Source organism: Channa argus, chromosome 9, assembly GCF_033026475.1.
Source record: "Channa argus isolate prfri chromosome 9, Channa argus male v1.0, whole genome shotgun sequence".
Classification (NCBI taxonomy): domain Eukaryota; kingdom Metazoa; phylum Chordata; class Actinopteri; order Anabantiformes; family Channidae; genus Channa; species Channa argus.
In genome coordinates, this window is record NC_090205.1 from 4,889,827 (window position 1) to 5,010,530 (window position 120,704).

At 43.2% G+C, this 120,704-nt stretch overlaps 2 protein-coding genes and 1 long non-coding RNA gene across 11 annotated transcripts; 2 read left to right on the plus strand and 1 right to left on the minus strand.

Moving 5' to 3' along the window:
- The first annotated feature begins 6,916 nt into the window (after nucleotides 1–6,916).
- Nucleotides 6,917–96,472, plus strand: LOC137132436 (diacylglycerol kinase beta-like). Of its 6 annotated transcripts, XM_067514864.1 has the most exons (28): nucleotides 6,917–8,712; nucleotides 18,533–18,668; nucleotides 18,829–19,077; nucleotides 24,024–24,100; nucleotides 29,637–29,657; nucleotides 30,271–30,421; nucleotides 33,021–33,083; nucleotides 33,443–33,709; nucleotides 34,885–35,097; nucleotides 35,478–35,527; nucleotides 35,863–35,937; nucleotides 36,331–36,450; nucleotides 36,899–37,016; nucleotides 37,507–37,595; nucleotides 38,360–38,476; nucleotides 39,382–39,480; nucleotides 40,859–40,969; nucleotides 41,079–41,152; nucleotides 42,332–42,406; nucleotides 45,397–45,482; nucleotides 45,656–45,745; nucleotides 49,282–49,442; nucleotides 60,012–60,076; nucleotides 70,192–70,282; nucleotides 73,634–73,835; nucleotides 87,816–87,936; nucleotides 89,703–89,763; nucleotides 90,878–96,472. In XM_067514864.1, the coding sequence occupies exons 3-28, from the start codon at nucleotides 19,011–19,013 to the stop codon at nucleotides 90,974–90,976; spliced, it is 2,763 nt and encodes a 920-aa protein (XP_067370965.1). In that variant the 5' UTR covers nucleotides 6,917–8,712; nucleotides 18,533–18,668; nucleotides 18,829–19,010; the 3' UTR covers nucleotides 90,977–96,472. The 6 variants fall into 6 exon arrangements, with proteins under 6 accessions (XP_067370965.1, XP_067370963.1, XP_067370966.1 ...); XM_067514862.1 differs by having other exon boundaries at nucleotides 18,533–19,077; XM_067514866.1 differs by having other exon boundaries at nucleotides 7,584–8,712; nucleotides 18,533–19,077; nucleotides 34,945–35,097.
- Nucleotides 96,473–102,919: 6,447 nt separating this feature from the next.
- Nucleotides 102,920–113,307, plus strand: etv5a (ETS variant transcription factor 5a). Of its 4 annotated transcripts, none has more exons than XM_067514868.1 (13): nucleotides 102,920–103,079; nucleotides 104,718–104,840; nucleotides 105,005–105,101; nucleotides 105,203–105,250; nucleotides 105,665–105,715; nucleotides 107,443–107,566; nucleotides 107,666–107,962; nucleotides 108,083–108,405; nucleotides 109,931–109,993; nucleotides 110,406–110,474; nucleotides 110,748–110,917; nucleotides 111,032–111,139; nucleotides 111,493–113,307. In XM_067514868.1, exons 2-13 carry the CDS (start codon nucleotides 104,793–104,795, stop codon nucleotides 111,721–111,723), a joined length of 1,629 nt encoding a protein of 542 aa, XP_067370969.1. In that variant the 5' UTR covers nucleotides 102,920–103,079; nucleotides 104,718–104,792; the 3' UTR covers nucleotides 111,724–113,307. The 4 variants fall into 4 exon arrangements, with proteins under 4 accessions (XP_067370969.1, XP_067370972.1, XP_067370970.1 ...); XM_067514871.1 differs by having other exon boundaries at nucleotides 111,032–111,133; XM_067514869.1 differs by having other exon boundaries at nucleotides 105,008–105,101.
- LOC137132438 (uncharacterized) lies at nucleotides 113,283–115,786 on the minus strand. The gene is made up of 2 exons (XR_010915119.1): nucleotides 115,600–115,786; nucleotides 113,283–114,343 (listed from the first exon to the last, which is right to left on the minus strand). It is a non-coding gene; the product is annotated as an uncharacterized lncRNA (long non-coding RNA).
- Nucleotides 115,787–120,704: the final 4,918 nt, after the last annotated feature.

Sequence of the window (120,704 nt, forward strand, 5' to 3'; positions counted from 1 at the left end):
TGATTGGGTCTTATGCTCATTTTCAGTTTAGAGCCTAAAATAATAAGTGGACATATTTAGTTTTTCTAGACACAAGTGTTCTCAACGATTCTCAACCATTACAGAGCTTCGGTACTTGATTGTACAGTTTGTTGGACTGATGCTTGACAATAAAAAACAATAAAAAAAAAAAAATCTTTCTGAGCTGCTCATTTAACACCGATGACAGAAAGGCGTACGTCTCGAGATAATTGGACTGCAAATATCCCACGCTACCTTAGGTGATCAATAAATCGATTCTCATGGATTCGAGCATCAATCCTGTGCATGGGATTAACAGTTGAAGATGTTTTTTTCATCGCCCTGCACTGACAGAGCCTGTTAAATAATGACTGAAAACTGTGGCTCTGCTAATGCTCACTTCATCTCACGATGCTCTCTGAGGCTCCGCTGTGTTTCTGGGTGATGCGGGCAAACACTTTACTTATGAATATAGGATAATTACAACACTGGCTTTTCATCAATTCCATTCCTTCCTCTGTACGTCAGACAGCAGATATTGTAGTGGGAGCTCAGTGTTAGCTCCTTCTAATGCCTTGTCTCCCCAGAGGAAGCGCAGGTAGCTCAATATTTCAAATATGAATCCCATTATTGGCTGGCTCTGATGCATCCAAGTCGGCCGCCCACGTTACAGCGGTTCAACCAGCAGTGAGTGAAAAGAGCCGACACAAACACAGAGAAACTGACACGGTTTCTGCTTAATTTATATACCTTAAAAGATGCCTTTAATTATTAAGAACTTGCTTGTTATGGTTGTAGTTTAAATAGAACATGAACGCAAATGCCGTTAAACCTCCCATTGACTTCCCTTTATCAAAATATCTCTACTTTTTAGCTGCAAAATGCCTCCAGATGACATCACTCGGAGGAACCTTCAGTTCGGATTATGTCATCTTGTTGCTCACACTGTGGAGTTTGTGATCATGGTCAACCTGCTTTTCCAGAGCTCCACCAAATGATATTGTCTGAACTCGTAATCATGAAAAATGTCATCTGGAGGCGTTTTTTCTCCTAGAATCAAAGGAATATTTTATTATAAGGAAGTCAGAGTGAAGTTTAAAAGAATTAATGTATATTTACACCCCAAACTGAAGCCATAGAGGGCAAGTTGAAATTGGATGAAGTCGCATTTTAAGTTGAAATTATTAATTACTTTAGGGGGTTTGCTAAGTTATAATGGCCTAAGTGTCCACGCTGCCACAATTGTAAATTTAATGGGAGCTTTGGTTCCTTCTGTGCCAAGTAATCAGCCGCATTAACGTACAGTGATTTGTCTTGAACTGTGTTAAATTCAGGAGCAAAAGTCTTAACTTTCAGAATGACAGATGCAAGAAATGCTCTGTTACTGCTGGAGGAGTCCAACAGAGATGGATTTAGTCAATGCTTCTCATCTACTAATACAGAGGGGGGTGGGTTTGCAGGAAATAATGTATTTGTCACCACAGTTCATCAAAAAATGGTAAACAAGAAAACAGCCACTTTCTGCCATTTTCGGCCGAGGATCATCTTCCCTCTTCAATGGAACCATGCAATCGGTTTTCCGTTGGAGGTGCAGCATTCCATGCGTGTCCGGTCGGTTCGAGAATCAGCCGGTTCTGCTTCATTTGGGGGAAAGTTTCATTCATAAAATAAAAAAAACAAACAAACAAAAAAAAAAAAACCACAAGAGGCTAAAGAGAAGCTTCATATAGGGGAGTTTCAAGTCTGCAATCACACATCATCAAACAAGTGTAAAAACCCAACCCCACCTCTGTGCTTGCACAACTGGAATCCAGTGTTTTTGACAGTTAGGATGAAAAAACTGTGTGACACCCGTGTCCACTGTTGAGAGACGCGATCAGCCATTTTGCTGCATGGCAATAAAAGCGGTGCAGTTTCAACATGTTTCCAAGACATCATTCTAAAGCAAAGTGCCTCTTGATTGATACTAGTTTCTTTGCATTCTGGAGAGAGTTTAAAGTAAATTGATATTTGGCATAAATTATCTTGTATCCACTGAACACGTCAGTTAAAAACAAATGTCTCACTTTTTGTTCAGTGTTTGACTCTTAAATTCTCAGTTTGTCTCTTCTGCAAAACGCCTGCTCAGCAAGCTGGATATACGAGTCTATTAAATAATCCTTAGAGTGTTTGGCTTTTCATAAATGACTGCCAGCTGACAGAGGAGTGAATGCTTAATGTCAAGGGCGAAGGAGAATTTAAAAAAACCCCAGCTCACTCAGTATTTGAGCCAACAGCCACTTAGCAGCCGTGAGCTCCATTGTGAAATGTCCTCGAATGCTACCGGTGGCTCTAGCTTCACCGACTGACTGATTTCTGTGAACTCGTTCGAGGTGTTGATGCAGTTTAAGGGAGCTCGGAGGAAGTGAGTGACTTTTGTTTTCTGTGTGCGATCAAGGATGAGCACAATCAGTCATGAGTGAACAACAGATGAAGCAGCTGAATGGAAACGCTTCTAAGTGTTGTTGTTTTGTTGTCGTCCCTCTTCCCCCCCGGCTTTTTGCAGCTGCTCCGCACTCTTCAAGCCACTGCAACCGTCTGGTCCATTTATTACTGCCTCCCACTTCCTGTTTTTGCACTTGTCATATTGATTACTGTGTGTGTGTGTGTGTATGTGTGTGTGTGTGTGAGAGAGAGACTCTGCCTGCGTAGGTGTTTTGTAGTCAGCGATGTACACAAGGCGGTTACGTATGCGTGGACTGTTTGTTTCCATGTATACAACTGCTCCCGACTCAAACTGTGAAAGTGCAGATGATGAAACTCGTCGGTTGTGACGTATGAAAAACACAAAGCAACTTTTGGAGGAAGTGAAAGAGCTGCCTGTGGTGCAGACCCACATGGAGCCCTCAGCAGTCAGAGAGGATCTCCAGAGGTGAAACACAGAGGCAGAGTTTGCAGCATCTCCGGCTGCTTTTTGTAGATGCTCTAGCGTCTTCGTTCTCCCTCATAGCAGATGTGACATGAAAGTGACTTTAGTTCAACGCTAAATCTACTCGCGGTGTTCACCGTGTTCACTTTTGATGTGGCAAACTGCTGTTTCTCCCTTTGATTAAACCAGCCTGATGTCCTCTCATCTCGTTACTCAGACGGTTAAAAGCTCCCTGTGTCCAAACCCACGTAACGCACCCACACATTTCGGGTTTTATAAATGGAAAAAAAAAAATGTGAATCAGAATAACTTTTGTCTTGTTCAGAGTAGAATCTCATTGCTGGCCCAACTTTACCTAGTGGTCAGAGAATATAATCAATTTAGAGCCGATTGAAAAGGTTTTAAGTGAAGGAAACTTAATATACTACACCAGCAATACACATGAAGGGGCCTAGAAAACATGTTGGTCAGAACAAGCTCGTGCAGTTCTGATCCAGTGCCTCACCAACCTAGTGCAGTCAAAAAGCCAAGACCATTGACCTTTATGTCGCCACCCGCCCTGGAAGCGAAGGATGGGGCGATTAAAGTTTTCCGAAATGTGATGCTGCCAGTGAAAGTATGTTGTAGTGAAGTACTTTTTACACCGTGGTGGGACTGATCTCAGCACCAGGTAATTACGGCTAATTGGTGGAGAATCATTTTAAGGATTTACCATGTTAGGATATTCTAGAATAATATACTATTCTAGTACAGCATAGTTGGGGTGGCAGTGGGTCAGTTGGTAGCTTGGCCGCCCACTGACCATAGGGTCGGATGTTCACACCCCTCTCTCCCCGACCCCGGAGGGTTGTGCCACAAAAGGCATCCAAGTGTAGAAAACGTGGACCAAATGATCTGCTGTGGCAACCCGGAACTTACGGGATAAACCGAAAGGAAAGAAAAGTTATAATGGGCATTTATCAGGGCGTAGTTATCCAACCATGAGGAAAGTGAATGTGAATAAAATAGAACCCAGTATAAGTAGTTTGACGCTCTAAAATTAAGGAAGTCAAATCAGGTTTGCATGGTTTTAATTAGTGAATCCAATTACAAATGAAGTAAATGGAACTTAAGATGAAATTATTAGTTATTTCAAATACTTAGTCCTAGTAGTCTATACTGTCAAGAGTACATCCATCAGTGCAGAGTACATCTATCAGGTACTCTGTACTGTTAAAGGACACCTTCACTGATTGAATTTGCTTGTGTAGTACATGTATAATGCTGTTAAACCCTCTGAAATCCCTATATTAAAAACATCCTCCAGATGACATCGCTCGGAGGAGCCTTCTGTTATGATTATGTCATCTCGTTGCTTGTACTATGGAGGTTGTAATCGTGGTCCATCTGCTTTTCCAGAGCTCCTCTAGATGACATAGTCTGAACTTCTAATTATAAAAACCTCGTCCGGGTGACGTCCTTTAGAGTTAAATATAAGTATAATTCAACTGAATTTAATTTGACATAGAAATTCAGAGGACAGTTTAATGTCCCCCGACAGTAAGGCCATAAACGAAAGTTCAACATTGGTGAAGTCGACCTTTAAGTTATGTAAACTCATTACACTTTGTTTTTAAGACAATCAATTTGCCTGGTTTTAAAAGTAAGGTAGCCAATCAGAATTTACAGTGTTCAGATTTTTCTTATTTCCCAAACTGCTATTTCCCCGTAAGATTTATACGACTGAGTCAGTACATGAGTGGAAAATGGACTTATGCAATAGTAATCAATGGTAATAAACTTATACTGCTCTGCCTACTAGAAATTACTAGCGTTCATTTCATTTGCACCATGTGTTAACATTTGTTACGGTTATGTTCAGGCACGCAGCATGATTATGTTCTCAATTAAAGGAAAATGTTTTCAGAGATGAATCCATTTCTCGTTGAGGGTCAGATGGGGAGAACAATGCTGCTAGTTAGTTTGACTTATCATAAAGACTGGAAACAGCCAGTCTGTCTGCCATAAAATCTGCCTAGAAAAACCCCAAGTTGACTTCTCTTTTTAAACTTCACTTCTAAAACCTTGTTAAACTTTTTTTGCAAACTTGACATAAATCCTGTAATTGGCGTCTTTTGAAACTGCCATGCTTCTTGGTGCAGGGCATCAAAAAAAAAGAGAGAAGAAAAAACCAGAAAGAATTTATCATTGTAATCATACCTACACCCGACTGACAGAGTGAAGACCAAAATCAAACCTCAGACCAAACAGAAAACAGGGTCCACAAAAAATGCATCAGGAGTCCAAAAACCTCGAGTCAGGTGAACTTCAAGACGGTGTGTTGCATGAAGGACAGACACAAACAAGGACAATGATCCGAGAGGGAACCAAGGGGACTGGGTTTTAAAAGGCAGGGGAGCAGGTGTAAAAACAATTGTTGACTGTTGATGAGAGGTGACCTGGGACAGGAAGTGGAGAAAAGGAGGTACAAAATAAAAGTCCAGGGCGGGAAGTGAGCATGAGGGTCAGCTCATGACAGACCCTTTCTGTCTTTTTCTAATGTCACCAACAGTTACTCCTGCTTCAGTCATATTTACTATTTACTGCTAGATGTCGCCTCCTTATCAGGCTTACGGACAATGAACCCACTTAACCTACTTCGAAGCACAGTAGGTCACCTACTGAACCATAATTATGGGCTTACAACAGCCTGTTGAATGGTGTGATTCATTGCTTAGTGTCTAATCCATAACTCTCCATATGTATCAACTAGATGCTGCAAACAGACACATTTAGAGGCTAAGTTATGAGACCAAAAGCAGAGCGAAAACAGGGAATATTGGACTTACAAGCTGTTTTAATCATTTAATTAAAATTATCTTTGGAATTCAAATGCTGGATGTGTAAACAGAGTGAGTTACTCTGGGAGAGTGGGTCGTCATAAAAAACTCCTCTTAAGGAGTCTTGTAGTGGAGTTTCTCGGACTTATTATGTAATGTGTAACTTACGTTCACAAAAGTTGACCACAAAAGGACCAACGTGCTTCTATTTTTATCCCGTTTCTCTGCTTCGCAAATGAAGCTGAGTGCAGTTTGTCTGTGTGCCACTGCTGATGGCTGATGTTTCAATTAGAGGAATGTGACTTTATCCCACACACGCGACCTTCTGCCTTAATAGTTACATCATCAGTGCTGACATGCAGCAGGGGCCTCCTTTCCTCCTCTGACCGCCTCAAACCCACCAGCCAGCGCTCAGAAGTTATCGGTGAATGTCAGCCTTTCTTTGGGAAGTGCTAGAAACGTGGTGTGAAACACAATCACATTCCTCTGGGCTGCTGGAGAGAACCAAGGCAGCAGCACGGAGCAAAAAACTTCCTTTTACATATCAGTTTATGGCCCCATGCTGTAGTTGTTTTTCCTCCTTTCATCAGTAGGATCGTCTTCATCTCAGGGTGGCGGCCTTGCAGCCCACCCTCCAAAACCACTCTCGGACATGGTTGCAAGTGAACAAGGAACAGAAGAGACATTTTATTTGCTAAAATTGACAAAAGCTTGGTGCTGCTTCCTGCCGACAGGAAGAAGGAAACATGAGAACGAGTGGAGAGAGAGAGAGAGAGAGAGATGCTCACCCCTCTGGTTTCTCAGGGGACCAGAATCTTTTTTAGCTCACGTCAACAGCAGCAGGAAGCGATGCAGGATTCTGTGAAATGAGGCAACACACACCAAGCGTGTGTGTGTGTGTGTATGTGTGTGTGTGTGTGTGAAAGCGAAAGGAGAGGAAAAAGTGGTACATGCAGCATGTGTGACTGTATGTGTATGTGTGTTACTGACTTTACAACTTCAGACCGACACATTGCACCTTTAGAGTTGTGTGACAAACTGTGCAGGATGTGTGTGTGTGTGTGGGTGTATAGGGAAGAGAAACACACAGAGAGAGAGAGAGACAATGCAAGGTTAGTGTGAGAGGAGGTAGTTCTTGGTTTTTATTTACTTTAAACAGACTCAATAAACTTTGTAGAACACGCGTTTGTGATTGTATTATAATAATTTAAAGCCTGCTAACATAAGTAGGAGAATCTCACTAACTGAGAAGAAATTTGACCAAAATCAATAAGTTATACACCTTATAAAGTTATATTTCTCTATTGGGTAGCGGGTGCACGGGACCTAGGAAGGATTCCTGTGTGTCCACACGTGAGACACCCTCCACTCACACAGTGCTAGGATCCGCCTCAGCGTTGGACCACGAGGAGCGTTCACTCGGTGTCTGTCTGTGATACCCAGATTCTCAGTGCTTGTCTCCTCACTAAGAAGTAGACTGTAAAAACGAACTGCCACACTCTGCACAGACCATCGTGAATTATCCAATGAAAACAAACAAGAAAAGTTTAAATCCTCTGATTGGTCACTAGGCCGAGCCTCAAAACCTTTAGGGCTGCGACACATCAAGCCGACTGTCTCATGCTTAACGACTGTACGGCCCGATCGTGAATGTGACCCAGTGACTCACACATACTTCCTTTGGCACAAGAACAAGCCGTTCTCGCGGGAGCGTGGAATGTTCCAGTCGTTCCCGACCAGCAGTTTTCAGACCCCTCAAGTGACAAAGAAGCGAATAATGAAAAATCCAACGAGTTTTTCTGGTGTTATTGGAGACTTTTGGACACTCTGACCCGAAGGCACGTATCGATCTCACTGTCCTCAATGATCAGCACGTGCTGCCGTAGGCCCCTACCAAGTCCAGGCCTTGTGCTGGTCTTCAGGGGTCTCCCCAGCTTTAGTGTGACACGGCTCCCGGTCACGGCCAATGTCTGATATTTTGATGACCCATCCCATCACTGTCCACTTCATTAGGTCCACCTGTCCTTAGCAGCAGCTATGCCATGAATTCTACTTTCACAATGTTATAATTTCTCCGTTTCTAGGTTGAAACTGTCAGAAAGGTGATGTACTTATGTATCTATGTGTACTGAGGTCATAGGTGGTGGAGTCATAGTGGAAGGAGTTTTATTATAGATGCTTCTAATTGTTTGGTCCTTTGAAGTAAGTAACCTGTGAGTGTAGAGTATGGGGGGTTTCCAACATGCCTGATGAGAACCACAGCTTCAAATTAGCTGCTTTCAGTTGTACATCACCTGTTTTGTGTGTGACAAACAACCATTGTCAATAACTCAGTTGGTCACAAGTCACAAGCTGTGTCTGTCTCCTGCAACTACAAATGTACATGAAGTTCATTTTCACTTTCACTTGTTCCTGATGATATTTATTCACCGTAGCACAAAGAAGAAAAAAAAAAACTATATTTTACCCAACAGAAGGTGAAACACAGGAAGGAAAGAGCAGCTGTTGATCCGCGACACAGTAACAAGGAAGCGAGTAAGGGAGGAAACTGAACACAGGGGGAAGCAGAAACACACAGAGTGAACAAGCATTAACCATGTGCACATAAGAATCAGAGAGACCGAAGAGAGAGAGAGAGAGAGAGAGAGGGAGGGAGAGAGAGAGAGAGGGAGGGAGGGAGAAAAAAGGCTTAATTAATTCAGCGTAGATGGGAGGGATGTTGCTGCTGTCCCTGCTGAGGCTCCAGTGCCTCTGCCGTCTTGCTGCGTGCTGCACAGTGTCTGTGTGAGCGGACGCGACGACTGGGCTGCTGCTGGCCGCTGCTTACCGGCGACCCAGACACCAGCCAAGCCCAGCACAAGCTGCACATCCCGGAGCCCACCGACTGACTGAGCGGCCCGAGTGTCTGTCTGAATAGGCGGGTGTCCACTCGGCCACCGAACAGGGATGTTACGCGGACTCTCGTGGGAGCAGCGAGGGACAGAGGTAGGGAAGATTTTCATCTGTGATTAATTTTCTGCTTCTTGCTTCCATGTCGCTGATCGTGCTGGTTGTCCTTTTTTTTAACACTGCTGCCTGATCTGTCTTTGCTGTTTCACTCTTCTCTAAAAAAAAAAATAAAAATCATATACTCACCTCATTTGTGTGTTGACACACACTGCTTGCTGCTTGCACAATTCTCCTTCCTATTCTGGACGTTTGCCTCCGAGCCCAGTTTTGCTTTTGCGTGTCTGTGTCTACAACTCCAGCTTCCCATCACAACCCACTGTGATGCTGAATTCTGCTTCCTTTTTAAAAATGTGTTTGTTCTACGCTTCAGTTGCACCGTAAATCGCACTGCAACTTCGCCTTCTAGTCCAGGAGCTTTGCACGACACTGGATGTGTGTTTAGGCGGAGAAGCAAAATGTCTGGGACTCACTGTACCTCAGGAACGAGGTGGACACTTGGCGTTAAATCGATACCGTGGTTAGATCGGCTGCTGTCTGGTGACACTGTTTAACATCACCTTTCAGGGTCGTGTCCGTCTTTCACTGAAAAAAAATGAGCATAACGTCCTGGAAATACACTCCCAACATGTTTCACTGTCAGGTGACCTTTGGCAGACAGCTGCCAGGCAAGGGCATAATAACAGATTAACATAAGCAAATGACCTACACCTATACCTTGCATGATTCAAATTATTCTTATTTTACGCATGCTCCATCCCAAGTTGCTAAAAGGACGAGATGTTTGACCACCTTTAACCATAATCCTAATATTTAAGTCTCTAATTAAACGATACTGGTTTTTGAGTATGTGTTACACCGTCCTTATGTCACTGCCTTTTAATCACGAGCTGCCTCCTTGAGAGCGGTGCTCCAGCATGAGACGCCTGACTTCTCGTGATTAGTCGCCAGTCAGCACGCCTAATTACATCTCATCTAGCAATCACCAAATGCGGTGGTTATTCGGTCCTTGACAACATCCACTTGGTCGATGATACGCAGTGAGAGAGCAGTGAGGGCAAAACTGAGGGGAACCACAGGGGGGAGGATCGACAACGGGGAGAAAACAAGGGGCAAGAATAAGCACAGGAGGACGGCGTGAACAGGGGGGGAAGAGAGGATCAGCCAGCAGCTCGTACTCTATTTGTCCTTAAGAGAGTTCTGTCCGTGTTAAATTCATGTTAACGACCTCTGTGAGAAGATGGGGATGAAGGCCTTCCCCTGATGATCCACCTGCCACCAGACACTAATTCGCAACATGGATTAATAGGTGTACAGTCACACACTGTTACTGTGGGATGCAATTAGGACGAGAGCTCAGACACAGGCCCACTCCAGTATTTTCCATTAATTTTCCGCAGTGACCCGAAAGGAAGAAGATTGTAAGACAACGGGTCAGTTTTAAAACACGGTGAATTGACGTAGCAACATATTTTAAATGAAGCACAAGCTGTTGAGTCACTGTGGCTGAAAGTCCCGAACATTCTCAGCCCATTTAATTACTTATCAGTTATTATTATGCCCATAGTTATAGTTCAGTAGGCCCCCTACCACCCATCAGTAACACACTAGGTTTCTTATCATCGATTTGTGTGGTGATTTGGTGACATCTACCTGCCGCAGTGAACATGACGGGCGTAACGGTGGGACAAGGGACAAGTGAGTAGGCAGGTGGTCGGAGAGTATGGGTGGGTGACAAAACACTTTGGGTGGGCAACCAGTTTGTTTTAACCTTAACAGCCACATATGCCGTTTGTCTCTACCCTCTCACAGAACCAACGGGACGTTGGTTGATGTTGGTTTCGTCAAGATTAGGCACCTTCTTGGACTAACCTGCAATAACTGATCCTTTTGGTCATTTGGAGCCATGCAATTAACGTTATCGTTCATTTGATTTGTGTCCACCTGATCAAGTCCAGCGTTCCTTCTCTTTTAGCTCGGTTTTTGGTCTCCACCAACTTCAGTGTACAGCGAGTTGGAGCTTTTTCACTGAAAATAGCTGCTGTTGAAAGCCGCAAGCCGGACAGCAAAACAATGAGCTGCTGATTCACTGAAGTGATAATTTTTTGCAGCTTGATCATTATCAGTGACCTTGTTCAGTGTTGTCACATTGCTTTTGCAATGACACAGAAAAAAAATAATAACGAAAGAAACAACATGGTGACACACCATGATTTGAATCAGCAACGTGATGCCGACGTGACATTTGAATGAAGGGGATTCAGTAGAGTTTGGACCTATAGGCTGCACCAGGCTGCGGTGGTTTTCTTTGTCTCGTAATAACAGCCGGCAGTGATGTAATATGATATGGCTTCAGTGGAATGTAAAGTCTGTGTCAGAGTATTTGTCACGCACCATGAAAGATAGGCTGATTAACCCGATTAAACCGTCCCCGTAATCGTGGCGTCTAGTTTGACATCTCCTATGTCTTTAAGCAGACCTGTTTTTCATACAACAGGGTGTTGTCGCTCCCAGTGGGCGACGAAAGCTGCACGAGGTTGCAGACCAGACGAGCTGAATTCTGTAGCAGCTGCTCAGTGTAAGTGTAAGGGTCACAGTACACTTCGGGCAATCGGGGTCAAGTGACACGGTGTTCAGGAGTGTTTAAAGTGTGGACATTCAAATGCAGGACGGAAAAGCTGGCCCCTCCAAGCTCTTTCTTTGCTTTACAGCCTCACAGTCTCCTTGAAGGCGTTTCAGTGATGGATTGAGCATAGATCTGCTTAAAACACGCGGTAGCTGCAGCGTTTGTTTATTTACTGTATGATTTGCTCAAATATACATAGTGTCAGTTCACCATCAGATGCAAAATATACAGTTTATGTAATGTGCAATGCAGGAAAATGACTCTTACACCTAGTTTATTGTCACTTCACTTGAATCTCGCTGTGTCTGTATAGAAGGCCGGAGGTGATGGAGCAAAATGAAATGTACACTTGCGTCACATACGTAGAAACTCGAAACCTCCAGTGGACAGTGGAAAATATTTACATATTCATAGTGTAGATTATTAAGATTTTCTCCGACTGATTGAACCTCACAGCAGGATGTTTATGCGTTTGGGGATCTTAAGGTGGCAGTCTCCACTTGAGTTTGCTTAGCTTCTAAAGTGAGCCTCAGCACGAGAAAAATTCTAAATCTGTAGTTTCAGGCTCCGGGAAGGACTTGTTTACCTTTGCATTCTGGTGACACATGTTCCGGTTTCATATTCATCACCACAGGTCAGAGACAGAGACTGTAAATCTTTCCAGCACGTTCCACTTAAATACAGTGCAATCAGTTGTTGTGTATAGCTTGGCCTTTCCATCCCCCCCCCCCACCCTCTGCATTTTACACAAAATCCCCCAGTTGCCATGACACCCAGACCTTCCATAAATACTCCTGGTATTTGTGAGGCTACATTCCCAGTAGGTTAGACAACAGAAAGCCAGAGCCCTATGTGAGCCTAGCCTGCAGCAGAGCTAATCGCAGATCAATCCACTGCGCCCTCAGATAGTTTGAGTGTCCGCCACAGTCCGCTGAGCAGCGGCAGTGGATCACAGCACATCGCACGTTCCGTTCCATTTTCTTACCGCGGTAACCTCGACGAAGCACACCTGCTGAGGCCAAATACATGTGTGGCAGAACTTCGGCGGATGACTAACGACGCTCATCTTACAGGCCTGTGCTGCAAGCTGAAAACTGAGATGATTCATTCTGTTGAGATGGAAAGAACCATTGCAGGGAAAACCCGTTTTTAAAAGAGGAAATGGTGAGCTGTGATAACGAGGCAGAGAAGTGAAGATAGGCTGGGAATGCAAGCAAGGAATAGTGTGTGTGTGTGTCAGCAGTGGTCCTTTTATGGGTAAAGATGAAGCTCAGTCTAAAGCCCCTAAGGTTAACTGTGCCCTCATTCGGTTCATTCTCTGAAAATATTTAACACCAGTACTACAGCTTGAACACTTTCTCCACTGCCCTCAAACGGCCTTGACTGAAATCCTCCTTCAGAAGGAAACTTTACCCTGAGAAAAACCAAAAAGAAAGTAATACAGTTCTGCAAAATAGTTTTCCACTCTTTGAGGGTAGGATGGTTGGAAAATTAATGATCCCTTTGAGCAAAAACTTTGGATTTGAACAGGGCCATAACATCGGGATAACACAATAGCCTCTCATGCAACTGCGCCCCCATGTGGGGGGGGGGGGGGGGGGGTCGGCATTCGTTGAAACTGGACCTTTTTTTTTTTGCAACCAGGCGTCAAAATGTTTAATGTCCTCTCTTACAGTGGTTCCAAAATGGCGTCTGGTGTAAGCAATCCTGGAAAGATTTGTGGTTTGCCTGAAAAAAATCCCTGCTTTTTTTAACGTCCGATGGCGTTTGTCACAAGAATTGAGCCTCATGTTTGGTCGCAACCACAGCGACAGCAGTTGCTTCACTCTGCTCTGTGACTCTGGTCTATTAAAATTGACGGTGAAGGAAAGTATTAACTCTTATTGCAGTACTTACTGCAGTACTCGGTGGTTGACTTATTTACCCATTTATGTACAGTTAGAATATGTGTCTGCATGTGTGTGCGCAACAAGAGGCCCCTGCAGAAACATATGAACTATGTAATAACGTGTAATAAATGTGGAACAAGCTGTCAAGATTGTCCTTTTCATTATTAAAAACGTGTGTGTAACCAGCAGTGATGGTTCCATGGTTAAAGAGTTGGAACCTCAACCCACACGTGATATGTTGCTCCATGCTGCAAACAGCCCAGTTCATGAAAGAACATCCAGCATGAAATACTGTCCTGATACCCGCAGAGAGCCATGTCCCCAGAAATGCATCCGTCCCATTCATTGTCCACTTCATGTCGACCGGAGTTAAATGCCAACGGCATCAGGAGGGACACACAAACTGGGCCATAGTTGATTGACAGCGTGTTGAAACTTGTCATTTTGCCATTAATGTCACTGGTCTTATTGTTCAAGTCCTGCCAGCGTGTTTCTTTGGCAGCTACAAAGAGCCTAATGGGCTGCTGGGGCTAATTTGTCTGAACAAAGTAGAGAAAAAAACCTTTTCACCGGATTCAGGTGATTCAAGTGTTTCAGTGACTCATACTGAAGAATTGGCAGCCTGCAGCTGTTTACTTTACCTGAGAATCAGATCCGGACATTTCTCTGAGTTGTTGTTTCACACGCGCAACACACAGCAGGAGAACGTCTGCGTCCAAACGGAGAAACTCCACTCAGAGATGAACAGGCTCGCTCACATTATCTGGACTTTGTGCTGGGGGGGGGGGGGTTGCAGGATAAATTCGGGGTATTGTCTAGGACGTCTGCCTCAGACATTTGAGTTGTCACTACGGCTCCTCTGGGTGAAGTCCAGATAAGTCCAGGGTTCCAGCGCATGTGTGAACGCAGCTTTAGAAAGCTGCCAACGTGTAAACAGTGATGAGCATGATGAAAAGTGTGGACTTTGGACAAAAAGGCAGGCAACGAGGAACCATGCTGCCCAAAAGTGAGACTTCCGCACATCTGATTGCACTGCACGTTAAAGGAAAAGTTCATGAAAGTGCATGAATTGTCACATCGTGTCTCCTGACACAGCGTCCCGGTCTTTGCGTAGAACCCAGGGGGGTTAGAGTCGGGTGCTGACGAGTGCTTGGAGATTTATCTGAGTTGTTATGATCACTGAGGCCTGTCGATGCCCAGGAGACAATTAGAGTACAAGGATTACTCCAAATGTTCCTCCCCGACTCAAACTTCATCTCGTCAACCCTTTCACCTCTGTCTGCCCATTGACGCTCGGCAGCATGTATCAAAAGGCTGAATCGAGGTGGTGCGTTCGGCTGCAGATGCAAATGAGGTGAAATGCTTCCCTGTTGTGACCATTTAACATTGGTTTCATGCCTGAATAAAGACTAAAGCGAAGTGACTGAAGCGCAACACGCAACTGGGGCCAGCGGATTTGACTTTCTGTGAAGAAAAGCTGCAACATAACACAGGTGGGAACTGGGGCTTGAATTCGAGCTTCCTGGGGTTGTTAAGTAATGTCCCGACCCAGTTATAGCGGGGATGTCTATATTTAGCAAGTGCTCGGGTGAAGATTATCTCGGTGCTGTAAATGACCGATGTTTGACACAGAAAAGCTGCTGTCGGTATCGTTTTAATCATATGGTCGCACAGTCTCGCAGCTTCCTGCAGGGAAATCGCTTCCCCAGAGAATGTGTGTGTGTGTGTGTGAGTGTGAGTGTGTGAGTGCCTTGCTATTGTTTGCCACTCTTCCTGTAAAGAGGGTCTGGTTTGCCCACGGCATACTGCTCAACAGGGGGATGTCAGTGACGGGCATCCTGTGCTGTATTTAGCGTCCAGCTTCGCACCTGAGCACAACTTTAAGCTCGACTCTTGCGACGCGGCTACCTGGACCCCCCTCTGGATTGGCACTGCGCGTTTGTCATCATGGCAGACGCCTCTCCATCTTCTCCCTCTGCGAACATAATTATGTCTCTGTTTACCTCCCCTCCTCTTCAGTCTTATCACTGTACCCATCGTCAGTATCCTAATTTGGCAGTGCTGCTCTCTCCACGTGCGTTATGTCTTGGAACAGCTCCTGGTGGTGAATGTGCAGCCACAACAAAAGAGTTGCGTGTGGAACTGAATGGCAATGAAATGATCTATATTCAGCTTGTTGCTGTCTCGGAGCTTATCGCAGGATTTTATTTCTTCGTTGTTCTTTCGGCTTATCCCGTGAGTTCAGGGTCGCCACCGTGGACCACTGGTCCCCATGTTACAGTGACGAACATCCGGAAATGTTAGAGGTTGAAAATGTAATGCAAATTTTAGCCAAGTTTCAAGAGAAGGGAGATAATATGTTTTTTATTCAGGTGCCATTAAGCGAGAAGAGGTTATGATGAAGCATGGATCAAACCAAAAAGGATGTAAGACAATGTAGAAAGCATGATGGGAATTTATCTTTGTTTCATACATTTATTGGGAGGATGATTACAGCCACGTTTTCCTCTTTTCAATCGGATCTTTGATCAGGATTTATTTAGACTGTTTTCACTGCTGTTTGCTTTCCCATCTCAACCAAATATTTTTCACACTTTTAATAATGTTTCACTTTTTGTTTTCTTATTTCCAGCCCTCCTGTTATGGACGTTTAGGCACGAATTTAAACAGACCAATGTGTATTAAAAAGGTGAATGAAAACCCACATAGGTACAAGAGATTTAACATTCAACTCTCCCTCAGAAAGCTAAAAACTGTATTTTCCAATATACTCGCGTATTAATCCAAAGGGCCTTTACAGCTTTTATATAATCACCTATAATAAAAGACCTGAGACTGAAAGGACAGTTTGTTGCATGAGGCTCCTTGAAATCTGCTGGTTTTAACAAGTGACTCACAGGAAGAAAGAAAAAAACGGATTATTTACACCTTCCCAGCACATTATGTTCATTACAGCAGCCCATCTGTTTCGTTCTGCATGCTTAAAAAAAGCTGTGGCAACTTTGGTGACTACACGAATTCTTTTTTTTTTATTACATAAAAAAAGAGAGGAGAACTGACATAACAGTAAATGTTGAAAGATAAATGTATGTTTGTGTGTGTTTATGTGTTGTAGAAGTACTGTAAAGAAATATTGTGCAGAAGCTGCAGATATGAGAGTGGGTTTGACCAGAAACTTGTCCCTTCAGGGGTCGATGCCCTTTGCCGCAGTCCTCCCATGTTATCCGGGCTCGGGATTGACACCGGGGTTGCTCGTGGTGGGGTGGGATTCAAACCCGCTGCCTTCTGCGTCCCCACCCAATGCTCTACCACTGATCCACCAGGTCCTAAAAGCCACAGCAAAAACCCTATTTTTTTTCAGCCATATACCAACAACTTGTGAACAGCACTGTTATGTCCTATCTGTTGACATATCGAGTCTACGAGCAAACCGACGCTTATTTACACATCCAGCAGTTACAGAACAATGTTATCAGTCATTCGGAGTCATGTTTGGCCACGTTGTGTTCTCCGGGGGGAAATATGTGGCTCCTCAGCTGCTCACTGTGTTCATTCAGCAGCTATGTGTGTTTAGCTATATAGAGCTTTTGTTGTCCAAAAAAACAAACAAAAAATATATATATATGAAAATAAAGACAACAGATGCCTGTTGCTACGCATGAGAGGTTTATCGCAAGTTCATCACCAGGAACCGCATTGTCACATAGTCGTGTGACACATTGTTTATCCTTCAAGGCATAGACGTCATTCTGCGTTCATGTAAATGTGCCACATATCGCATATTTACATCCTTTCAGAATAACCGCGATGATGTCTCCCTCTCTTTCCCTCTCCGTCTGTCTGTCACGGCGCTGCACTCCAGTGACGTCACAGTTGCCGGGCAACCTCCTGAGCAAAACAGAATCCCTCTCAGCTCAGAGGGGAGGCCCCGTGCGTACGCTGAAGCGGCACGTGCTGCTCTGTCTAACAGTGTGTGTGTGTGTGTGTGTGTGTGTACATATAGATTCGAATAAACGTGTGCAGCCCTTTAGCGCGTGCCAACGGCTGTTTACAGTGTAGTACAGGAAGTGAAGACACTGTCTGCAAAGCCTGGTTGATTGCGTGGAAGCAGATAATAAGGACATTAAATGCTGCTGTCGACAAATCTAAAGAAAAAAAAAACCCACCAATGAATCGATACATATACTGTCGCTGCAGACTAAGCCGGACAGAGCCTTCTTGTCATCCTCATAATCCGCAAAACTATATTTATTTTTCCAGCTCTATTGGGGAATATTGGAGGCTTTGAAGGCTTCGCATCAGCATTATGTTGAGAAACGTCCAAACTCGTTTGATGCACAGATGATCTAATTGAACAGTTAACTGCACGTTGTTGTCCACAAACAAATGTCTCTGTGAATATTGTCTTTGACGATAGACGTCACCGAGCTCTGAAGGAACCAGATGCTCACTAGGCCTGTTTTTCTAAGGCACAAACCTCTTTATTGCTTCGATTATAAACGGAACTGTCGGGACGGAATTGAACGTTGGCGTGTTACACTAAAATATATACAATTGCAATGTTTTAAATGTGATTAATCAAAACACAGAAAACATTGTTAATTAGCTGCTAACTTAGCGTAGCCGTGCAGATCGTTTTGCTTTATTTCCTTTATTCTGCCGGACGTTAGTTGTGTGGATATTGCGGCAGCACAAAACAATATTTAAACAGCTGGAGAAACGTGTTATTCTGGATCACAGCTGATGACGGCTTCTAATCAGCAATATTTCAATGCTTTTTTCCACATCCACCATGGAAATGCGAGAGCAGCAACAAAAAGTGGTGCAGACAGAAAGATCAGTGCTGTATTTTAAGTTTCCCTTAACTTTCTCCTTAACTTCTGAACGTCCTGAACGTTTGTCCCTCTTCTCGAAAAACCAGTGATGCTAAAAAAGAGGAAATTCCACTTTTAACTCAGGGTGTGTGTGTGTGTGTGTGTGTTGTTTGTGAGGAGATGCCAGCAGCTGCCCATTGTTCACGACTGACAAAACAGAGCTTCTGCTATTGAAATGCTGTATTTGTAAATCATAAAAAAGAATCGCATTATAAGAAAAGTTCTTAAGTGTTTGGATCCTCTCGCCCTCCGTCCGTTTTCCTCCTGCTCCTTGGGGGTCAGATGCTCATACTTTGCCCATCTCCCCTGCTGCATCTTCCACCTCCCACTTCTATCACAACCATCTGCCCTCGTCTATTTTTAAATGATTGTGTCATTTTTTTCCATTTATGACTGCACATATAAAACTATTACTAACCCCTCTTATTCCCATGTTGCTCTTTTTTCTCTCTGTGATTGTCTCACTCCAGGTCAGGGAAGGTGTTGTTTGCTGCAGACCTGCAAATCATGAGGAGTAGTTGAGTTATTGTGAAGGACGTTCACCGGACTTGGAGTTATCTTCACTGCCACAGGCTGAACCAGCCCGATCAGCCTCTGGACTAAAATGTATTTATTTTTTGTTTTTTTACAAATTAAATATTTGGAGCACCTCAGCAATATTCAGGACGTACGAGCATTAAACCCCTCACCGGCTAAATCCTGCTGATTTCACCTGTTTTCTGCCTCCATCGCTACTCATGTGACCTCAATTATTGCAACTCGCAAGGTGCCGGTGATGAAGAGGCAGAGATGACTTCTCAGAACCTCTTAGCCTCTTATTACACAACTTGACCTGAGGATAATCGTCCCCCCCCCCCCCCCCCTCCCCCCCCTTAGTGCCTCAGTTGCACTCGTGGACCGACACAGTCCCAGGAAACAGATCCCCATCCACCTCTGGGTCCAGGCAGCATGGGGGACGGCAGCTGGGTATGTCTGAGCCCAGCGGAGTTCACCCAGCTGCAGCAGTACAGCGAGTGTGAGTACCCACCGGTCCAGATTTCCTTTTGTGTGTTTTATGGGGTGGATGGTGACTTTGTGTGTCGGCAGCACGAAAGCTTTTCGCTCGCACGACCAAATATTTTGGCATTCATGCTTTAATATGCTTTATGCAATGCGATTCAAACGAGTGCACTTGTATAGATCAACCCTCTGCCGTTAAATGGCTTTTCATCTGCTCTTTGTGTGACACATACATGCACGGGATCTTTTTCTCAGCACTGTTCTGACTCATCACGTTAAAAATGGAACAAAGCTGCAAACAGGAAATAAGATGGAGGTGAAGTCATACAAAGATAAAAACAAACAAAAAACATTTCAACAAATGTACGCAAAATGTTTTCATAACAAAAAGATAAAATTCACCAAAAATATGTTCATTTAACCTCTGGGTTAATTGATGAATTCATAAATTTAACACTTCAGCCGTTGCTGGCTTTATTTTAGCTCTCATTTCCTTGTCTTTCTAATTCTCTTAATACCGGTGCTGGGCAGTAACATATTACTTAGTAATATGGTAAGTTTCTTACTTTTTTTAGTGAGGCAAGGTGTGAAGGATTACAATTCACAAGCACTAACGACACCACGGTTACTAATTCAAGTAAGGGGGCTTTACTTTATGTAACCGAATGTACATGGTGCAATGGCATGAACACGTGTCAGAGACAGGAAAACTCCTAATTATACCAAGGTAACAAGGACAGATTGATGCAACGAATGGACTCTTGACAAAGTTGTGGCTACTGTAACAGACAGTGCTGCCTGCTCATTACGTGCACATCTTACAAGGGGAGAACTGTTGCTGTGGGATGCTGCTGACCCCTGAGGTCCCTTATCTTGAAAGACAAGCCAAGACTGACTTTAGAGGCCTGGTCCCGTTGAAGTGGATTCATTTTAAAAAGGGTTGTTTGAATTTCATGTAGCTGTTGTAGAACTAAATACATTGCATGTGCAATGAGTAAAGTCATTTATTACTCTTCAGACTGAGTAATATCCCTTTTCTAAGGAGTAATAAGTACAAAGTAATTGATAACTCGTGCAAATCAAAGCCTATAACTCACATTTATGCATTATTCTAATCACCTACTCTGTTAAAGGGTCACTTCATACAAGGTTTCTGCCTCATCCGTTCTGTCTAAAGTATTTTAAAAAAACTGCACACAGCAGCAACTCCGGGGAGGAGGAGGAGGGGCAGCAGGTATTAAGTGACAGCCAGACTCGGATACTTTGCCTGGACAGATATTGTGAGGAACTGGTTGAAAACTGTTAGATCATTTAATATGACGATCTGGACAATCCGGTGGCCTAAAAACAACTTAGTACCCCACACATGACGGTGTCATGATCAATGCACACACGGAATATTCCCCCGAAGCCATGTCATCACGTTTTAGGACGGGCCAAAAGATCCAAACTGAGCCGACCAAACAAAGCTCTATTTAATTATACAGACCTAAACTAAAATAATAATTAGTGTTTAGTGCATCTTTGAAGGCAGCAGTGCTGGAGCTGATCCCAGCTGTGAGTGAGACACGTGCGCCTTCACAGTCCAAAGCAAAGCCCTGCAGAAACAGGGACAACATGCCAACCCCACACCGAGATAAAAGCCCACTGCCCGCAGTTAGAGCCCGTAACCCTTCCAGCTGTGATTTGGGACGCTCACCACCCCTTCCACGCATTAAACGATCCACTCGACTCACATTATCACTTCAGCTCGTCGTTTCGTCGTGTAAAAAAACATATTCTACTGCAATTTACAGTTACTGTACCAACAATCCGTGTAAAAGTACATTAGTGATTCCACTCTCTGGAAGTTTTGTTTATTTTCTGAATGCCACTCCTTAGCCTGCCGGATTAGCCTCGTGGCTACCTCACCCCTCCCTCCCAGCAAGCACATTTGTTATTCAAAAGAGCTGGATGATGACTCTCTCACTCAAAGTCATTATGCTGAGGAGTTACACGATCATACGGAACTCATTCTTTAAAAGATCCGCATGAAGTGAAATCTCAACGCGCCATCACGTCACTGGTTGACTGGAAGGTACAGGGCTGTACATTCATTTTGTAACTCACAAAAGTTTATTTTTACCGTAAAAACAAATCCACATTCACGGCAGCAGCTGTCCGAAATTCAGACCTTCATAACTCCAAGTTGAAAGTTTAAAAACCCAAATGTTATTTGTCAGAGTGAAGAAGCAGTCAGGTCAAACGTTCATTCTCAATGTTCATTTCAATTCGATCTACTTCCACATCCTCAACCGGAACTGGACACCGACCTTAAAAAGTCCATCTTGAAGGGCCTGTGTTGGGTCGTGTTGCACCTCCTTTAAAATCTGTCAGGATCTCGCTCACCGTTTTTGGGTTGTATTGCATTTCTTTTATGCTAGTTGTGCATGTGGTCATGTTGAGACCAGAGGGCGATGACTTTGGATCTTCGGCCCACATGTTCCCTGAGAGCTTCAGATTTTTTGCGAATGTATTTACTTTTAAACGCGGCCTCTCACAGAGTGCGTTATTGTAGCAGTCAGAGAGCTAAATTTGCAATAAATAACAGAGAAATGACACATTTATTTCATGCATATCTGTTGAAAACAACGAAAGGTCTAGCTTGGTTTGTATGAGTGGAACTTTTGCTTTTGCTTGTAAAGCAGTAAGAGACACAGATAACTTGAGTCTTTCTAGGATCCAGCAGTGAAGTGAAATATGTGCTGTTTATTGTAGTTTGTTATGGTATTTGTCTCATCACTAGTTCAAGTCATTTGTAGTCTTGTCACAGTTTGTCTTAAATTAATTAAAGGTTTGCTACTGGAATTAAATGACCTTTCCTGTTTTTTTCTGTTGTTTTTTTTTTGGCAGCATGTCACACAGTTTACATTTAGCTCATCACAGAATCACCACACTGAGTTACACGTGCACAGAAGCAACTCCAAAAATAATGTGGGTTAACCCTCACACTGCGTGTGTTCCTGCTGCGCTGTGGCAGCGTTTTTGCTTTGGAGACAGGCTATAATGGAAACAGGACAAAGGTGCACAGTGGAGAAGCCCCTGTAGGCTCGGAGGGTCTAATTTTTACTGATGGTGAGGAGCCGACAGACAGGGAGGCTTGTGTATCGCCGGCTAATCAATCAAGGTCCTAATCAAGGACACCGGCGATGTTTGTCTCTAGAGACAGGAACAATGCGAGGGAGCAGCGCTATTGGGCTGAAGGGTTAGTATTATTAATAAGCCATATAATTAAATGGAACTGAAACAATTAGGAGAGTTATCGCTCACAACCATTTTTGCGATTCATTAGTCGTGTGAGTAATTTTTAACCAGTTCAATGTCAGAATATAAAGTTTTCTTTGTGATAGTTTTATTCACCACTAAAAAAAAATGAACGGTGGATGCAGCCAGCGTTTGCTGATTATCCATCCATCCATCCACACATCCATTCATTACTTTAGCTATTAAAGGGTCGCGGGGGTGCTGGGCGTGATCCCAGGGCAAGAGGCCGGGTTGGGCACGCAAGTGGTTCGATCGATTGGATCATAATCCTTCTCGCGGTGGTTGTTTAAGTGTGCAACCTGTAAACTAAATCCCCGTAGAATCGCTCAGATCCGTCGATGGACGTATCGATGGATCGAGACTGGCACCGATTTCGATAAACAATGAACCATTTTATTGCGTCCCCGACCGATCGTTCGCACGTCCCCCCCCTCCTCCAGCTTCCTACCACAGACATGCATGTTAGGTTAATGGATGACTCTAAATTGCCAGTACGTGTGAATGTGAATGTAAATGGGGGTCTGTCTGTGTATGGCCCTGAGATAGACTGGAGACCAGTCCAGGGTGGACCCCGCCTCGGATAGGCTTTAGCACCCCTGCGACCACACACAGGATAAGCTGTTACAGATAACGGATAGATGCACTATTTTAAGCAACAGTGTTATCAAAAACACAAACTTGGCATCGGTATTTCCTAATTTGCAAACACTAAATTGAATGTCTTTGGATTTTGGGGTGATCGTTGGACAAAACAAGCAGGTTCCCCTTGGTGTTTGAGGGGTTTGTTGTTTGAAAATGTATGGACCAACTGAGTAAAACCACTGTCAGCGTTAAACATTTTAAACAGGTTGAGATGTGTCGTCCTGGGTTTCAGGAACGTGGTGAATGTTTTCACTGTTAGTTCACAGTAAATGATTAAACCCGATTAAATGAATCAGGTTCCAGACAGACAGATTGTTAACACGTTAATTCATTTAGAAAATTAGTCAACTTATCATTTAGACAAAGAACTTATGAATAGAGACTCAACAATTTTTACACCGTTTCACGACATTTTACAGACGAACGATCAATGAAAGGAATCTCTAGTGGTAATGCTGCTGGCTTCAGGGTGTTTAAATCAAACGTACAGATCAGTTACCACATTGTGCATCCGGACACAATGGATGTTCTCCAATCACACGCTTCTCACATTACCCGAGATCGTTTTGTTGGTCTCCTGTACAGTCAGATGCAGGACCGAAATAGAAAAGCATTACGCCCTGTAAAAGTGATAAAGTGTCATGGAGCTAATGCGATTGGTGAAACCGGGTTTTGAGAGCATACCTGCGTAGCCACAGTGCGTTTGGTAATGGTGGTCGTGTGTACAGAGGTGCACACATCTCCTCCTTTTTGACAGCTAATGGTGGTGGGCGGGATGGGATTACAGCATCTAAAGGTGAGGAGGACACAGTGTCCCCTCCTTATAAATCGCAGCATGAGTCACTTTCCCTGTTAAAACGATAAGTAGGTGCAGCTTGCTTTTTTCAGTTTTATCAGAAAAACTCGGACTAAGATATGATTATAAAAACTGCCCTCGGGCCGAGTCCGGCATATTAAAGCACATGCATTTCTGTAAATGTAATAACAGAGTACTGTGTTTCTCTTTTTCCACCTCAGACTCCACAAAGAAGCTGAAGGATGTGCTTGAGGAGTTTCACGGCGATGGAGTCCTTTCCAAATACAATCCGGAGCAGGTGTGTGTGTGTGTGTGTGTGCACTATAATTCCCTATGCCACCATCCTTCAGCCACGTTTATCCCCTCGTCACATTCTGGTTGATATTTTCTCGCTCTGTGCCTCATTGTCACTGTGAGATTCTCTTTCAGCGTGAACACAAATGCACCGAGTGACGTTATCAGACGCCTGCTAAGTTCCTCTGATTCATTCGGTGTATTATCAATCACCAAAGTGCTTAGTCACCTCCACCCTTTTTTTTTTAGACAAAGGCTGGAGACACAACCTCGGCCTCAACTTCGGCGCCTGACGTCAGCAGATCAGCTCCCAGCTGATCCATAGGCTGTAGTGGCTGCAGCATTTGGTGCAGACTTTTTTCTTTATTCTAGTTTATTGGCTTTTTTATCACTTTTGGCTCTTAATTCCTCTTCACATTCTGTAGCACGCGCTGAGATCTCGTAAACCAAAAGAACCACCTGCCAACACCACACTGATGTTCACAGCAGCTGCATTGAGTCTGTGCACAATTTGATTCTGAAATGTTTGAGACAGAAATGTATCTACTCGGGTAAATTAGCACAGAGTAAACGCAGAATTTGATCTATCATTGTCACATGTTGAGCTGAAACACACAGATCCTGGTGCAGCTTGTGGTCACTTTGTCGAAACAGTATCTTCAACCGTGGAATCTGTGAAGCTCTGCTCTTCTTTTTGGTAAATGTTATATTTTGGGAAAAGGGGAAAGGTGTTCGCTATGATATGTTGCACAAAGCCCCCGCAGGCAGGAATAATATGTGATGATTATAATAGCACATCATTTGATGAGATTATGAGCTTGAACCATGTGGTTTGCAGGTGGAAGTTGGTCTTGTGCTGTGTGAATCTGCATAACAAGGAACGTCAGGGATTCGTGCCAACACAACTGTGCGCAAGATCCCGGAAAAGCTGTTAGACGTGTAAAATTCTGCAAATGTGTTTGTGGATTTTCAGCTTTTCAGCTGCACCTTACGCACAAAAAGTGGGAAAATGGCTCCCTGGGCACAGACAGGTACAAACCCATTCCACTGTGTCTCTTTGGGATTTAGTTTCTTCTATTTGAGGACATTTTGTGCACATTGTTGTCGGTCATGTCCATTTTTGGTCGTGTTTTTCTGCAGTGCATTTTCCATTTTGGCTATTTTTTAGTAGTCTAGTCATATTTTCTGTCTTATTGGGGTCGTGAATTTGTTTGTGGTCTGTTTGCGACGTTATTGATGATCCCCGGGTTGATCCCCCATTGGTAATGTAGCCGTGTAACACTGTCAGCCATGAGCTCGGCAATGAGATCCAGAAGCTTCTGATCCACTTTCCCACATATCCATTAAATCCATTAGGGTATAACCCGCCGTCAGTCGGGCTGCAGGCCAGCGTCTCTGTTTTGGCACAATTTTATGAAATCATGTAGTGCAAATGAGTTCCGCCTTCTAGTTATACAACGTTTTTCCATCCAGAGTTCAGACAAAAGTGCTGCATCAATGTCATTTTTTTCTCAAAGCTTGGCATCTCCATTTTCCCCGGTGGAGTGAGAATGAATCAACATTTACGCAACATAAATACACAGTGATTTCATACGTCGACCTCCTTTTTCTACTTTCCACCCTGATGGGAAGCAGCACATAGTGCTCACTTGTCTGTGACACCTTTTGACCTCCTTGCACTCATTACGCATTTCCCCTCGCTCCTCTCCTCATTATCGCCTCTGCCCTGCTGCAAGCGGCCCCGCAGCATTTGTGATGACATGACGAACGGCACGGCTGGACATGTGGCGCCGCAGGAACCAGACTTAATGCTAAGGTGGGGCTCTCTGAGACCCCGCGGTCACCTGGCGCCGCGGCTCTTCGTCTGCCATTTGTTAATGAGCGTGTGTGTATATGTGTGTGTGTGTACATGTAGCGGTAATGACTCATCACTCCGTTGTGCCACCTGTAGTGGAATCCACTAAACTAGCCGGAGTGTTGGGTCTTGTCCATAGAACAGATTCGCAGACAAACAGCAGCACCATCACTTCCAGAGATTGATGACTGACTGAGAGACAGAGGCTGTACATGAACCCACACAGGATTTGGCTTTACAGCAGTTCGAGCTCCGCATCCATCAGGCGCCACTTATTTATCACCATGTCATTTAGCTGCGCTCTGTTTTCACAGCACAATCGATGTTCTCTCACAAAAAATGCCTCATTTTATTGGTCACGTAAAGCAGATTGAAAGCATGTGTAAATCTGTTTCTGTCTGTGACATGAGGGTTGTTGAAACAACCAGAAAGCGTTTAACTGCTTCTGGTATTGTAATAATAATCACATCATTTCAGTGCTAGTAAGTAAGTAAGTCAGTACATTTACTCCAATTCTGTACTTAAGTACAATTTCGAGGTACTTTGTATTGATTTTACTCCCCCACCATTCAGAAGGAAATAATATGCTTTATAACTCACTAAATCTATTTTACCGCTGCTTATTTCCGAGCTCTTAATATAAACTACAATCCACTAAAAACTAAAGATGTAGTTTTCTGGATGAAACAGCTGTCAGTACATAAAGCGCTTAAAAACGAGCTTGACTCTACAGTAACACAGAACTTTGTCCTTATTTTTATTGTTTTCTTATACATTTTCGTTGCCATATTTTCTTCCTTGTGAACGTTTGGCAACACAAATTCAGAGCCACCAAAACACACACACGCAGTAAAGTGCCTTAAGTACATGTAGCTTGAGTAAAAGACATCAAGTGGTACAATCGGCCAGAACTTACACTTTTGTTTGAGTATTGCATTTATACCACGTTTCTACCATTTAAACAAATTAAAGAAAACTATAATAAGCAAACAAAAGCGAGACATATTTTTTGCTACACGTTTCTTATTGCGATCGAAGTACCTGAATATTATACAGTAAAATTAACAGCACAAAAACCAATCGGTAACTGGGATTATAAAAACCTTGTTTTTTAATTGCCTTGACTGACTGGTGCATCTTAAGCTTCTATCAGCTAGTTCTAATGTGCACATTAACACATTAAAGACTCCAGCTTTTCTCACACAGGTGAGGGGACTGCAGCTGTCAGTCTGTTAGGTCCGTCATCCTGTGACCTAAGCAGGACAGGATCATCCCTCCATGTAATACCAAAGAAAGTCAATCCAATGGTTCTGTCGGCCCTGCTAAAATGAAAAAGAGGAGTAAACGAGCCATGTAAATTTGTCATAGCCGCCCTGGGGAGATATTTCCAGATTGGCAAAAAAAAAAACAGTTTAGACTCTGGGGAATATGAGAATTTGCACGAATGCATCAGGGTTTAATCACTGTATATTTGAAGCAATCCATCAAAATATGAACGGAGCTTTTAATACGTTATGATTTGAACATACAGTATCTAAGGACATAAGACATATAATATGTGTGTGTGTCCACAGCCATAGGTACATATTTGTGGAATCTGCCGTGCGCACAGAATTAAAGCCATGTGTTTTCTTTGGCCAGAAATGGAGAGGAGAGTGATTAATGCATGGCTGCCTGTGGGAGCTCTCAGGGTTATCTCAACAAGGAGGATCCTCGTCACGGTGCGTTCTTGTGAGGTGTGCACCCGGTACAGCATCTCCAAAACCCCAGAGCGGGAGCATTTTAGAAAGCATACTTCCATTAAGTCTAGAGATCAGCTTACTTTGTCCTATTGTGCTGTGCAGCGAATGTTCTCTGGGGGGAAAAGGGTGTTGCTAGATCAGCCTCGGTGTGTTTTCTCAATTTACTTGCACCACATCGGGTGGTGTGTGAGATATTCAGTATGAACTGCACAGTGCAACAGGAACTAATCTGCCAATACTTACTGCCGTGAGATGAGGGAGGGAGGCCATGAGTCATGTGCAAGTCATTAGCTAGTTAAACTCTGTCATGGTGGTTAGTTGTCAGTAATTACATCATTTACTTGCAGGGACAGAGGACGATGCCAAATGAAAACCACAACAGATGCTAATGAGAAAACGAGACAAGACACGATCTCAGGAGATGTTTTCTTAGTTGGCTTGTGTTTTGGCTTGTGTTAAGTTGCAGTGTGTTGAGCTCTGAGAGCCATCGTTAGTTGGAACCAACAGTCAACTGGTTACATTTTAGTGTTCAAAAGGTCAAAGGTCACCGTGACCTCTTGCGTGTCCCATTCTTGTCGGTGGACTATATCAGGACTCTCTGCAGGGAATTTCAACGGAACTGGCAAAACTCAGTTGTATGGAAGTGTATCAGTGCCAGAATCTTAGAGCTCGACACCCCATTGGAGAGCGAGTCGGCGTTAGAGCGCGACCAGACACAGATCTGCAACACAACAGAGATAGATGATCATGAACATTCTCCACTCTTACATTTCTGTCCTCGCTTACGCTCAAATCTGACTCTGCTCTTACAAATTTAGGCCTGCTCACAGTTTAATGCTGACTCACAAACTGAGAAGTTCTACAAATCCCGGCCTTGTTTGATATTCATATGTCTTGACTGTAAACTTTGAAAATGAGACACGTACCTCCTCAAGACTCGTCTTGACTTGACTAGATGTTCTAAATGGTTTCTTCTTCACCGTGGACGGAATTCTGCCGTCATCCACTTTAGCTGTCTTCTAGGCTTCTTGCTGTTGCTGAGCTGCAAATTAATTCCTTCTATTTGAGAACATTCCAAATGCTTGTATTGACCACTTCAGATGTTTTTTGGCTGCCTCTCTTTTCCCTCGGCCTAACGATGTCCTCCTGTTGACAGTTCCAGTCAAAGCAAATATTACACTCACCTCCAGGCCGTTTGTCTGTGTGACTCATTTAGAAGTGTTAAGGAAACAGGCCACACCTCCCCGCTACTTATCAGCCTTTTTTTTACTTTAGAGCCGCCAAAAATGGGTGTGTGTGTATAAAAGTGGCTGCTATTCCTCACGTTTGCCAAATCATAAATGTTCTGCACTTATATAGCGCTTTTCTACCTATTGGCACTCAAAGGGCTTTACACTGCTTCTTATTCAGCCATTCACACTCACAATCACACACACACACACTCAGACAACGATGGGGACAACACTCGACGGTAGCAACTAAGGGGTTCAGTGTGTTGCTCAAGGACATGTGACCGGAGGAGCCGGGGATCGAACCAACAACTGCTCCATCTTCCCGCGCCACAGTCGCCCGCAAGCCCCTTGAATTGAAGCTGAATGTCTTGACTTCACTTACGTGTGACTGTTTCATTTCAAATTCAATGTGGTGGTGTACAGAGAGCAAATGCCGAAAAACCGTTTCGTTGTTCCAATATTCATGAAGCTAAGTCTAATTGGAGTCAAAGGTGTATTGGTAAAATAAGGCTGGGTGGTCCTAGGTGTGTGCGGCACGGTGAGAGTTCCTTCAGAAATTAGGAGCCGTCAGCCTCATTCGCACCACAACTAAGATGCTGACCTCACGCAAAGCAGCTAACCCCTTCTCTTCTTCTACCCACTCCTCCCTCACTCTTTCCTCCTTCCTCCCTTCTTCCTTTCGCCCTCTCATTCTTCCAACCTGTTAAACAGAAGCAAGACGTTCTCAACCAAGTAAGCCTCAGCCCGGTGGGCTCTGCATGCTGTGTGGTGTCTGTGTCAGCAGACTGCATGCACATTCTGTCCACTAACATAACATAACCCTGCCGTATCTGCTACAGATGGTCTGACAACCTGCCAGAGGGGAAAAGGGCCAAAGTTCATGGGGTCCTAGAGTGGAGTTCACACAGCACGAGGGAGGGAGGGGTGGTGTGAGAGCCAGCACTACTTTCTTGTGCTCAGCAGCACATCTCAGGGATGTTAACATAACATGTGTTGCTTTTCGTATGACTTTGCATCACGGTTTTATCTGGATGCAGCTTCTGGCAGCTCCACTCTGCTCTTGCTAACCTAAGAGAGAGATACAGCCCTGCTCCCACAGACTTAATACGAAACCTGTTGAGACCATGAATGGCTTTAAAGCACATTTTCATGACTTCTATGAAAACCGAGGCTGCACAGCTTCATTTCTGCAGGTCAACATGAATCAGGATGTCATCACATTTTCTCTTTTCTCATTTTTCTAACAAACTATTTGTCCATTTGTGGCCGGTGAAAACGTAATTTTCCTGATTTCCTAAGTGCCTCTAATTATATTGACCTACTGTGCTCTTTCTTTTTGATGCAGCCCATTGACTATGAAGGCTTCCAGCTCTTCATGGCCACTTACCTGGAGAACGACATCCCTGAAGAGCTGTGTCAGCACCTCTTCACCTCCTTCAAGAGCAAGACAGGAGGCTGCTCTCCCGACCCATCTCGAGCCGGAACGAGCTTACTGGGTAACGCTGTGTGTGTTTGTGTCACAAGTCATGACATTTCACTTGATTTTTGCTGCTCAACGCCACAATAATCTGGTGACTTTCCACCATGCGCAAGCGGCTGGGCTGGTAGGGGCCCCAGCGCGTTCTCCCTCCCGAGGCGTCAAAAGGCACTGCGTTACACGCTGATGCGTAATATTTAAGCCATTAAAAAATTATGTAGTGTATAAAGTGAAAAAGATTCATAGGGACGTGGACGGGGGCGGTTTAAGAGCTTTTCCCAAACGAGACCAGGGTTCGACTCTAGTGGGAGATGTTGTGCACTTTAACGATGGCCGTAACAACACAACGCGATCCACGTGCTTACTATTGTAAGAAGGTGTGTGTGTTTGGTGCATAACCCTAAGCCATGTTGTCTCTTAATGTAACCTTACCATGAAGTTGTTTTTATGCCGTCCCCGCGGCGTCAAATGGTGGCGCTCCTTGAGCGTTCCATGCTGACGCCACAGCGTCGCAATTTGACGCCTTAGGAAGTGCAACACTGACGCTGCGGACTGAAAAAGGGTTTGGTGCCAAACACCATGGTGTTAGAGCTGATTCACTCTGAGTTCTTCCGCATTGTTTTGATACACTAACTTCTCTGCAGAACGCTTGTAAAGTTCCCATTTTTGGTCTAGTTTAAATTACCATGTCATGTGGCTCAGTGGTTCTCAGTCCTGGTCCTCGGGGATCCCCGCTCTGCTTCTTTTCTACCCAGTGCTGAGCACCTGGATCAAGTTTGCCAGCCAGAAGCTGGATGATTCAGTTTGTCTTCCCCCAGTTCACCCTCATCTAAGATGGTATTGTCTGGCTTCTTATTGATTAAAAACACCTGATGCAGGTAATGAGCAGTGGGTAGTTGGGAAAACAAGCAAAGTGAGGACACGAGATTGAGACCCACTGATCTATAGTAGATGGATTACTTCTTCTTCTGCAGTGTGTAAGTGGTGCCCGTGTGGAGAATTAACACCAGCAGCTGTTTGTCTTCACGAGCATCTCCTGTATATGATACTCTCTGCTCAATTAGTATTTGCTTGCTCTTTGTTGGAAAAAAAACACTGAAGAAATATTACACTGGCAGACTTCACGCTGACCGGAGCACAAGCACATGGAAGGACGGACGTCTTCGGGTGGCTGAGCTCTGAGCAGTATGTAAACTGTTCCTGCCTCCATCCTTCATGGTGAGTGCTGCGTGGGCCCTGCAGAGCAGCTGAGGTGACAGATGGACTGTTGAATTAGGGATCTATTTCTGTGCCACAGTGTTTGTAGAAGTAAGAGGCAACAAGTGTGGAGCAGCTAAATGTGAGGGACAGTCACTTCGGGTCACCGAGCACTGTCTTCGCCATCCTTCGAGACGGTCTCTACTGTAAATGACCGGACGAATGCAGAAGTAACAGTACAAGTTGTAAAGTGTTTGCAGATGAGTTGGTTTCTGAAGGCAACAGCCATTAATAGTCATCAGCGCAGACTCCAAAGCCTCTGATGTGTTTGCTTTTAGCTACACATTAGAGCATCTGCGCCCGCGATCGCTCTGTTTGTATCCAGTATTTCCAATGGTATTTAGCTCACTTACTGAAGTAAAAAGTATTTAAAATGATAAATAGGTTATATATGGTATAAGGTTTCTGATTTCAACAACCTCTGTCTGCTATTTTATATTTCGATTATATTTCTGAATCTTATCAGCTTTACAACAGGGTTCAAAACAGTCCTATGACTATAAAAGGAATTTGTTATTAATGTGAATATGAAAGGAAACTAGTAGTTAAAGTTATCAGATCAGAAACACTGTACAAGTGTAAATGTACGTAGTTACTTTCCACCAGTGTAAACATGTCCACAAAGTGCAGTTAAGCCCCCATGGGGAACTGTGGGGGTCAGTTTTTAGGGCTGCAACTTTTTCAGTTAGTTATTTTAACTGTGACTGGAACAATTTGTATTGTAAAATGTTAAAAGCGGCACCACAGCATATAAACCCAAATGCACAGGATACTCTGACCTGATGTGCTGCTTAATTAATGTTCTTTTTGATCCCCGACTCACATTAACAGAAAAAAAGTGGGCTGGATACTAAATACAGACTTTACATTGACTTTATTTACATCATAGTTTATAAAGAAGTAATGGAGACCTTTCAGCCTGACTTGACTTGGGATTCTGCTGCTGCTTTTGTGCCAGTTCCTGGGTTCACATTGTGCTGATGGAGCCTGCACTGCCACCTCGTGGTGAAGTTGGATAACACGACAGGAACCAGTGTGAAGCGGACTGGTTATTGTGATTAAGATTAAATCCATTAGCATCTTACAGTGACGAGTTTTATGGTTTTTCTATCATGTCTGACGCTTTAATTGCTCCTTGTCTTCCATTTCTGCCTCTGTGTCTCTTGACGAGACATCCAAAAGCGGGCTTTTATTTGAATAAAATAATTTGCTGCTCACAAATTTCCTGCTAATCTTGAATGGATATTGATTCTATCTGCTGTTAGGCAAAAAGTGCTCTTTCTTCACTGATTCCTGCTGCGTCTGCTGCTCTTTTTTTTTTTTTCTTCTTCTTAAATCTCGAAACAATGACTGACCCACAGAAGCCCGGTCCATTGATGCAGGCATCTCTATTCAGACCGAAGTGGCCTGTGCCCCCATTACAGGTACCAGAGCGGCCCGACTAGCTCACATGGTCCGGGTGATGTCCTGCTATAGCTAAAACCTCCTGCTCCTGTGGTGCTTGGTGTGCATTTGTTGTGTTGATGTGAGTTCATGGTATTGTACGTTGCTTGTGGAACAGTGATAACACTTAGTTGATGCTTTGTGGATGCTGCGCGTTTAAGGTCAGTTTATCTGCTTCCTTTCCCCCCTGTGCTTCCGGAGTTTTTTTGTATGTGGACTGTTGTATGTGAAGCTCCTCTCTCACCCTCCATTGTCTTCATAATTTCTCTGACCTGAACTAATTTGTCCCTCTTGTCTCTCTTTTCTTATGTGCTCCTCTGCTCGGCACCTGTACGCACAGGGATGAATGGGAAAAGCATCCTGTCCGCCATGGGCCGGCCCACACCAGAGCACTCCGGCGTGGTGAGCGCGGCAGGCTCTGGAGCCACCGCCTCCCCTTGTTCGTCTCGCTCCTCCTCGCTGCGTTCGGGGACCGGGGGCCACACCCCTCGGGGGCCCCACCGATCGCCTTGCACCCATGTCAGGAAGCCAGAGGGCAGCAGCAACAATGCCCTAACCCCAAACTCCGGTTTCGCTAGGTCGTCAATGTCCCCAAAACTTTCACCAGGTGAGCTGCCCGTGGTTGATTGTATTGATTTTTATAACATCGGTTTCTGTGTGCGTGGAATTTTACGTTTGTCGACCCCCAAAAAAGTAATTTTCTGCCACATTCACACTTCAGCAGGTAGAGATGATTTAGTTTTTGTCTCTCAGTATTTTTATTTGATTTAGCAAAGTTCTGTTGTTCCTTTAGTCTAAATGATCTAAAACTCAAAGTGTTTTTTTTTTTTCAACTTGCTTCCTGTGATTTTAGTTTGACGAGTACATGGATGCGTACGGTATTAAATAGGCTCTGCCTTCCCCTTTACCCTCTTTCTGCTTCTGGCCAGAAACCTCGTCCAGATCAAGTCATCAGTTCAGCTCAGATGGTGTCATCTGGTTGCTCTGACCACAGAGCTTTCTGTCTTGGTCAATTTGCTGCTCCGTAACTCCTCCAGGTGACATTATTGGAATTGAAACCAACTCCAGATGATCCTCTGAAAAGGTTTAGCTAGAAGCAGAAAGATGTTGATAAAATATAGTCAGAGGGACATTTACTTACCCATTTTCATCTGGGCTCGGGATCAGCACCAAGGTGGCTCCTGGTTGCTGGGCCGGGCAACTCCCGGTGGGGTGGGATGCGACCTTGAGGCCCTCTGCATCCCAACCCGATGCTCTACACATTGAGCCACCGGGCCCCCCCACGAAGCCCCATTTAAAGACCTTTACCCTAAATGTTGAATGTAAACATTTCCAAGTAGTAAGTCAGGCTTTTTACAAAACATGTAAGTAATAATAGTGTCAGATGTTTTTTGGTAGTTCTATCCTAAATTATGAATAAATATTAGATCTGGGTTGGGTCTTGCTGTCACAACTTGCCAAGTAAACCTTCGTTATTGGTGCTTTTGTCACTGATTAAGAAAAGAAATGTGATAAAAATGTATAGATCCTGCTTTCTACTAGAAAATGGTCTTGATGTTCATTCCATTTTAAGATGCAACCTGAAACCAAACAGCTACAGATAAGTGCTTTCTTTTCATCAAGCTGTGGTTTTTCCCTTTCAGCCAGGCGCCTGTGGCATCACCAGGATCTGTCTGTACTGTAGTCTCCACATGCTTTGTCTGTCCCCCCTGTGTCAAACTGACACCCAAATTGTGTGATTAACTTTTGCGTCTTCTCTCCTCGTCCCATTCATTTCACCAGACGAACCGCAGCGAGGTAGAAAAGTGAGTCGCTTTAAACCCTTGTGCTGTACATCAACAGAGAGGAGCCGCTCTGAGAAGCATCTGTCCCTGCGGAGGAGCCCGTCCCCTCAGAAAGCCTCCCCTGTGCTGTCCCCCCAGGTGGTCTTTCTCAAGGACATCGTCTGCTACCTTTCCCTGCTGGAGAGGGGGATGCCAGAGGACAAGCTGGAGTGTGAGTGACAGGGATGTGGATGGGATGTGTGGGTGAAGGGTCGGGTCCTCTAAGAGCGAAATGGGCAGGGGGCAGCTGGTGTTTGTGGTCTCCACCTGCGGCTGCCTCCCCAGGGCTCTATAAAAACACACGGCAGGTCCGTGACGTCTTTAAGCTCTGCTGTGCCCAGTTGACTCCTTTAGCGTCTAAGTCTGTATTGGCACCAACTGACAAGGCTAATCTCTGCTAACTGGCCCCTATGCAGCAGTACAGAAGTAGCACGCTCCACTTCTTTAACCCTGCGGTCATCTGGAGAGAGCCCAGGAACAAATGTTACAGCTACTAATTATCTGACAGCATGTGAAACATCATGGGATCTCTGCTCTCTCGTTTCCCTCTAGTCATGTTCCGGCTTTACGACACAGACGGGAACGGACTTCTGGACAGCTCGGTGAGTTTGTGTCTCCTCGTCTTCTCTCTCTCTCTCTGTCTTTGCCCTTTCCACACGGCAGCTCCAAGAATAGTAACTTGAACACTTAGTGGCAGCAGTTGTGTTTACATGAGATCATTTGTAATGCTTCGGTTAAATATCAGCCATGTGCAGAAGTGAGAACATAACCAGACGGGCAGCTCATCGGGAACCTGGCACACATGGAGACTTTATTGCACGTTAACGTTGACCGAGAAGTTTCACTTTTCACACCTGAAATGTCGGGGTTGTGGTTATTTTATCACAAGGTGAAGTCAGAGGAAGCTCTGAACACGGTGCATCCTGTCTTTTTGTAGGAGTTAGATCGTATCATCAATCAGATGGTGCATGTTGCAGAATACCTGGAGTGGGATTCGACAGAACTGCGGCCGGTGAGCGAGCGCACTGTACACCGCAACAAACGAACCCACATTGTGTAGCATCTTGTACAAAAACGTACGACCTAAACCAAAAAAGCGAAACATAAAACTACTTTTCTCAGCGAAGGGAAAAATTACTTTTATTGTTATGGTTCATTTTTAAATCCTGACCCTGAGTCAAACTTTAATATAAACTGCACATGCATCTTTGTGTGTTTATAAAAGTGGATGTATTTGATAACTAAAGCTGCACATCCATGTGTCTCACACACACTTGTTTTCATTATAAAACAATTGGAGACTCGGAGCTTTAACACAATGCTCGTTATTTTGTTCCACACTGAACGTGCTAGAATGTGTAAGTGCCCAAACAATCTGCTCTAGCCGGTATTTCCGTCACTTTAGATCCTGAAAGAGATGATGGAAGAGATCGACTACGACCGGGACGGGACGGTCACACTGGAGGAGTGGATCAGAGGAGGCCTCACAACCATCCCTCTCCTGGTCCTACTGGGCATGGATACGGTACATATTTCTGTGTGTGTGTGCATGAAAACGTTATTTCTGTTGGTGGCACTCTCTTCTTTTACAGTGTGTCCGTGTTGTATCTCTCATTAGAACTTGTTTATTCTCAACACTGGAACGTCAGTCGGCTGACTCATGTCCTCTGCAGTGGTTATATCAATTTTAAAAAGCCATCTATGCAGCTTTTCAGCTTAAGTGTTGAGAACACAGTGGAAACCAATATTTCCTGCAGGCGTCCTCCTCCATCACCAGTCTCCTAAACCCGAACAGCACCTGTCTCCACCGAAAAACCTGGGATGACGCCTCAAACAGAACTCAACTAGGTTCAGTGACTCTAGCTCGAAACAAAACCTACAGAGACAAGTCAGGGAAATTTAGCAGAGTTGAAAGTGTTCTTGCACGAGCTGCACCTTTGTCGCTGAGAATACTTCTTTGTGTCTCCTCCTAGAACGTGCAGGAAGACGGGCAGCACGTTTGGCGCCTCAAGCACTTCAACAAACCAGCGTACTGTAACTACTGCCACACCATGCTGCTCGGCGTTCGCAAGCAGGGCCTCTGCTGCTCCTGTGAGTCCGAGCCTTTCTCCGTCGGTCTACGTCACCTCGCGTCCCTCCCTGCGACGTCCTCTCCTCTGTCTTTGTGTCGTCCCCTCATTTTGTCTGTTAGCTGTTGTCTCCCTTTTGCTGCCTTTGTCTGACTCAGATTAATGTTGTTTGTTGTGCCCGAGTGCCTCTGGGTCAATGCTGTGTTTCAATTAAGAGTCCTCACAGTCATCATTAAAAAAGCATTAACGCTGCCATTACGTGTAATTTCAGTATTGATTGAACTCAGTATCTGTTAAATGCAGATGCTCGTTGTCTGAAGCCATCTCTGATGTGGTAAACTTTTATTCAATTCCCGGCAAATTAGGTTTTTAGCTGCAGTTATTTAAGACGAGAGGGGTCGAATGAGTTTAACAAGTTCAAGATAATGTTTAATATATAAAAAAAAAAAGGAATATATTGCACATTTTTTGACACTGAAGAACTCCAGTAAATGTCCAATCTTTTCCTACAGTATGCAAGTACACAGTGCACGAGCGCTGTGTGTCCAAAGACATCGCCGCCTGCATCAGCACCTACGCCAAGTCCCGTAAACACACCAACGTAAGTGCACGTGACAGAGCTCATTTTGCACGCTACGACACTCTGGTGGGCTGGGACCAGCAACCAGTCTGCTGAGCAGATTCCCGTGTAACGGAGCAGCGAGGATCATGGGAGGCTCTGTGAGGTCATGCGAGCTTTGTTATCTTGGTAACATCCGCGGTGATGTGAGCAGAGGGTGGAGAGCGGTTTCTCCGGTTCCCTGTCTACCTTTCATCTATTGTCTGTATATTAATTTAGATTTAGCTAATTATAGATAACTCGTCACCTGGCCACACACAGAGACCCCCCACCCTCCTGGATTTTTTGGAGTCCGTTTGTGTCGATTATATATTTGTTTTTAGTAGTTTCGTGCCTGTTTTCAGCCATTTTGCTATTCAACACTTTTTAATACTTTATGACTTGTTCATCACTCTAGTCATTTTGTATCTTTTTGTGATTATCGTGCAACTTGTTGGCATTTTGTGTTGGTGTGGTCTTTTTTTTTTATAAAAAAAATATTCAATTTAAAAACAAATTGAAAGAAAATATTTTAATTAGCATCATTCATGTATTATTTCTCTACCTATACAGTGTTTGGGTTCGACTCGAATTATCTTAGTTGCCCTTGTTTTAGTAGCTTTTTATTTTAGTTTAAAACAATGTTGCACTTTTAATTTTCTTATGATTAAGTTTTGACATCTCAGTTCTTGACCTGCTGTATTCATTTTGAACATCAAGAAAATATTGTAACTCCAAGTCCCAGTTTTTGGCCTCTTGCATCGCAGGCTATGCAGCATGTGTGGATGGAAGGCAACTCTCCCACCAAGTGCGACCGCTGCCACCGAAGCATCAAGTGTTACCAGGGCCTGACGGGCCTGCACTGTGTCTGGTGTCAGATCACTGTGAGTCTCGCACCAACACCATTAACTCTTAATCGGAAGTGAGCGAATTCCTCATTCATTTTACACCGATGCTAGTTTTTCCCTTCTCTTAGTTTTAGTATTTTGTGTCTAAGTAGTTAACTCAATCGGATAGAGTCAGTATTTTTAGATATTTTTTTCTTTGCTACTTCAAACTTTAACGTCACCTTACGTCCTGGGCAAATATTGTAATTTTACTCCACGTTAGTTACTAGTTACTGTTGGTACTTTTCTGAGCGGATACTTTTGTTCTTAAGTAATATTTTGAATACAGAAGTGAGTGTTTCTGCACTGTGATATTGCTACCTAATTAAATAATCTGCGTCTTTCTGACTTGTGCAGAAACAGGCAGAAATTGTGACACTGGAACCAACCTTACACTCATTTGCCGGTTTATTAGGAACATTTAGCTGAACCAGTAGTCTTAATGCAGCCGTCCTCATTTTATGACGATAGTTTTAGAAGCTACTTTTTGCTGCCGTGCCGTTGTATTGCACCGCATCCCACTGACGTTTCAATCAGTAAAATCTGAGCATTGGACTTATGTCTCAGACTGCATCACTTTCAGCTAACTCCCCTTCACATCATTGACTTGCATTGCTTTTCCAATCCACTAGATGTCACCCCTGATTTGCATTTGGCTCAACAGTGGCCCTGCTGGTAAAACATTCGCATCCACAAAGTGCTCGCTCTCACATAAACTATCCTGCAGAGACGTACAAAGCCATCACTTTTTGACTGACTGATACTTGATGAGGCGGTGAAAACATTCAGCATGTCCTCAAACCACCTCAGATTTGTAGCGTTTGGTAACATTTGATGCACCCGGTCTCACAGATGGATCACGCCCACAGTTCTTATGTTTCTGCGTCTCCTCCCCTCTGCAGCTCCATAATAAGTGTGCATCTAATGTGAAGCCAGAGTGTGATGGAGGAGCCTTGAGGGACCACACTCTCCTGCCATCGTACATCTGCCCTGTTGTCCTGGTGAGAAAGGCTTTTCTCCTGCTGTTCATGTACAGGATTCACAGTACATAACGCTTTTGCAGGCTTCCAAGTGAGAAGCAAATGATGGGGGGGGGCAAAAAAGATTACAACCCTGTGCTTGCAAACACAAATCCCCAGACATAAGACAATGGAATGAACAGTTTCACCAACATCAACATTTCATCACTAAATTTCAAGTAAAAATAATATTTTCATGCATGTGTACTTACAAAATTACATAGAGTTTTGTTTGTAGTTTTGCCTTTTTTCCAACTAAACTCATTGTGAGTAAAAATGACTCTTTTGGTTAAGTGTATTAGTTTTTGGGAAATCGGGAAAGGTTTTAGTCCTCTGTCCCTCCCCATGGGGACCGTGTGGCGATAACTAACAGACCATTTCAAACTTAGAATTAGTTACTAATGATTCTCCATTACTGCATTAACAGAACCAGGACTCGTCTTTTATCCTGCCACCATCGCTGTGATGTAACACCGCCTCCCTTTTCTCCACCTTGCTGTCTTTAAGAGCATTGCGTGTAGTGTCCCTTTTTTTTTAAATGTCCATGTTGTTGCTGTGTGACACGCACAACACCTCCATTAACTAACCCTCAGTAATAAATACAGTGTGTTATTTACATAATAAACATATTTCTGATGACACCAAAGTGACTTTCATGATTTTCTGAAAGATCAATGGGGTGACAGAGCTGCTGCATTTAGACTGTAATGTAAAGAAGGTATAACATAGCCTACAGTGTTCAGACATTAATTTAATTTAATTTTGACGCTTTTATTAATAATAATAATAATTATGTAGGTTTCGTGAATTTCAAGTTAATTTAAATTTAAATGGCTACATTAATATTAACTTTTTAAACTGAACTCCCAAAGTTCCCAGCATGCATTGGCGAAGCGTAAAAACTCTTTTTGATTGGTTTGAGGAACCCGTTCACGGTCTGGTTTTTCTTGTGGTTTTATTACGGTTACTATGATGAAGGTCAGTGTTGAATAGAGTCAACTTGACATCTTGAGTTCAGTTCACTTAACTGAGATACTTTTACATTTTTAAACTCATAAAGTAATGTTGACCTGACTTTTTCAGCCAAAGTCGAGCTACAGCATGTTTTTAGGAACTTAAGTTTCCAAGCAGAACCAACTCTTAAACTGTTCATATTATAACAGTAGACATTTGATACAAGACTCGTGCAGCTGCAAAACATTTCAAGGTTTTGATTTGTAAGGGGAAAAGTGTCTGCAGGTTAACTTAATTATTTTAGAAATCGGGATGTATGTGTCTTTTTGCATCTGTGCTCTATGCAACCACTGCAGAGAAAGTGAGACCCTCGACCCTCAATCCTTAAGCTTCCTGTCTTTAACAGGATCGTCATTCTGTGGTGAAGCGCGGTGAGGGCGAGTCACCGCCCTGCACCAGCCCTGACGACGCCAACCAGACCTTCAAATTCTCCCCTGGAGATGGACAAGCACTGCAGGTGCGTCGACCAGCAGCTTTTCTCTCCTGGTGGTCACTGAGGGCACCGACCAAAAGTGGTTAGCAGATGCCTGAGTCTCCTTTTTTTTTTTTTTTTTCCTTGTCTCCAGATCAGCCCTCTCCCAGGTACTCACCCGCTCCTGGTCCTGGTCAATCCCAAGAGTGGAGGGAGGCAGGGGGAGCGGTAAGCTGCCATCAGGACCCGCTGCTGTGTTTTTGTTTTGTTTTTTGCTTTTCAAAATAAAATTCACGAATTTAGTTTTGTCCAAAAGCTTTAGTTTAGAAAACGCTGAGTCAGACATTTGGAAATCCGTGTAAAATCAGGGGGAAATTGAGCATTTTAGACATATTCACTAATCCATTTCCTGTTTGGTTTGGCTTTCGGCTACAAATCAACTCAAGCCGTTGCCATTTCTCAATATTCATTTGTCATTTTAAGATCTTTTCCCTCAGTTTTCAATTAAATAATATATGAATATACAAACAGTCCCCATTGAGCATTTAGGCCTGATTTTATTCGGGAATCTGAAGGACTGTGGCACATGACCTGCAAGTAGCTCGGTTGTTTTCTGCCCTCTTGTCTATTGGCTGAGGGCATGAACCACGGGCTCACATTCAGTGGGTGGTCTTTTGTGGTAATCTGCCCCGTTTGATGCACTGCTATAGTATGATTAAATTGCACTACTATTAGAGGCCTTTTGGGCCATTATCTGAAAATCACAGACCACTTTAGGAAACTGATTTCTGTCACAGAGGGCACCATAGTTTCCACACCTCCCCGCTGTCTCCCTGAACGCTATAATTTGATGATGAAGGGCGCTGCACCAGCTGTAAATAAATGTCTTCATTGTTGTGTTGCTCCCCACCTACCGCACAACACAGACCAATCGTACCCTGTTGCTCTGCCTCAGCCTGACACGTTCCCATAGCAACACACTTCTTATTACCATTAGAAAGGAAATTATTCTCTATTAATAGACGTTGCATGAACAAACAAAATATTCTGAACAGGAAACCAGAGGCTATTGTTTTACTATTTTTGTCTGTGTAAAACTGAATCCGTCGTTGTTTAAACGTCTGCTTACATCCAGACAGTTTAAGTTACAACCGATTCAACATGATTCCTCTCAATCAAATAAATTATTGAATTAATCATTCAATTCCCTTGTGTACATTTCTTTATCATTTAGAATACGAGGCTGAAACGTCTTTACCTGGTTCATCAGTAATTTCAAGGAGCCTGAGGTCTTCTGCTGACTTTTAGGGGCTTATGTTAGGACTCAGTGGATTTGGTTTGAGGAAACTGCGCTGATATTTCTTTATATTCCACACAAGCTCGCTCTATGTCCCTCTCTTTAACCAGGGTACTGAGGAAGTTCCGGTACATACTGAACCCCAGACAGGTGTACAGTCTGGACCAAGGGGGACCCATGATAGGGTAAGTCCATGCGATCAGTTTTTTTTTTTTTAAAACAGTGTTGGACACAAGTGAATGACATGTTTAGCTACATTTTGCAGTAGCTTGCTGCTAGTTAAACTATATATATATATATTTCATGTAGAATTTGGCAACTTTTTCTTGCCATGTTTGTGTGGTGACCTAGAGAAACTGCAACCTGTTTTGCTCAGTGAAAGGAATGTTTGGCATAAACTTCATCCCTGCGAAAAGCTCCGATGTGAGTCCTACGTTTAGGACAAATTTAGACAGCAGGGGTTTTTCCAGGATGTTAGAGTTTCAGGTAACCAGTGAAAACTCTTTGTCTATAATTTCTGATGTTTGGAATCTGAATTTGTTATAATGCCCTGTCCTGTGTTTTTACAGTTTCTACTAAGCACCTTTCATTAGCCAAACTACATTTCCCTCTAGAATAGCTTTGCTCTGTAGTTCAACTTTTTCCACTGTGAAGTAACCAGCAGGTTGCAAAGTTATACTTTCAAAGTAACTTCCCCAGCACTAGAGTTTAGATACACACCAGCAGCAAATTCCTTTCTTTCACTAAATAAACACCTGCGATACACAGCTCCGCGTGAAGAAATGAACAATTATTAAAAGTCAAACGCAGGTTTGCGTGTAATTTATTTGATGGTGGCTTAAAGCTGCAAAAAGGTTTAGTTGGTATTTCTGAGTTTATATTTCAGGCTTTCAGAGTAGAAATAAGATCCTAAATAAACTGTAAAGTGGAAGCAAAGTGAGTTATTGTTCAGTCAGGGAGCTGTGCTGTCAGACTACCTATTTCCTTCATTTCAAACTACGTAACCTGCTGTGGAGTGTGGTGAGGCGGACATTTGACCTCCTCACACACACGTGGGTACGTGCGAGGCGAGCACAGCTTGTACTTTGAAATGCACATTGTTGCCCCTTCTGTCCGCTCATGGAAGAAGAATGGCCCGACACAGCACGAGGGGTGTAAATGCTTTACCTGGAAGGTGAAGCACTCGTCCTTTCACTTGATTTTGTGTGGACGTCTCCCCTCCCTTGTCTGTTCCCCTGTGTTGCTACATCTCTCTCACTCAGTCACGACATGCAGAGCCGGTGCCCTCGAGAGCCCGTTGTAAAAAAATAAAAAAAATAAAAAAATAAACGACCCGATGACGTAGTCGAGTCGAGAATGCTGTGGATGACACATGCAGAGAGAACGTCTCAGCCTGGAAAGATATCAGTATTGTTTGACCTGTGGAAAAAAAATCACCACCTGCTAATAGCAAAGGTGTCGTCTCCCCAGAATGTCATCAATTATTTTTAGTAGCCTCTAGCTCACAAAACAGGACAGTATCTGTCACTTTTGTTCATCTCAGATAGCTTTGATAAATATTCCATTCTATATTTGTGACACCAGGTTTTCTGCACTCCAGTATCTCTGAGAACAGTTTTCATGGTTTTGACAGTATTTACATAATTTTGTCAGGCTTCCTCATTTCAAGTGCATATGGTCTTTTATTCACAAACACACATCTGAGTGCTGGGGACTCTTCATATCTCAAATGAGGTGATGCAACGCCGTTAGCGGTGAGCAGTGGGAGAGTTTTGCTGGTGTCTGCACAGTGACTATAAACGCATGCATACAAATAAACACACTCTGAACGATTGTGTGTTGTCACGTCGAGGGTTAACCTGCTCTCAGTTGAACTCTCCACAACTGTTACCATGGGCTCCCTAGCAACAGGCTCTGCAGGCTTTGAGGTGAGAGGCAGCTCACTCAGGGTAATTTGTTTAGGGAATGCAATTAGCTTTCTGTACTTTCGGTCATTACAGACATTGTTTCAGCCATTCCATTCCAGTAAAAATCCATTTGGCTCTTTGTTGATGCACATGTTTCTCCTAAGCTGTCATACATAAATCATAGCCACAAACAGGCAGGATTAGGTGGCTTAATTAAATATTTATGCTGACACAGAAGGGCTTTGGTTGGATGCGAAACACAGCTCCATGCTGTGAAAATGTGGCCATGCGATTGCATGTTGATGCGGATTTTTTTTCTGCCTCGTGCCATGTTCGTAGAAACTCCGTGCTCATGGTCCAACAGGTGGAAGTTCACGAAACACTTGAACTTGGTCTAGATGGACGAAGGAACTTTATTAAATTAGTTCCGAACAACAATAATTAGAACCCTTCAAATGTGACCTCTTAGCAAATTTTGAGGCGATTGTGTAGAAGACTGGTGTCCTCCACCTACACGTCTCCAACATGAAAGAAATGCATTATTTAGCCCAGAGCAAAGAGTAGACAATGTTTTTGCTGACTAATATCTTGACATACACCTTCTAGTGCATCGCTATACTGGCGACTGCGACCTACAAGGTGGGTTTATATTGGCCTAAATCATATTTGAGTGTTTTGACTCTATTCATGCATGGATGCATCATCGAAAGATTTCCCATTGCACACGAAGAGGATGGAATTTGAATATCAAAGTGCTTTTATGTTTATGTTGAATATGCCTTCACATCAGCATCGCTCAACCATAATGCTGCATAATCTTCATTAGCTATATTCTATTCATCATAAAACACAGACGACGCTTTAGAGCTTCTTTACGGTGCAGGACCAGGTGGTCTGTGTGAAAGGGGTCGGCGTCCTGTGTGCAGCTGTCTCATGTCGGGGGGGGAGAGATGAAAGCTTCTGTCGACACCTTTGTCCCAACACGCATTAAAGGTCCCTTTGAAGGGCTCGCACTCGGTGACGTTGGGTTTTAGGAAACCAGGGGCAGTGATTGCAGCTGGAGAGGGCGCGTATTGATTAAGTCTTTCTCTGTGTCTCTCACACTTTCAGTTAACTTGATTAAATCACTCCGAGCTCAGATAATCACTGTCTGAACCCTCATGAAATCCACCTATGTCACCGATAAGTTGGATTTTTATTACATTCTGAAGAGAAGGCCATTGTGACACATCTGTTTCTCCATATTTTGGACCTTTTTATCCTCCCAGGCTCAACTTTTTCCATGACGTCCCTGATTTCCGGGTGCTTGCCTGTGGGGGTGATGGCACAGTGGGCTGGATCCTCGACTGTATAGGTACAACACTTTCCAACGGCTCATGGCAGGATTGCGATGCCCCGTACATCAGTTAATAAAATAATAAGTGTGGTATATTACAACTTTCTCTTAATTCATGCTTTGCGCCACAAAAAGTTGTTTCAAGGACTGTTCAACCGAGCAGACATGAGCTCGACCTGTTTGTCTTGCAGATAAGGCCAACTTTGCCAGGCACCCTCCAGTGGCCATCCTCCCTTTGGGCACAGGGAACGACCTGGCCCGCTGCCTACGCTGGGGAGGAGGTGAGTCACTCACTCAATCATGTGTGTGTGTTTTGTATAATCCCTCACAGCACATCCGTTCCTGCGTAGACATTTATGAAAGTTAGACCTGAAACACACGAGTTCTTCAGTCGTTTAGAGGCAGTGAAAACAAGGCGTGAACACGACACTGGCATATGGTTACTATTGTAGTTACTATTTACACATTCAGCAGCTACAGAGCCCCATGATCATTCATTTGGTCTCACCTAATGAGTGTAAGTCTTGGTCTCTCTGTAGCTGCTGAAAGCTGCTCCATGTGCACCAACACATCCATAACTGTGTCTATCTGCTGCTGAGCAGGCAGTTGTACGGTTTGAAAACAACTGCTCGCTGCAGCCACACTGATGAGAGCGGGGAGAGTAAACCTGGCCTGTAAAGTTGGGGCCAAGACATCTGAAAGTCACTATGAATGCAAATTAATAATTCAGAGTTCAGGAGCAAACCACGGCCACAGCCTCCTGTCATTAGTCTACATTTACCCCCTTTCCCTATTCACCTGTCCACTCTCGTTTCTTCACAAACCCGCCTACTCTGCCTCTCTCTTCGTCTGTCTACGGGGTCCAACGTATCCTGAAAGCAGCAGCGGCGACGAAGCCTCACTCACTGAGCTACAATCCTCAGAAGACTCCAATTCATGTCAATGAATAAATGAAACATAGGCCTTCGATCTTTAGATACTTGTCGCTGAAAGCTCTGTTAAGCTAAGGATGCTGCAGATTGCACTGATCTAAGCGGATTTATCTGTATCAATGTTTGCAGCTTTAAGTAAAACAAGAAGTGAAACCGAGCCAGACCAGCAGACAGCAGTGTTGTTTAAGACCCCACAATGCACTTTCCTGTCAGTCAGTTAAGGCAGCCAGATAGTCCAGGTCTATACAGTATAGCAAAATGTTGGAAATGAAAATGTAAATACATTTTGAAGCATTGAAAGTTTCCAAAGAAACCAGATGTGTCAGCCTGAAGATGTGGGATTGCACTTCTCCAGCAGGCATAACTAGTGTAAAGCCGCCTAAAGATGACTACAACAGGAAACAAATCCATTACTTAGAGTATTTCGGGGGAAAGTAAAAGATGTCATATTAAAGGTTTAAACACTGTTAGCTTTAAGTTTGACGCTTACAGAATGACTGTAGTTTCGGGAAGTGTGACCGAAACCCGACAGGAAGCTGTGTGTGTGTGTGTGCGTGCATGATTTTGGGAAATGAAAGATGGGAAGAGGACAGTGGGAGCTCTTCCATGTCCAATTAAAAACAGTTAATATTCAGAGCACTTCTGCAGTAAATCCTTTGCCAGCCATTGATTTGCTACAGTACTTCGAGCCAGTAATTAGAATGGCTGGTTATGATTGTTGCTTGGAGGACCAGCAGAGCACTTAACCAGGCTTATGAATGATATTTTGTCAATAAACTCACACGCCTGGGGGACCTTCGGGGGTTTTGTTGAATAGATTATCTTTCTCAGAAATAAATGCCGAAGCCATTTAACCATGATGAATACTTACCTCAGAAGAGGGCGTGAGTGAGACTGATCCTTGGGTGAAGGTTGGGCGTCTGGTTTCAGCACCAGTCCCTTTGGTCCAGGCTGATGCGGCACCACAACCGTTGGACGGATTAACATATTTCCACACATTCCACAGACGATCCTCAGATTCTACTCATTTTGGTGAAATCCATCACTTTCCCCAATGTTTCCATATCCAACTTTATTTCCAGCATCACAATGTGGTTCCCACTGATATTTGAGTGAAATGAGCAACGATTCAATGATTTCCTGTACATTTGGTGCAGACAAATCTCCCCTCACTTTTCACCCAGTGCCATCAACATGTCCAGCACTCACCCAGGACCTGCAAAGCTGGCCTGCCTGCCAGCCTCCGGCCACAACTTGACCGGATTCGTCTTACTGAGAATTCACTTTTAAAAATGAAAAGCAGCACGTAAGCACTGCTAAAAACCGAAGCCACTCTCAAAGAGCAGCTCGGGAAATTTACCGGATAGAAATAGGATTCTAGTAGACTGCAGGAGGCTTACATAAGAAGAACACATTTGGTTTTTATTTGATGAGTCATTGATTTCATTCCCACTGGGAGCTCTGATTAATTATTAAGGGTACAACTTTAAACAGCTGTCTGCAGGGATTGTGCTTCACTAGGAAAAAATATATTAAAAATAAACGCGGCAGGTTTTGGGAAGGCATTAATCAGTTTGCATTGATTGATTGATGCCTTTGGGAAAAGCGACTAAATCATTCCAAATGTAATTTATGGACGTTTATATTGACTCGTTCCCAAATCACGAAGTCGCCACAGTGGGATTTAAAGTTCTGTCATCTGGCCTCTGATCAGATCAAAGAAAAAAAATCTTTGAGCCGAAACGATGATGCTGGGCTGTCAGGAAGCTTCTGTCGCTTTTTGTCGCGGTGTGTCCCGCGCTAGTTTTTTGACCGATTCGACACACAGAATTGGTGTCGGTGGACACTTGCTCGTTGCTGAGTGGGACCACTCTTATTGGCTGGTCAGCTTAAAAAACGGCGCACAAAAGTGTTGTTGGAACTTGTTTTCAGACTTCGTTTACAAGTAGCTACAAAGTATCTCTGGGGAGTCTGAGTGGTGTGAGAATGCTAAGCTAACGCTGCTTAATTTACAGTTTGCTCAATTTTCCCAGGTCTGCAGCGCGACATGCTGACACAGCAGGTGGACTTCATAGGAAACATCTGTGCTAGTTCTTTGACACAAGCTCGTGCCGAGACCTTAATCCCCATGATTCCATCAGGTCCAGATCTGTAACGTGTCCGCAACGTTGTTTTGTTTGTTAACAGCTTCATGGTCCATGTCCATGTAATTTTTAATCAAATCTTTTATTCAAAGAAGAAAAATAGATCTTTTTTTTTTTTTTTCATTTCATGCGTCGACTTCTTAAACTAGTCTACAGTACAAACGGTACCATATCATGACCTGGCATAAGTAGTACACAGCATCATGGAACAGTAGATGGTTACAGTAGATGTGATTAGCCATTCAAAAGGAGACGTTAACGTCGCCTGTACGTCGACACTAGTGAAGCAGTTGGACGTTAATAACATTGCAACTATATGTGATTTTTTTTTTTTCAACTTATTCCAAAATCAAGCTTTTTAATCTCCCACAGCATCTACTCTTCTAGAGCAATGTGGCTGCAGAAATTGTGTCTTATTCAACCTCGAGCATTAGTGACGTCCACCTCTGGGGTCCATTCAAGTTCACCCCAGGGACACACGGTTCAGGGTCAGGCTCTTTTCTTTGTGCAGCTGGCTTTGTGTTTGAAAGTGCATCATAAAGTCATATTCAAACAGCTGGAAGTAGGCTTTTGCCTGAAATATAATTGCCTGCCGTAGCCTTGATAGGAACGATTCAGAACAAAGCAGAAGCACAAAAAAAAAAAAAATTTAAAAAATGGGACAGTGTAAATTCCTTTCTACGCTTGGGAGTTGGCTCATATTTTAACCCACCGTCCCGTCCTCTGACTGTCTTTCGGCAGGTTACGAGGGCGGCAGCTTGCTGAAAGTCCTTCGGGACATCGAGCACAGCGCCGAGGTGGTGCTGGACCGCTGGAACATAGACATTGTCCCTGATGACAAGGAGGAGAAGGGAGACCCTGTCCCCTACAGCATCGTCAACAATTACTTCTCCATTGGCGTGGTAAGTATTTAAAAGTTAAATCCCATATTAATAAAATATAAGCTTAAAAAACACGAATCTATTGAAAGTTTACTTTATATAGTTTTCATATTACTTCTACATCAGTGGTTGAATATTTTATTATACCTTTGTTAACTGTAACAAACAGCTTTTGACATTGACCAGTTTAAACTTTTTACACAAACCGAACAGTGGAAGCATCTGACATTTTAGTTAAGCTTTTGGAGAAAAGTTAGAAACACAAAGTCTGTGTCATAAAGCCTAATAACCTGGGACATATTTAATATCCTAGGAAGCGTAAATACTTTAGCATTGTAGGTTTGGGTTATTAGGAATTGAAAAGCCGTAGTTGATGTTAGCTGTATGAGAAATCCTGCCCCCAGATCATCCTATTGAGACATACGTGTTAAAATAACAGCACGATGACAAAGATTATCTTGGTCTGTGTGGACATAAGCAATTAGTACATTCATCAGTGAATTCCTGCTCCCTCATGGGCAACTTTCTTCGTTTAATTGGAGGAAACAAACACGCTGCCGGGTTCCAGTTGCTTAGCAACCTTCTTATCTTGTCCTGATGGAGATACTGGCGCTAAGGCTCGGGGACAGAGGTGACAAACAAGGCCTCCGTGAAGTTATCACGGTGCTGATTTGGCTTCAGTGATGGCAACTTGTTTAAATTGTTACTCCCGTGCAAGTCAGTCACATGTGTTGCTTTATGGTAAAAGAGTGGACGTGGAGGGATCCCCCACCGCCGTGCTGTGCTGCAGTTGAACCATCAACCTTTGCATCACATTTCATATTTATTTACACAAATTGCCTCATCGCAATTGTGCTATAAATAGCTTGCCTTCCACTTTTTCCCCGTAGCACAGGATAAAAACACCATGGCAGTATATATCGGAGTGTAGTAGCTGAGTCATCACCATAAAAGCTACGGGAGGTGCCATCTGCTGTTTTTCTCTTAAACATTCGGGCACGACTGGGCTGCAAAACACAGTCATACTCGTTTGATATGTCGCACGTATGACTAAAGCCGAAGATAACACATGCACACAGGTAGTTTGAAGGCGTGTTTGGGCAAGATAATGACGAGACACGGTGGCGTTACACAACCACACACCAGTGCGTACTGAATGTGTCACTGGAGACGAACATCATGTCAGCATCAAATTCAAAGTTTGACAACGCCCAGACAGTAATCTGGAAATGAACTACATGCAGGTCCTTTATTTTTTCACCAATGAATATTTTGTTTATCTATTGAACAATTTGGTAATGTTGGCTTCTCAACGTCCATGCTGCAACTTTTCTGAACCGTAATTTGAGTCTACTACTATAACTAGGACGGTGGACTATGTCCTTTAGTGTGCGTCAGTGCAATAAGTGCGTTCAATCCATCACTGTGGTTGCTTGTACTTTATTGGAGAAGTACGTTACATTGACTTAACTAACATTCAAAGGGAAATATTGTATCCTTTTCTTTTTCCCCCCACTGCATTTGGCAGCTGTAGTAACATTTTTCACATGTAAATTCTTGTCTTCAGCTAATAAATGGTGATGTGTTGTCATGACGTGTTGACACATAAAGTGGTTAAAACCGGCTCCACACTTACCAGCTACTGTTTTTACAGTTTGCTATAAACATATTTTCCACATATTTTCTCCCCATCTGAGCACATTTGTTATCATCAGCATCATATTCAATACTGTTCTTAATGGAGTACGTGTACTTTAGTACTTCTAGTAAATTATAAAGTGAAATTATCAATTATATTATTGCAATTATAATTACTATACATTTAGTTATTAAACTTAATTTCCATTGGTATTTCTACTATTAATGGAATGTTCCTTGGGGGAAATACTTTTATTTCTGCCAAATGTTATTGTGACATTAATTGTTACATTACATTAACTGAAAGGCAGTTTTCATGTGTTGCACAACCAGCTTCAACCTTCAACACAAATATTAATCTGTGTAATGCTGCAGTTTCTCTGGGGTTCTGACAACACTCCAATGTGGCCATGAAAGCAACGGATCTCTGTGCCTCCAGGAGCCATAGTGACAGATGGCTGAGTATCTCGGTGCACACGACACCTGAGCAAACCAATCTCTGACTCACACCAATGATGTAGCCATTAGTAACCCCTCAAATCTGGTTTACTAACCATACAGGGTTTGCGTTTCCTGCCATCCCATCGCAGACCTTGCTACTCAGGGTTTGGTTGCTGTGGAAACGGGAGGCTGGCAAGGCCGAATCTGAAAGCTTCCACAGTCATCTGTCCTTTATCTCGCTGACTTAATTGTGGGTGACATAGTGTGGAGCAAATGCTGGGCTCAGCCAAGGCACTCAGAGCTGTAAATCAGGAGCTATATGATGGGAGTTCGGTTTCAATCTATTCCAACGCTGTAGATGACATTCGATTTTCTTGAAGCATAGGGGCAAAAATAAGTGTTTAGGATTGAAAATGATAGTTTTGAGCATTTATTCATTGGGGGGATTACAAAAAAAACTTAAGTTTTTTTTTTTCATCCTTATAGAATATGAGGATTTTAGTAGGTTTGCTATTGGCAGGAGCGTCAGGGCACAGAGCAGTGGGCTTGATGTGACGGCTGGCAATTCAGGCCGAAACTATTGAAGTATGTGTGAAGCCTGTGCCTTCTGGTTCAGCGTCACATGGCTCTGTAGCATTTTGTAGCTGCACCAGCAACAGACTCCATGTGAGGAGCTGAATCTGTGGAAAGTATTAAGACTGTGGACAGTAGGTCCAAAAGCATTCGTCCTCCCTTAAATGTGCTTTCAGCTGATTTTTCATTCTCAAATCAGGGCAGCAGATGTATCATCTGCGTACACGAGCAGGTTGGTACCGGTATTGCTAAAGTGCCTTCACTTGACCTCCAGCCTGGAAAGAATCTGGTGAGAGGAATTTGAGAGAAGGATATCACACCATGTCAGCAGCCATTAAAGATGGCACCTCATGTTGCATAGAGGAAGCTGATCCTTCTGTGTCTCTGTGCAAGAGTTTCTGTGGGTGGGTGCACAGGTGTAAATGTATATGCATGGGCCTGTGTGTGTGTGTGTGTGTGTGTTCCAAATGCCTACTGCAATCCCTGACCATGCTTTTAGCCAGAAGAGTGTAGACTTATCTGTTCCTTTTCTGATGGACATATAAGTCACTGGGAGGGGGTTGCAACAGGACGACAAACTTCCCTGGAGTTTCCCTGAATCCTTGTGCAAAGACAGACTTGTTTTACTAGGCTGGCAAAGCTGATGAACCACATTTGTCTTTGGAAAACCAAACACACCATTTTACCTTATTAGAATGCAGCAGTGTCCCCGTAATTAAGTTCACTAGCACCTCACTTAGCAAGGATTTCATCACAACACATTTCTGTTTGCATGATATATGGATTAACTGAAACTTGTTAAAGTATTAAGATGTTCCATTTCTGAGATTTATCCAGAAAGATGATATGAGACCATCTACTCTATGTGGGAGTGACAGCACTGAACTAAGTTAATGTATTGTTGCATTCGATGTACCATTGTGGCCGGATGTAAAACCGACTCTTCTTTTTAAAGGTGCCACCAGAAAAATGTGTTGTTGGGTTTGTTTGTTTTTTTGAGCCACTGATGACAAGAAGTACAAAGTTGAGTACGGCACCAAGTGTTAAGGAAGCGGGAAGTTAAATTATATTATCCAGGACTAACAATTTGACAGAAGTACAGCGCTTGAATGAATCCACAGCTAAACTGTAGTTAAACTCTTCCCAAAGCTACCGAGTCAGAAATACACTAGAAACAGCCTGAAGAAGCTTCTTACTGGTACGATCTCATGTGAAATGGGAGGCTGATTTCTCCGGACATCGTCCGGAGTTCATGTGTGAAACAGGCATGAGACAATCGATGAATTCAGGGCAGGGATGTTTCTTCAACCAGGAAATTCTTTAACCCTTTCAATCAAGAGAAAAGATTGAGCTGTGACTCTGTGGAATGAAAGGATCAAATTAAAGCAGCGATCAAATCAAGCAGTCACTCACCTTGTCCCTGAGGCATCAGCCATGTCCTGGTTCTTTCACCGTTACCTATGTGAGCTGACTACCATTATTACAAAGCAAAGAGAAAAACACGAATACACTGTTCATTGTGAATTCATTCATGGCTCCTGCTGATCTGACCTCTCACGTGAGTATTTTTTTACACGTATGTTCTTTGACTTCATTCAGGCAAGAGAGGACATTTTTAGAAATGTGCAGCATTTGGCAGAGAGAGTTCGAGCAGCGGTCAGTTGATCATTGGATTTGCCAATGGACTTTTCATCATTTTACACCATTAGAGAGTGAATTTAATTTATTGGCATGACACCTATTCGGGACTTGTTTTAACTCCCGATGTCCTAATGGTCTTGCTAAAATATTTCATTGCTCCTGCTGCTTCACTGTTGGTTGGATTCTTACTGTGATTGTAATAAGTAAATACGTCTTTTGGAATTGTATAGAAAACTATCTCACTTTGTCAAATTGCCGTCCGATTATCATAAAGGGTCTGATGGGGGTCATAAGGCACTGCTTAGGGGAGCTGAACCCTGATGTTCGTGGTGGTCGATAAGTGCCCGGGGAGTGTTTTGGCAGGAAACTTCACTCAACTCTGAGTTTTTCTAATTGTTTAAACTAAAAACACTTGTAAAGGTGTTACAGTTACTGCATGATATTGCTACCAGCATGTGACCCTTTATGGGAATGTAAGTGTACTGAGACAAAGATCCTGTTAAATTTAACATGCTGTCCTGATCTGCAAGAGTGTCAGTGTTTATTCAGAAAACAAGCACAAGGGTGTGTGTGTGTGTGTGTGTGTGTGTGCGTGTGTGTGACAGAGAGAGCGAGATGAAGTAGCGCTGGCACCGACTGAAGGTCAGGGGAAGTATCAGTGACAGGAAGTCAGCTTCTGTCAGGTTCGGGCCAGGTTACCACGGTAATGAATGACCGTGCTGAGTGACACCTGGCTGGTCTTAAAGACATGAGGAACCGCACTGAAAAACACACACATGGTCATACACAAACGTATTAACACACAGTGTACTGTCTCTATAACATCAAATACGATATGCAAGACACAATACGGATGTTGTTGCACTTTGAACAACAATTGACAGTAATTAAACAGCCCAGCAACCGTCAGCTACGACCAAAGTGAAAGAAATGTAGGAACCATCGCAGAAAAACCCTGTGTTTCCATCAACTCTAACAAATATGTGCATCCGTCTTTGCTGGATCTTCTTCTCTGCTATTGCCGGCGCATCATTGAATGTCACCAGTCCCTTGGCAGAATTCCAGCCGTGGCTTTTTGAAACATAGCCTGAACATTCTCGTTCTATTCTATTTTATACATCCAAGTGGGAATTTGTGCCAAATGTATCGAAGACGATCGGTTACAGTAACGTTGGCCTTTCACCACCAAACTCTAATCGGTTCATCCTACTTTTTAAAGGGATGTTTGCACCTAATTTTCAAGACATTCTTGCCATATCACGTTCACAAGAATGGGGCTGACACAGAAATATTTCTCCTGGATCACGTGTTTATCCATCATGTAGTAGCAAGACAACTCTTACCACGTGCACTGTGGCTCAGTTGATGTATTGTCCAATCTCATATATTTGGCAAATATCTGGCATGTATAGCGACTCTCTCCACTATGGCCGTGGGTGTGTATTTAAGACGTCCATTAATGGAAACATATCCCTTGAGTCTAAAAAGTGGTTTAAGACAAGCTGAGTCCCATCTGTTCGTACCCCAGCAGCAAGGATGGAAATGTACAAAAAAATGAAGTAAAAGTACAAGAAACAAAACAAAACAATGGAAATAGAAGGTTACTTCATGAGGACCAGATCACATTTCATAATCGATTAATGCAGAACGACCAAGTAATTCCAACGACTTGTATCCCTTCTCTAGCACAGTAATTTCATAAAGCATCATCCCAATCACTGCATTATTTCCTGTTCAGGGCAGAAATTCTAACCCTGTAATTAAATGTGCTTTACAAAAACTGCTTTGGGTTCTTTGGCAAAGGTTATAGGAGTGATCGCGTTCAGCTTTCTCCAGGCTAACCTGAGCATCCCAGTGTGATAGGAGGAGACTCGACGATGACTATTCTCCTTGTCATTACACTAACCAACCCCTCATCACAGGCCAGCGAAACACAATAGTGGTGAACAGCCTCTGCCGAGTGCTGTGGGTTCAATTGTCGTATCCTTTCCCCTTGTTCCTTTTCAAATCATCCATCCTCCTCTTGCCTCCACACTCCATGTGCAAAACTTCAAACGACACGATCAGAACAACTTTCATCACACGGGCCACTATAGGGAGGAGGACTAGTGGGGAAATTGTTACTGCCACGTTTTTCCTACAAGTGGGCCTGACCGGGGAATTGCCTGCCGCAGGGACCTGAGAGTGGACTGTGTGACATGAAACAGCCCGTCATGTTTTGGAAAGAGGGCACTTTGTGTCACTGCGTGGCCCTGATCCACATCCTTGCTGGATACTCGGCCCACAATGTACCAAACTCGGTAAACTGTTTGGCTTCCAGACAGCAGAGACTCCTCAGGCGGACTGTAAACAACTCTTCCTCCCTGGATCGTCCCATATTTCCCACTTGCATGGCTGTGATGAGTAACCTTGCCACGAGAATCAGAAAAGCATGTTTTTTTTTTTTAACTCTGTGGGCAAAGTTAGTCTCACGTCTGTCGAGTTTGTTGCAAACAAAAAACAAACAAAAAAAAAAAAGCAGACTGCCTGTGATGTCTCTGTGCTCCCCGGGTGCCCGTTTTAAATTCTCCGCCAGTTAAAGGAGCAGATGCGTTTCTATTTTAGGGTCTGATATTTGCTGACGCTGTGAGATCCCAGCATATTGCTGTAGTGTCTGTGTGTGGAGGTGCATTGCAGGAGGCCAGTGGCACCAGCTGAAGGGTTGTGAAGGTGACAACCGAGGATGAGTAGCATTTCTCCTGTCCGCCCGTCTTGTTTCCTTGTTGCAGAGCACTGATACACCTGCACAGGCAGTCAGGGTGCCAGCCTGAGAATACATCTCCTTTATTAGCCCAAATCCCAGAAGACAGTTTAACAGACTAACTATCTGACTAGGATGCACCAGATATACGATGAAGACGAGGAGACACGAGTAACAGACACTTCCAGCAGCACTCGTTGGCTCTTAAACAGCAGCCTGCACATTTGCCTGCTTTATCCTACTTCTTAACATCCAGCCAAGTAGGTAATTTCAGCCTGTGTGACATTAAAAGATGCCACAAAAATCACCCTGACACTAAGCAAATGACGACACGAGTAGTGAATAACCCCAGAAAATAAAGCATTTCTGCGGCCACAGGAACCAAAGTCAAATAAAAGTGCAGCTCTTCACTTATTATTTCATGAAATTATAAAGCCTTCGATATCTCTGAAATTACAGATGCAGTCAGCAATCTGCCCTTCACTTATCAAAGTGCGCTCAGTAAGAAGAAAAATGACAAAATTACACCCTTAGTGCATGAGCCACTGATATTTGGTGCCAGCTTTCAAATAAAAATAGTATCATGAAAACTGCACATCTCGTTTTCCAGCTAATTCTATTTCACTGAGGCCAAGTCTGTTTATTCCCATCAACTGCATGTATTTGTTATTGCTGCATATGGTTTGCAACACTATGCTCCATTGTTGTGCAAATAAATGACTTAAATTTCAAATTTTGAATGGGTTTGTACATGTTGATAGTAAAATTGTAAAAGAAATAAATGTGGCGACTGTGGCGCAGGAAGGTAGAGCGGTTGTCCACCAATCTCACAGTTGTTGGTTCAATCCCCGGCTCCTCCGGTCATATGTCGAAGTGTCCTTGAGCAAGACACTGAACCCCAACTTAGCTGCTCCCGGTGAGTGTTGGCCAGCTGCATAGCAGCTCCCCCATCGGTGTATGAATGTGTGTGTGATTGTGAGTGTGAATGGGTGAATAAGAAGCAGTGTAAAGAGCTTTGAGTGCCAATAGGTAGAAAAGCGCTATATAAGTGCAGACCATGTTAGCGGAGTTATAAAAAAATATGTTTAAGGCTTTAGGAAGAAGCTATTGAAAATCTAAATCTAAATCTAAATTATGTATGAGCTAACTGAAAATGACAGAAAACTAAGAACATTCCAGCGTAGCTGAGAGGCACAGGTGAATATTAAATATAATATTAAGTGAATATTTGCTGATTGCAACGCGTGGATCTATGATGCACAGTACGGCAACTCAAAGTTGTAATGGAGTGAAGAGGAGGCAGACAGACATGTGCATGTAGCCCCAGGCTCCCAGTTTAGTGGATGCTAGAGAGCAGGATTGTGGCTCTGTGTGTCTAGTGAACAGGTATGTGATGACTGTGGCTAAAACGTGCCTGTAAATTAGTTTCTTTTTATGTTTCTGCTCATATTGTCTGGTAACCGGGGGGAGCAGCTTGGGCCATGTGCCATGTCTCGTCTCTATAAAGCTCTTTAAGCTGAACCAGATGACGCTATTAAACAATGGCATTATAAAAGGAGGAGCCAGTTTGACATCATTACTGACTGCGCCATCGTCGTGACACTTGCCGTCCGCCGTGTTCTGGCGCTTCGTGCAGTATCCATCCCATGTGGGAATTAACTTTTACATTGTCTATACACTGCAGCTTCTCCTGACGTGCAGTCGATTTCATCTCCAAACTAACTTAAATGTACAGTGGCTGTTTATCTGTGAAAGACGGATCGTGTCCTCGGGGCTGAGTGGAGCAGGAAGCAGCTCTGGTCAAGCTCAAGCTGGGGTCAAATGAAGGCTGCTCTACTTAAGCGTTCGCATTCACTTTAAGCTCAAGTGTCCAGAGCATCGCCGTATGTTGTGTGAATGCATAATATTGTGCTGCAGGTGCTGCAGGTTATAATAAAATGAAAGCATTTCATTTAGACACAACAAGGTGCGCAGCTAAATTCTTGCTTTATTACAGCTTTAAAGGTTCGCACCTGTGTAATTATTTCTGCCAAGCATTTCCCTGAAAAATGACAAATGATGGCAGGAGGAAAAACTAATGAAATGCCTGCATGGCTTTGAGATGCAGAGCATCGATAGTGCTGTTGTGACAGCATGGTCCTCTGCTGGTGTTTGTGTATGTGTATGGGTGAGGTCATGCTGAGGCTCCCGTCGTGACTGATCGGGGTAACATTCACCTCGGCCCCAGAGGTCAGGGGTTAAACACATTGGGAGGGGAGAGAAGGGTCCGGTCAACTTTTGACCTTTCTTTTCAGACTTTTTTTTTTTTTTTTTCCTTTCCAATTGAATATACTACCATTCATACTGTGGCAACATAATCCCCATATAACCATCATTGGCGCTTGTTAAATCTGAAAAATGTGTCTGAAATCAGGGAGACCTAAAACCACAAATTGTAATGATGCTGTTGTCAGTTCAAGTAGATATTGTGCAGCCAGAATAGATATCTAGGCGGAAAGCCGATGTTGCATTACATTACATTCACCTCATAATGTACAGGGTTAAAGTTGGAGCTTTTTTCTGCCCTTCTTTAAGCTTTACAACCAACCAGCTGTCAGCCAGCTTTATACTGGATTACCACAGTCCCCCACCGTTCAGTGTTTCATACCTGTTCTTATGTGGCAGCAAAATCAAATCCACCATACCTGTGAATTCAGATTAAGCAGGCATAGTGCACCAAACTGCAGAGAAAAGGAGACCACTTCAATTTGTAATCATTTAGAACTTTTTTTTTCCTTTTGAAGGACTTTAATTAGCTTTGTGTGCCTGTGCACCCACTGTCAGTCTCAGATTGCGCACAATCGTGCTCCGGAGGAACATTTCAGCAGTGCTACAAATAAAGATTTATTTTATTGGTGATTATTCTGCCCCGTATTTTCTTGATTGAACACTGGAAACGGAGCCCGAGGAGACATATTCTCGCAAATAGTCACTTAATAGACGCTTTTAGCCAAAAGAGCAACTCGTGTTGCAGTGTTTTGCCCAGTGACACGTCGACGTGGCCAAGACGAATTAAGCCACTAACCCAGTTGATGAACAACTGCTCTACAAACTGCACCACAGCCTCCAAATCGAATTACTTCTTTTGTTTAACAAACAATCCAAGATCCATTTGTAACTTTCATTTGCTTTACTGGACTTTGTTGTAATGTTTAGTGTCATTAGTGACGTATACTGTATTATGCAAAGCTGTAAATCTCAACCAGGGCCCCGTTGGACACGAGTCAATAATCACGTCACACAGTCCCTTGTAGCTTCGTGCATATGAACAGTGCAAACTGGCTCTAAGAAAAACACCATCAATTTCCTTTAACTCGTTAGTTACACATGTATTAGTGTCTTGTTTTTGTGATGGTTCAGCTTGTTGTAGAAGTGAGGAATGAACTTTACTGATGTGTAACATCTTTTTTGTTGCCACAACACTGGCTCACCGATTGGCCGAGTGAAACTTTTGATAATGTGTGGAGGTTACTAATGCTCTGCTGATAATGTGCTCTCTCGTTGGTGGTTTCCTACAGGATGCCTCCATTGCCCATCGGTTTCATCTGATGCGAGAAAAGCACCCTGAGAAGTTCAACAGCAGGTCAGTGAATGGGAGATTTTGAAAACAGCAATGAGGAGCGACACACTGGCGCTGAGCCGTCGATGAGGTGGACAGTGGCATTTGACACTTTTGTTTGACACGGTTAACCTTCCCTGTTCATTCTTCTCGACAGCGTAAGATAAACAACCTCATAACCAGCTAGTGACCCTGTATGAATCTGGAAACGCAAATCAATACCAGGACAAAACCTGCTGGCTTCATAGGATCAATATATTGGCGGTGCCTTGTTTCCACCAGCTGGCAGTGACACATGGAATCAATTCAACAGTAGGAAGTAGGAGTGTGATGCCCATGTTGTAAAGACTGAACAAACCCAAAAACAAAAACACTAGTGAATGACAGCTTCCCCAGACCCATGGGCAGACATGGATACATAGTCCCAGGAACATTCCCCACGTGCTTCCGGGTACAGTTGCTCTGCCCCTCACCTCCACTCGACACATAGCAAAGAGCCGGGGACTATTTGATGTGTTATAACTATAACTTTTTTTTTTTTTTTTTTTTGCTCCTCACAAGTCTTGAAGCTTTAAAACCCCAATCACGAGACATGTCCAATAAAATGAAGGTCTGAACTGCTTCTGACCCTTTGTGTGAGGAGTGGAAAAGTCGTACCCACCGACTCCGTCATTGGCAACATTGTTCACACATTTTCTAGCGCATTTTACTGACCTCTGGAGGATTCTCGAGGTCATGCACTTGGAGGCAGACTGAGGCATAGCCATCGAAGGTTTTTTCCTCATGAACTTCCATTTTTACGCAGAGCCGAAGACATTAAAGTCCAGTAAAGTTGACGCTGACATTGCAGCAGGAAAAATGATGATGTAGTAACCCTCCAACGTGCGGTGGTTTAGGGAGCTCTTAATCTTCACGTGCAATGTCACCCTGATGTGCACGTGAATGCATAGTTAAAAGCAAGTATTTCCCAGGCCTGAAGGCTGTGACGCAACAAGCTGGCTACGAAGATCTAGGTGCGAAGGTGTCGGCTTTGTGTGGGCCGACATTTAGCACTTTGCAAGGTCGCACCTAACGCATCGCAAAGATGACAGCTGAAAAGAATGTAGCCTGTTGGTTCTGCACTTGGCGATAGAGGAAGAGCAAACTTTATCAATACCGTGATCTCCTCTCACGCACCGCTTCACTAAGCTGCACAGCCAAACAGAGTGGTTTCGTCAATTAACGCTTGTTCAACATGTCAAAGCCTAACGCTGGCCGGTGGCCGACGGTCGGCTTGGTGTGTCGCAGCTTTTAGGAGGCCAGGTCTGTGTTGATAATGAGAATTAAGAAATGTCAAAACGCTTATTTAAACTAAGCCCTCACTAACACATATTCACAAATAATTTATCTGCTTGTTGGTTCAGGTAAAGCTCTCAACTACTAACGTTTGTGGAAACGGGCGCCGTTATATTGCAGGAGAGCGGAATGAAGGCAGATGGTGGCAGTTACGACATAGATGGAGGTTCACACCCCCCTAACAGCAGAGAAGGTATCTTCAGATGGCAGGCCACAAGGACAAGCACAGATCTAATTAATTGTTACATAAGGCTGGAAGCTGCCTCGGTCTGGCAGACGAGTGAGCGAGGTCAGCAGAGAGAAGCAACAATCAGATGAAAAGACACATCTGCACTGCCCGTATCAGCACTACTTCAGGAAGTTTCACTTAACATATCAGTAAGATACGAGCGTCATCTGTGTGCTAAATGCAGGAATTTAGTTATGTTTGAAATCTGTACTGTGATCTGAGATCACCCTGATAGTGTTGGTAGGGGATATTTTCTTAGAATCGAGGAGGAGACTAGAACTCAGTTAAGTGGGCTTTTTAAATGAGTGGAAAAACATTAAATGGTGCGAAAAGGCAAAATGAAAAATGTAAGAACCATTTTTTGACACCGGTTATTTCTCCCGGAGTGTTTCATGCTTTTATAACGTCATGTCCTGACTAGTGCAGCTCTTTCAGCACGTGGGAGTCGATCCCTGGCTCGCCCACAGCTAGTTCACGGGTTTCACACAGAGTGAGACCACATTTCTTCTGTTCTCGTCTCTCTTCACTAGTTACCAGTTAAATATAGACTTGATTTCCTTTAATTTATCTCTAAATTAGTGTAGCATCTTCTCATCCCTTTTCCATTATTGCTCCCAGACTGTAGAACAGTTTATCCCTCAGGGTCATAGTCACCTTTACACCATTTCTTTTAGTTATAATTTTATATAAATAATCGTTCTGTCTTGACCTCGGTTTGCCATTGACCTCTTCAAAAATGCCACTAATGTACACGCTGGGAACAATGGCACACAGGCCTGCACGAGTGTGATTGGCTTATTGCGTTTCCGCTGTCAGCTGAGTCTCTCCAGATATGACAACATTAAGGAAGTAGTGCATGGTTCAGTTGTCCAATCAGCAGCCAGAGAAAAGGGCGAATGAGTTGTGAATGGGTCAAAACAGCGAATCATTTATCAGCATTGTTGTCCCGCTGAACTAATTTGCTTTGTGTGTGTGTGTTGAAGGAAATGTTAACTTGACTATTAAGGTTATTTCCAGAGTTTCAGTTCACTCTATTAATACTTCAGTCTCTACAAGAGGTTTTGTTGTTAGAAGGAAATGGTGAAATAGTTGTCATTGAATTTAGTAAAATAAAGTAATTTTGGAAATACAGCACAATATTTTTAGATTCTCATGCACATTTACATGTGTAAGTTGAGAAATGTAAATGTGCATTTTTCTTAATAACCAAGCAAGTAGTCGTGATATTGTTTCATGTCACAATATCCCAATATGACTCTTGAGTGTCCCGTCTGTGACTGGACAGTTTAGGGATTTACTAAGAGGCAAGTTAAGAGTTGCTGTCTTCAGCCTTGTCGTGAGATTTATTGCCAGCAGGAAAAAAAGCATACGAGCGGCTTTTTCCTTAAGAAAATAAACATTAACCACCCTCAGCCCCCCCAGCAGCAACACCATCCACAAATATGACAAGTTGTAGGGAAAACACTGGCTTTGAAGTCTCCTGGCTTTCATTTCCAGCTGCTTTTTTCTTTTTCTTTTTTCCTTCTTTGCTGTGGCCACACTTTGCTCTGACGACTCATTCAGATGCGCAGCAGAGAACAAGCAGCAGCGCTATGCTCTCATCCTCTGCAAATAGATACTGTAGCCCTGAGGCAACTGACTGTTGAGTTTGTGGTGCTGCTGTGCTGTAACATGAGGCTGAGGTGTGTGTGTGTGTGTGTGTGTGTGAGCAAACTGTTGGCGTATTTGTGAATGTGATGTTCTCCATTATGCAAAGCATTGGCTTAGTATTGCTGGCTCATCTGTGTTGTAGCATTTGTTTCAAAGCTCTTATTGTGCGATATGAACACACACACACACACACACACTAATATTTGGTTTACACCGACTGTCCCACGTCTGCGTCACAGGCAGAATGATGGGGTAATAAAACACTAAGGATTCAGTAGCATTGTTCTCCCTCTGATCTATTCCACTCGGCACACATGAAACCCAGAGCTTAAACACTGTGGCCCGTACAGCTCTTTGTGGCTCTTCACTCTTGCTTTTCGATGCTTTTTGATGCTTAAAACAATTTCTTTTCTCCCACTGATCGCTCCGCACACTGTGTGAGCAAACTCATGGCTCGGATCCAACTGTAAGCTCCAAGCGAGCGTGTTCACAAAACACAAACTGTATTGACACTCGCCCCTACACAGCCAACAGTCTAATGTGCACTATTTACAGTAAGCCAACACTGGAGGTTATTGTTCTTTTGTGAATATTCTTCTTCGGCACTTCCACACACCGACAGGCAGCTGATGGACAGCTGCAACTGTTTTATTGTAGTCTGACGGATGCGTTGGCAGCATAAATGTCCGCTCGTTTTTATAGCAGTTTGAACTGAAAGGAGTCAGTGTGGAGACGGAGCAGCTTTTGTCGAGTGATCAGATGACGACTGACCTCTGGCCCGGGCAGAGAGGCCCATAGCCACATGTAGCACTTAGCTCAGTGCTGTATTGTCCTTCATGCCACTCACTATCCCACATGTCTCTCTCACACTCCACCACACACCATCCCCCGCTTGTCTGCTTTCCCACTGTCACCCTCCCATGCAGGGCCTGCTGGGACAGAGGGGATGTGTGACTCCTCGCGCCTCGGCCGGCGGAGCTCGACGAGCTTCTAGTGGTTGCGGCAGGCAGACCTCCAGGAGCCCAAAACCTAGGTGCTAATGACTTGTCACACCGGGGACAATGTGGTCTTTCTGTGTGTCTGTCATCCAAGTGGGGGAGCTTGAGCGAAGGAGAGTTTTAGATTTAAAAGCCATGTTCACACAGTGTCGCTCTGTGTGAAAAAGCACAGCCCTCCTCATTCGACTGAATGGGGGAGTTTGTTTACACAGTGGGGACCAGCAGCACAGGCAGTGTCATAAGGAGCCAAATTTGCATCTGGTTTAACTTTTGTGTATCAGGTATCATCACATACCTGCAAGCGTGAAGTCCTGGCGGATTACTTTGTGTCATAGATGCTGCATTGTATTTGTAGTTTGCCTCTAGACGACATGACCCCAGAGAGAACGGTTTCCTGGGTTCCACAGTCCAGTCTGTGAACACAATTCAAGTCACATCGACTTCATCATAGTTCGTACATTTTAAAGCCCCTGCTGTCTTTTAGAGGAAGAAGACAAACAACAACCTTTGTTGTCATTGAGCACATATACATATTGCACATATGTGTTGCAATGAAATTCTTTCTCTGCATTTGACTCATCCCCCCCCCCCCCCCAGGGGGAGCAGTGGGCAGCCACGGCAGGGGGCTCCCTTTGGAGCTGGCGGGAAGTGTGTCCTTCCAGTAAGATGCTGCAGTTTAGCTGTTCCAGCTTTTTTGTGAATCGCTTTTACCCCGTGTCTGTAACCAAAGGATAATGTGGGCAGCGTGTGGAGTCTCGCGTGAATCTTGAAGTTGTGGCCTGCGTTTACTCGCACTCCAGAAGTGTAATCGCTCGCTCGTCGGGTCAGACATTCAGACAGCGTAGACAGCTAGATTGACAGAAATGGGAGTGTATCGGTCGCACGACTCCCAGCTGACAGCCTCTTTAGTGTAGAGACAAAAGCTGCTTTCACACATCCACTGCCACCCTGAACTTTTCTAGATTTTTCCAAGAGGAGCTGCATGTGGGAACCCAAATGTTCAAGACCCAGACTTTATCATGTAGGCCCGTTAGTCCAAAGTCTGGGTGGTGTGATTGAAGCCGTGAGTGGACGAAGCAAACAGTTCGCTTTAAATCCTCCTGACAATTTGGAATAGAACAAACAGGCTTGTTGACAGTGTTCAGCCACAGTTTTTTTTTCCATGTATAATATACAAAACACTGTTTTCATCAGCATAGTTTTTCTACCATGTTGGGTCTCCTGCACCCTCAGGCACCACCCAGGCCCTGGAACATGTGTAAAACCTGATTCTGCAAACACTGAGCTCACATGTGACAGGGGCTAGATTTTGGCGTCAATAGGACAATAAAACCCCTCCACCACTTTAACATTTTCAGAGTGTAATTTTTCCTATTTTCACAAAAACACACGTGTATATACAAAAACAACGGTTCGTGATTCATGCTATGATGCACACACACACACACACACACACACACATAAACATGACCTTATTTTCCCACTACTGATGCTCCTATAAATCAACAGCAAAGTAACACTAGTAATACTGTTGTTTGTTAATCTAGTCACCATTAGCTCCGTTGATAAGCTGCTCTGTCAGGACTAAAGGAGAGGTCACTGAATCTGGTCACCTGATTGGATTAGCAGGGATCAGATGTCAGCACATTCTCGACCTCTGTACATAAACACTGCAGCCGGCATTGTTTTCTCTCTAGGCCTCCTGCCGATCGGGTCTGAGGATTTTCTTTAGTCTTTGTCTGGTCAGCCACAGGGAAGGATCACTACCCAGTTCTTTTACTGATTTATTTCGTTTTTTATCGGATGCTCTTGCTGCTCCTAGAAAACTTTCTGCCCGGATGTGTATTTAAAACCTGTTAACCTGACTGAGTTGATCGGTTTGCATCTGATGTTGCACAAAGCCTCGCGCGTTGACATTTAATTGAATTCAGAGAACAAGATAATTAACTCATTGTCGAATCCCCTCAAAAAAAATGAATGTCCTCTCTATGAAAGTGCAAGAACGTGGGCCTGAACAGGGTTGTTGGGGTCATAAGATCCCCGCTTATTTTGTGGATTAAATAAGATGCTTATCTGTAACGAGTTGTAGCAAAGAAAAGGTCCAAGAGTTGCCCACATCTACAGCTTTGGAGCTTTGTAGACCCCTGAGCTTTGAAGCACGTGAACAGTGTTTTTCAAAAACAAAACTGTTCCACCTCCCACTTCACCCTAGTGCCACTCTACTGCCTCATGAAGTGTAATTCCATCTGGGCTTTGAGTTCTCTTTTAAATGTTACAGTTAGAAACATTTCCTTCACGGTATTTAACATTGAATAGAGGAAGAAGTACAAAGTACCTTTTCTTGTCGGAGTTAGTTGTTTTTGAACAAAGCCCCAGAGTCACAACCTTAAGAGCTGAACTAGACACTAGAAATCGGACCAAAAAGGGGAAAAAAAAATAGTCCCCTTTTTAAAAGTATTTAAGATCCCCCTCGGTTCTAGGATTGCATTAGCTTCTTTGCAGAAACCTGGGAATAATGGCGAAAGGGCTTATGGAAGTAGTTTGTCTCCCTGTTGCACTCCTGTGTTCATAAGTGAGGGGGGAAAAAAACATGAGTTAATTGCATTTTTTACAGGCCGTCTCATGTGGAAGCGGCTTAATGAGGTTAGGCAGCTCGCCTCGTTGAGAATCACAACCGCTCCTAATTGTGATCTCAAATACGCTCATAATCCCCTGATTTGACAGCCGCAGAGGTTTCTGGGGAGGTATTAAGGTGAAGGATAGAGAACAGGGGACACGGAGACAATTAGCAGGTAGGAAAAACACGAGCACGGACGGCAGCTTAAGGCAGTGCACTTAGACTCAAAGCAAAGTAAACAGTTTTCTTTAATAGTTCGTAACGGTTAGTACCGGCTTGTGGTGTTTCTGTATCGAGCTTGAGTGAAAAGGACAACAGAGACATCTTTAACTTTTGAAACAGTGAGACATTATCTGTAGGTCACGTTCTGTTTAAATGTCCGATGTCCTCGTCTTTAGCTCTGCGCCGTGGTTGCCCCTGTCAGCAAACATTACACGGAGCTGTTGTGTCAATAGCTGTGTTGTCAGTATCAGCAGCGTATCCACATGCCAATTGAACCTACAGTCATATCGTGCAATATGTGTCTTTTCTAAAGCGATGCAGGGTGAGAGATCGGTTATGCTGGTAGTCAGGCTTATTCAGGGTTTTTTTTTTTTTTTTTAATGAGCAGCATCTTAACAAAAAGTTGAAAGGAATCGACTTTTTGATCTTAAACTTAGATGGTACACGATGGCACCGGAGCGGCCGCTGTGGACGCTACCTTCATGAAAGGAAGCCGCGTAGGACAGACATCAGCTGTCTATAAACACCTAAATAACTGTCAGAGGGTTGACCGGGGGAAGGGGGTCAGAGAGCAGGGAAAACAGGCCTCAGAGACAAGGGTTATGACCCTTCTCGACGGACATCGGTTTCAGCAGAGAGACGGCAGACGGGTCCACACGCACCCCGGTTTATGTCCTGCTACTAGTGTTTTTTGGGAAGACACTAAAGCCATAGTCTGCTCCCGTGTCTGTCCACGAGACATCTAAAGTCTGTAAAGATGTCCCCTAAACTGCGTGTGCGTGTAGAGTGCACACAGTTTACAGAGCTTTAACCAGGTGTTTCAACCTAGTTGATGTCTCCATCATCGACATTACTATGTGAGTCAAAATTGACTTATTTGTGTTTTATTTTCTGTGGCATTTTCTGTGACTCAACCGTTCGAAGTGATTTGACACGTTGTCTAGACCTTTGTAGGGTATGTAAATTTGTAAACAAATAGCTGAGGGCAGTTTTACGATATTTGATCTGCAAATGCTAATTAGCTAATCCATGCTAACATCGGGTGATAAACATTACCTGACTGCGTTTGCGTGTATCTTAGTAACCTGGTTACTGGAAAACCACGTATGCATTGGGGGGCGTCTGTTGCTCAGGTGGTAAGGGAATCGTCCATGTACCACAGGGTCAGTGGTTTGATCCCCGGTCCCAGCAACATGTGGAACTGAACAGTGAACCCCAAGCTGCTCCGGGTGGGTCAGGTGAGCTACTTGCACGGCAGCCACCGCCACCGTAAGTGCGTGTGTGTGTGTGTGTGTGTGTGTGTGTGAATGGGAATCAACATTGTAAAGCGCTTTGGATAAAAGCACTTTATAAGTGGCCATTTACCATTTACCATGTACATGAAGATGAGTCATCTGAATTCTCCTCTACATTCGACTTTTTAGAAACCCAGTTGGACTTTGGGTGGACTTTTAAAAATGAGCTGTAAAGATTTCTGCTTTCATTTTGCGGCTGACCTCGTTGATTTAGTTATGCTCATGCTCGTTTGGAGAAAGCTGGTTCGAAACCTTTTTTTTTTTTTTGGTGTTGTCTGGGAGAATTCTACTTGGGTAAATCAGCTTTCCAAATCCCCCCCCCATTCCAGTAGCCAGCTTTCATTTACATACGAATTACCGACTGTAACCTGATTGCAGACCCTTGTATCAGATAAGTAAATCCATTCGTGATTTATTCCATTAAATCAGAAGAAATGGAAGAAACTTCAGGAAGTGCAGACATGGATTAGGTGTGTGTTCAGAATCATGGTATAGATGTTTGATAATGGACCAACAAAATGAAAACATCATAGATTATAAACATATGAATAACAAGGTCAGGGAGGATGTGTAACAGCTTCTAGGTGACGCCAGCCGACAGAACCCAAACTACATGACCTCTGCACCAGACCTGGAGAGAACTGACCATACAAACACAAGGGTCAGAACCCAAACAAATAATGAACACACAAATGCGATAACATTGCTCGAGATGCAGGAACGTTTATTTATCAGGAAACAGACAAAGGCCACAGGTGTTTTTGAGAAAAGCTCCACTGAGAAAAACACGGAAAATCTATTTGACCTTCATCTGGGACTTTATATAGAACACTTGATGTGACGAGTGGTGGGAGGATGAGCATCTCTTTGAAGAATCCACTTGTCTTTGACAGGGTCCAGCGCTATGTCTTTGCTTGGAGAAAGGTTAGCATCAAAAAGCTGCAGAGCAACGGAGACAAACCAACAGTGCATGACTGCAACCTGCGAATGACTCTTGACCCTTTTTGTATCACAATTTTCACAGTTTTCACAGTTACCTCCATGTGTCTTAAGTCAGTGAACCGGTCCGTTTCTCCCCCGTTCCTACATACACTATTATTAGTCTCCCATCACTTTGCAGTTGATGTTTACAGATCGGTGAAGCAGATATTTCACCTTGACTGTAAACTGTGTCATTCAGCCCAGAACTGCAACAAATGACACCAGGATATAAACAAAAGCGCGTCCGTCGGGTCACCTCTGACAAAACCATCTGCAGGGCACAAATGAACCATTGCTCTGTCAGGGCCTGTGGCTTTCTTTGAATGTTGTGAATCATAACAATATTTACCCTAAACTCACACAGTCTCCACCAGCAATGTTTCACCTGGTGTCCCCTCCACAGGCAGTGTTGTCATTTCAACTCTTGGCATAAGGGCAATGAGCTGAAAACGTGTATTGCTCAGACACCAGCCTGTTACAGAGATGGTGGGGGGGGGGGGGGGGGGGGGGGTTAACGTTCTGTGGCTCAGTATCAAGCCACCAGGGCTGCCAGTGTACCCACTTTAAGGCTTTAGTGGTGGGGTGTTGACCTCTGTGGCTACATGGCCGCTAGCTGTCACGAGCTGTCAGTGTTATAACGAGATGACTCGAGGCACCGGACAGCTTCAATATGTGTCCACCGCACCCGAAACGAATCCTGCCCGGGGCCCAAACCGCACTACTCACGAGCTACTGTAAGTTAGGACGGTGGATATTTTGTAATGTGTCCGTGAAAAACATGTCTGTCCTCTGTTTCCCCTCTCGCTCCACAGAATGAAGAACAAGCTCTGGTACTTTGAGTTTGGCACCACTGAGACCATCTCAGCCACCTGCAAGAAACTAAACGAATGCATAGAAGTGGAGGTGAGTCACAGTCTTACCCAAACTGTTCTCATCGTTGAAACAGAACCGATGAGTGGCGACAGGAAGTGACAGGAGGGAGGGAATATCTGTGAACGCTCAAGCTACACACCGTATATGTAATAACAAGAAAAGGTGCACAGGACACATTTGTGTCTGTCTTCTCAGTGACGGACGTAACTGCTGTTTTTCTTTCTGGTTGTTTCATTTTAAGGAAGCGTTGCAGAAATTTACAACAAAGTAGTTTTGCCATATTAATGAGGTGGTGCTATAAATAGCACATCATCAGATTAATGCTCCATAAAGTCACTGATTGCCTCATTCTGTCATACAACGCTGCATAATGTGTCACCTGGGTGCTTGAAGCACAGCTAGACTCCAAGCAAATGCATCACAAAAGCACCTTTTCATAAAACAAATGCAAACGTGGCGTGTGCCAGGCCACAGGGTTGAGACCCTAAACTCCCCGCATCTTCAGTTAATTCAAAGACATCCCGTAATTCCAACTTTGGGAAATGATGCACGTCTATTATAAGACACACATAATGAACATAGTAGGTGAATTTTGGGAGAACTATGTGAAAACTCATCGAGTTTACTGCATAGAGGGACAAATATTAAACTATTATAGAGCTCGACTACTTTCTCTACTTTTACACTGAGCCGACGGTCGGCCACCAGCCAATGTCCGGCCGTTGTTGACCATTTGTCGCTGTAGCACTTGCTTTGATTCCTGTACTGCTGATGCTGCCCATGCACGAGGTCTCTGGAAGGATTATAGCGACGCAGGTAACTAGCGGAAATAATTTAATAAACACGAGTCCATTTGTGTTACACGCGGTAAGTAAGGCGGTGGTACTCGACACATAGAGCTTTCAGTAGATAACAGTTGAAAGCCCCGTGCTTCAAATTGAAAAGAGACAAGACTGCGCTTCGACTCTGGTGTGAGACTTTGTGTGCGTTAATGACGATGGTTACACATGGTGACGCACTTGGTTACTATAGTGAGGAAGTACGTGTCCTTTTTTTACATTTGTCTCTCAACGTGTCTGTGTTGCATGTGAAGTCGCTCCTGTGGCCTCAAACTGTTACCAAAGTTTAAAACATGGCTCAATTTTTAATCCTTTTTGTTTTTTGAAAACAGAGGTTGACAGACCCTAAATGTGAGTAGAGGCATTTAAAGGCACCAACAATTTGACATTCTGACTTTCTACCTGCTGATGTGTGGCAGGTGGGTTTTAGCTGAAATTGCAAATCAAAAAAGTTTTTTTTTTTTTTTTTTTTTTTTTTTCATTTCTAAAACACTTCTGAAGCTTCTAGCGGAACAGTAGTGGATTGTGCAGTTTGCAGTAGCACACACGTGGAGCTGTGCTCAGTATTTATAGCAGAAGGACGGTGCACGTGGCCCTGACAGAGTGCATCACCCACCGATTCATTTTATAGAATCTCGCTTAAATTATTCTATATTATGTCCCTTTATTATGTATTTAATGATTGTTTCTGATATTAGTTACTGTTAAGTATAATATGTAAAAAAAAAAAAACATCTTTAATTGTTATGTAATGCCCTGTGTGTGTGTGTGTGTGTGTATTTATCACAGATCATCCCAGATCTGAACCACACATCAGTAATTTTTAATGCAGGAAATCTGCACACAGATACATGGATTCTGCCTCGTATTTTAAAGCAGGCAGACAAAGACAGACTCATTTGAACTAAAGGACGTCAGAGCTTCTTGATGCCGTGCATTTTGTCAAATAATTCTAATGCGTGTGATTTGGAGAAACTCTAACTACACTTGTTAGGCCTTTTCCTGAATTCCCACTCATTGTGCAAACAGCTGTGTGCACAATGAGTGTGGTTTCTGTGTGAAGTGACATCACGTCTAATGGGAAGCTGAGGAACCTCTGTGTTGGTACATCGTGACTGTGACTGCTGGGATTCTTTACGAATGTGCCGCTTTCTGCACACACTCTAACGCTTTGGTTATTAGAGAGTTAAGCGTTTGTGTTTTTTCCCCTGAGCTGTTCACACTGTTTTTAATGTAGGCGTGCTCCGTTGGAAAAAGGTGATGTCATGTACTACCACCACCGCCACTACTACTATAACACACTACATATGAGCAACTGGATTTTGGGTGTAAAAATGTACTTCATCAGTACAGTGATGTTTGTCACAGGTGTTGCTACGAATGTTTTTCTGTATGCTACCTCCATGTGTATGAATCTACAATAAGCACCACGAAATTCAGACTTCCTCAGTTTTTGCTAATTGTGGCAGAGTTGGAACATAAATTACAGAAAGGTGAATCCGACTGTAGCCTCTTAGAAAGAAAATGCTGCAGACAGTCTTCTCGTACCAAAGAGGCGCAAAAGTGAAATGAAATTCACACGTATCAAAGTGTGAAAGCTTGATTAAAAATATCCGTGAGAGGCTCAGAAAAAAATTGGGAATTTAAAAAAGCGCGGACCCACTGTCAGAGCAGTTACTAAATTATTGGCGACGCATGTTGGTTTGAAGCCATTTACGCATTTAATAATTACATTTAAATTAAACTTTAACTATCGACAAGACCTGCTGGCACGTTTAATCATTACCAGTAGTAGAGGACACTTCTTTGTGTCAGTACCTAGTTTGCTGATTTTAATATAACACTGAGTAAAGCATTAAAGTGACACTGCATGGCTGAAGACGCTTATTTTACAAACCACAACATTCATTTGTAACAGATATTTTTCTGGAAGCTGCACTAATTTGTGTGTCTGTGGTGTTTCTGTGAATTGCATCATGACATGTATCACACTAATGACTCGGTGCTTTTTCCGTGCTTTGTCCCGCATTTGTACGGCTGCTTTGACTCAGCACTAATGCACGTTGAGTCACGGCAGCGAGTTGCTGACATTCTCAGGTGAACTTTACATTGAATTCCGTTAAGCCACATGTAATATGCTGTAATTCACAGATAGTCCAGGGGTTTATGTGATGATTTCACTCTGTAGGCATTGTCCTCATAACAGCTCACTGTATTTTACTGGTGTTTCCCTGCACACTTGGATTCGGTACAAGCAATGAATCAGGACTAAGTAAATCTCGTGCTCATAAACGAATCAGTGGTGCACAAAGGGAGCCCACACTGGAGGTACACAGCATCTAATCCACTGCAATTTGTCCAGCAGGAACCTTTTTGGGTTATGTTGTAATCAACACAACGCCTAATTCTTCTTAATATCATCATAATTCGGCCGGCAACTTTATTCAGGGGCGTAACTAGCTGTAAGTGTGTTTTGTCCTCCATTACCTGAGGATTAGAATCATTCTTCCACCTTTCTGTTTTTTTTTGTTTTTCCTCTCAGTGCGACGGGATCATCTTGGACCTCAGCAACACCTCCTTGGAGGGCATTGCTGTGCTCAACATTCCCAGCATGCACGGCGGCTCCAACCTATGGGGGGAGTCCAAGAAGAGGAGGAACTACAACCGCATGAGCAAGAAGGTTCCGGACAGGATGCCGGCCAGCACTGTCACTGACGCCAAAGAGCTCAAGTTTTGTTTGCAAGGTGAGTGGAGCACTAGAGGATTCTTAACCTTTTTAAAAACCATTGCAGACGTATAGTCAGACTTGACCGAATTTCTATATTCCAACCGTAAGAAACCAAGCTTGTAGCACGTGTGTGTGTAGTGATGAAGCCACTGCTCTGGCTGTTGGCAGCCATCTTTCTGTACTTCTACACAACAGTAGTACACAACATCCACTCGGTGATGCCTCTCAATCCGCTCGCGCCCATGTGACAGTCTGCAAAACCCCTCACACTGCAGGATCTGCCTTGAGTCGGGAACATCCCCCCTGATCACTGGGGATGAAGTGCTCTCAGAATCCTCTAGCTTGGCCGCAGCGTTGATGGAGGTAAATGAGGACGAACCTTCACAAGCAAATTCAGGAAATTACCTTCTTGTTCTCCGTTTGCAGGATTCTGTCATAAAACACCGAGCGAGTAAAATTATGCAGAGTCCTGGCAGTATAGAAGTTGAGATCAGCTACACTAAATTAGTCATGGCCTTCTCTCAAGTCACAAGATCATAATGACAGTAAAAATAACCTGCAGAGATGTGCATCTGTTTTCTCCTTATGACACTGAAGCTCTGTCTACTTCCACAAAACCTCCTTTGTCTTTAATACACAGTGCAACACACAGGCAATATAAGATGCGACAACCAGCTACAAACATGTCTCTCACTCTTCACGGCGAACAACTTATTCATTGCTGATCTTTATTAGAAACCAGAAGCAACATTTCTTCCTTCACAGTCACGAACGTGCTGATTTTTAATAGGCACTTGATTTTAAAAGATTCTGCATGAGTGCTTTCACCTGTGGAGACACAACACAGGAAAAATAACTCTTTACTTTCTAAATGTTATAAATGAATAAATTAGTTTTAAAAGAAAAACCTAGTGGCGCATACAAAAATGACAGACTTTGATTCTCTGCTCCCAGTCGGCATTTACAACAGCTGTTTGTCTCCATGTTTAGATTCCTAAAATCTTCTACACACATTAAAAGGGGCAGGTTTTTGATAACAATGTGAAAAACCTTGCTCGACATATTCAGTGATTAAACCGAAGAGGTAACGGACAGGAACACGCTATGTTCGACACTTTAGAGGCAGCGGCAGCTTGTTCATAGTTCATACAGAAGAAACACAAGTGCAGGTAAATGTGGTATAAAAGCCCCCAACCCAGTTCCTCCTACCTGTCCTCCTTTTTCGGTGGCCTTCGGTCGCCAAATATGTTTGCAAGTTTGTCTTAGCTTGTCCCATCTGTGCTTAGTCTAAGGCCAATCCCCACCCTCCTGATGGACTCTTACAATTCCTGTCCTTTCCTAAACGTCACATTGCCCAAGATTTTGTCATCGTCCCAGAGAGACACAGTCATCCTCACTGTTGTTGACAGGTTTACTAAAATTGTCCATTTCATTCCGCTTCCTGCCCAGCGCAACAGAAACCGCCGAACTACAGGTCGCTCACATTTTCTGCATACATGGCTTCCCTCAGGACGTTGTCTCAGACCGCAGCCCCCACTTTGTGTCCAGATTTTGCAGAGAGTTTTTCAGGCTGCTTGGTGTAACTTTCAGTTTCTCTTCAGGTTTCCACCTGCAGTCAAACCGGTCAGACCAAGAGGCTGAGTCAGGATCTGGAGGTCGGTCTCCGAATCGTTCGCTCCCGGGAAATAGCGCTGATACCGCCAGAAGTAAAAAAGCTATAGACCCTTTTCCCACTTCCGCATTTCTCCCGAAATCAGCTGCTTAACTTCTGGTGTAACACAGCCATACCTGTCATTTCATTCGGTCCCAAAATATCCACAACTTAAATGGAAATGGGTGCAGGGGATTAGGGGAGACGGAGGGGGAAATTTTAAGATGCTAAGAGTTAGCACGTATGTTTGTAGTCGGCACTTCACTACGAGGATTGCGTTGAAGCAGGCAGCAGGTGTCCTAAAAATGGAGTAGTCCCAAGTGGCTTTTCATGGAACAACTTTAAATTTTAAGCCATTTTTGTTTTCAGTCTGTTTTGTTGGCTCCAATGTAAAGCTAACTATCTTAGCCTGTGAGGTAAAGCTAGTAAGCCTCACATACTTAAAGCTATTGTTTCCAACAGTAATTACGTTTACATGTTAAATATCTTTTTTCGGAGATGCAATGTTTGTACAGGAGAGAGAGAAATCTAATCTAATCTCACTGAGTCATTAAATTGGGCGTCATCCCGTTTATCACGCATGTCACATGAAAATATTCTGACATGTTTTTGAAATACAGCAACCTGGCTAAATGGTGCTGCTTTATGAACGTTTGTGCTCGTAACTTTTCCAGTACAGTAATTTTATTAACTGACGGAGAGGTTGAAAACCCAATGAACAGACCGTTTTCATGAAAACGAGCTACACCACAGTCAAGACTTTAGCGTCAGCACCACTAAGTAGATGAGTCTCTGTGCCTGACAGGGCAACGTCTAATGCTTCAAAAAACCCCGTCTGCTCTCATTTAGGCACTTGGTCATTTTTAAGACATATAAAAGCTCAGTCTTTGGGACTCATTCATGCCGCACTGCGTTTGTAAATGCTGGGACTCTGTGACGATCACTTTAGACATTGACATTTGATAAAAGCGTCTGTGGTGGCCAGCAGATAAACACCGTCCATGCCTCCCACCTGAGTGTTGTTTTTCTGCTGCTGCCGTTCACATATAAAGGTCAATGTACTCGTCACACACAGAGTATTACTTGACCTTAGAAAACAGTTGTATCATGTCCTCGGAAGCTCGGGCGCTTTGTGAGGCCTGAGGAAAATAATCAGGAGCTCCAACATGTTTAAAACTTACCCCCCGTTGGGGAATAAATGTTAAAATATCTGTGCTTCTGATTTTCCCTTTTTCTCTTTCAATCAATTCTCATCCAATGTTTTTTAACTCCGTCCCCTAAAATGAAGTTCCTGTACGGCCAAACTACAAATGGAAACGCATTTCTGTAGAGAACCCAGAGCAAACCCACGCAAGCACAGGGAGAACATGCCAACATCCACGTAGCAAAGGGCCGCAGCCGGTCGGGGATTCGAACCGGGGACCTCCTAGCTTCGAGGCTGCTGCATGCTCTCGCAAAATTATTCTAAATATCAGGTCAGATAAAGTGCGGACATCACTTGTTTAGGGTTATAGAAAGATTGTGGTGTCGGCTTTACACCTGTCAGATGCCCGTACATAACCTGCAAAACTACCATCTTTTTCTGACCGTAACCAAGTGCTATTCCTGCCTAAACCTAACCACACACTAAGGCTGTGTATTGGCAAGAATCTGATACGTATCACAATACAGGGCTCACAGTTCAATTGTAGTTATGTAGTTTTAGGAACATGATCGTAGTTTAAACAGTCCCCCACTAGCTTAGCTAAAACTGCACACAGAACTCTGAAGTCGAGTGTGGTGTGACAGTCGTGGGCTCACCATGAACCCCAACCACCTCTTCCTATTAATAATTGCAGCTCTTCATCCATTGCACCAGGACGCAGGAACCACATTTTTTTAAAGGAGACAGTGATGGTTTCTTTCGCTTCGCTTTGTCTCTGCATCTTCACTAAGTGAGCTAAACCTGTTACCATGGAGATCTCACGGCGATACAGAAGCAGAGACTGGAGGAAAGAGAGCGAGCAAAAAGTCAAGAGAAAACCCACGAGGAGGAAGACATAGTGAAAGACACTACAGCACACAAACAAACAGAGATGAATCATATTAGGCACTTTAAGCTTTATAATTTATTACAACTGTACCGCAATCTAAACACAGAACATATGCACATGGATTCAGATTATGGGGTGAGTTGTGAATTCTGTTTTTAGCAGCACAGCTGATCCGACCAAGTGGTTTCCTGTCCGAGTCGGTCAGATGTGTTAAATGTGTTGAAGGATTTGGAAGGTCATGATTATTTTCTACGGTGGCCCTGAAAGCTCAAAGCACTGCACTTTGAGAAAAACACATGCAAACGTACAAAGACTTCACCAATTTGACAATGCAGAGACAAAGGCAAAAGCTACAACGCAACCAAATTGACTCCCCGTGGGAAACATTGCTATGACAGTTGTCTACAACATTTCTGGGGGACCCTAAAAAGTGACAGGCATTTAGATTTGTAAAGGTACTTTGAGTTGCTCCCGGAGCCATTTCCGTTGTGTTCAGCTCTTTTCTCAATTCGGTTGTGTCGTGGCTTTTTTCAGCGCATTTCTAGTTTTTGTGTTTTGTGTTTTTGTGTATTTGCTTGTGTTTTGTCTGTTTGCAACTATAATATAACTATAATATGCAACTATGCAAGACAGCAGTCAAAATCAATCCTCTCCCTTCTCAACTTAAGCTAGTTAATCGTGCAGAAATCATTGAAATTCTCTAAAAGCTTGGAAGAATCTCTCTGCACAGCTGCCAGTACTGCTGGATGAGTCTGACTTCATGGTGTTGATAGCATCTGGCCACAATATGTTTTTGGAATGTATGTATTTCAAGGGAAAACTAACTGTAACTTTACCTTCGCATTATAAGAGAAATGACAAAAACAAGAAAAATAGTCAAAGAAAGGAAACGGTAACATGGATTAAATGCATTTCCCAAAGGGTCTTAACTGTTAATCTAAATGCAACATACAGGGTTATGTTTGACAGCCCACTGGCTCTGCCATGACCTGCAGGTCTGTCTCGTCCCTGGGCTGAGTTTTGTCTTTCTTCAGGTCCTGGTGGGTGGAGTTGGTGTTAGTGTAACTGGGTGCACCTGGCCGGTTCATCCAGGAGGCGTTTAAGATCAGCTGTCCTCATTCCTGCTGCCTCACAGACCTTGTGACTGTGGGCTAGTTCATTTATAGCCTTCATTTGTGCACTGTTCAGCACTACACCTTCACACATCCACCCACCGATCAACCGTTTCATACTATGTGATTCCCACAACAAAATCAGTGTTTTCAGTATTTTGCCATGATCTCAGACCTGGGTTGTGACACCTGTACTGTAAAATAGTGTTTTGTAGCTGATAGAGTTGATTTAACTTTGGGGGAACATTCGAGTCCATAGTTGTGTTATTGAAATGTATATAAAAATATTTCCTCCTTAGTGTTGCAACAGTTACTGAATTTATCAATTGATTGTTAATTTTTATAAATAATTGGAGATTTTACAATTTGTTTTATATTTTTATGGTTTTGGGTTTTGACCTTTTTTAAAAAAAAAAATAAAGGCACTAAGGAGTAATTATTGAAAATGGCACCGCATTCGGAAATTCAGGACAAGAGACTAAAGCCGTTAAAGCCATTTTGAAGGCTAATCTTAATGTGCTAGAAGTGTTAATGATTAGCTGTACTGGCCAATTTTCTAATGGGAGAAGGGGGTCCTCTGGCTCTGCCATGACCTGCAGGTCGGTCTCGCCCTGGGCTGTGTTTTGTCTTTCCTCAGGTCCTGGTGGGTGGAATTAGTGTTAGCGTAACTGGGTGCACATGGCCGGTGCATCCAGAAGTCATTCAAGATCAGCCGTCTTCATTGCTGCTCTTTCTCCGTCCTTGCTGCCGTCGGCCTTTGCATCGCATGTTTAGTTTGTTTTGTTGCCCTCATTTTTTTTGCAATATCCTGCACTGCACCGTCACACGTCCACACACTCACAATACTGATCCACGGGTTAAACATTTCATACATTAAGTTCATCTTTATCATTTATGTAAAACAAACTCTCCCACTATAACATACATTTTGCCGTGTCACTTTGTTCTTGTAAAATATTCTTGTGTGCCTTCATTCTCAATGAGCACATTTGAATCTTTGTGATGGAATCTCGTCCCTCTGGGTTTAACCTTCATGAACTTAGCTTCTGCTGCTAATGCTGTTTGGAAACAGTACTCCGAGCCCAGTGCTCTAGTTTCAGAGAGAGACTGATCCGCATGTATGTGTGCTAGCGTGCCTACATGTTTATCATACAAATAATTGTTTATGGCAGTTGCTTTCCCTGGTGCAGTAAACTCAAGCTTTTAAATCCATTTGCTGCGGATAATGCAATCAGTTAGGGTTACACAGAGAGAGTGAACAAAGCCCTGGGCACTTCTGACCTCAGTGGTGAAACCTCCAGTCCTGTGCGTCACTGGGTTTCTGCTCTGGTTTTTGTTCTGCATGAGCAGAACCGACAACTGAGACAGGCAGCCAGAGACGGTCTATAGTAAGGTGTAATTGTAATATAATCGCATATCGTTGAAACTTAAACATTGCATCTGTTATGCGTTTAAACAACAGTCCTGTTACTGGAACAAAGCATCTGCTAATCTGCTGTGAGCAGACCGAAGGCAGAAAGACTCTTTCCTTGAATATTTCACACAGATTGATGTCTGCAGAGTTGGATCTATTGTGTTTTCTTTCTTTTTTTTTTGTGTGTATCTCAGGGTTTAACAGAAAACCCAAGTTCTTTTTGTTACTTTCTTGCACACCCCTTTTCCTTTTCTCAATGCTCACAAAGCCCTGAGTTAAGTACAGCGAGGGGGGAAACGGGGAAGGGGGTGCAGGGGCACTTATAAAGTGGTAGAGGGACTACTGGCACAGTGCGCTGATCAGTTTTAGGCGATGATGATGGTCAGTTGTGCACAAGACCAAAAAGGTTCTGCATTATGAAGAAATATCAGTCTGGAGTATTGAAAACCTAAAATTCTTCAAAACCAACACTGAAGTTATTTTTCTGACATTTATTATCTATACTTGCGGCGTCCAAACAACAAACTCATGCACGTCAGAGCTACTTTTGTGTATTAGTTGTATACTAATACACACATTTTACTGCGAGTAGCTCTGTGGTATATAACTGAGCAAGTTCATCTGAGAAAAAATCCAAATACAACAAACAAAAATAAATCAAATTTCTATAAAGTTTCAGTTGCCGTTTAGCTTCACTTGGCTGTACTATACACTCACCCAGTCTCTTGTGAATTTTCCCTCTTTTCTCTCAAAATGTTTTTTTTTTTTAATTGTATTTTTTTTTTTAATTTGAAGTTTTAGCTACGAAGCAACCAACTTTTTTACATGTCCGACTAATTGCGCGTAAAATCTTAACATCTATAATTTCGGAACCATCATTCATCCTTATAGTGCACTGTGTCTCCTAGTGTGCTCACCAACTTATTCTGTCGGCTTAGTGTCCTGATATACTGGGGAAAAATACACCAGTAGAAGATTGTGGATGTTAACCAGTCTTTCTGTGGTGGACGGGAAGAGTCAACCTGTCTGAATTGTCAAGTGTATTTGGGACAAAAGTCCATTGTTGTCAGCTAAATGAAGATAGATAACAGCCAGAGGAGCAGAGGAAATCAGTGTGGGCTGGAGTTGCTGACAGGAACAGGATTCACGTACGAAGGCCCCGGTGTCTGCCCACCTCATCACTGTGCCCCTCCTGAATTTTATCTCTCCATCACCTTCCCCCTCCCTTGTTTATTTCCTCCCTACTCTGGATCAGATTTCCCTAACTTCCTGCACTGGATTTTGCTGGAAAGGATGCACATAAATAAACTAGATGTAGCATGCATCATTCTCAGGACTGAAACCTAAAAAGGGACAATTGTTGAGCTAAACTGTGACACTTATGAGTCTCCACTGTATAGAGTTGGACATTAATAGCAAGTAGTGTAAACCAGGGTGTCTTTAGCTCTTACAATTCAATGTGTGTGTGTCATTTTCAGATAACAACGTAACATAACATGCAGACAAATGAGCAATATTAAAAAAAACATGTGACAGTGTACGAAGAATCAACCAAGCTGTAAGAACAATAGAGGACACAAAACAATATTACATTTAGGAAAGATGAAATGAGCTAAAACACAAAAGCTTTTAGGTCAGTCCAGGACACCGAGGCGCTAGATAATTTACGTAAGGAAGAAAATCATTGCGGGCCAAGCACAGAGCCTTGGGGTGCTACAATAACTACAGTAAGCCATTTTGAACTGGGTTTGTAAATGTTAACTCCTCTCATTTGTCTCAAAATAGGAATCAGACCTGAATACAGACATCATACTAGTTTTAGACGGAGTCCTTATGAGTCTTAAACTGAACTTGTGAATCATCACTTTTTTATCTTTGGTCAGCAGGTGGAGGTGCTGGAAAGCATCTTGGGCAGAACATATTACTTAGATTTTATCAGATATTAGTTACTTTAGGTATGTTCTGATTCTTCTTCATGACTCACTTGTTTTCTTTCCTTTTGAATGTCTGCTGCTCAGTCCCCTCTCTCTTCTCTGTCTCCTACTCCCCCCCCCCCATCCCACCCCTAAGACTCTTCCCCCTCACCTTGCCTTCTCCGCCCTCCCTTCCCCTGCCTCCCAAAGCCCACAAACCCCCTGTCCACTCTTGCCGACAACAGTGGAGCTGTGACACACCATGGAGGAAGCTATTTAGGGCTGAACACATCCAGAGTGTGTGCATATTGTTTTCTTCTCACACAACAGAAACAGCGGACTATAATTACTTTGATTCACCCCCACTGGTCTGTGTGGCTGAAAATAGTTCCTATACGAAGCTGCTAAGTCGCTCTCTCGGTGGATGACTGGAGAGCGGGTTGCTTTTCGGTGATATATTTACTCAAAGTTAATGAATGACAGCTCTTGTAAGTCACTTTAAAACAGGATGGGAATGGAAAAGATGACTTAATGCTTCTTTTAAAACAGAGCTGGACTATAATGTGCTTTTTCCCACGATTGTTTTTCTTTCAGTGGGAAAATTTGTTTTTGGACCAAAAGAAAAAAAAAAAGATTCCCTGACATAATGTGTGTGTGTGGGGTGTGTTTTCATACTTTCTCATAGTAACATCGTGTTCTTTGTTAAATGGCCAAGTGCTCCCCCATTGTACCTTTACCTCTGCTGGGCCTGGCGAGGTGAGCTGCAGTTCCTCCTGACCATCTGCCCTGACTCCGACCACCCCGAGACAATAACAGGCTGGTCAGGGAGGGAGGGCAAGTGGGTGGAGGACGGATACACAAATATGCCTGCTTATAATTATAACCTGACACCTCAAGCCAACGCACAAGAAAAGCTGCCGCTATTCCTTTGGGGGATGATTTATAGTTTGTTTGTTTTTTTCCAACTTCTAATTTTGAAACTAAAAGGATAAAACGGGTGTTTTGTTTTACATGCGGTTTATTTGGACTCGCTAGCGCAACAAATGTGTGTTAATCCTGAATATTAGACGACTGTAAAGGGTCAGAACTGGAGAATGTGGGGACAAACCCCTGTCCTCCCGTGGGAAGGCTCGTTCCTTGTGAAACATAAAATATTGCCATTTGCAGACCCCTTGCTAGTTATACTACAGCTGGGGACAAGTACATGCACAACGCAAAATAACTTCACCCTGTTGTATTTATGTGTTGTATTTATTTTCTGTTAATTTTTTTTGCTGTGTTTAATATTTACTACAGCTGAGAGAGACTTACAACAACTACATCTTTACGTGACGTTAGCTTCATTTTCCAGAAATGAGCAGTGTTTTCTTCCATCCGATACAGTATTTAGACCTTTTTAAATGATTGTGACTGGTTCAGTGCTGTAGGACCCTGTGGGCTTGAGCCAGTCAGAAATGATCGAATGGTGGACTAACGCATTGTTTATTAATGGAAACAACAAAAGCCCCCAATCCTTTAATTAAAATTTTCATCTCCCTCCTTCTTTGTTTCATACTGTACTTGTACGTGTGTGTAACTACAAATAGACTATTTCAGTCGCCTCTATTTATAGACCAAAGCAAAGACAGTTGTGAGAGAGTTTTATTAGAAATCTAAATCCTCTAACACATAGAAGAAGGTAAGTAAATGAATAAAAGCCCACAATTCAAACATTCTGGATATTTAAACATCAGTTTTAACAGAAGATAACCTGGAGTAGTCGATATATAAAACATGACGGTTTAAGGAAATGCATGAATTCTCAGTGACTTGACACAGAAATTGTGCAGCACAGCAGTAATGGCTCTCGCTGCCCGCTGCTTGGCAAAGCAATGCCATCCCATCCCAGAATGCAGTGCGCCGGCATTATGTAAGAGGCTGTTCTATTCTATTCTTAGCACTACCTCACTGAGAAGTAACAGCGCTGCATTGCCTGAGAGTCAAAAGCGCAGAGATCTGATGAGGCGGGAATCGTCAGTGAGGTGAGAAGCAGCACAGTGGGCTACTCTGCCATCAGGCTCTCGCACTGGGACATGGGCAGGACGCCGTGCCCATTTTTGGCGTTTGGAGGAAGTAGAGGTGTATGGGTGGGTGTGCGAAGGAGGGGGATTTACTGTATGTGTTTAATAGAAGCACAGGAAAGGAACATATGAATAGTGCTGTTTGAAAATCCTAAAATAAGTCAGCGCTCTTCTGTCGTCGACTGGAGCCATGTGACAGCTATAAACGAATACACTCTAGCTGTCAGCTGCAGCCTGTGTCTATCTTGTCTGTCTTTTCCGTCTATTTACTGTGTCCCTCACCCCATTTTTCTTGATCCCCCTAGCCTCCAACTTTCCAGAGGTTTCTTAATTGATACCCAATCCTATTATCACGATTACCTGCAAAGCTCTGCATTGACAAAATAGGTGTCTGAGCCTGTGCAGCAGGACTTGAACGGGTCTCAAGACCATGCGACTAGGATGAGAGCTGCCATTTAGGACATTGAGTCAATTGTTTGTTTGTTTTTGTTTTTCTATGAATCTGGTGATTTAGGAAACTTGGGGATTTAATATTACAAATAAAGCATAAGCTCATAGGCACATAGTCATAGTCAGCTGGACTAAACAAAACACTTCCCATCAAAAGTCTTAATAAATTATTATGTACTAAGTTTCATCCTCTGCAATGTGACAAAAAGCTTTGAAACACCACTGAGGTTCTTAGTTTGCGAAATATGCATTTAAGCAAACAAAATCTGTGTCATAACTATTGTACGTAAGTAACACTGTTACATTCGGTTAATTTTGACCTTTATTTACATATGATTCAAAGTTAGTGACTTTGCTTGTCACTAGCTTTGGGCCAGTGAGAGGCATCGGCAGCACATTAATGCTCAGTGTTCTCTGGATGCACAGTATTGAGTATAGGTCACTTTTGTTTGGTATCCTATGCAATCACTCTAGTCACTCACCTAAAATTAAAAAAACAGAGTTGTGGTTGGATGCGTAAAGCACTTTGGACACACGAGGCTGAAATGCTTCCTGTAAACAATCCTTGAGTAAACTCTTCTGCAACTACAATAATGAGTCACAAACCAGAGAATTACATCACAATATCTTCTCCATATTTAGAATTTTTAGTAATAGTAGTGGAAATAACAAAGAAGCACATAACACTTTGTTGTTTCAATCTGCCCCAGTCAGACGCTGCATCATAACACTGGGGTTTTAGCAGTAATCCCAACATTTGAATGCGTTTTGACATTATTGTGCACATTTTTACATAACGAACCGCAAAGTTGTTGCCTTTTATTCCTCATCCACACAAGCTCTTCTGCAGTAACGTATGTGCCCTGAGCGTTTTAGTCTTAAAGGGGACTGACTAAACTGAAAAGCAGCCTTTAAGTGATTTTAAAATGTTTGTTCCTTATTCTGCTCTGACATTTCCTTTTGAATTGTCATTTGAAATATTAAAGTGCCAGTGACTCAGCAGCAGCAGCATCTTTTTCCTCGTACACCCTGATCATCTTGTAGCTCGGCACGGAAATGGCAGCACTTCTCAAATGCCACACATTGCATTTGTTAAAATTTACCCAACTGCCGCACGTGGTTTAATGTTGACCACTTCCACACGCGAACAAGTCTTTTTGTCATTAGAATCTTTTAAATGAGGACTTACACGTTTTAAAACGTGATTTACACGGCACATTTTATTAAGGGGATATTACAAGTGAAACAGGCATATTTATGTCCCCTTTTTTTTCACATGACTTGTTCTTCAGAACATCAAAACTCCATCCGGCTTTGACTACACACAAAAGCAAAAAAAAAACCACTGTTTCCTGTTTGTAGCCTTGAAACGAAGCCAGCAGCGTAAAGCGAGGTCTCACGACGTTGGGAAATTATTAACACTGTTTTCACTGTGACAGACAGACCTGCAGCCTGCGGCTCCAGTCACAACAGGCAGCGCTGCCAGTCGTAGCTTGTCTGAGCTGGAGAGAGAATGGAGACCCTCAGGGAAAAGCTGAACTGGCTCCCTGGGTGCCTCTCGAAACCTCTTTCTTTTCTCTCAGTGCACTGAAACAAAGTCTGCAAGGACCTTTATGTTAAGCAATGAAGTTCTCTGCAATGAGTCAGTTTTTGTCTCGCGTTAACATTAGGAACATGTTATTATAACAAACCGGTCACCATTTGGAGATTTGCAGATTTAATGCACTCTCAGAGGAAGCACTCTTCCCGTCAGTTTTTGACATTTTAATATGGCTGTGATTAGGTAAATGGGAAGTGGTCTGCACTTACAGTATATAGCACTTTTCTACCTATTGGCCCTCAAAGCACTTTACTCTGCTGCTCATTCACACACACACACACACACACACACACACACCGATGGGGGAGCTGCTATGCGGCTGGCCAACACTCACCGGGGGCAACTAAGTTGGGGTTCAGTGTCTCGCTCAAGGACATTTCGACACGTGACCCGAGGAGCCGGGGATTGAACCAACAGCTGTTAGATTGGTGGACAAATCTTAAGTTAAGTGGTTCAGCTTGCAGAGGTCCACACTAGCCTGCATGATTAACTACGGAGAACAGGTTTGAAACAGTCACTCAGAGACGCCTCTGTGTCCTGCCCCAGATCACATTGGTCAAAAAATAATAAAAGTGCATTTTGCATGATTTGAAATCCTCTTACTAAACTAAGCTAAAGAATAAAAAATACGAGACTTGTCATTGATCCGTACACAACCCAAGTTAATTTGTGTTGATGAGTTTGCCACCATCACAGTTGTAGCAGCGGGTAGGAGATTGGATTGTGCTGTAGCGCCTCACAAATTATCACACTGGCTGTGAAGATGTAACATTTCTCAGATTTCCGTCTAATAATTCATTTTGAAAAGCATTTGTAAAACCTGTGAAATAGTTGGGGCCACACAGGCACACAATTCATGAATCATTCTAGGTTACTTAAAAGCTAAAGTGTATTGAAAGTGAAATGTCAAATGACATCGTGACTGACCTTTAGGATCATGTCTGTAAATATTGCATTAGCAAACTATTAAAAACACACACGTAAGACACAGCACATGTTTCTTAATAGCAAAAGTCAAGAAGTCGGTTTTGAAGACCGAGGGACTATTGAACCAAGTGCAGAAGCAAAGGTGTTTAAAAGTGTGAATGGTGACTCGCGAAACTAAAGGCTTCTTCAAGTCAAGTTTCCACTGAGATGTAGCTAAATTATGAACCAATTGCCCCAAACTTCAGAGAATAAAATAAAAAAAGCGTAAGTGAAATCTATTCACATCTGCTGTACTGTTATAGGGGCTTAGTTCACCAGTATAAATGTTTCCGATGCACAGAGCTGGCTCCACTCAACTCTACTCTCTAGTCACCAACATCGCTTTGAAGCATACACCGTCCCAGGACGGTAATGTCCAAAAAGTGCCGAGAAGTGAACGCCTCAGCCTCATAGCTTCACCCGCACCAAGCAGGTCGTAGCCCACAGTTCTTGTTCTGATGAATGAGTGTGTGATTAATCACAGTAAACACGACGGCTTAGTTTAGTTTCTCGGTGCATCTTGTTTTCCTTATTTCTGCTCATCACTTGGAGCAGCTCTTGAGACAGTTTCCCACAATCAGTGCATTTGATGGGGTCCAGCTGGAGGAAATACTAATGATAAAGCTTGAATTGGAGTCTTGGCAGTGAGGGACAAGCACTTCTACTGCACAACACCAAGGCACCCAAAGCTGCTATGTACTTTTCAGTGCAAATAAAAGTACTTTTGAAGATAGAGGTACTATGTTGGACCAACTAAAGACACAACCTCTTGCTCTGTTTGTCTCTCTCTGATTCAGACTTCAGTGACCAACTGTTGGAGGTGGTTGGTCTGGAAGGGGCCATAGAGATGGGACAGATCTACACTGGACTGAAGAGTGCAGGACGCAGACTGGCTCAGTGTGCCAACGTCACCATCAGGTCAGAAGCTCCTGGCCTGTAGCTGCTTCCTCAGTCTTTTCCGCCATTTGATCCTGTCACCTTCTGGTCTCCCTTTCCTTTATTTTTCTTTCCTTGGTTAATGAACTCCATCTTATGCAGGCATGATCGAAAGGATGAGAAATGATGGGTCACTGGCTTTAAGATGTGATAAGTCAGGACTAAATAAAAAATGCAGTTACGTGTTTGTTGGTCAGCACTGCACTTTGCCAGATGATGTGACACTGGGGAAAAAAGGTGAATCACAATTTCATTCTGCACAATACTGGGGAGACGTTCACCAGGGGGGCACAACATGGTGAATTCAGCATCACAGATGGAAAATTTGACCTTTGAAATCAATCAGCTTTTAAATAACTGCTCCTTGTTTGCTTAGTATTAATGTTTTTATGTTTTATGATCCTTGTTTTTGTAGCAATTTGAGTTTAAATGAAATGTATTATTATCATTATTATCATCATCATCATTATTATCCCTTGAGCGGTGATGCGGAAACTATAAATCTGAAGCAGTTCGTTTATCACTCAAAAGGTGCTTTCTGACCAAAAAGATCTAAGGACTTAAAATGCTCAAACATTCTCAATCCACTGTAAATGAGGCCAGTGGCAAAACAGCAACCCTGGGATGAAAATTACAACAGCTTTGAGATTGGCTCAAAGTCCGTCTACGGCTGCTGGTTGGTGTGAAATGCATTCTGCTACATCCTGTTTGCGTCTCTGGAAACCCCTCTTTTTTTTTTTATTCTGGTTGCCTGTGCTGCATTGGCCCAGTGTTCAGCCAATCAGCACACACTTATGTCGCATGGTTCCTGCATTGCTGGGACAGTACCTAAAATGAAGTAAGCTTTGAGAACTGCGGTCACTCTCGGTTCCTGTAGCTTTAAATTAAGAGGCTACCGCGTCCAACAGTTCTGAGAACTGAAAAAGTTCCTCGATTCCAAATACACCTGCCAGAGGACTCGATCTCCCTGTTAAACCCTTATGAATAACATTAGAAATAACTGAAGATGTCCAAATTAAAGTTGCTCACTTTATTTTCAGGTGTTAGCTACACGTACGGACGTTCTTAAGGCTTGTACTAAAATAACCGACACTGTAAGTGTCGGTTATTTATTTGTTAGCCAACAACGACTACAGTAACTGTAGAACTTATATGATGTTTTTTTTTCTCATTTTTTTGTTATGGTTATGTCCTGGACATGTCACTGCTGAGAGCTTAAAGGAAATAAACATGGTTTGATAGGATGTGTTCGGTTAATGACGTTCACTGTGGCCACTTAATGGTTTTGACACCTATGCGTTCAAAGGAAATGTCTTTTAAATTTAGGTGGTTTTGTCACTGTCGCAAGACGTGGCCCATTTAACATCCACAGGAGGCTGGTTAGTGTAGCAGAAAAGTTACAAGTTGTTCCCTGCCTTGTCCTGCAAACTGCCCATAATATTTTCCTAGAACCGAATTAAAAGAGCATTCATCCCAGTCATTCTCCCATACTGTGTTTCTTTAGCCGGAGAGGCATGCATGAAAGTCTTAAATCAACTCTGACTGTGTGTGTGTGTGTGTGTGTGTATACAGTGGATCTGTGAGTTTAAAGAGTGGGGGTCTGTCTGGGAATGGCTCTCATGGGAACAGAGTGTGCAGTGTTTGACCCTGTCCTACAACAGTGTGAACAGGCCTCTCTCATTACTCTGAGGTGTTTCTGATCTGACCTTCACAGCCTCCAAATCCAATCCTGTGCTCTCTCTTTGCAGGACGTCCCGACGGCTGCCCATGCAAATTGACGGCGAGCCCTGGATGCAGCCCCCCTGCACCGTGAGTTTGACACGCCACCACCACCACCACCGCAACAATTTACATTCGAATTGCCGCTCTGAAAATACACCCAAGCTTGTTCCTTAGGGCCCCATTATGTGAAGTCTGTTCTATATTATAGCCAAGGTCATAGGTTTGATTTCAACACACACTCGTTGCCCGTGTGTGACCTTGATGACCTTTTTTCACACATTTAACTATAATGGATGTCAGCGGCTTAACCAGTAACCTGGAAAAGACGTAACAAACCTGCACTGAACTTTTTAAAGATTAAGAGATATTTGAATCTTTGACCAAAGTCCAAACTCCAGAGTCACTCAGCACAATAAGCCTAGAAATACTTTGGTATCTAGTCCAACAAACAACTGTAACAATGGCAAGTTTCAGTTTCCAACCCGTGACTGCACAAAGGCTTCCTTTAGAAAACTGCGAGTACGGCGCCTACAAAGTTATCGCAACACTGACAACATCAACTCAACAGAAATGTCTTACCGATGTTACAAAAACTGCCGGGAATGTGACCTTGCACGTGTTTTCCCGGCCACATCAGTGTGTTGCTGGATGACTTGCTTTGTTAGTTAGAATACAGCCCCCTGGATGTCAGTATTACACGAGAACCGATGCAACTTGGATACAGTCAGAATCAAACAAATAATCACGACGCAGGTTTCACAGTGTAGAGCCTGGACGATGAACAGAAGCACATCCTTGACAGTCAAGCCGAGTGTAATTCATCCTTTGCCATGTCCTGGCTTAGTTCCCTCCTCCTCTGTTCTTCTTCTTCCTCTGCAACCTCCAACACTGTCATGCTATCAAATATTAGAGGCCAGTTGTGTGCTTCATGGAAGAGGAGAAAATCAATTATGTATTCATCCTCACAGCATTGCGAGAGATTTTGACTTTGTCATGGCAAAGCTCCATTTGCACAGAAAATAGAGAGCGTTTTTGTTGTTATGTGGGTTATGTTCAAGGTTGCGTTGAGTGATTTTATAACAGCCTGTTGTGAAAAGCCCAGAAGTGATGAATGTCAACCTGGTGAATTTGTCAAAATAAAGAAGGACATTGACACACAGCTTAAACACCAATCATGTTCTTTTCTATGTGATACTTGCAGGTCAGGATCACACACAAGAACCAGGTCCCCATTTTGCTGGGCCCGCCTCAGAAGACACCGTTCTTCTTTTTCAAGAAACGCAACCGGAGCTGCGACTAGGAGCCGCGCATGCACACCCAAACACAAGAAAACACACACGCACACACACACACACACACACACACACACACCTCCCTCCATCAAACAGGTTGGAGTTTGAATGTGGGAAGTTCATTTATAGGATCACAATTGACAAGTGGAACATTCCTCAAGTCGGAAGCCTACAGACAATCCCAAAAGAACCTGCACCCGAAATGAAAAGCCTCTCAGTACTGTATACAGCAACGACCTATTCCTGTGTAACTATCATCCTCTAGTCTGGTCTCCAAACTTCCAAGTCCCAGCCATGGATTAACTCTCAGCCACTTTGAACAGCTACTTCTCCCCCTTGACCAAAAAACAAAAAAAACAAAACTCAGCCATAAACCAGTACTGCACTGCCTGGACCCCCTCAAAACCCTTAGGGGAAGTAAAAGAGAACGTGAGATGAGACAGTAGAGGAAGAAAATGCACTACAGATTGATGTGAGAGTGGTGTGGCAGTAACCGGGGCTGTTTACAAGACCGGTGAGTAAATGGAGTAAGATCCACCTGTATGAATAATGAAACAGCGGTGGCTTGTAGGAGCGCTCGCTGCAGGGCCTCCCCACAGACTGACACCACGGTACAGCTGAGAAGATGAGGAGTAGAAACGGTTCATCCATTATTGACTGATTCTGTTTGTGGGTTGATGGAAGTGGGATGTAAGAGTTGCCTGGAATGAGTGGAAACATGTAGGGACTTTAGACCCCTCAGCATCACTGGCCTACAAAAAAAAGATCCTTTAAACTATATTTACAGTCTCTGTAAATGATCTGACTGTGGACTTCAGACACAGGAAGTGCCGCGGTGCACCAGATATCACCATCCAGGGTCTACGTTCAAACTACAGGATACAGAAACTGTAACTTTTCTTCGGAGACGAATTTTTCCTCTACGGTCGGTGCATTTAAACCAGCTCCTGTACGCTTCTCGCCATAGGACACGTCTGCTGGGTCAAGGATTGAAATAAAATCCCTCAAGGATATAACAGCAGGGTCCCAAGGGGTTTTTGTTTTTTTTTTATTTACCACAGCATTGACAGGGGAACTAAATTTATCCCTCTATTTCAGGGACGTCTATCTCTCCCCCAGTGAAACCCTACGCCTAATTACTGTGTCAGACATCGACTCACAATGTCAAGTGTGCTGTCAGAATGTAAATCCCAGAGCCTGCAGAGTGCTGGGTGCATTCACGATTTGTTTAGCTGCATCACACGAAGATGGGGTGGTAATAGAGGAAGAGGTAATAAAGAATGTTTTCTCCACAGAAGATGGATCTATAGCTATATAGATATAGATCAAAACCAGTTGACCAGGGAGTTTATTGTTTATAAGGAATATATCCATAATATTGTTCCCACAAACATGGCAAATTATATTATACCGTAAGTGCAGAGTGTATGTATATTTCCGGAAAGTAGGTGTAGCTAACATATACTGTACACATGAATGTATTTTATTATGTTATTGTTATAAATGTGGAAATCTTAGCTTAGAAGGGTTCAGGTCAATAGTCTCCACTGTGCAGAGCTGTTACGGTCGCTCTCTGAAAGGCAGTTTTCCGCTTGAATTTAGCCGTTTGACGTCGTCTTTGCTCGGTTTCGTTCCTTATTGGCTCGTGGAAGAAACTGGAAGGCCTCAAAGTTACCGAATGTACGACAAAATATTCTCAACTCAAAGCGATTTGCAAGGTTTCTGTGGCAGCAGTGGTTGGATACCAGAGCGGGACCAGGTTCTGGGTGTTGGCGTTGGCATGGAATCATCTGTAAAATCATCTGTAAAAAAAAAGGTTTGACCTCATAATTGTACAAGGTGCAAAGTTAAGATCCCATCCAATCCAGCTCGTAGTTGGTAAGATGTTTAATGAAATGAAATAAAAAGCGATCTTAACAAGCGGTAATGCAAAGACGAAATTACAAAGAAAAAAAAATAAAGGAATAAAAAAGCAGACAACAAAGGTGAATGCCGACGCCAACACTCAGCTGGACTGCCGGGTACGTTTGAGCACTGAAATCATGACCTTTGTCCTTTACAGTCACCAGCGCTCAACCCATGGGAGGCTTTGGACTGGTTTGTGAGACCTCCCACCACCACCACCACCAGCTTCTTCTGGAAGAATGGTGAATGGTGAGACTTGTTATGGTCCCCAAGACCGATCAGGCTCTAACTGTAGTGTCAGACAAAGGTCGTGTGTGGAACTCGCTTTGAGTATATTTTGTCACATTCACACTTCGAAGCTTAAAAAAAAAAGTCACAGAAAGTCTGATCTCAATCAAAGGTGACACGGGAACCATGGTGTCTTCAAAATGTAAATGGATGTTAAAATTCCAGTGCTCCACGGAATTGACGATGGGAGTTTGTGGAAAACTGTCTTGAACCCTGCTGAGCTCTGTGTGTGTTCGCAGGGCAGAGTGAGACTGAGGAGACGCTCTGATGGGAAGAACTCAGCACCACTGTAGGGTTCAGGCTTTGGTGCCTGTCCACCCTGATTCCCTTTAAAACTACACTGAGTCAGCGCTCTTGCACCCAGGCCCGCACACACTGTAGACATTCACCACACTCGGACGCGATTCAGGATTCCTCCAAACGGCATCAACATCAGCCGGGACGGAGTTCGGCCGAGTCCCTTTCAGCGAAAAGCTATTCGACGCAAGCGGCGAGTTAAATGCTACGACAACACTGTGGAAATACAGCACATCGAGCTGCTCCTAACGGAGCCTGGGTGCCGAGGGAACTCAGTGGTGAAAGAGTGCATGTTTACAGTAACTTTACATTTATCGAAAGAATGGTTTTAGACCGCTATATTATATCAAGTGTACATATTTGTTTCGAATATTTTATCAAAACTTGCATCAACGCATGCCTGCTGAAACAAAGGGAGAGTGTGGATCAGAGTATTCAAACTCATTTTCTAAAAGAATTCCCTTTATCCTCTTTCTTTATTTGATTTTCATTTCATGTCTGAGAGAAGAGATACTGTGTTATTATATTTAAAAAAAAAAACGTAAGCGGGATCCCCACGTCATCCATTTGTGTTTTGCCATTGGATCAAAGGCCAGTGACACGGACACCCACGCGGGGTTATTCCCACCACTATTCTCGTCCTTTTTGAAGCAATCGATTGCCTTAACAAATAAACGGAGTGTGCTCGCAGCTTCGCACAGAGCTCGGTGACAAACCGACATCGACACACCGCCCAGAAAAGAGGATAACTTGTAGCAACCTTTTGACCTAAAAATGACTAAAGGGGATTTGCTTTAACTCCTGGAGCATGGACAGCATGACCCACAGCATTTAGACAAACACGGGGCAGATGAGTTCTTCCACTACCTGGCAACCCGGCGATGTCATTGAGTGTATTTACATTAACTTTACTTTCCCAGATTTACATGAAACTTGAAACCCCTGGTTAATTATCTCTCTGCATGTATGACAGGCTTCTGAGGCTCTGTGCACAAGTGCGCGCACTCAAATGCAAATTCATCGAAATTTAAACTTGAACTCTGCTTCAATGTATCACACTTTATTCACCCGCCGGCGTTCATTGCTTCCTCGCCCCCATCACAGTGAGTTTCCAGCCTTCTCCTTTTACACTTTAAACAATACAATCATTCTTTTCGAAAACATCCTTGCAGACATGTCATGAATTCTAAAAACCACATCTGTGCAACATTACAGTTGCTGTCAAGGGTTTATTTTTTAAAACCAAGAACCTATTCACTTTTTTTCACTGAAATTGGAATATGATGTACATGTACAACACATAAGACTCCAAATAAAAAAGGTAATAACCGTGACCTGAGCTTTATTAGCAACGAGGGTTGATATCTGTGTCCACCTTTCTCCTAAATCCTTTTGGACTCTGGATACTGTCCTCAACCTTTTTAAAAACAAGCCACATAACTGTAATGTTGTTTCCCAAATTAATATTCTGAAAAAAAAAACTGGGGTAAAAGTTTGATTTGTTGAGGACTATTTTCAGCTGCGGATTAGTACGCAGCCCTGTGCATCCCAACCCAACGCTCCACCGCTGAGCCACCGGTGCAACAGCGTGGTTCATTAATGGGTTTTAGATTAAAAAAAAGGCTCAGTAACACAAAAAGATCCATCTGTGCATCTCTTTGCTTACACAGGCATTAATATGTTAAACGCAGGAATTTCTGGTTTTGGTTTTTCATGGAATCTACTTACAGGTCACTTTTACAGCAGTCGGAAATATTGTGGTCGGAGTATTTGGGGCAACATTTTTTAACAATTTCTTAACCCAGGAACAAAGAAATCTGTCACCCAGTGCAGACACTTCATTCTTGTTTTTTTTTTTTCAACTTATTGATGAAACTGTGGTTTTATTAAGGACAAGGGAGTTTTAAGGAGGTGGGTGGGGAGGGACTGTCACGCCAAAGACCTGAGATCGAGGGTTAGAGAAAGATTGTGGGTGTGTTTAAACCCTTTAAAACATGTTTTGTGTAAAATAACTTAGACTTTCCTGTATTACACCAGCCCTCAATCTTCCTCTGACCGTAACCAGCTCCTGCACCTGCCTAAACACGACAACGAAATGCTTTCGCAAGGCCTGAGTCACACAAACTGGACTTCAGGTTTCATATTATGACAGAAACTGAAACCGATATTTGGCTGCGTGATTGGAGATTTAGCTGTAGAACAATATGTTGTCCGGGCACATTTTATTGATGTGTTCAGTACCAACGTATTTGCATCTCTCCACTTACGTTACACGTCGACATGTTCTCGTAATGTTCAGACAGGGTTGGTTGGACATAATTTTGGGACATATTGGGGGTCATCGCCTCCCGGCTAAAGCTTAAATGCTGCCTAAATTATCTTTGTCTCACATAGATAAAAGATGCCAATCGTCTCTCCTAAAGTATGAAAAAGTCCCTCTGAAGATGATGATCTTATTGCGGTCACAACTCTGCGGACTTCACTAGCTGCACTTTGTCATCCGCTCCCCTCGTGTGGTGCCAACCAAGCCCCCTTTCTCCCCACCGTCGCCTGGCCCACTTCAGCAGTCCTGACTGTTGTGATGGCGTTCTCACCCTGGGACGGATCAGCAGTATCGAGTGACATCAGAGAGCAGAGACAGTCATCACAAATCAGATACTAAATATCCCGACAGCTTCAGGGGGTTATTACAGGAGAGGACAAAAAAAAGCTCCTATAACCAAGAGGACAGTTATTGATAACATCTGTTTTATGAAGTCTGCGTCTATGGTAGAAACCCTCTGTCCCCTCCCCCTGAGGGTCAGGATAGTCGGGGGCTGTCAGCTCACATGGGGTCAAGGGCAGACTGTCCCCTTTGTTGTCCAGGACCTGATTGGATTAAAGAGGCTGAGGAATCAATACGTCCAGCCTCTGCAGTGTGTGTCTGTCTCTCCACAGTGTCACCCCCACTCTTTGTGAGCTGCGGACATTATGATGGACATTTTACCAAATAAACACAAGAGGATCAATCTGCATTTTGTCCATGTCCTTATTTGCATCACATCACCTAATGATTCATGATTGCAGCTGTGGTATGAATGAAACATTGACGCCCAAACACTACTTCAGCACAGAGCTGCACGCTGCAAGTTCTACTACTAGCTGGATTAAAGTAGTGTTCGGTTGTACCAGTCAAACTTAAACATTACCTCAGCTATTAAAACTGCAGTAATGTGTGAATAGTAACAGAGTCTTCATGTCCAGTCCTTTATAAATGTGTTTAAGACTTTGTTTTATTTCATATCCAAATCTAAATCTGTGAGTTAAGAGTCAGTGGGAAACATCCAATGAAGCTACATTTGGTCTTTGGTCTAAATGATTAGCAGGTTTTTTTTTTTTTATAGAACCTCTATAAGAAGCTAGTGTTAAAATTTCTTCTCTTCAAGTCACCGAGCTCCGTTAAAAGACTTAACTTTGCAAATGAAAGAAAAAAAATCCCCCCAAAAAGATGACAAATGACCATAAAGTGACCTCTGCCGAAACAATTAACATGGAAAAAGAATGAAAGAACACGTTCAATACATCTAAATAAGATGACATGGAAACTAATTCTGTTGCAACACATTGTTCCGTTGCAAAGCATGTCAGAGAAATCAAGTCCCGACAGCAGGGAAGACAAACACAGTAAGACAAACCACACTCGACCATGACAAAACCTTACACATAAGAACATTTTAAACACTTAACACAATTACAAACCAACCCACATCTTGAATATAGAAGGAAGCTGTTTCCTCAGGGAGGGGAGCTTGACAGCAATGGTCAGAGATCTTTGGTAAAGCTAAATCTAAAACTTTATCAAATCATCTGAGATGGCGTCACCAGGGATTTGTGACACAGTCCTACTTATTTTCTCTAATGCATTTGTCTCTGTCGGAGTCAGACGACCAAACCCAACTCTGCTAGTGAAACAGATGTTACTCATGTGACTCACTGAATAAATGAGATTTTTGAACGAGAATCAGAGAAGCTGGAGCTCTGCATTAGGTAGTTCACTGTTAAATGTACAGGTTGGTGTGAATATTTAGTAACAACTAATCTCTGCATAGATTGGGGATAATTACCAATCTAATTAATATCTTAACTGAGCAGCCATTTACATTCCGACTGGTCTAAGTACGAACTTTGACCCAGATGGTGCAATCGGCATATTTACTCACTGGTGATATGATCAGTGTCCGTCAGTGGAGCCCGATGGAGACAGAAGACCTGATGGATCAGTTGCATACGAATGCATCCAACACCGAAGCCGTGATGATGTCAGCATTTAGCTCCGAGCCATTTTTGCATCCTCACAGAGCTGTTAGCAGGGCTAAAAGTTGCACACACAGTTTAAGCGTCAAGTATCAAGCAAACACAATAGGCCAATCAAAGAAGAAACGAAGGCTTTGTAGCTCTTCATCATTTTCTCTTCACTTTATTTGCCCCTTTGGGCCCTTTGATCTGTTGGCTCATGGGTTCTTGCAGACTTAACAAATAGAAGAGAATTGGGATGAAAAAAGGGGAATATCAAAGAAAGGCATTAGATTCAGAATGAGAGAAGAGGGAGGGGTAATAAAAGAAAGCTTGGTTATACAACTGCGAGCCTCAGAAGAATCTGCCTTTGGCTGAGCGTCTTGAGTGCAGCTGCTAAGATAACAAGGCAGGAATTATCTCCCAAAGTGCTATTAATAGCAGGCAAGTCACATCGTGTCCCTCACTGAGAGCATCCTGCGCCCAGAGGCACCACTTTCCCATTTTAACTCCTTTAGAAATGCTCATTTTGACAGACATTTGCAAGCTATGACAGACTGTCATGACTTTCAATTAATACTCTCACCCATTTGTGCTTCATCATGGCAGCTGTAATTTTATCTGCGATGGCACAAAAGCACCAGAATACGTACATGCGATTTTCGATTCCAAGAAAACAACCTTCAAAGGGCGGATATCATCATAATAATGTGGGGGAGGTGAGTCTCACCTCAGGGCCGTTCGGTAGCTGTTCCAGAGCTTTTGATCATAGCACATTGTCATGGAAAAGTTGAGGTTCAAAGTTCATACTCATACCTTGAAAAAAAAAATCTGAGCATTAAGTCGATTATTAGCTGTGCTGGAGCTCTCAGTCAAGTTAACAATGAACTTTGAACCTCTGCTTTTAAATGGCAACTCTCACACATCAAAGTCTGTTTGCAGGTCGCAGGGACTGCAAGCTGGACTGTATTTGGAAAAAAGTTGCACAAAACCGTGATTTGACTTGAGTCAGCGGGGCTAAAGAATGAAAGGCATCTGGAAGGTTACAGGACTTTAGCGGACTTCTACCACCTGCTTTTCATTTCTGCTGCTACATTAGTCACCGACTAATCACAAATCCAAAAATCTGACTAAACTCTAGGCAGTTTAAGATGCATTGTGGGTAAAATAGGCAGCAGGAGGAATGTGAGTACTAAAATGGCCAGTAGGTCTAGTTCTGCTGCTTTAAACTGTTCTTCAAAGAGCCCAGCCATATTATAAATTGGTGCCGATTCTCTTAAATCACGTCACGCAAACTTCCAACGTTTTTCTAAATATACAAAGTTGCACAAATGCTACTAAGTGGATCTTGTGGTGCGATTGGTTCCTCCACTGCTGCTGCCATGGTAAAAAAAAATATATATATAAAATCTTCAGTTACTAGTTACTTTCAGATGAACCACACACTCAAAAGCATTGTGAAGCAGAATTCACCACGCGCTTTTGCAAAGACTAACAGGAAGTGTGATCTGGGTTGTAGGCCGCTGTGAGACCGGTTAGTTTTACGCTTCTAATGAATGAGTTCCTGCAGTAATCGCAGTAGAACATTCCAGGCTCAGATGGACTTTACTGATCCCTGAAAGAACAATGTGCTCATCTGCATATGAAGCATTAACTGTAAGTAGAGCGGTGTAGCAATAATAATCCAGCAGTAAAATATGCAGTATTTTACAGTATTTACTTACTTTTTTGTAATTTTATGACATTTTTAGAAAGAGTGTTTTGATGTTAGTACTTTTGCTTGTAACAAACTCTTTCTTTAAATGGCTACAGTATTTATATATGTATTTGTAATTTAACTGTTGAGGATAAATGGGAGGATGGGAGTTTGTATTAAACAACATACAAAGTTCAGCTTTAGTTATTCATGTCAACTTTATTTATACGGCGCCTTGAAAAAAATATTCACCCATTCCATTGTAGCTCTGGCTGTAAATTCAGGGTCGTTGTCCTGCTGGGAGGTGAACCTCCTCCCCAGTCTCAAGTCTTTTGCAGGTTTCCTTCTCAGATTGTCCTGTATGTGGCTCCATCCATCTCCCCATCAACTCTGACCAGCTTCCCCGTCCCTGCTGAAGAAAACCATCTTCACAACATCATGTTTCACGGTGGGGATGGTGTGTTCAGGGTGATGTGCAGAGTTAGGTTACAGCCACACATAGCGTTTTGCATTTAGGCCAAAAAGTTTAATTTATGTCTCACCTGACCAGGGCACCTTCTTCCACATGTTACCTGTGGCCTTTCATAAAGGCCCAATAGACTAATAGTTGTCCTGTGGACAGATTTGCCCACGTGAGCTGTGGATCTCTGCAGCTCCTTCAGAGTTACCATGGGCCTCTTGGCTGCTTCTCAGATGAATGTTCACCTTGTGGGGCCTGTTAGTTTAGGTGGACGGCCATGTCTTGGTAGGTTTGCTATTGTGCCACACTCTTGTCTGCTGTGTTCCTTGGACTTCATGATGCTGTCTGTTCACTGATGTTCTCTAACAATCCTCTGACGGCTTCACAGAACAGCTGTAATTACACTGAGATTAAACTACACACAGGTGGACTCTAGTTACTAATTAGGTGATACTGAAGGCAATTGGTTGCACTGGATTTTAGTCAGTGGTATCAGAGTAAAGGGGGCTGAATACAAATGCACGCCACACTTTTCACATATTTATTTGCAAAAACATTTAAGGCCATTTATGATTTTCCTTTCCCTTCACAAACCTTCGCCGCTTTGTGTTCGTCTATCACATAAATAAAACATATACGTTTGCACTCAGGGTGGGGGGGGGGCTTAACAAGACAGGAGCTAAAAAAAACAAACGTTCATGCATAAACACATATAGGCACATTATAAGAAAAATAAGCAGTTTTGGGAATTGTAAATCCTCCAAAACGATTTCAGTGGAGCTCCAGAATAAAAAATATAAACCCAAAATTATGCAGAACACTGCGTCTTACTACTTTTAAAAAGTAAAGTACTTCTTCCATCACTAGTTTTTGCAGCCTCCTCACCTGGTTTAGAATTCCCAGTATCCAGATTAACCCACATTGCACCGAGGCAGCTGATCTGGCTGTTATGTCAGTGTCACACTAACCTACAGTAGTAGTCTTCGAGGGAACAGGAAATCAGCAGCCTTAAATCTCGCCCTGCCTTCGCGACGCCCACCCTCACACTCGCGCTCATCCAGAGAAAGAGAAAGTATGCACATAAGCAGCGTGTCACCCTTTTGCATATGGCACATTTATTTAAGGAAACAGTAAGAACAGCCACACAATGTGCTCACTCTCCACACGCCTCCAAGTGACCACCCACCACATCCGCACCACTGAAGGTGCTCTATACAGTGGACCTGCAGGCTTTGGAAATAATCTCCCAGAGATATGTCCTCTGTTATTTAATGCTTCACACACACGTACAATTGAATCTGACAGTGGTTATTTTGGTAGCGCCTCAGCTCCACATTTTTCTCCAATTGGAGTGCATAATATCCTGAAAGACAAGCTGTTTGCCTTTGGCCTTCGACCTCTGTGACGACCAACAAAGACGGCTCTGTGTCCTACATGTGTGTGTCTGATCTCACTATTAATGCCTCTGCAGCAGGCTCATAATCTCACGGATTTGCCCTGGATTATAGTTTTTCTAGCAGCTGCGGGAATTTGTTTTAAACGCAGAGTGGATGTGTGCAGTGACACCGAGTTTATGCGAGGGATTCCTAATTTGGTGACTGAGGTGATAATGGCGAAGGTTATTCATTCACGACCTCTAACCTTTGGATTCTAGCAGCTCTTCTTTCGCTCACATATCGTAGAGCAAACACACGCACGAATGGTTCGGTCTTATTTTATTGTAAATGCTTTACGAGGGTCTGAAGGCTTTATACACTATTTGTAATTTTTAAACAGTGCTAAACATTAAAGAATGATTTATTACCTGTTTCACACCAAAGCATTCATTATTACAATTTTAAGAAGTCTCAACCACAAAAGTGTATTTTAAAACTAAAAGTACATAGATATGATTTATGTACGATTTATGATTTAAGTCATATCAAATTCGTGGAACCATGGCATAAAAAAACAAATCTAAAATAGTTGCCATGTAATTTTCTCTCAGTCTACTAAATTGTTCATTGAGTTTAGATAGTTTGGAGTAGTTTAGTTTGCACAAGGCATCGTATTACATAAGATCTTTTTTAGTTTATGAAATATCAGATGAGGAAACTGTGTGGTACAAAGTTACCCTCTGAAATGTGGTGGAGATGATGTAGATGCCGACTTTACAAGAAAAGACAAAAGTAAGGACCTGAACTGTTGAGCACTTGAGTAAATGTGCGTAAGTACATTCCAGTATGACCTTGCTTGTGCTTACTGTCATTAGAGAAAAGGGCCACGGTCAAAACAATGGAAATGATGCATCCACCCATGATGATCTGCCATGTAAAAATCAGATTTCGATATATTTGGATACAACTTAGGCCAGTGTTTGCAATAAAACACAAGGACTGCTCTTCTTGGAAACATGAATGGATGGTTTCAGGTCAACTTGCATTAACAAGTTTTGTAAAATACCGTAGTTAAGAAAACCGAGGTTTGAGTAGTTACACATTTGTCTATGCACTGGCCAAAAAAGAGATTTAGAAAAAATATGTGAATAAAGATTGACATTTGTCAAAAACTTCTAGTGCATCAGAAACTAGCAGGAAAAGGGAAACTTTTTCAAACTGTGCTTCATTATATGTACAAAATAAGCAGAAATAAAATGATTCAACATGTGATGTCAGCACTACTGATTTACATTGGTTGTTGTATGTGAAACATGGCATGTTGTAACACGTGTCTTTAGAAGGAGAATCTGTTCTCAAACAATTAGAAAACAACAAAAAGGAACAAAGAGCAGCCTCTGTGTGTGCTTGGATCTCTGGCGTATTTCCCCGCAGCTGGCCCTTTAACAAACTCCTCTTGGCACCGAGGGTTGAAAAAAAATGAGAATGAAATCCAGCCATTCATAAAAATAGGCCGCTGCGGCGCCGTGATTGGCCAACGCGGAGCATGTGGATTATTCATGAGCTCCCGAGTGGCCATTGGCCGCTCGCTAAACGAACAAGCGCGACTCGCCAATCGGCGCGCGTCTCTGCGTGCCGCTCGAGCCCAGGGGAAAACCAACTGGGACATTGGCGAAGAGCTCAGTCAAGTTTTGTGAGTCGAGGACGGCGCATCAGTTTTCCAAAGCGCAGGCGGGTCGTTGTTTTTATTTTTGGAAGTTTGTGGAGGTTTCTACCGCATTCTTTCGATACGGAGGACGTTTACACACGCGAGCGAGGTAAGCCGCAGTGTTTATTCAGGCGAGGAGTCGATTTTAAAAAGCCATGTCACAGCTCTTGGAGACTACAAACAAACGCCACGCCATCTTCTTTAAAGATATTTACATTGGTCACCATTTTATATCGACTCCTATTTGTGTAACGCGCATGCAGTAGCAGGTTATGCTGTGTTTGACCCCTGGTTTCTCTGTGCATGTTGACTTTGGCTTATCGGCCCAGGCGAGCGACTGTTTGTGATTTTTTTTTTTTTTTTTTTTTATGAATGGCCGGGCCATTTTTTTTCTCCCTCTGTTTCCACACGGATCGAGTTTCACTTCATTGAGAAAAACAAGGTAGGGATGAGTGGGGGAAGGGCGGGGGGGCAGTAGAAGGGGAGGTGTTGTGGGGGTGTCGGGTGATCTACACCCCCCACCACCACCACCACCACCAACCTCCACCCCCCTGGCCTCGGCTTGGGACGACGAAGTTTTCATAAAAATCAGCAGATTTTGGGGGTAATTTGACTTTTTCGTACTGCGACTGTCGTGCTGAAAGCGATGTCGGTGCTAAAGTTTGTGTAGCTGTTGGTGCGTTTAAGGACCGCGTTGTCATTTTTACCTATAGTCCAGTCTGTTTGAGTGATTGATGTAGTTACTTTGGATTTTTAAAAGTGGTAATTTTCTCACAACAAACTCCCGTTTAGCCGCATTGTGGCTCCGGTGTGGGAATAGTAGTTCTGAGTAGAGCTCGAAAAAAAAAAATTATTATTTTTTTTTTTTTTGTATATTGATTGATTCCTGCTCTGCATGGTATATAAACGCAGTTTGAGCAGTACATTGTAATGGTGTCTGACCTGGGCGCCTGTAATTATTGCCCAGCGTCTATGCTTTATTCGTCATCCATTAACAGGAGATAGCAGAGTGAGTCATATCACTCTGCTCAGGGAGGTGTGAGAATACAGGGCAGTGCTAGTGTTGTCTTATTAGTGTTTGAAGGGAACTTTTTTTTTTTTTTTTTTGTTCCTAGTGATTCTAACTTCACAGCATCGTAAGCAGGGAGCCCTGCCAACTGTAACACCCGACAATAGGTTAAAGTCTGCATAAGACACTTATCAGCCCTCTCTCTATCTTGTTAGGCAGGGTTTTTGTGACCAGGGCTCCTCTTTCCAAGTCTTTCACTCTACATCTCCAAGCTGATTATAGTGGAAAGTACTGGCCCCACATGGCCAGCAAGTGTGGCTTATATAACTGTGTATAACATGGGTGCTGTAATGGCTGTGTGTTTACATTGTGCTGCCTCCTCCGGGTTCAAAGAGCTGTTTTGTTGGTGAAATAAAAGGGCTGGAAGGAGATAGTGGCCTTGTTGCAGCGTCGGAATATGATGCAGAGGACCACTCACGCTGCTGCATAAACACATTACTAAATAATGAAGCAATGCACATACAACAGAGAGGAATCAATAACCGGGCATTGTCAAAGAGACACATTTGGGCTGAGGTTGTCAAGTCTCTCTGCATTATCCACTGTCAATAATCCCCTTTAAAGAGAACAAACCCTATTGTTTTGTTGTATTTATCCATGCGTGTCGCTGTGGAAACAACAAATGAGCACTTTTTTTTTGGCAACTGATGTTTTCTCTCCCATTCTTGTGTTTTCCAGTGACCCACAACGTGATTCAAGTGCTATCGCTTTAAAGCGAACACCTCCCCCTCCCCCCACGATCACCCAGATAACATGGACGAATTCTATGACCAGCAAGTCCCATTTATGCTCCCACCCAGTGTAAGTGGACACATGCTAGGCTCACAGGACACTTCCTCACACTTATCAGCTCATAGCTCAACAACATGCATGGACGTCTTTTGTGGTCGCCACTCTACACTCAGTGCACTTACATCTGCAGCATCTTCTCTTGATGCTCTGACATTTCATCCTCTTCTTTCCAGCAGCACAAATCTCACGTTGAGGAACCGTCTCACAACAGGCCTCTGAACGACCGGAAAAGAAAATTTGTTGACACGGAACTCGCCCAGGACACAGAAGGTACCTTCGCTGAATTCATATCATTAGACCTATAGTTAAAGCTGTGTGGGAACCTGTGCTCCAAATCTTGTTCTTATTTTATTGTAATTTCCCCCCCTCAGAACTATTTCAAGACCTCAGTCAGCTGCAAGAGATCTGGATTGCAGAAGGTGAGTTTTACATATATTTTAACTTAGTTTTGCCAGTGTCTACACCTGGCTTAAGAAATACTTTTTATAAATGCAGAATAATTTCAGTTGATTTTTTTTTCTTCATTTTATTCCTTTTTCATTTTGGGCACATTAAAGATTAACTTGGTGGAAGGATGAATTTTGCTACAACAAGAACATCCTGTGCACGAGGAAATTGCTTTTTATCAGTTAGCGTTTGTCTTTCTCAGTAATCAGTAAACCGTGTCCAAGAGGTTTTTTTTTCTCTTCCTTTTTTATTTTTTTTTATTTTTTTATTTTTCTCAATTGTTTCACAACTTTTTTTTGGACATTCAGAAGTGTCAGTGTTATCTTCTTCAAGGGGTCAGTGTTGGATTGTTCTCACATGTGCAACATTTTCCTGTCACTTCACAGCCCAGGTGCCTGATGACGAACAATTTGTCCCAGATTTCCAGTCCGATAACTGTGAGTGCCTGATTTCTGTTGTTCATCTCTGATTACTGTGACTGTGTATTTGTCCCCTGAACAGGTTCCTTTAGCTGCTACTTTGTGTCGGTCAAACCTGGCCGTGATTAGGATATTTTATCCCAGTCTGGCTCCTGCCGGACTTGGGCAGAGATTCAAGCAGCAGTGGGAGAACAGGCTGAAAATCAAGCAGCATCACATGACTTCATCACTGAAAGAGATGTGCGTTCTGCTTTTCGCTTTGAAGAAGTTACTGTTTCTGACCAGAAGTCCCGATAACCCAACTTATTTCTTCATCTGGCTGAAGACGCATGTATATCTTCAAAGCGCAACTCTGGGAAAGGCTGCTCTCCCACCTCCCCCTCTCTCCTCCATTTTAAGTTTAATCAGCCGATTGGTATGGGGCATCACATGAGCCAAGCTCCTAATCTGATTTCACACTTTCTCGCACTCAGGCCCTGCTGCTGAAATGGGCTAAATTCCAGTGGCTGGGGCAGCTTCAGAGCTGCCCGTTTGATTCTTGCTCCCCAGAATTCTCGACATTCTCCATACAGTGTCCTGTTTGTCTCTGCACGGGCTTTAGGCTGCAGGCGAGGGATCTATTTAAATTATGTCCAATAGCGAATTTTACGACCTCCCTCACCCCTCTGTCTTTCTGAATTTATGTTTTGGCTTGATGCGTAGGAGGTGGAGACAGGGTGTGGTTGCTGTCTGTCTTTGTCAGCGCTGCCTTTTCAATCTTGGTTAATGTGGCACAGCGAATTGTAAACTGACCACTTTCCTGCAGTGCTGTAACATATTATTATGGTTGATGCATTGACATGTAAGTATTTTTATATGGGCCCAATCCAACGTCGTCAGTGTGTGTATGTCTTTACTGTAGGCAGTCAGCTCACTGTAAAGTGCTGCTGTGGTGTAGTCCTTGACTTTGCACTGTTACTCTGCCGTGTGTGAGAGAGATTTTTATTTATTTATTTATTTTGACAATGAGTTTCAGCAGAACTATGTATTTGCTTGTTGTTACAACAGAGTTTGCATGCAGGTGCATCTTCCCTTTGCACTAGTCCGTAGTAAGGAAAGAGGCTTTATCTCCTCGTTATTTACTTTCGTCTCTGTGTGAGAAGATTCATTTGAGCCATTAGGGTTCACAGTGCACACAGGGGAGCTCACGTGCCCATTGTTAGCTCTGCCTAAGTCCATCAGCACCCTGAGTGATTTATTTGGCTCCCGCTCTTCTGTGCACAGGGATCCAGTTTCTGCCTGGCTATTAGGTGGCGCCCCGGAAACTGCAGCCGATATGCAGAAAGCTGCAGCTAGTGTCTAATGGTTACAGCATGGGAGAAGAGAATCATTCACCGCCATTAGATTACAGCCACACTGATTCATGGGTATTGGTACTGGCCTGGCCTAATGGGAATCAGACGAGAAGTCTGATAGCTTTTGTGTGTACAGTGTGGCTATTATCATGCTACCTAACAGCGGTGGATAGATGGTTGTTTTCAGAGCGCAGAGTTGACTGTTAATAGGGCAGATGATAAATATCTGCTAAGTGGCTCTGTCAGTCAGGGGAATACACAGACACTGTCCTTGCATCCACTTATCCATCATTCCAAACATGGTTAAGATAACTACTGCACTTCTGTTTATGGCTTCAATTAGGTGATATCTGCAGTTTATGTCGTGCTCTCAACTGTGCTGATTCCCTCCGTCTCCCTTTTGCTTTCTAGTGATGTTTCATGGGCCGCCATCAGCCAAGATCAAACGAGAGCTGACTCCCTCCAACGAGCTTTCTCCCTGTCGCCAAGACAGGAGTCCCATGCCCTACGGAGAGAAGTGCCTTTACAGCTACAGGTATGCAGTCGGTGTGTAGTGGCAGCAGTCAGTGCACAGCATGTTGATTACAGGAGTTCTGACGTCTCATCAACCTTTGTCCTGTCTCGTCATCAACAGTGCCTGTGACAGGAAGCCCACTCCTGGGTTCAAGCCATTAACTCCCCCCTCCACACCAGTCTCTCCTTGTGGCCCCGCCAGCGCAGCAGGTGCGCACCCACTGAGTGAACAGACCCCCCCTCCTCACGCCCATGTAGCCAATGCGAACCTAGGGCCACGTCCGGTGCACCTACAGCAGCCTATAACAGCGAGCGCATGCCCGCCCAACCAGCAGTCACTCCCAGTCCACAGCCCACCATTTGCGGTGCTCTGTGCACCCGTCAGCCAGGATGCCAACAACTTCACACCTGAGCACAGGTAAGCGCGCCGTGTTCAAATGAGTTGTTTGTCATCTTTGCACAGCAGTGCAGTAAAATTGAGTTTGCAACTTCTTTCAGAGTTGTTTCCAAACATACCATTGTAACCATGTTTCTTTAGGTTCCAGAGGCAGATGTCAGAGCCATGTCTACCTTTCCCCCCATCAGAGAGTCAAGGACATCCCCAGTTCTTACCCCGACCCCCCAGCACCAACAACAACAGTTTGCAACGTGACGGGCGACCACCATACCACAGGCAGATGTCAGAGCCATTGGTGGCCGGGCCTCCCCAGGGTTTCAAGCAAGAACTCATCGACCCACGATACACTGAGCAAGGTGTTCCCACCATGGGCCCCCCGGGTCCACCTCCCGGCCCTCCACGGCAGCCTGCTTTCCACCCAATGGCCATCAAGCAGGAACCCCGTGACTTCTGCTTCGATTCTGGTAGGCATCAGAGCTTAGAAAGGGGTAATTCTACATAGAATTTCATTACTTCTCAACGTGTCCCAGTGGAACCTTTTGCATACTGTGTGTGTCTCTTTGCGCACTGAGGACGTCCCTTTAGTAGGCGTGAGAAGGGAATTGTCCAGGGCTGTGTGCACATAGAACAGACAGAGGGTGAGGAATGTGACTGGCCATGTTTGTTTTGGGCACTAACAAATACGTGTGAGTTTTAGCATTCAGCAGAGGCCTGAACACACACACACACACACACACACACACACACACACACACACACACACACGATCATAAAGATTAATCTGCAGCATTCCTCAAGAGTCAGTAACGTAGAAGTGGGTCTTTTTAGCTCAGTGTAAGCCTCCATGGGCAGAAAGTAAATGGGTCACAAAGCCAGGTGCAGAGATCCTATTCACTGATCCTACCTGGAATAGATCTAGGCAAGTGCCCTCAAAGGACTTAGTGACCTACAGCACAGCAATTTGATTGTAAAAAAAAAAAATAAACTCAACTTTTTATGGAATACACAAGAGCCCAAATGATGCCTCTCTAAAGACTCATGCAATAATAGTTTACTCACATGGTATAAATCAAACGAGCCAGAGCAACTGTCGGTGTAATGTTTGACCCTAATGCCCACACATCCAGCTGTTGTCTCTGCTGTCCTGCATTAACAACCTCTTTTTCTCAGTTCTTAAATTTCTTCCTTTTTTCTTTTTTCTTTTTTCTTTCCCTAATCATTCGCTCCCGTTCACTCTCCCACTCGCCCATTCCTCTTCTGCCTGCTGTGTGGCCCGCTGGCCTGGGGGTGATGTAATGACAAATCCTCTTAGCTTCTTATGGCCTTTAAATACCTACGTCACAGAGGCATCACATCCCTAGACGGGCGGAAAATGTTCATGTTCGGCATACTAATGTGGAACATATTGAACGTGTAGTTTGGTGGTCTGCAGCTGGGGCCAGAATTATCTTTGTAAATATGAAGCCACGGTTTGAATCCCTGCATCGTCCACATATGACAATGGACTTAAGACAATCACATAAGTGTTTCCTTATCAGTAGACAGGAAACAGGGGATGGAGACAGTGAAGCGATGCTGCAAATGGAAGGCAGGCCTTGACCCTGGTGGGAAGGACTAGCATAACTTGATTGTCATTGAGATTTAATACTGCAACTGTGGTGCTAATCCTATTTAAAGGCTTGGCGGACAGGCAAGTGTGTTTTGAGCTGTGCAGTGTCCTCTGGTCTAAACTTTAGTCTACTCTTTGGCGTGTGTTCGAATATGGTCATTCCTCTGCCCACTTGACGAACATGGCCAATGGCTGGACAGAAACACAACCAGCATGACCTTTTTTATATATATACTTGCATTGTGAACTGACACACTATGGCTTGGACAGCAGCAGCAGTCCAACCCCGTTTGTTATCCTCCAGGAGAATTTTGATGTATTACACCTTTGATACGACGGTTGGTTTTCTAAATTTATACCCCCATCTTCTTCGTTTACAGAAGTGCCTAACTGTCAGTCATCATTTAGAAGAGCGGGGAGCTTCTACCAGAATAACCATGAAAGTAAGTCTGTCTTTATGTCTCTGTTTGAAGTTATTCATTAGTAAAATCCATTCTTTGGTACCATGAACCCTCAAGCTGCACAAAGCTCAGCACAGGTGACGGCTGAGTGAAACAATAGCAGTCAGCAGCACTGAAATGATGGTAAAGTGAATTTAACAATGAATCCCACGTAGCTGCTCCACATATATATTTCGTACATCAGCCGCTGGCAGAAGCTCAGCTCCTCAGCACAATACAAGCTTTCAGTCTTGGGAGGCTGCCCGGCCATATTGCTTTTCATGCAGTTTGGATCTTTGGATGGAACATGGTCACTGACCTTCGTGTCGGTACAAAAGCCTGTTCCCACACTCTTCCTGCTGTTCCAGTTCCTTCGGATTCACTTCTGATTCATTTCTTTCTTTTTCACGTTCAGACTTCTCCTTCGACAGAGATCATCAGCTGTACTTTGACGACACCTGCGTGGTCCCTGAAAGACTAGAAGGTAAGAGTGAAATAAACAACGTTGAATTGAAAAGAGAGATTAGTTAAAAAAATATCGTTGGCCCATAAAGTGGGAGTTAGCCATTTTACTGCTCACCGTGCATAATGAACAGCAAGTCCACTTCACAGTCACCATCTGGCAAGATGAGCTAACCACACTGTGGCCATGCTGGAGTACAGTGCTCACTGACACTTTTCTCCTTCTTCACTCGTCCCTCTTCTGCCTCTTCCTCTCTGTCTGTACTCGGCTCCTTCTGCACTTTTCCACCTACAGGAAAAGTAAAACAGGAACCTTCGGTCTACCGTGACGGACCTCCCTACCAGCGCCGTGGCTCCCTGCAGCTGTGGCAGTTCCTGGTCACTTTACTGGATGACCCAGCTAATGGCCACTTCATAGCCTGGACGGGCCGAGGCATGGAGTTCAAACTTATCGAACCTGAGGAGGTGGGTTCTAACTTTGTGCAAGTGGACTTAGTATGTTCCAACTACTTAATTTGCACAGGAACCCTTGACATTCGCGCTGCACGTTTGTGATCTTAACGTGTCTGCGTGTTGCAGGTGGCTCGTCGTTGGGGAATCCAGAAAAACAGACCGGCCATGAACTACGACAAGTTGAGCCGCTCGCTGCGTTACTACTACGAGAAGGGCATCATGCAGAAGGTAAAGGCACGTTGACCTTTTCTTTTTTCCTCCCTCAGCGACCGTGTGCTGTTTGTGTCATTGGTGTGCAATATGTATATGTGCTCTATGACAATAATTGTTGTTGTTCTTCAAAATATAGTTGTCGGTTTATGTTTGAAATTTGAAGCAGCAAGCACCGACCCCATTTAAAGTCGAGAGCATTCACACGTCTTAAATTTAACAAGAACAATTAAGTATGTGTGGGTCACTTGGTACAATCCCACTACAGCAGCCTGTGAAGGAAATGACACACTTGTACAGCAGTTGTGCTCGTATTCGTGTACTCAAAATGCAGGTTTCAAATGTGAGTAAAATACATTTTTCGTCCTGAATCTCAGGTGGCAGGTGAGCGATACGTGTACAAGTTTGTGTGTGATCCAGAGGCTCTCTTTTCCATGGCCTTCCCCGACAACCAGAGGCCCAACCTGAAGGCTGACCCCGACAGCCTGCCCGGGCTGGACGACGACACCGTACCCCTCACGCACTATGACGAAACGGCTCCCTTCCTGCTAGACGGCGGCGAGCAGTGTGTGGCAGGCTTGCCCTTCCCAGACGGCTACGGCTACTAACAGGCTGCGGGGTCCTGATGCACAACACACATGTCCACACAAACACTCCCAAAGTCTCTCAACTCCCACTCTTAAAATTCAGAGCTGGAACTGCTGAGCTGCTTGGAAAGGAAAAACCTTGCGCTCTGCTCCTTAATGGTTCCCCTCTCCTGTTCCCTGGAAAACCTTCAAAAAGCTCCCCAGCTTAAGAATGAATGAGGGAAAACCTGCGACAGCTCTTCTACTGCATCACCATATCGGCGAAAGAGAGAAAAAAGGGAGAGGGTTGGGAAACCAGAGAGGGTGAACTGGACTCAGTAGCTGTGCCTGCTAAGCTAAGGCAAAGAGCTGCCGTTGGAGAGCAAACGAAGCGAGGTCACCGAGCCCGCTGACTTTGAAAGGACAGACCCTCCCTTTGTACAAGACTGCAAGAGTTGTTACCGATTCTGTGACAATCGGCTTTTCTTAACAATCAAATCACAGGCAGAGTAAAAACATTACGAATCAAATGAGAATTTTATGGAAATGCAGAACTATTCTATAGTTGCCTTTTTAAGACCCCCCCCCCCCCATTTTCATGTCCCCACAGTTGAACTACAAAATCCGTAAAAAGGGCTTTAATTTGCAAAAAACGGATTGACGATAAAGAAAACACACGACATAAACCCCCAAATCACTTTGTTTTCTGTAGATAGGACTACGAGGACTTTTTCTCAGTTTTGTTTAGTTTCGTTTCTTTTTTTTTTTTCTTTTTTTTTTTGAACTAAGCCAGCTGTTTAGTCGAGGCCCAGAACCCTCAGGTCTCTGGGGCGTTGCTGTATTTCAGGCTGCTCTCTCGTGTAAATGTTCTTTAATTGTTCGGACTGTGTATGGGATTGTATCCGCTTCCCTTTAGAGACTCCCACCCCCCATGATAGAAGGCCACAGTCTCCACAGTACACTCCTCACCGCTGGGTCGCTCAAGTTAGAGGTGATCAGCACTCCCATGTCCTCCATTTCAAAAGGGACGCATAATACATTTTCCCACAAGCCTAAGAAGTTGTTATGTATGACAAATGGTCACCTTGGTCCTTTATACCGTATATATTTTTTTTGTATTTCTGTCTGGGTGCTTAATGTTTCCTTGGCAGTGTACTAGTTCCTCTGATGCACCAGTATGGCAGGAGCATCAGGACGTTGCATGAGGGAAAAAAAAAAAAAAAAAAAAAAAAAAAAGAAAAAACTCAAAAAAAAAACAAAACAAAGGGGTGAAATGTCAACAGCACCTTTTTAGACACCTCTGCCAATCAAAAGCTGTCAACTGGAGACCTCTGCTTCTCTTTGCATGGTGTAATCAGTCAAGACTGCGTGTCTACTAACATATCGCTTTACTGTCTTTGGACAAAGAAAATAATTTTTTTGTTTTTATTTCCCCCCCCTCGTTTTTTTTTTTTTTTTTTGGGTGTGTTAATTATCTGTTTCTGAATGGGGGGCAAAGACAAACTTATATATAAAGTATATATTTTTGCTATAAGGCTGCATTTGTTTTGATTTTAATGTATAAGCTGTATACTTCTGGCTCTAATAGACGTACCTTTTAAAAAAAAAAAAAAAAAGAAAAAATAACCCTAATCCTTATGACGCTTCTACTGCAGACTGTCTTTGTATCTCACACACACACACACTTTGGGATCCAACCCCAGACACAGGAGTCATCTGCACTTGTATAGGCTTCAGTTCTCTCCCCCTCACAACGTGTTTCTTACACTGCTATGTTTATGATAATCTGTACTGGGTACAATAAACTGTCCTCTATGCTTCAGCCCTGGTGTTTCATCGTTTTTCTCTCCCACCATCCCACTTTTGCCTGCAGCAAATCAGTCAGCTGACTGGCTGCAGTGCTCTAGCAATCACTGCTTGACCTGACTGATTTCTGAGTCACGTGCCCGTGCCGACTCTTTAAGATACACTTCTGGGTAAACAATAAATCTTTTAACGTGCAGCAAAATAGTTTTAGCAACATCTGGTTGGCTGCAACTGGTGACTAAGCTACTTCACGCGTGCATCCTAATTTTGTGTATATTTACTTTAAATCCAAGGATTTCAGGGCATTTCTGAATCCATCCACCACAATATGTTCAGTTCTTTTGCCTGCTGCTAAAACAAAGTACAGCGTGTGAGACAACAGGATTTAATTTATGTGTATTATATTCTCGCAGTCAAGTAAATAATTTAGTTTGATGGAAAAACCTACAGTGAGCTCCAAAAATATGTTGTACATGAGGATGTTTGGTGCTTATTTGAGTTTGAATTATGTATGAGGTTCAAGTATTAGATTTGACTGAGAGCTCAGAGTAAGCCATAAATATTAAAATATCTATTAATGTGCTGGTCTGAACAACTATGACGTTAAAGTCCAAACACCAAAATAACACCGAGATTATTGAATGGAGTTGTAACACTGTTTGCATTAAAAACATGAAAGGTTGTTTTAATTATTTTACACCTGATTTGACCTCATTACATTTATTTATTACCTATCTCATGTTTCAGGTTCAGTTTAGTAAAACGTTCGTCAGTATAATCAGGACGCTTTGTTGATTCCTGGTGAATCGAACTGAAGGTTCCTCCAAGTGATGTCATCTGGAGGCATTTTGTTCAGCTAGGAAAAATGAGATATTTTAATACAGGGAAATCAGAGGCAAGTTTTATGACATTCAGTTACATGTAAAACCCAGACTATATCCAAAAAGCCAGTTCAATATCAGTGAAGGCATCATTTAAGCTCCCAGCAACGTGTTTCATTGCATATTACAAATATAGTTAAAGGAATCGTCAGAAGCCTTAAGAGAAGAGATCGCAAACAAGAAAACGCACTGAATGTTCCTAGAGACACTGCTGGAAGTGGCCACACTACCTGGACTTGGCAGAATGTGAAGAGCTGTTTTGCCAAAACACATTATTTTTAGTAAAAGTGCTAATACTGCAAGAAATACTGTCACATGCCCCGCATAAGGCTGCACAGTGTTTATGGGGAATTGGTGAAATGAATTGTGTCCTCCGTCACATTTTAGAAGCTGAAACTTCATTGTGTATGTTCAATCTTAACAAACAAGCGCCATTAAATACATGGGGTGAACGAAGTGAACGAAATACTCTTGTGAAATATAGTGGTGCAGTTTAAAGTAGCCCTGAATGGACGTCCCACGGCCTCAACATGAAGTACAATAGCCGAGTAAATGTACTGCAGTATGTGTTACGGCTTTGATCCGGGTTGACACCAGCTGAGGACTTAGTGGTTTGTGATGCTTTGGTCAGTGTAACGACAGCTCGCTGTAGGTTTTCCAACATGGGGAAACACTTCTCTGAGACATGGCTACTTCGTTCCTGCGTGGCGTTACCTTTGTCTTGAAATACACCACATCAGGCGCGTGATACAACCGTGAGGCTTTAGTCTCGGGCATTGTTTTGATGGCCAGCAGCACTCAGCCTGCTGTTGAGTCAGAGCATTATCGAAACCACAGAGTGGAAAAGCCGAGCTCTGGTCTCCAGTAATACGGCCTGGCGGGCAACTTCCCATTGATTGAGAGAGCAGAGTGGCTTTGAATGCTGTGAAAGGCCTTTTAGTGTGCTCATGGGAGGTGTCCTGCCCTCAAAGTGTGTGTGTGTGTGTGTGTGTGTGTGTGTGTGTGTGAGCCAATGCTGCTGCCAGCACTCGGTTGTTTCTTGAGAAAACCTTCCTCCGAGCTGCCCGTTGCGTTTTCCCCTTTGACTGAAATCATTTGGTGGAGGTGTTCGAGTGGCCTGGAACAGGACAAACTTAGAGACACGCTTGCAAAAACCTCTCCTCTCGCCACTATTTAGCATCTGACGAACGAACACGATTGGCTTTAGCAATGTGCATGTGAATATTCTCACCATAGCTGTGAATTTTCCACACGGGCTCTTGTCGGTCTGAGATGGAACAATCGGACGGTCACACACCTTCAGACGCTCTGAAACTTCATGCATGCGATCACAACGATGTCCAACTACTGGTGTTATTTTACATGCGTCCATTGTTGCGTAATCTCCAGCCGTTATTTGGAAAGACGATTGCGCTATAGACAGACAGATATCCAGCTAGCTGCTATTGAAAGATAGATGTTTTCGAACTGAAACATTAAAATTCGGAATAAAAATGTATAAGTCTCATTGTAGTCATTGACATTCACATATGTTTAAACCTTAACTTTTGACTTCTTTAGGTACTTGATATTTTTTATCTTAATGAAAAAAGAATGAACTATCATTAATATCATTAAAGTATTAAAAATCCGCATGTATAAATGCTAATGTATTATTATGGATGCTACATAAAGTGATGAAAATCAGCTCCACATTTACCAACTGGTGGTTTTGTTCCACACTGAGTCGCCACAGCCGCACGAGCTCCTTTTTGTTTATTAAATACTAATACTAATCTTACAGGTCCTGAATTTTCCAGACATTTTCCAGGAAAATACCTGTAAACAAACTCATATTTCCCAGAATTTAGTTGGTACTTAAACATTTCCACATATTAGCACATGGTTTAGAACATACATAGAAAAGTAAATGTTAGTTCATAATTGCCATCTAATCATATTTAGATTTAAAAATGTGTATTAGTGTGTAGTAGACAAAAATATATTAAACAAACATCAGTATCCGAGAACACCAAGAACACTCTGTGGGGATTATATAGAAATATGTAAATTCTTCTTGGAAAATCCTGCTAATTATTAGACAAATAACAGCAAATGTGTAGAAGGTTTCCAGGAAATTTTCTGGAAAATATAGGACCTGTAAAATAAAGTATTAATAAAATACTTTTTGCGTTTTTTTCAGTGGAAGTACTTCAAATGTATTTTAGCACTACTTGGTATTTCACCTTGCTGTAAAGAATTTAAAGGGATAGCTAAGTACCTAAGTAGGTACTTGAGTAACGAAAATGACCCCGTCAATCCTTCCTAACTTTCCGCCCACAACCAACCTGCCATCCACAGGATTATGCCATGAGCCCAATATAATGACCCTGATCCATTTAACAGGAGCTTCGGAAAAGTCCTGTCACCTTGGTAACGCTCCGTCACCGACACACAAGTGACTCCTTGTGCACAGCTCTCTGACCTTCCAAAGGTGAGCAGTGAGGTATAGACATTAAGTTTACATGCTGGAGTCATGATGGACAGCTCCACACATGGAACACACACACACACACACACACACACATTAAATCAGTACACACACTATTACAGAGGACTTGATACACGGCCCCTCGGCCCGAGCAGGGAGAAGAGTGGTCAAAACCAAATCTTTCCACATACATCACAGCTCACGACCAGTTGCTGCTTCCAAGTAACTTATTGATCCACATGCTCGAGCAAAAATGCCGTTTCACCTTTGGATCTTCAGTGAGTGGTCGAAACCTCCATCAGCCAGAGCTTTAGAGAGTGAGCCGCTCTCTGTTCTTGGCTGCGACTACTCAGAGATGTGGGTCATGCTGCTGGAAAAGGAACAGCACAAATTTTTCACATTATTTGGCCAATACTCTGTGTTCACACAATGCTAATTACCATGGTGAAACCTAGCTCCTAAAACCCTGTTACATAACTGATTTCTAACACACACACACTCACACACACACACACACATCACCACCCACAAGTCACCATTGATTTCTGATTGCCATGAGAGCAGGGCTGCTTTGTATTGACTGTATGTAGACCGTGTCCGCCCTCTGGTGGAGGGACACATTTCCTACTAGAACCTGAGCTCAGTTTACAAATCTGTTTGTTTTTTTGTTTGTTTGCTTTGATAAATCAAAATGTATCCAGAGTTTTTGGATTTATCTATGATCACTTATAAGCCACTAATAAAAAGAATTCTTTGGTTGCCAGGTTATGGAAAAACCACCTCAAGTGCTGGACACTGTCCTTTTCAAGCTCTTTTTGAAGAGAGAGGAACTGGTCAAGCAGTGGTCTTCTGGAAAACAGGTCTGCAGAACATTTGGACTCCAACCCATTATAAATAAGAGAGTGCAGACTTATGATGGCATTTATTAACTGATGCATTGAAAATATAGAAGTGTAGTAAAATAATAAAAGTAGAGAGAGTATTTGGAATGTTAATGGGAAGAGTTGTCATTATGATGTTTCCCCTGTATCTGTATTTGATGATTTACAAATTTAGATGCATTGTAAATAAAAGTGTCAGGTGTGTTGTGTGATAAAAGAGTATCAGCGAGAATGAAAGGAAAGGTGTTCAAGACGGTGGTGAGACCAGAGATGTTGTTCGGCTTAGAGACAGTGGCACTGAAGAAAAGACAGGAGGCAGAGCTGGAGGTAGCAGAGCTTAAGATGTTGAGGTTCTCTTTGGGAGTGACGAGGATGGACAGGATCAGGAATGAGGACATCAGAGGGACAGCTCATGTTAGATGTTTTGGAGATAAAGTCAGAGACCAGATTGAGGTGGTTTGGACATGTTCAGAGGAGAAACTGTGAATATATCGGTAGAAGGATGCTGAGGTTGGAGCTATACAAATCACATTTGTATATTTTTGTATAATTTTGTGCACAGGGTCACAGTCTCTCAGCTACTGATCATCAGTGGATCTCATCCTGTGGATACAAACCCTGTCAGGCACAAAGATCTTTTTTGCACTTTCTTCTCGCGGGTGGGGGGGAAAAATCTTTTTTTTTTTTTGTTTTTTTTTTAAAGAAATAAAAAACTAAAACTAATTCACGCGCGTATCAGCCAATCACATCGCTGTTCCTCCAGCCAATCCCACGGCTGTGACCTTTGAACTCTGGCCACTTAACGATGAACAACATGGAGCTAAGATGCTGGCAGGACATCCAGGGAACATCCCAAACTAACCATCTTTATGTAAAGTATGGACTTAGCAGGGACATGTCGTTTATTAGTTGCTACATTAGCATGATAGAATTAGCCACCAGTTAGCATGCAGCTGCCCGCTAACATTAGAATCTGTGGTAAATAAATAAACTCAAACTAAACTTATGTTTAAGCCTTTTCCACACCGTTTATGCTCGGTGTTATACCTAATAGAGATACGTGGTTAGATCTCTCGTCAGGAGATGATGGGTTGGTGTTAAGAAGACAGAAACGAGATGAAACGCATATACACGGATTAGCAGATTACAACACATGGACAGCGAATGTAAAACTATCAGCGCTAACAGTTTCCTAGAATACAAAGGTTTTTACGCGTCTAAAATAGTATTTGAGCGTTGTGAGTTGCGTTAGAGAAGGTACAGATTAGAAAAAGATTAGAAAGTAAAAGACGAGCTTTTTAGTTTATCAGCTATATATTTATTAGAGGTACTTTTATATGTCTAGTTGACTGTACACTCTGCTACTGAAAATTCCTTGTTTGCATATGTGAACAATAAGACTTTCAAAAGAGACATAACTACGACTAATGTACAGAGAAGAGCTGTGGCCAGGAAAGAATACAGACGTTGGTTGAAGCTTCATGTAAGGCATCCTGGACCCCAGCTTCACTCTGCAACCCCCCCTCCAAAATAAAAAAAATCAAAAACATTCATCATATTCCTTAAAAAAACAAACAAACTTGAATCGAATAAAGTCGACGGACATTTAGGACCCAACACCGCCACCTAGTGACACTTTATTGTCACTGTCCTCTGCAGTTAATTCCGAGCACAAGCTTACTTTGACTTATTTAAGTTACTTATCTTAAAAATGACAACTCTCATTAGATTGATATTATAGCTCCATTACATGTTGGTATTATCAGACAAATGTGCTTATATTGTCTAAAGGCAGTGAAACAATTACATTGTATAATTGGATAATGTTAACATTAGTAGAATTCATAGGACACTGGGACACAGTGTTCACACAGAGGTCGGCATGAAAAACGATTTGTGTGTGGGAGAAGATTCGTATCCACAGGATGAGAGCTGCAAATCCAGAAATGCGGAGATCAAACTTTGTACTGTCTTTGTGCACAAAAATTAGAAAAATGTGATTTTTCACAACTACTCAAATACAAGTACACATTTTATTTACAATGTATCTAAACTTGTAAATCATAAACTACAGTTCTAGTTTTCTGAATATAGTGAATGAATATACTTTTGTACTTTTAACTTTACCAATTTTCAACTTTGTTTCTATGGCTTTAGTTTAGGGTGTATGTCCATTCATGTTTGGAAACTCTCCTCTGACTTCCCTCTATTAAAATATTTCTCTTCTTCTAGTTGAAAAACTTCTCCAGATGACATCACCCGGAGGAATTTTTTCACCATTAAGTGATGAGATGATGTCATCAGGAGCAGCTCTGGAAAAGCAGGTTTTCAAACTTTGTAGCATGAGCAACAAGATGACATAATCTGAAGTGAAGGCTCCTCCAAGTGATGTCATCTGGAGGCATTTTTGATATATGGAAGTCAGAGGGAAGTTTTATGGCATTCAGTTACATGTACTACTCAAAATAGAACCAAAAGAAGCAAGTTCAGTATCTGTGAAGTCAGATACCTTTAAGTCAGATTTTGAGCACATACATTATACTTCAACTTGAGTAAAGAATTTAAATTGGTAGTGTAGTATATATTTAGAAAAGCACTTGAACAATGAATTTTAAACGTTATTAAGTTATTACTTTGTTCGGATTTCACAAAGCACCATCTCTACTCGATTATTTACTTACATTAAACCTCCTGAACAACCACTACACTAACTTTACTATGAGCCTGGTTCAGTATAGTTCAAAGGACCAGGATCTGCAGCGGGACTGGATCCATGTTTGTTCCCAATACAGTTCTGCACGAATTTAAAACACTAATAGTTTCATCAGCCAAGAACGTTTTGGTTTTTCAATTCAATTCAGTAGCTAGTTGTTGATTATACAGCAAGTGCTCACAGTAGATAATTCGAATTTCAGGCTTAACAACAAGAAATACAGCTGTAAGTAACATAATAGAAGGGCAGAGTGTTCTCTGTTGTAGCTGAAC

Bases quoted from the DNA above. Each gene is read 5' to 3' on its own strand.
- etv5a (XM_067514868.1), top strand. From the start codon at position 104,793: ATGGACGAATTCTATGACCAGCAAGTCCCATTTATGCTCCCACCCAGT. The intron at 104,841-105,004 runs GTAAGTGGACAC...TCTTCTTTCCAG, and splicing joins CATTTATGCTCCCACCCAGT to CAGCACAAATCTCACGTTGA. The intron at 105,716-107,442 runs GTGAGTGCCTGA...TTTGCTTTCTAG, and splicing joins AGATTTCCAGTCCGATAACT to TGATGTTTCATGGGCCGCCA.
- LOC137132436 (XM_067514862.1), top strand. From the start codon at position 19,011: ATGGGGGACGGCAGCTGGGTATGTCTGAGCCCAGCGGAGTTCACCCAG. The intron at 30,422-33,020 runs GTAACGCTGTGT...ACTGACCCACAG, and splicing joins AGCCGGAACGAGCTTACTGG to AAGCCCGGTCCATTGATGCA. The intron at 73,836-87,815 runs GTGAGTGGAGCA...TCTCTGATTCAG, and splicing joins GCTCAAGTTTTGTTTGCAAG to ACTTCAGTGACCAACTGTTG.